This window comes from Cibotium barometz, chromosome 13, assembly GCF_041138505.1.
Source record: "Cibotium barometz isolate CiBa-2024 chromosome 13, ASM4113850v1, whole genome shotgun sequence".
NCBI lineage: Eukaryota > Viridiplantae > Streptophyta > Polypodiopsida > Cyatheales > Cibotiaceae > Cibotium > Cibotium barometz.
In genome coordinates, this window is record NC_141058.1 from 16,572,839 (window position 1) to 16,717,017 (window position 144,179).

The 144,179-nt window shown below is 42.2% G+C and overlaps 4 protein-coding genes and 1 pseudogene across 8 annotated transcripts; 1 reads left to right on the plus strand and 4 right to left on the minus strand.

Annotated features, from left to right (window-relative positions):
• Nucleotides 1-25,889: 25,889 nt before the first annotated feature.
• LOC147632420 (uncharacterized) lies at nt 25,890-29,904 on the minus strand. Its single transcript, XM_086807237.1, has 2 exons — nt 26,874-29,904; nt 25,890-26,666 (listed from the first exon to the last, which is right to left on the minus strand). Exons 1-2 carry the CDS (start codon nt 29,734-29,736, stop codon nt 26,254-26,256), a joined length of 3,276 nt encoding a protein of 1,091 aa, XP_086663363.1. The 5' UTR covers nt 29,737-29,904; the 3' UTR covers nt 25,890-26,253.
• A 14,208-nt stretch (nt 29,905-44,112) lies between these two features.
• Nucleotides 44,113-47,741, minus strand: LOC147632421 (uncharacterized). Its single transcript, XM_086807244.1, has 2 exons — nt 47,242-47,741; nt 44,113-47,067 (listed from the first exon to the last, which is right to left on the minus strand). The coding sequence occupies exons 1-2, from the start codon at nt 47,287-47,289 to the stop codon at nt 46,648-46,650; spliced, it is 468 nt and encodes a 155-aa protein (XP_086663370.1). The 5' UTR covers nt 47,290-47,741; the 3' UTR covers nt 44,113-46,647.
• Nucleotides 47,742-47,818: 77 nt separating this feature from the next.
• Nucleotides 47,819-50,787, minus strand: LOC147632422 (protein CHROMATIN REMODELING 4-like). Its single transcript, XM_086806971.1, has 8 exons — nt 50,443-50,787; nt 49,811-50,341; nt 49,592-49,674; nt 49,416-49,476; nt 49,215-49,331; nt 48,929-49,024; nt 48,581-48,694; nt 47,819-47,893 (listed from the first exon to the last, which is right to left on the minus strand). The coding sequence occupies exons 1-8, from the start codon at nt 50,785-50,787 to the stop codon at nt 47,819-47,821; spliced, it is 1,422 nt and encodes a 473-aa protein (XP_086663097.1).
• Nucleotides 50,788-51,697: 910 nt separating this feature from the next.
• Nucleotides 51,698-98,554, minus strand: LOC147632423 (uncharacterized). 5 transcript variants are annotated; one of them, XM_086807240.1, is made up of 14 exons: nt 98,433-98,554; nt 97,830-98,337; nt 89,470-89,545; nt 89,182-89,254; nt 81,443-81,695; nt 69,305-69,342; nt 69,144-69,212; nt 67,798-67,887; nt 67,507-67,570; nt 66,959-67,417; nt 66,695-66,796; nt 66,087-66,542; nt 51,944-52,045; nt 51,698-51,837 (listed from the first exon to the last, which is right to left on the minus strand). In XM_086807240.1, exons 3-14 carry the CDS (start codon nt 89,531-89,533, stop codon nt 51,718-51,720), a joined length of 1,890 nt encoding a protein of 629 aa, XP_086663366.1. In that variant the 5' UTR covers nt 89,534-89,545; nt 97,830-98,337; nt 98,433-98,554; the 3' UTR covers nt 51,698-51,717. The 5 variants fall into 5 exon arrangements, with proteins under 5 accessions (XP_086663366.1, XP_086663367.1, XP_086663364.1 ...); XM_086807241.1 differs by having other exon boundaries at nt 51,944-52,042; nt 97,830-98,549; XM_086807238.1 differs by having other exon boundaries at nt 97,830-98,549.
• LOC147632424 (uncharacterized) lies at nt 57,345-58,510 on the plus strand (annotated as a pseudogene).
• Nucleotides 98,555-144,179: the final 45,625 nt, after the last annotated feature.

Below are 144,179 nucleotides of genomic sequence, written 5' to 3' on the forward strand. Positions count from 1 at the left end.
TTTGTGTCGCGTTTAGGGCAAAGGAACAAAACATGTGTATACAACAATCATAGTTCGTGAAAATGTTGAACTGTGAGAGTGCAGGGTGCGAGTTACAAATGTGATTGTTGCAAGGTTTTGTGAAATCATGAGAATGTAGGTTTATGATGCAAACAAGGGAAGCAAACACACACATGCAATCAATAAAACTCGTGTACTTATATTACTTAATCCTATCATGTTCAAGAAGGAAAGAAACGAAAAACGAGAAAAGAACATGAAGGCAAGGCACAAGCTCCCACCTTAACTTGGATATGTAGATTGCGCAGGCAGATGATTAATTGGAAATCAAGTGCGTGGAGATGCAAGCTCGGGGATATCACACGATGTAGAATGGTGAACTCAAAATGCACAAAAAAAGAAAGAATTAGATTTTATGGCATGGTCGTCAGACTGGGTGGCTACCTTAATGGAGTATGCCATGTGGCTTCCCATGATTGGTCGAAGAAAAAGTGACCATTTCACGGTGTGAACCATTTAGAAAGAACCAGTTCATAGTGTGAACTGTTTTGGAAGCAATTCACGGTGTGAACTATTTTATAATGTGCGTGTGCAATGTTGATACCCTATATTCCTTTTCCTATATTCCTTTTGTGCTCAAACACATGATTATGCAGCTAAAGGTTGGCTGAACGAAGTGAATGATCAAGTTTTATTTCACAACATTTTACCTTGTATCCACTGTTGAGTAATGGATACCTTGTACTTCCTTTCTGTTTATTGCCATGAAAACCAAGGTGATACTTTGGTGTGTCTGGGCATTCATTGTTGTAATCATTTTAACTCCATGTGAGAGTGCTTGATCTTTCCTTCCATCCAATTGAAGAGCACTTCTACTGAATCTTATTCATTGGAATGTGTCTCTGTCCCCATTGGTTGAACCTTTTCTTTTTTCTTTTCATTAACACTGTCTAGCTCCTCTATTTTAGTGGGTGCAATTGGTGGGATTGCTCTTTATTTCATCCTTTCTGTTTATTGCCATGAAAACCAAGGTGATACTTTGGTGTGTCTGGGCATTCATTGTTGTAATCATTTTAACTCCGTGTGAGAGTGCTTGATCTTTCCTTCCATCCAATTGAAGAGCACTTCTACTGAATCTTGTTCATTGGAATGTGTCTCTGTCCCCATTGGTTGAACCTTTTCTTTTTTCTTTTCATTAACACTGTCTAGCTCCTCTATTTTAGTGGGTGCAATTGGTGGGATTGCTCTTTATTTCATCCTGTTGAATTTTCTTCTTTCTCCACATGTTTGTGCATTCCTTTGGTTTCTCTTTTGTCCCTTTCTTTGTTTCTGAAGGTATTTGTTGCAACGACGGACTTTGGGTGGGATTTTGGCACCCATATTGTTGTATTGCCCCGGTGATAGCCTTGTGCTACTAGCAAATCCCTTTGAATCCATTGCTTACGAGTGTCTTTTGGATTGCGGCTTCGTTTGGAATACTGTCGGCTAACATTTGAAGGCCATCTCTATCCCTTGTCTGTAATTTGAACTTTTTTTCCTGATTCCTTAATTACTTCCTTCGCATCATTGTATACCTAGTCTCCGAGTTAATCCTTAGGCACCCACTAGTAAGTACCTAGTGACTTTGGCTATTTTTTGCATATGGATCCTGGGGTTGATGTCTTCTCTGGTGCGTGAGTTACTATTACCTTCCTTATTGTTTCCATACCATCAATCATAGCCTACTTCCCCTTGTTTATTGGGCTCCATAAGGGCACGGTAATGACACTGTTGCCCTCATCCAGTTGTGCTGTCCTCTTTTCCCACTAGATATTACAATTACTGGTGCAAATCCAAGATCGTCCCAGGATCATTTCTTCCTCCATAGATCCTACATGCATAACAAACACCTTTCCAACCAAGGGATTATTTCTGATAGAAACATTAACACTTAGAGATCCCTCAGCTTTCACACTTCTTACTTGTGCATTGGTGGCCTCAAGGTGTGGTTTGTCTACAGCTACTCATATCTCATAAGAGATTAGATCATGACTTGATCCCATATCTATTAATGCAATGCTCATCGTTTGACTTTTAGTCATAGAGACTTTCACCCTGAGCCGTGCTGGCTCAATGTCCAGTTCATCCTCATCAAGGAGGGTTAATGAAGCCATGTTCACATGCAATACTCTCTTTTGGAGTATCTGTTTGGCTTTGGCCTCTCTTGCCTTAGCTTCTTCCTGAGCTTGCTTAATTTTTTTTCTTTTGCTAGCTCCTTCCGTTGTTCTAAAAGATGCTCTTGCACGAGAATCTCTTGGATTAGTGGTCCATAATATTTTTAAATCTTGCTTCCATTGATGTAACCCTCCATTTGTATGCCCTCAATTGTTTCAATTCTAACCGACCCTTGAGGTGTGATTTTGGACACTCGGAAAGGTCCCAATCCTCTATACTTGAGTTTCTTTTTTTTTTTTGGTGCTTCCCACACTATATATGAGGACAAAGTTCATCGTTTCTAATTCCTTTTGTTTTAAGTTATTGTCAAATCAACATTTTCTTCGTAATTTTTCGACCATAAGACCGTGTGATTCAATTAGTCAGGTTTCATCAAGTTTCTCTAAGTCAACTAGCCTTTCGGCTCATGCATTGTCAGTCAATCATTCTTGCACTACTGCAATTCTCAGGCTTGGAACTAGGTACTCCATAGTCATTATTGCTTCAACACCATAAGCTAGACAGAAGGGAGTATATCCCGTATACGATATGTCCATAAACCTGCCATAGGTACTCCATAGTCATTACTGCTTCAACACCATAAGCTAGACAGAAGGGAGTATATCCCGTATACGATATTCGATATATCCATAAACCTGCCATTAGCTTATGTTCCCAATCCGTTTGACTTGCTTCTAATGTTTTTGTCAAGATAGTAGACAAAATATTGTTTGTACTCTCTGCTTGCTCGTCGTCGTTTTGCTGACCAGCTGGTCCCACAACAACGGAGAGTCTAGAGTGGTACTGTTTTTGTGAAACAAGGGATTGAATGGAAATTTTGAATTATGAAATCTGTGACCATATCTGTTTTGTCAATGGATTATTTTTATATAAAGAGGAGTGTGTGCGTATCTGTTTTCTAAAGCTAAAGTTAAGAAAGGCATTTCAATTATGGGTGGGTGAGTACTTGTTTGGTTCTACCGATTCCAGTGGTAGGGTGGTGGCTAACCCATGGGCCGGATGGGGTTAGGCTGGAATCTGTGGAGTTTTAATAATCAAACTGAAAAATCTTAGGATTACGCTAGGATTTGAGTAGTTAGTTAATTCCCTGATAAATTTCTCAATTGAGTGGATCAACGGATGTGCCTGATCTTGATTAGGAAAAAGGCATTGAAATGGCTCAGATGATCAAATTATATCGGTGATAGTTTCCTTCTATCAAGTTTATTCAGGTGAAGGATAGTTTAGATTTGATCTCGTTAGAAAAATTCGTTTAAGAAAATTCAAAAAGGTGGAATCGTCCCTGCTTTCCGGGCATGGAAAATTTTTCCGGTTTCGATTTTCGGAGGGACCACCAGCCTAGTCTCGTGCCCGAACATTCGTGGGCGAGGCCCCGAGTGAGAAACCCTACCCCGCGCATGAGGGGGCTACTTCCACTATCAACTACCGGGAGTCCGGTGGTGTTTTTCACTTGTTAATACTATGTGAATGAAATTCAAAAATTGAAAACTTATAAATTGAATTGGAAATTTATAGATGGACACCCCGAACCTATCTGGAATTCCTAGACTCTCTGAGAGTCAGGATATGATAGCTTTTGCATTTGATCACCTCATCAACTCTGCTATAACCTGAATGAGCAGAGTGAGACTCGCTCGCCATTTTGAGAGTCTTTACTTTCCTGATCCTCTTGAGCGACGTCGGTATATGTGGTTCTGTGGAGGACATTGTATTAATATTAGTACGAGTCAGCGTCAGAGGCTCAGGCAAAATATTTCCTTGGCCATGATTCTGATAAGACTAGGGCTTGTTCAGCATGTTCAACTCTTTGATCATTCACCCACCAGGAACTTCAGAACTTCATGCCGATTTTTTAGACTTCTTAGTTGCTTTATCCCTAGGAATAGAATTACACCACCTCTTTGTGTAATGAATCGTGTGTACCATGGTATGTCTTCTTCACAGTTTCGCTTCTTTATATGATTACGCGACTGAGGCAGTGATCTTGGAGCTGATCTGCTCTATGTATATATTGCAACTATTATATAAATATAGAAATGTTTTCTAGAGAAACATTCCTTGTTGTATAAGTGATTTACGAACGATCTGATAAAGAAAAATCTGTTATCAGACATATGTCATAGATCTCCAATAAGATCATTGTCTTGTTTAAGAAATTATTTTTCGAACCTCTTAAGTCTTAGGATCTCGTGGATGATATCAAAATAAAAATTTAATAATATATAATTTTTTGGCAGAATCATGAGATGAGGAAACCTGGCCGTTAGCCAGACCCTCTCTCTGAAGATGACGAGCTTTATCCTGATGTTCGCAAGGCTCTTCATAAAACTCAGCCATGACCCTTCAAAGGAGAAGGGGAGAACTTGGGTGAGGCTGTGGAGAAGCCATGGAAGAATATTTTGACATCACATGCTACAATGAGCGGAGCAAAATGGCTCTTGCCCGACTGAAAATAGTGGAAACAGCCAGGGTAGCATGGAGGAACCACTGTGACACCAACCGTCTAGACAGAAATACTCAGTCCTGTTGGAACGACCGAAAAACCTATTTAAGAAAGAGATTTTGTCCCCCTGGATTTTTGGAAATCAAAATGAACGAATTCTTAGAGCTAAAAGAGGGGAGCAAAACCATCAAGGAATATCACCAGGCCTTTGCTCTTCTACTCAAATATATGAAGAACAACTCATGGGGCGAGGTTCATTCGGGGAACGAATGAACCCTTGGACACACTGGTCAAAAATGCCAAACCAGTGTCCATGGCTGAAGCAGTAAGAATGGCAAAGGATTTTGCCAAAGCCTTTGTAGTAAATGTCCCGCCAAAGCCTACACCCTCTAACTTTAAAATATTCCAAGCCCAGGGAAGTACCTCTTACTTTAAAAGATTCCAAGCCCAGGGAAGTACTTCAAACTTTCCACCCCCGAAGAGGCAGCAAGGCCCGAATCAGAATTAGGATGTAGGAAGATTCCGAAGTGAAGGAAGACCCTTCCCCCAGAAAACTCAGGAGCCCCACCTCTTTCAAGAAATCAGAGGGATGAGCTCAGAAGTGAAAACCGATGTTTTGGATGCCAAGGTTTTGGTCACCAACTAAAAGACTGCCTGACTCCTGCCATGTCAAGGGGACAGGGAAGTCAAGGACCCCGAATTCAGAGACCAACCCCTTCATACCAGTCTAATCAGGGTCCGTCTCGCCCAAGCTAGGGAAACCCCAGAAGAACTCGAGCTCAGCCATCTTCCTCTATCCAGAGTAACCTCAGAACTCCTTCCCAAAACTGGGGCAACCAAAGAGAAAGAGTTCCACCTCAGACTGCAGCAGCCAGAGCAGAAGAGGAAAGAGGACAGATCTATGCTGCAATTGAAAACCAAGGGCCTAACTCGTCAGCTCTCAGTCATCCATACTCCAGCAGAGTATCAGGGTAAGCCTTTTAAGATTTTGATTGATTCAGGCAGTTCTCATTCATTCATTTCCCCCCTGGATGCTTACGTAAGCTAGTCTTAGAACAGAAATCAGGGAAACCTATGCAAGTTGAATTGGCCAGTGGGAAGATTCTTTTCACTCACCATGAGACAAATCTTATCCAATTCAATCTAGATGGTAATGTAACCGACTGTCAGTTCAAAGTCTTACCTCTAGGAGTTTTTGACGGAATCCTTGGAATGGATTGGCTCTACAAAAATCAAGCTGACATACACTGTCACAATGGAACCATTTCCTTCCATGACCTTCACGGGAACAAAGTTCAAGGAAGAACTCGAGTTTTCGGATCCCCAAACCTTCAATTAGTAAAAGCTTCTAGGTTGCTGAAAGGACTTAGAAAGAAGCAGCAAATTTATGTTGTCAAAATGAACCCAGTATACTCAATGCTTAAGGCTAAAGAACCAAAGTGGTTAAATGAATTTGATGATCTATTCCCAGCAGAGCTAATTGAAATGCCTCCAATTCCAGAAGTAGATCATGTGATTGAATTGACCCCTAGAGCTCAGCTAGTAGCCCTGCGCATGTACAAAATGCCAGCTCCTGAAGCTATCGAACTCAAGGAATAGCTTAGACAGCTGTTAGAACAAGGGTTTGTAAGACCCAGTGTTTCACCTTGGGGTGCGCCAGTTCTCTTTCAGAAAAAGAAAGATGGAACGCTTAGACTCTGTGTGGACTATAGAGGTCTAAATCAGCTCTGCCTGACAGTTAAGAATAAGTATCCTATCCCAAGAATTGATGAGCTTCTGGACATGCTAAATGGAGCCCAGATCTTCACAAAGATAGATCTCAAATCCAGGTATTACCAGATCAGGATCAATGATCAAGATATACCAAAAACAGCCATCATCAATACTCTCTATGGGCATTATGAATTTACTGTCATGCCGTTCGGATTAACTAATGCCCCAGCTACATTCAATCGCCTAATGCAGGACATCCTCAGAGAATACTTGGATGATTTTGTTCTAGTTTTCTTTGATGACATTTTGATTTACTCAAAGAATGCAGCTGACCCCATGAGACTCATGTCCGCTGAGATTCTAAGGAAGCACCAACTCTTTACCAAAAAGAGCAAATGCACTTTCTCTGCCGGCCACGTTGAATACTTGGGCTTTCTGGTATCCAAAGATGAAATTTCTCTAGATTCCGCAAAAGTCCAAAAGCAGTCATAGATTGGCCTGACCAAAGACAGTGAAAGAAGTCAGAGGATTCTTGGGATTGACTGGTTGGTATAGGATTTTCACACCAAAGTATACTCTCATAGCTTCCCCCCTGACTGACCTTCTCAAAAAGAATACCCCATTTCAATGGTCTACCAGGTGCCAGAGTGATTTTAATAAGCTGAAGACCGCCTTGGTAACCAGTCCCATTCTGAAGCTGCCAGATTTCTCTCTACTCTTTGAGGTAGTATTAACTGATGCAAGTGGTTTTGCCCTGGGAGGTGCACTCATGCAGGAAGGTCATGCAGTGGCCTATGAATCCCGAAAGCTCAGAACGCATGAGAGGAATTATGCTGTCCACGACCTAGAATTACTTTCAGTAGTCTATGCCTTAAAGTTATGGAGACATTACCTACTGGAAAAAAGATTCACTTTGATGACAGATCATCAAAGCTTAAAGTGGATCTTCACTCAGAAGGACCTCAACATGCGCCAAAGAACGTGGATGCAGACCTTACAGGAGTTTGATTTTGAAATCAAGTACCGCCCAAGCAAAGAAAATGTGGTAGATGCCCTCAGCAAAAAAGCCTCCTTGCTTGCAATTAATGTAGTATCAAATCCTTTGATTATTGAAGCAAGAGAGAAGATCATGCAGGATAGATTCCCACGTTTTTTACCGGGATGTCGTTCAGTCTTCCGTCCCCAATAGATAGGTAATCCGCTCTCTGTAAAAACAAAAGGAGGGAGAAGTGGCACTCGGGCCTGACCATTATATGGTCTCGGCCTCCCTTCGCGGGTTCTGGTGAGTCCCATGCCTGTATGCAATTCTGGCCTTGCCTCTTTCGACCGCAGATGATCTAACGACTGCCCCACCTTTTCCATCAATAGGTACTCCTAACGCATCAACTACACAACTTGTCATGGCCTTTCCTACAGGAACATCCACAATAGATCTAGTGCGCTTGACCATATCTCCTTCTTTAATGGCGGTATCACTACCGGATATAACAATTCCTACATTCTCATTCTCAGAGTTCGAAGCCATTCCTTTCACACCATTGGCAAATTCTACCATTTCCCCTGCTTGAATCTTGTTCGATCCCACAGGAGTTGAACAGAGTTCAAGGGTACAGCCTGGATGATGGCATTATGTATTATAATCATAGGCTATGCATTCCCAATGATGAGGGAACCAAGGGTCAAATTTTGAATGAAGCCCATGACAGCCTTATAGCAGGACATCCAGGTTTCATCAAAACCTACAAGAAAAGCTTCTTTTGGCCTAGTCTGAAAAAGGATGTACTGAATCATGTACGTCAATGTCTGACATGCCAGAAAGTCAAAGCTGAAAGAGTAAAAATGCCTGGGAAGTTACATCCATTGAACCCCCAAATGAAGTGGGAATGTATCAGTATGGACTTTATTACTGGATTACCTTCAGTGCAATCAGGTTACAACTCCATTTTCGTGGTAGTTGACAGACTAACCAAAGTTGCCCATCTGATTCAAGTAAAAGAAACTTACATTGCAGTGGATGTGGCCAGAGTGTTCCTCAAAGAAATCTTCAGATTACATGGCCTACCCAGGATAATAGTAAGTGATCGAGATCCCAAGTTTACTTCAAGGTTCTGGACTGCATTTTTCAAAGCCGTGGGAACTTTCTTGGATCTCAGCACAACTTATCACCCTGAGACCGATGGTCAAACTGAAAGGGTAAACCAAGTAATTAAAGATATACTTCGGTCATGCTGTGGTAGGAAACCCAAGAAGTGGCTAAGCTATCTGCATCTAGTCGAGTTCGCCCACAATGCTTCTTATCACCATGTCCACAATAGCAAAACTGAGATAATGTCCATAATGTTTGAAGTTATAATAGTAAAAGGAGCTTCTTAGTCAAAATAAACAAAGACAAGAAACCTACATTGATCATAAATGTCTACAATAGTGAAACTGAGATAATGTCCATAACATTCGAAGCTCCAAGTGTAAGAGGAGGAGCTTCTGGATCTAAATAAACAAGCACAAAAATCAAAACATGGAATGATGTTCCAAAGAAGATATACTTGCCTCTTTGGCAACCACCTCTCCAAAGAAGAGCCCTTTCTTTTGACCAAACCTTCAAGAGAAACTCTGGTGATTCTATAAATTATCATTCAAAATCAAACTACATTGACGAACATAAATATAATGATAACTAAGTACATACATGTTGAAACAAATTCAAAATTAAACAAATTCTTGATAGAAACAAATATAATTGAAACTAAATACATACATATCATGAATGAGTTCATGCTCCACATCAAGTTCCTCTCCAAGGTTCAAGTCTTTAACTTGATCACTATGAATTGAGAATACATTTTCTGATGAAGAAGAGCATACAAATGCAGATAAGATAAGGCATGTCACATGTGTTACACATTTATTAAGATAATGAAAATAAAGTATTATATGAATTTAGCTTCTATGTAGACTTCTATACAAAAAGGTTACTTTTGTTGCCATTAGTCCCTTTTTTCTTCCCACCGGTGGTGTACACTTCACAATGTGGCAATGGACCACTATAAACCTTGAATTTAGGCACAATGCTCTACCTTTGTAGCCTCCTCCATTCTATATAGGTATGCAAATAAGCTAGCATCAGAGAGATACAAAATTTAAAGACTGAGGTATATAGATTATCATCAATCCTATTCCAAGATGGAATCTTATTTATGGAACAACCCTCTACAACAATGTTAGATGGGAAGTCCCCAAATATTAGCTCAACAAAATGATCCATCATCTTCCCTTTCACCTTGCCTTTAGTACGAATTACATTCAATGCTTCCATAATTCCACTCATGATGGTGGAGGGTTGCTTCCAACATTTCAATCAACGACCCAAAATGCACATTGGTCAATTAGATAAGAGAATAAATAAGTTAAATCTTGAGAGATAAATTTCTTACTTGTTCAATCGAATGAGAGAAAATAAGAGTTCCCCAACATCATTGTTCTCAAATTAAGAAAAATCACAAACAACACCGAAGTGCAGCGACAAATCATTTTGGTATTCTGTAGCATCAAGAAATAAGTAAAAGATAAAATTTGACCATCAACATAAAAAAATATAATATAATACTCACCTCTTTTGATGCAATTCATGAATGCTTTGTGGCGATTGTTTCCATCAAGTATGTGGATCAGTTGGCCCCTAAGGTATGGACCCCACTCTGCATTTGTGTTCAAGAGTTGCTCAAACCTATCATTCATAGTCTTCCATGCATCACTCTAAGACTCCCTCCTCTCATCTGTCAGGGGTGCCACCTCCCTCTCTATATCTAGGATGGAAACAATGAAGGAATCCTTACTTTCCAAGTAACCACCCATATTCATAGAAGACCTTGATAGAGTTTTCTCTGTTGATGGACTTAATTTTCAGATTGCTTCTATTAGAATGATCTTACATAGAGGGATTTTTGGAGGTGATGTTGTAAAATTCACCCTAATTCTCTGTAGGAAACCTTGAGGTGTACTAGTTTTCAAGAGCCAAATATCTCTATCTTCCTCTTACCTGCACTTTTTGGCACATTTGTCTCATGTGCACTTTCTTGTTGAGCACTTGATTCTTAAACAAACTCCCCTTCTTCCTCATTTCCCTCTTCAACACCTTTTTCAGTCTCTTCGTCATCCCCCTAATCATTATCTTCTTCACTCCCTCCTTCATGAGCTTCATCATCCCCTTCAATATTAACTCCTTCCATGTGTCCTTCCCCATCCCCTTCTCCTTATTTCTCTTCATCCCTATCCCCTTCCCCTTTTCTCTTATCTCTATTCCCTTCCTCGCCCTCTCTGTTACCTCCTTCTGTCACTTCCCCTTCTTTAACAAGAGGCTGCTCTTTAATATGGATTTCTCCAAGCTCGAACAAACCCCGAGCAAAAGTAGTTGAGCCTTCTACTACTTCACTCTAACGTACCTGCACGATATTTTTTTTCTTATAATTAGGTCTTGGACTTTCAACCTCCATGTTTTCACATGATCGTTCAAGTCATGAAACCAAGCTTGTGGAGATTGGTTTGACCTATAATAAATACACAAGAAGATTGATCAAATGCAAAGACAAGTGAATCAACCAATGGAAGAAGATTATAGTTTTCAATAGCACTAACATGTACATACGATTATGATGAAAGTATGAACTTGCCAGAGGTTCAAGCACCAACATGTACATTCAGCTTTGATGTGCTTACCAATACTGTACTGCCTAAAAGCCGAGATCGCAATTAGTATTGAGATTCTACACCTTGTGCCTACCATATGTCAAGCGTTATTTTTGACATCAACAAAGTATTATTCTGTTGGTGAAGGTGAACACACTCAACTTGCATGTCAAGAGACAAGCCATAAATGCAGCACTTTAAGGTGTCTAATTTATAGTTTACATTGTTTATGATCAAGGGCTACAAACTAGTTTTTACATAAGCTACACAACCATGTTGGAATTAGGGTTGCAGGAAAGCACACAAAGCTTGGAGAAGAAGAAGCAAGAATGCACACAACACACTTTGTATTAGATTGTGTCAATGTACAAGAGATAAGTTAGCCCTAGAATGATGGGCGTATATACAAGCCGGGGGGAAAAACCTCCTAAAGAGAGAAAAAGTGCCTCGGCGGTCCTAAGTGTCCCCTGGGAGTGATGGTGTGAACGAGAGCTGGCACTTATCTATAGGGAAGTGCCATGCCCGAAGTAGATCAGTCCACAAAGGGGAGCAAGCCCAAAGCTTTTTGCAGAAAGCTTCAAACTTCTCACGAGGAAGCGCCTTTGTGAAAAGATCGGCGAGGTTGTCCTATGTTGGCACATAGGCCAAGCTGATCTCTCCTGCTGAGAGTCTCTCCCTGACATAGTGATAATGCACCTCAATGTGCTTTGTGCGAGCATGAAAAATCGGGTTTCTCGCAACTGCCAATGCGCTATGACTGTCAGTGTAGATAGAGGTGGCAGACTCCTGTCCAACACCCAAGTTAGCCCCATAAGTTGTCTGAGCCACACACACTCAACCGTAGCTGTGAAAGCTACCCTGTACTCAGCTTCACAACTAGAAGTGGCCATAGTAGGTTGCTTCTTGCTCAACCAAGTTGTGTCATAGCAACCAGCCCAATCTGAGTCCAAAAAAGCATGTAAATTTGGTGGCAAAAGAGGGGGCAATGAAGCAACCATATCAAATTTCTACAAACGTAGCAAACTAGCAAAGTTCAGATGACCAAAACGAGCATGCCATAGTTTTGCATCTGAAACTGCCTTTTCATCAGAAACTGCATTTGCTGAATCTTCCACAACTTGTCATAAGAATTGAGCCTATACAGCCCACGAAACAAGATGCCAGATGCAATAATCGTATCACCAGAAGTCAAATCATGAACAGTACATCTGTCATCCACAAATTTGACTACAAGTCCAACTCTAGCAAGCGCAGAGACAGACAATAGATTCTTCTTTATCCCTGGCACATACAAAGTATCTGAAAGTGTGAAAGCGCTACCATTTGCAGCAGTAAGCATAATTTTACCAACACCCTTCACTGGGTAAGAAGCATTATCGGCACATGTGACAGTATTCCCATTAGGGACAGCCTCAAGACAAGTGAACATATCACGATGCGAGGTAATGTGCTTTGTAGCACCACTATCAAAATACCATACATCAGAGTCAACAAAAACTGCCAAACATGCATCATGTACAAATGGGTCAAACTGGCAATACACGCTAAACGCCCATTCTGTATCCTACACAACATTTGCAGAATCTACATTTGTAGAAGCATCCGCGCTATTGTGGCTGCATTTGACTCTTTCTTCTTTGCCTCTTTAGCCTTTAGCTTAGGGCAATTCTTAATGACATGATCTGTTGCCTTACAATAGTTACACCTGATCTTTTTCTTGCCTTTATCAAGAGCCTTCTCAAACCTATTGTTGCTACCTGTGGAAGGAGAAGAAGTTGCAGACCTACTAAGAGGAGAAGAAACAGTGGAAGGGGCTGCCTTACCACTTCTTCTTTGCTGGGCAGCAACAAATGCCTGATCAACTGCACGCTGCCTAGCCCTGTTTTGCCTGGACTGCGCTTCTTGCAAGAGCTTGTTAACTAAAGTATCATACTTGACAACATCAGGTCTGTCCTCACCACATGGAAGCAAAAGTCTGATATAACTCAGGTAAAGCATCAAGAACAGTCTGTACAAGAGAATGATCAGGAATAATCTCACCTGCAGAAATCAACTGTTCCTTGAGATCTTTAATCTCAGCAAGAAAAACATTCATGTCATCATCTTCCTGCATAATCTTCGATTCTAGCTCTTTACGCAAGTAAGAGATTTTTGCCTTACGACCTGCATACAAACCAGCTAGAATATCCCAAGCTTGTTTTGCTGTTTTAGCTGAACGAATATGTGGAGTGATGTTACGTTTGACAGAAAGTGCAATCACGGCATGAGCCTGTGCATCTTTACCATCCCAACAAGCTTGTTCAGCAGTGGGTAAAACAGCAGCAACAGTAGAGCTGCTAGAACCTGCAACATTCTCAACAGATCCTACATCCACAGAACCTGGACGTACATCCATACCCTGCACAATGTTCCACACTCCTTTTGCAACCAAAACATGCTGCATCATGTATGCCCAAAGTGAGTAGTTGCTGTCTCCATCCAATTTGTCATCAGCAGACAACATGCAAAATACATCATTGCTGTTATCAGCCATGGCCACTGACTGAAACTGATGCAAAAGCTACCTGTAATGAAGCAAAGACTGAACAAAAAATAACTCGTGCTATGTAGCACGGTCCACAATAGAATACATATGCCTGTTTTGTAGAAAACTGCACTGTCAAAATTTCTGCACAAAATGACGAAAACACTTGTGCAAAAACGGAGCCCGAAACGACCTCAGATGCAATTTCTGAGAACACTAAGCCCTACCGGCTTATTTGCAAAGTATAGAGACCTACAAGCGCTCGTGAAAGCTCACCTCAATCGGAGAACTTGAGTCGAAGGGTGCTAGCGGTGTAGCCCTGGGAGCCGATGCCTACTTTGATACCAATTGTTGGAATTAGGGTTGCAGGAAAGCACACAAAGCTTGGAGAAGAAGAAGCAAGAATGCACACAACACACTTTGTATTAGATTGTGTCAATGTACAAGAGATAAGTTAGCCCTAGAATGATGGGCATATATACAAGCCGAGGGAAAAAACCTCCTAAAGAGGGAAAAAGTGCCCCGGCGGTCGTAAGTGTGTTCACACACATCACTGCCTATATATATGGCAACAAACCAAGCGTTTGGTGTTATGATTTATCGCATTAAATTTGAACATAAAGTTTTCCTCATTCAATCCTTGGTCGCTGTCTATGACTACAATCAAGTATAATATGTTGCTACCATTTTTCTCATCCATCAACTCGTCCTCATCTATGTCTATGTTGCGATTGATCCTGTCATCTCAAGATCACTTTTATGAGGCTTTCAAGCTGATTTTCACGTCATTATTATCAACTCTACCACTTCTATTTAAATCTTTTATTAAAAATGTTTAAAAGGGTTCATATCCCCCATTCCCATGAAGCTTTTTGGTTCCAAGGCTTATCTGGAGACATGGCGTTCACAATCGTGCTAAGCGCAATTGAACGACATGGCCAGATAAGCCATGGAACCAAGCTTGTGGAGATTGGATTATGGGGATTGGTTTGACCTACACGGTAGTTCTGTTCTGTACTATAGGGCATTATAATCATCATAATCTTGCTATCTGCAATGTAAAAGTTCCTTTCATATGAATGGAAAGGCTGTGGCTTCGCATAAAACGCTGAGAAAAGCTTAATCGCAAACATGATATGGTGTTAGAGGCATTGATTGAAATGGATGGGCTTTATCAAGTTCTTTATCCAACCCTTGTCTATAAAGTGATTGATAGTGAGAAACATTTCATACTTGAATATAGTTTATCTTCCTGCTTTTTAGCAAGAGTATATCAAAGCAACCCAAAGTTTTCTAGGTCGCATTGCAACACCAACGTAACACAACAAAGTGGGGGTTTCAACTCTCCAATGTGAGTAGTACTCCCCTTTTCTTCTATAATAAAGTGAAACTTTTGAATCTTGTGCCATATAAATTTTGATAGAGTGATATATTCTTTCACAGAGTAATTGATGAGGAAGTCAGACAAGAAGGATCATGCGGTGAAAACATTGTCGAAGCAGAGACTATATTTCAAGAAGAACCAGTGTCAGCATTCCAAATAATTCAGACTCTTCCTCATACTGGTCTCCTCAAAAAGTTGGTGGAAGAATGTGAATACAAGGTAAAGTGACTAATCTACCCAAGCTTTATGTCAAGAATTCTATTTATGAATTAATAAATGGAAAAGGAATGGAGGGAATGGAATAGAAGTAAGATGTAAATGCATGGACAAAACCATATACACAAACTAGATCGAACAAAACATTTATTCTAAGAAAAAACTCTTATGGTGGAACCTATGAGTGTATGAATGGAAGATGCTTGTTCCTTGTCTATTTAAAGGTTCCCAATAGACTTTTTTGGAAAGAGAAATTATTGAAGTCTCCTCCAAATGGCTATTTGGCAAGGGGTAGTTTTGGAAACTTAGAGTGCTTCTTTTGTAAGCATGTTCCTATGTGTGTGGGGATATGTTGTGTGTGTATACTACTTTATGCCCCCAAGGACTCTTCCCATTGCAAACTGTTTATACAGCGAGGGATGCATACACATGAGGTACCAAAGGGGATGTGTAGAGTAGCTTTGAGAAACACAAAAGACCTTGTTGCTCGAGTAGTTAGCATGGACCACAATGCAAGTCCGAGAAAGATTCAGATGATTATTGATAGGGCATTAATTTTGAAAGCATTTACAGATGAAGATAGAAAGGTGAGAGAACACATGTGAGAAAGAGTTTTCTGAGATGGCACAAGATCTCCGAGGATTGTTGAAGCTTAGGAAGTTAGTGATTCCTAGTACTTTTACATTTATTGTAGTTGGAAATTTCAAAACACGGTGTTTATGGATATATTTGTTGTGTAGGTTAAAGGAAATGGTCATGCAGAGTCGAAAGACTAAACGACCACAAGGTGAAGGGATAGAAAAAATCTTGGAATTGAAGAGAAAAAGCCATTTTGCATTCTTCCACGGTAGCATTTCCCCTTACAAGCTTAAAATTTAGATGAGAGATGTTTTATATTTAAGATGTCAACAAGACTAGACTCAAGGGTGGACATTGTGGATTGAGTGGATGCTGATGGTGATGGTGATTTGTGACACTCTTGGGTTTTCTTTGATCATGTTCATAGAATTGAGGAATGGCATACGATGGCTGCACATGTGTATGACTCCTTGTAAGTAGTTCCATTTTTAGAAGCCTTCACTGATCAATAGCGTCCTTGCACACTTCTTACATATTTTAATTTTAATTTCAGTGTCCAAATAGCTCCCTTACACACTTCTCTCATATTTTAATTTTATTTTCAGTATCTAAGAGTTGTTAACAATTGCCACATGTGAGTTCAAGGAAGAAGATGAAGAGCCACATGTCTTATTCTGGGAGAATCTAAATTTAGTTATGATTGAGCAACGAGGGAAGCCAACAAATTTTTGTGGATTTATGGCTGATGAGGCAGGAGCCAATTCGAATTATTCGTAGGGTTTACAACAATGGGCAAAAAGATGGTTGGAAAAGAACGCTCATGCCTTTTTCATTAGAGATAGCCTTAATGTTCATACCAATAAATATATTTTATCACAGTATAGAGAGGTGCACATTGCAATGTGTGAAAAGTGGAGAACATGTAAGACAAAAGATGATGCTCTTGTACAATTCAAAAAAATTCGTGCTTGGTGGGCAACAAATAAAGCTGTAGATATGAGCATTGAAAAACTTGATAGGTGGCTCAGTTGGTGGCATTTTAGAGTAGGACACTGGGGACACTTTCTTGCACAGGTGCATAAAAGCTCTTTGTTATTTGTAAGTTATATGTTTTCTTCTTAAAATGAGATCATGTTAAGACCTAAGAATCCTGTGTGTGTGCCTCGTGTGTGTAGGGTGGGGATCCCACAATCAATGCATTGATTGTGGGGATCCCACAATCAATGCATTGGTGACTAGGACTAATCTATCATAATCAAAACATGGGAGTTGGCTAGCAGGAGATGGTTATAAGCACAAAATTAGCCTCTATGATGCTTGTGTCACAGATCTAATAAATGCAATCTTGCAATGCACTCGACAACTAGCTTTCATGGAGGGAAAATACATTGGTAGTGGACCTAATCTTCAAATGCTAATTGACAGAACTTTGTAAAGGTAAAAGACCATCCCATCTCCTGGAGCCACTTCACGAATAGTTAGTGATGCAGTGATGGGAACTCTAATGTTTACAAACAAGATAAAATTCAAGGAGGAGAATAAGACTATTTGAGCAAAGAGACCTCTTCACCAAGGAGAAGAGAAAAATGCTGCTAATTGTAGTCATAGAGCAAAATTTATCTCTGCAACAGTAGACTAGGTGGACTCTATAAAGGCAAAGGATGCAACGATAGGCTTGGAGCATGATACAACAAAAAAACTAGTAGAAATGAAAAAAGAAATTCATGATACAAAGTGGGATATTAGGAGATTTCCAAAGACAAGCAGGGTAAAGTGCCATGATTGGGCAAAGGGTCGTAAATGTGATGTGCAGTTGTTGGCGAGGTGGGGATGTCGCTTTTCAAGTGACTGTTGTGAATTGTCACAATGGACAAAAGATAAGATTTACTATTTCTGTGATACTGATGTGAGACATACATGGAAGATTCAAACACTAGTTTTACATCCACCCCGATGTATGGCTCATTGCAAAGGACACCTCCTTGAAAATTGGGGAAGCACAAAAGCTTATTCGTGCAGGTTTTGATATTGGTATTTCACTTGAGGATCTCCCAACATCCACAACTTCACACGGTGAAGTTGAGGATCTCCACAACTTCACACGGTGATAGTGACCTTCTTGGGGAGAAAATCCATAAGTTTCTCTCTAGAAGAGGTATATCTAAAGCTACATTTGAATAGATTTAGCAAGCATTGGACATGAAATCAGAGATTGTTGATGGAGTCACATACAAGGCTGATGTCAAAAAAATGTTCTATTTCAAAACAAGGATGCTGATGAGTAGGGGATTCCACCATTTGAAGTGATAATACGGAAGAAACCCTCCTGTTCATGTGGTGCATTTATGAAAAGGGTAAACAAGAAGAAGACATATCTTGATTGCAAGCATATATATTTTGTGTTTTTGATGGTGCTTGGGCAAGATGTGAATAATAGTATGCACATCCATCAAGCAAAAATAATAGTATGCACATCCATCAAGCAAAAATAGCTCAACATGTTTTGAAGGACATGGTCATAAAAGCTATAAGGAGCTACCCTTCCTCTTCACATTAGGCCAAAGTTCCTTTGCCTCCTTTTATGTTGTACTCCTTTTTGATAGACTAGGAATACCTAGTATAGCATTGTTTTGTGATGGTAGAAATACCAGCATAGACATCTCCATGTGGTAGAAATTTTAACTATTTGAAGTTATCATGAAATGCCATGTGTCTCAGATTCTCCTAAAAACTAGCACTATAATGTTACTTGTTCTTGCCAGTATTACCACTGGCATATCTTTTATGTTGTATTATTTGTAAATTGCTTGTCAATTCATAATGAACTTGTTATTTGATGTTAGTAAATATAGGTAGTTTAGTATTCTTTTATGATTAATTACTACATTTGTATATACCCATACATATTTTGGCTCACTCTTGCTTGCTCACGCACTGGTAAGTTGTCAATAACCCAATCTACTCGCTAACTCATGCTCGCTCCACAGACACACCCATGCCAAGATAGGAGATAAAGATGCATTAGCCATTCTCTTAAAAAGCATGCCAAAGGAGTATAATGCATTGGTGACTACACTAAAAAACTTTCCATAACCAACCTTTGAGGTATGTATCCCCTCGCTTCTTGAAGAAGAAAAGAAGAGGAGACACATCAAAGGGACGAGTTAAACTCGATGTTTAGAGCTAAAGCAAAAAATCAAGAAATTCATCTCAAAATTGAATTTTATGGGTTAGAAATGAATTTTAGTGAATCAATAGCACAATTTGTTAGCAAGATGAAAAGCATAATGACACAACTAGATGGCATAAATGCCAAGATACGAGATAAAATTAAAAAGCATGCCAAAGGAGTATAATGCATTGGTGAGTACACTAAAAATTTTGCCAGAACTAAACTTTAAGGGATGTGTCTCCTCTCTTCTTGAAGAAGAAAAAGAGCTAAAGAAAGGAATCACAACTATGCAACAAGATTTATATTAAAAAAAAACAACAAAGAAATGCTTTCACTTTGGAAGGATTAGACATTGCCAAAGCGAATGCAGACTCAAGAACAAGAACAAAGTGTGACCATTAGAAGCTAGGACACAAAGAAGAGGAATGCAAATTCAAGAACCAGGAAGCTAAAGAGTGACCATTACAAGAAGCTAGGACACAAAGAAGAGGAATGCAGATTCAAGAACCAAGAAGCCAACTACATGGAGTCTTCATAAAGCAAATAGAAGATTCCCAAAACAATATACTCTTCTCTAAGAGCTACATCAACAAACCTCACTACCCAAGCCTACATTTCTACCTACATGTTGAAAAAGGGGTCACCATATGAGTAGACACCCATCTCATCTCATTTTTATTCATTTCACCACACCTTACCACCTTAAGTAGCTATGTTTTCTCTGGAGGGGGGTGATGTTATATCCAAACCTTATCACCTAAGAGTAGCAATCATGCACCTAGGGGGGTACTGGAGTTGTAAAACTCACATCCAACAACTACCTTGCAGTAGCCTAAGAATATGACACCAAGAGAGGGTGTTGATAGATATGGTGCCATGAAGCATAAGGAAGGTAGGGAGTGAGTGTAAGAGAAAGATGACACATGAGAAAGCTACTAGAGTTATACCATATGAGCTAACAAAGACAAGATGTACCCACCTCATATAAAAGGGGTCGCTTTCAAGCAATCAAATCAAGCAAGCTCTCAAGTCTTTCTATGATTATAAGTCTAAATTTTGTAACCTAATTGAACTTAAGTCTAAGGCTCAACTAGTTTATTTTCTCATCATTATATGTGTACTTAGGAAGCATCAACCTTATTTTAGTGTTTTACATCATATCTTTAGTCCACAAGCTTCCATAGACATAGCTTGATGTACTATGTTTTTCAACACTTATAGGAGTTGTTCTTGGTGGGCCTGGTTGAGGTGGTAACATTGGAGGTTGAATCTCTATGTCTCTATAAGGATTCCTAAAAAAATTTGGGTCCCTATTGTCATATGCTACATTGTTACCTCCCTACCGCCCGTTGGAAGGTAGAGCTGACAAGGCTAACGATTAATGAGGTGCTGGTAAAGTTGGCACTCCCACCATTCTCATCATTCTTTGGGCATGGTAGTAGTTAGATGATTCATGATTTCCATATCTTCTAAAGTATCCACACCATTGGTTTTCTCTAGCTCTCAAAGCGACATCCATCTTGTTGACATCTCTAGCCTTTTCCTACATCGGGTTGGCACCTTCATCTCCCTCTATATGCACATGAACAGCATCTTTTGCATCATCTGTGTGTCCTAGACTTTCTCCATTTCTCCTTATCTCCAACATCATTATCTATTTCACTACAACAAAGTAAGTTAAAGTTAACATGCACGTGTATGTGCCAGTTAGCAAGAGTGGGGATTGAAGTACCGGTGGTAAAGTCAGTGTCAAGGTTGGTTTCCATGTATTCATCTTCTTCACCTTCACTTCTAGCCCTACTACCTTTCTTCTTGTCTCTAGCACCATTATCTATTTTAGTATCACAAAGTCAGTTGAAGTTAACATGCACACAATGTGTATGTATAAGTTGGCAAGAGTGGGAATTGAAATACCTCTAAAGTCATTGTCAAGACTGGTATCCATTCATTGTTTGGTGACTATGGACTTTTTCTTCACCTGCATGCATCCCTCCAAGATAACAATTAGATTTTCTTTCTTTGCATTTCAGTACATACACATTGGGATAAGAACAACATGTCAGTTTCCTCACTGGCTAAGTAAGGGTGGCCAGACACCCAACACTTAGCGATCTCAAGGATCTCTTCATCACACTCAGCCACCACTACACACACCGATTTTGTGGTACAAGTGACAAAAAAATAAAGAGGTTAGTACTGATGTTTGCAACCCAGCATGAATGTCCCAACTACATATGTAGCCTCCAAAGACTTGCCACACACTACACACGTGTCGTGGGCGTAGATAGTGTTAGTCGATTGTGACCATGTCTCACGGGGTGTGGGGACTAACATGAATTTTGTACCCTGCTTCACTTGTTGAACCAATGCATCAACAAACTAGCAATGGTGGCCAGCTGCATGACCTACTTCAGAATCCAATACGTCATGTTGCCTTTACATATTATACTGAAAAGACATTCATAAACAAAGTTAATCAAAGATAAGAAAAACATAAAGCTACCAAATATCTGAAAAGGATTTAGGGAGGTAAAAAACAACTTCCTTTTTCTTACATTTTACAAAACACTACCAAATGACTAGTAAAGCTTTACTACAACTTAGAAAGCACATGAAAATACAAAAAATAGAAATAGGTACCAAACAGTACTTTAAAGTACTTTCAAATACCTAACATGTTCTTTAAAGTACTATACGTGAGCTTGCTAGTATTGTATGTAATTTAAAGTAAAGTTTTCTACTTAATGAAATTATGAAAGTAATCAAAAGTGACTGAAAGTTAGTTCTTAAAGTACTTTTTATTGCTTTCAAAAACTAAAAGTGTATTTACTTATTTCAAAAGTACTTTTTAATACTTTCAAAATCACTTTTTAATAAAGTATGTGCAAAAGTTTTATCAGTACTCTAAAGAGTACTTTTTAGTACTTTGAAAATAACTTTTTATGAAAGTACTTTCAAATACCGAACATGTTCTTTAAAGTACTATACGTGAGCTTGCTAGTATTGTATGTAATTTAAAGTAAAGTTTTCTACTTAATGAAATTATGAAAGTAATCAAAAGTGACTGAAAGTTAGTTCTTAAAGTACTTTTTAGTGCTTTCAAAAACTAAAGGTGTATTTACGTCTTTCAAAAGTACTTTTTAATACTTTCAAAATCACTTTTTAATAAAGTATAAGCAAAAGTTTTATTAGTACTCTAAAGAGTACTTTTTAGTACTTTAAAAATAACTTTTTATGAAAGTATATACAAAATTTTTATGAGTACTTTAAAAGTTCTATGCAGTAGTTTCAAAAGTACTTTAAGGAAAGTACTTTTGAGTACATTCAAAAGTACTTTAAGGAAAGAATGTGCAAAAGTTTTATGAGTACTTTAAAAGTTCTATTCAATACTTTAAGAAATACTTTTAGTAAAATACTTACAAAAGTTCATTACTTTTAACAGAGCATTTCAGTACTTTCAAAAGTAACAGAGGCGTAAAAGTGTATGTGACAATGCTCGCCAGGAGACACGGTGGAATTGCTTCTCAAGGAGTTGTAAAGCCATTAGAAAGATTCTCATAACATTTGCAGTTCACCAAGTAATCTCTTGTTGGATGTGTTTCAAGAGGGGTTAGAGTGAGCCATAACAGGAATAGAAGATGACACTCCTCTACAAATTTTGGCAACACATTGCTGAGATAGATCTTGCTAGACTTCTTCTGGTATCTTATTTTGAACAATGTCCATTCTTCTACAAAAGAAGACGACAGTCCTCTATAAATTCTGGCAACACATTGCTGAGATAGATCTTACTAGACTTCTTCCGGTATCTTATTTTGAACATTGTCAACCATTCTTGTTCAAGAAGATCTACTTTGGATAAATATTTAGGAAGCTTCCCCTCCATGCTGAGCCCATACTCTAAATGGAGCTCCTCTGTCGTGTGACAAAACCTTGATAGGTTGAGATACTCTTCCATTTGTAGCCTTCCCTATAACACCATAGTGCACTTTCATCAATAATACCTACACCTACATGTGCATGAAATTAAAGTTATTTGAAGAGCAACAAATCAACATTTAGAAGGTAACTTCCATTTTGAGGAGGCATATCTCATCCATTTTGAGGAGGCAAGTAGCTTACATTTTGAAAACGCTTTAGAGGAAGACTTAACTGTTTGGTTGTCATCCAATGCAAACACTTTAGATAAAGACTTGTCATCCAATGCAAACACTTTAGATGAAGACTTAATTGTTTGGTTGTCATCCAATGCAAACACTTTAGATGAAGACTTGTCTATCTAGAAGGGGAAGGGGAAGGGAAATGGAAGATGAGCGTTCACTACTGACTTGCCCATAAAAATGAGGGGAAGGGGGGAGGTGGGGGGGGGGGGGGGGGGAAGAGAGGGGTCCAGAGTTAGAATCAAAAGAGAGAGAGGAGTGAGCTATGTGGCTGGGGGGGGGAGAAGAGAGGGGTCTGTTAGAATCAAAAGAGGAGAGGAGCAAGCTATGTGGTAGGGAGGGGAAACTATATTAAGATTTATGGTACCTCCTACAAGAAGCTAATTAGACTAATGACACACTAAGCACATACTAATAACACATGATGGTGCCTAAGAAAGATCATGATGAGAATATGTAAAACAAAGTGATGATCACTGAGCTAATTAGGTTGCAAGATAGACTAACTTACACTCATAGAGAAGCTTGAGATGTGCTTGTATTTCCATTGCTTGAAAATGACCCCTTTTATATGGGTAGAGTACATCTTTGCTTATTCTATACATGTGGGATAACGCACCTTTCCTATATGGCTTTGTCCTCCCCTGCTCACTCCCTGCCTCTACATGTGCTCTATGGTACCACACTTCTCAACACTTCCCCTTGGTGCCATATCTCTGGACTACTCAAGGTGGTTGGATGTGAGTTACAACAATCATTACACCCCGTGGATGCTCAACTGGCTACTCTTAGGTGGTGGGGTAGATACACACAACAAATAAGATAAAAATGCTAAGATGGGTGTCGACTGCTCATATGGTGACCCCTCTTTTACAACAGATGACTACGGTAGTGGTGGTGTTTTTCCCCTTGCTCTTTAGAAGAGTTGATCTCTAGAGAGATCTCTTCGTACTTAGTGGTCGAAGTAGTCCCCATAAAGTTACCTTTTCGTTTCTTTAATCTACAGTCTTCTTCTTTGTGCCTGAACTTGTTGCAATGATTACACTTTGGCTTATCTTTGAACCTACATTCATTTTGAAAGTGTCCTTTTTGGCCACAATTGTGACACTTCAAATTGCTTTTGTTGAACAATGCATACTCAACAATGTTGGGATTGCTTCCTTTTAATTCTCTCTCCTTCTCCAAAAGTGAGGAGACGCAACTATCAAATGTTGGCTCCAGTAGATTCTTCAAGGTCCTGACAAATGCATTGTATTCCTTTGGCATGCTTTTTAGGATTATTGTAACTGCATCTTTGTCTCCAATCTTAGCATCTATGCCATCTAACGGAGTCATGATGCTTTTCATTTTATCGACAAAGAAAGGCAAAGATTCATTCGAGTTCATTTCTAGACCATAGAACTCAATCTTTAAGTGAATTTCTTTGCCTTAGCTCCAAACACGAGATTCAATGTACTCCATGCATCTTTTGTGTTCCTTAGAGTCAATGTGATGAATAAGACTAGTGTCCAAGTGTAAACCAATAAGTGACAATGCTTGCTCATCTTTTTCAGCCCACCCTTCACTTGGTTCATCTGGCACATTTTCCTTAATGATTTAACACAATTTCTTATGCATTAGAAGGTACTTCCTCTGTGTAGCCCAGGTGTGGAACCCTTCCCCATTGAGCTTCTCTACATGCAAAGTGATGTTTGTTGATGTTGCCATAATGAGAAGGTATGACCAATGAGCTTATGATGCTTCAACTGGTAGTCTATTCTCGTACAACTTGGCAAATGTGGGTGGAAGGTCCTTGGTTCAAATTCTCTCACCTCATACTAAGGGTGTGTTCACATGCAGGTGGGCACATCGGTGCCATCTGCACACCTTAGGCCGTCATTTTTTGATTGTCCTAGTGCTTGCTTCCACCCTCCCCTTCCGTGATCAGGTAATGCTTACCCTTCAAGCTCACAATGTTGCCATGGTCAAAGATTCCAACTCAACTTGGGATGCCTAGTTCTACCAAAGCTGTGCAGGATGTTCACTCCAACCTACCCGAGCGACTAACTTGTGGGGGTTTTTCCCGTGACTTGTCCATTGCCTACAAAGTGGCCACAATATTTGGAAAGGTTGGTGTCCCTTTTTGGTACACTGGGGTGTGTGGGTGAAATTCCCATGTGAGACTAGAAATGAAATAAGACCTCACTTTTTTTAAAAAATCAAGCCTATTTGGAATCCGAAATGAAACGTGTCCAGTAGCTCCAATTGTGGCAATTTCTTATGCCTGTCCATTTCACACAATGCCACACAGCCCCGGGGACATACAAAAACAGAGAACAACTCGCTGCTTACTTATTAAGAGTTCGTATTGGTCAATGGTAATTTGTAAGTAATTAAACAATATTTGAGACTTCCTAAAAGTGGCTGTGGAATGTGGATAAATCCAAATCCAAATAATAAGTTAGCAGCAGGCGATCCTGATTTTCGACTACCGTCAGCATCAAAAAATTTCAACTGATAAAAGCAAAAAAAACATCAGATCTTTCGACAAAGGGTTGCGAATTTTCCTGGCCCGTCAAAAAAATCAACGTTGGAGCCATGAGACCAGACGAAAGATAAGGCAAGACACTTTATGTCATTAGGTAGAGAAGGATTCCAAAGTTGTAATAAACAAAAATGTGAGGTGCAAGACTGGAACATTCTGACACCTCCTCAACTTCATGAAAGTAGCCAATTTTAGCCAAACCGATACCAACAACGACAGGGAGCGATGTATGTGGTGTTCCTTGTCTGTTGCCAGAAAAGGATCAAACTCACTTGTCGATATCAAATGCATTATTATTATTAGAACCCATGAAAAGAATTTAATTGAGACGATGGGGAGTACTGCTTGTTGGGCATCCCTTCTTAGCTTGCAACAAGCTCGGCATTGCTGTGTTTTTATGGCAGCCCATTGAGACGGCGGGCTGCGTGCAGCTTCCGATCATGGTTATTGGCCAGCTATAAGTAGGTGCGATGGGGAGCAATTATGGGAGATGGACTTTACAACAGAGGCAAGGGTAGAGCCATAGCCATGATAGATACATTGTACAGTAAGAGGCTGGTGCAGGGAGGAGCAGCAGGCTGCAGAGAAGGCCAAATTACAGGGATCATGAGGAGGGTGTGTGGCGCAAGGCAGATATTGTTTCACTTGATGATGGGGTGGAGACCTCCATGATGATGGGGTGGGGGAGTCCTGGACATGAGGGGCTGCGAGATCTTGGTGTGCTCCTCCAAGGGGTGTTTGACCTCGAGGAGCAGAGCCGCCACGTCCTTCATAGTTGGGCGGTCGGGCGGACTGCGGTTGACGCAGAGGAGAGCCACCCCGAGCGCCTGCTCCATCTCCTGTATGAAAGGATCCGGCATCCCTCTCAGCCGGGGATCCAGAATCTCGAGCGTTGGTTGGTAGCTCCTCTTCATCATCTTCACCCACTCCACGATGTGCAGCCCGTCGCTTGTGCTCGGCTCCACCGCCCTCCTGCCGGTGATCACCTCCAGAAGCACGATGCCGTAGCTGTACACATCGCTCTTCTCCGTTATCTTCAGGGTGTAACCGTACTCTGCAGACGAAAAAAAACAAAGGAAACCAAGACCTCATCATTAGCACATTATACAACTTCACTCTTATCAAGACAGAATTAAACCAACTTCATTATCATTAAAACATCCTCATGATTAAATAAAACGAACTTCAGTAATACTAAAACATCCACAAGATTAAATTGAACAACACATATTCGACCCAATTTATTGATCCTGCTTCTTACCCGGTGCAATGTACCCATACGATCCCGCAACCTTGGACATGTTGTCCTTGCGTTCCGTGGCTTCCACCAGCTTGGCAAGCCCGAAATCTGCCAGAAAAGGCTGAAACCTCGAGTCCAGAAGGATGTTGTTGGTCTTGACATCTCGATGTAGGATGGCTGGCACACAATCGTGATGTAGGTAAGCCAGCCCGTGTGCTGCCCCTAAAATGATGTTGTACCTCATCTCCCAATCCACCGTTCCCCGCTTCTCGAACAGCAGATCTGCCAGGCTGCCGTTGGGCATGTAATCATATAGCAGAAGCTTCTCCGTGCGGTTAGTGCAGTAGCCCAGCAACCTCACTATGTTCCGATGCCGAATGTGCCCCAGAGTCTCGATCTCTGAGGCAAAGGAATCGTGCTGCTGCAAATCATCCTTCTTGCCTGACCACAGCTTCTTCACTGCTATGAAGTTTTCACCGGGTATCTCCACCTTGTACACCAGCCCGGAGCAACCTCTGCCAATGACGTTGCGATCAACCAGCCCGTCAAGCACGTCATCTGCCGAGAGATTCAGTTTGCAAAAGTAGGTCACGCTCCACGGCCAGGGGCTATCCACCTCTTCCAAGTCCAGCTCTTGAGACGCTTTGCGCATCCTGTAAACCAGCAAGAGAGCGATGAGGAAGAAAATGGCGGCAGTTCCAGAGGTGAGGAGGCAAACGATGAGAGAGGTGGTTCCGCTGGGTTTGCTCGGATGCGGCAGAGAAGAGCAAGAGTTGATAGAGGACGCGCAAAGGCCCGGATTGCCCAAGATAGCACTGGGCGGAAGCGTTCTGAAGAAGGGTGTATCTGGAAGGAGGCCAGTGAAGTAATTGCAGGAGACATTGAGAGACGTGAGGCTCTCCATGGAGCTAAGCGCTTCCAGGCTGCCGGAGAGGCCGTTGTGAGAGAGATCCAGAGACTGCAGTTGGGTGAGCCCTCCTAGCTCGGGAGGGATGTTCCCTGTGAGATTGTTCCAGCTCAAATCAAGGGTGATATCCAAGCTAGTGATGTTCCCAAGCTCTGCGGGGATTGGCCCGCTGAGCCTATTGTGGCTCAAATCTAGCAGCGTCAGCTTCAAACAAAACTGGAGATCGATGGGAATGCTTCCAGCGAAGCCGTTACCACTCAAGACGAGCTTGTTGAGCACCCTCAAACCACCAATCTCTGGAGGAATGGAGCCTGTAAGCTGGTTTGACCCAAGGTCCAGCTGCTGAAGGTTGCTCAAGGATCCCAACTCAGAGGGCAGGCTACCGTTGAGCTTATTAGAGTGAGCATCAAGAAGCTGCAAGGAGGAGAGGTGGCTTATCTCCACAGGAATAGGCCCTTCGAACTGGTTGTTGTAGAGATCCAGAAATACCAGATCCTGAAGCTGACCCAGCTCCTTAGGGAGGCTACCGCTAAGCGCATTGATCGGCAGGCGTAGACGGATGAGTGATTTGCAGTTGCCCACTTCCGGGGGCAATGGACCTGTGAGGTTATTAGATAAGAGGATGAGCTTCACCAGATTTTGAAGGCCAAAAACTTCCGCTGGGATGGATCCGGTGAGCTTGTTGTATGAGAAATCCACGGCTTGGAGAGCCGAGCAACCACCCAGGCTCGACGGAATGGGCCCTGTGAAGCTGTTTTTCCACAAGAACAATGTCTGCAGTTGAGATAAGCGGCCAAGGGAAGCGGGTATCCAACCTGAAAGCTCGTTGTTGTCAAGCTGTAAGTCGTTGAGGCTGCCGCAGTTTGCAAGCTCGGAAGGCACGTTCCCATTGAGAAAGTTCACGCTGAACTGCAGCTGCTGCAAGGACGTAAGGTTGCCAATCTCTTTGGGAATGGGACCTGAGAGTGAGTTGGTGGATAAATCTAACACCTGCAGGGCCGAGCATTTCCCAATCTCTTGTGGAATCGGCCCTTGTAATGAATTGCCCCAGAGCAGCAGCTCACTGAGTTGCTGGAGCTTGCCGATTTCAGGAGGAATGGCTCCGCTTAGGTTGTTCATGTGCAGAAACAAGGACTGCAGGCTCGAGCAATTGCCAAGCTCAGGCGGTATGGCACCAGACAGCTTAGTGTTGTAGAGCGATAGCACTTGTAGATTGATGAGAGAACCAAAAGAAGGGGGGATGCCGCCCGAAATGTCTGTTGCTGCCGCCCCGATCTGCGTGAGGTTCCTGCAATTACCTAGCTGCGGAGGTAAAACGCCGGTGAGGCCGGAGTTGCCACCCAAGCGAAGAGTTTCCAAACTGGCCAGGTTTCCTAGCTGAGGGGGAAGGGAGCCCGTGAGATTGTTGTCGTGCAGCCACAATATACGAAGAACCGAGCAGTTGCCGAGACTGGGCGGAATGCTTCCGCCCAAGTTATTGGAGTGGAGGAGGAGTTCCTGCAGGCGGAGGAGGCGGCCCAAATCCCGCGGAATCGGTCCGTCCAACGCGTTGGTGCTGAGGTCCAGCGTCTCCAGCATGGCGGCATTGGCCAACTCACGCGGGATTGTGCCGCTAATGTTGGTGAAGGAGAGGTTGAGGACGCGGAGCTCCGAGAGGTTGCCCAGCTCAGGGGGCAATGAACCGTGCAGGAAGACAGACAGCGACACTTCCACAACGCGCTGGCCACCCACGGCTGTGGAGGGCGAGGAGCATGTGACGCCGAACCAAGCGCAGGGGGTGCCGTCGGAGGGGTTCCATTGGACCTTAGCATCGGGGTTCTGCATGGTGCGGTGGAAAGCCAGAAGGGCTTGTCCGTCGGGAGAGAGGGCGTTCGCTGGCTGATCCAGAAGGAGGAGGAGGAGGAGGGGGGCGAGGACGCATAGTAGTGTGAGAGAGACTGTTGCGGCTGCGGCGGAATGACGCAACACAAGAGTCATTGCTGGGAGGAGGGGGAGGCGAGGTGCTTCATTCGAGAGAGAGGGAATGGGCGACGAAAAGACCGGGGTTTTGAGGTATGATGAAGGCGTGCGGCAGCTGTTCACTTTCTACTGCGGTAGCAGGGCAGAGTGAGTGAGACCTGTCGAAGACCTATTATTCGGAGTCTCGGACGTCTGCATGGCACGTACTGCTAATAATATTGCTCTGCTGCGCTGAGGCCATTTGTTCATGGGACCCAAACGTCTTTTTGCGTGGTCACTGGTGGTGGTGGTGGTGGTGGGGGCAGGCGGTCCCGAGCTACTCCTCATGGACCTGGGTTGGCACGTGCTGGCATGTTTGCTCTCTTACCTGGACACGTGAAAAAGAGAGAGACTCTCTTTGCTTTGAAAATTGCCGTCGTGGAAACGGAGTAGTCTAAATTAACCTCTACCGGGTACCAGACATGTTCACGCCTCATGTGGCTGTGGGCGGTGGAATCACAATAGAGGGGGAGGGGCGGGGCCGCAGGGGGCGGAGAAAAGGAAGAAGGGAAGAAAACAAAAAGAAACTGCTTTAATCCGCCGCCTCTCGCCAGCGCCAAAGTGGGCCACAGCGCCCGATCGTGACTCGCCAACGATCTAATCTCATCTCATACGTGCTTTTTTATTCCTTTATTTTTCTCACTCATCCTCCTAGCTTTTTTTCTCCCCTTTTCTCTGTAAAGCAGCCCGCGTCCATCACGCCCCCGCCCCGCTCCTCTACCCCGCCTTTCTTTTTTGTCTGCCGCACTAGACTAGTAGGCGCTCCACCTTTCCCTTTTTCACGATTCTCTCTTCTTCTGCTGCATCCTTTAATAATATCCGTCCAGCGCCGGCGGGGCCACTGGATCCTCGTCGCGACCCGCCCTTCCCCTTGGCCCCTTCCCCACCCACTTCCACATTCTGCAGCCCCGCCACAATGAGACTTTCGTGTACTTCCACCTTATCTAATATATTCCACTTATTTATTTCTTAAACCTTAAACCTACTAGACTTAATATATATTTGTCCAACTTTCCCTTTCACATGCCTTTTCCAAAAGAGAAAGGATCCTTGATGATGCTACTTTGCTTGGTACCTTTCTCTCTAATTTTGTTAGGCATGTTAGCCACATGAGGGGACCTAAGTACCCCATGATGGATAGCTACAACTAAAATACCCCCATGTGAAGGTAGCACATCTAGAGCTCAAATCCCCCCCCCCCCCCCCCCATGTGATGATACACATCTCTTGAGAGCTCTCTCACATCCACCTCCAAACGTTCTCATGTTCTTTTACATTGTCTTTCAAAAGTAGCTCACTTTTAAAAGATCAAAACATTGTCCTTCTTTACTTTTTGCATACTACTCACCTTTCTAACCATGTCTAAACTTCTCTTCTCTTTTTTGGAATCTATTAATGTCTTAACTATCTTGGTCCCCTCAATTTGTGATCACAAGGAGAATTTGATTGGGGAACGACATTGCAAGCTCAAAATTAACACATGCAAAAGGAATCAAGAAATCCTAGAGATTTCCAACATCACTTCATCACTTAATGTCTTTTCTAATAGAATATGGTCAAGAAATCCTAGATAATTTCCAACATAGCTTCATCACTCAGTGTCCTTTGAAATAGAATATGTTGAATCCAACCCCTTTGTTAGTTGTACAAAAGCATGCCTTAAACTACTCAAGCTTTACATCTCAATAAGAGCTCTTTGCATTGTTTAAAATAAAAAATTCAAAGAGCTTAGATAGTTCTTTGTTTCATGGTATTATTCAAGCTCCAAGAGAAAAGACCAATTCTAGCTTCATGTGAGGTGCCCTAACGGTCAAACCTAAAGATTTTTCATGTAGCTTGCATAACTCTTGTGAACATGGGTCCACCAAGGTATGGTCACCGCAAATGATTTATATATAGAACATTTATTGCTTTCTTTTTCTTTCAAAATACTATACTTTTCCTTAAAGAGCGTGCTCCCCACTAAAAGATGTATTCTACCAAAAGAATAAGAACATCTAATCTATTATTCTCACCCTACAGCAACGTAATATACTCCCTTCTCTTATATCACATCAAAATGGTAGACAGGGATAAAGATTCCACAAAATTTGACACATTTGGGCCTCTCGTGCATTTTGAAAAATCACAACACTTTCATCACGGCTAGCTTCTATGTGTTCTCGTGGACGAGTCATTTTAATTAAACTACTTCCTATTGTTATCTCTATATGAAATCCTCAAAACATCTCAACTCTATCATTTTAATGAAACTACTTTCATCATGGTTGGCTTCTATGTGTTGGGGACAAGTCATTTTAGTTAAGCTTAAACTACTTCCTATTGTTATCTCTATATGCAATCCTCATAACATCTCAACTCTATCATTTTATAATTTAAATGTGTTCTATAATTAATGTTCCCATGATTTTTAACCCTTTTTCTCTTATGGACCACCAAATATTATCTATAATGTGTACATGATAATCGTTTCATAGATTACATGTTAATAATGATGTGCTCACTAATTTATCTATCTTTCTCATGTTAATAATGATGTATACCCTAGTTTATCTATCTTTCTCATGTCATAGCATCATGGAATTTCTCTACTAGGATTTCATTGTTAGCATGCTTAAGCTAAGATCCTAACCTCCATTATTTGTGTGTTTGAAATTAACATCTACAATTTCTCACAAACCATAAATATACACTCTCATTGTATCAACATAATACCTTTCTACGAATGGATGCTTATGATCAAAAAAGGAAAATGGTTATCCCACTATTCCATGAAAGAAAAACATTTCTTTCGATGAGTTTTACAAATCTAAAGAATTTACTTCAAAACACTATCTTATACATCTAATTGTCCTGAAAAAAATAGTGTGTCAAATATTTAAAGACCACTAATTTTATAAACACTCTATTAGAAATTTACGCTATTAATTACAATTGATAAGGTTTATTTTCTCTCCATGAAAATATCATAAAGCTACCCTAAATCAATATCCTTTGCTTTTATAAGGGTTACTTGTATTGTTGCCTTATCTTCTTGATTTCTTTCATGCCAAAAAACCATCCTATAGACAAGTATCTAAAAGCTAATATATTACAAAATATAAAAATGATAGTTTTTCCCCTATGGAAGTATCAAAAAATTATCCTAAATAAGCCATTACAATTCTTATTTGAAAGGGTTGATTTATTCAACATTATTAATGGCAAAAAGTGTGGATGCATGATGATAAGGGTGATCACTTTCATTCACTCTCAAGGGAAATAGCACATCCACCCCATAAGCCGATAGTAAAAGCCATGGGTGGGTACCTCAATCGAGATATTTAGAGAACTCATAGCATGATGCATGTCCCCTGAGAGCCAAAAGCCCAATATCTTGATTGAGATCCCAAGCATCGCCATGCCAACAACCTCAAGAATGATCATGTATCTTGATCAAGATCCATGTCACTACCACATGTCACTGTCATTTCGGGATCTCGATCAAGATAGCTAGTTGATTGGGATCCATGTCAATTCCACAAGGGATCACAGTCTCAACATATGCATAGTCTTTGTTTGGATCTAGATCGACCATGTATTATAATGTCATGCATGTAATGCACCCATGCCCCTTATGACATCGACCATGTATCTCGACCGAGAGATACCCATATGTGATCCTAGCTGTTTATGCATCTCGATCAAGATACACAGATGTGATCTTTATTACCCACATATCTCAAATAAGATATGGAAATGTGATCTCCACCGTCCAAATATCTTGATCAAGATATCTCGATATGATCTTAGCCGTCCATGTATCTCAATCGGACCATAATCCAAAAATTTCTAAAAATCTAGACCCTTAGGCTAAGGTCCTTTATACTTATTTTCAATTAATTCCAATTGCACATTGGAAAGTTCTTTTTGAATTTCTGTTTCAGGGAAAACCATTTTAGACACTAGGAGGATTTTTATATCCAAAAATATCTCAATTTTAGATTATCTCTCTCTAGATATTTTCTCTCTCTAGATCAAAACAGGGTAAAACAGAATCTTTCTTTTATTTCAAAGAGGGGAATAATAACAAGATCAGAAGGGGAGGTTCTTACACCTATACACCTCAAAAGCTGGAGGGAGGAATCTTACATCCTACCCCACATAAAAAAACGCGGGATTTCCTCATCTCGTAGGTGGAGTTTGATCTCTTTCATCTTCTTCTTCTTGTTCAATCACTTCCAGCATTACTGCCTTGGAGGTGGACGGCCAATTTGGGGACATCTCTATTTGACTTCTTCTATTCTGAGAGGCGGAGGCCTTGCATTACTTTGGATTAAAACTTCGGTTGGTTAGAGGGTCTACCTTTGGGATTTCTCTGATTTTGGCGGGAAAGAAACCTGATTACTCTGGAAGGAAGGAGCTGGAGTCTGGAATCTTGATCCCTGATTTTCCCACCCTGAAAACCTTGTTCCAAAAGGAGTTGGGCAATCCATTCTGCGATGTCCAAATCCTTGATAGTTATAGCATTTCACTCCCTAAAACTACTCGTAAATCTGGGTGTTTATTTTGCCAACCCTAAAACTTGTGATAGGCAGTAAAGGCACTAATTTATGTTACTAGAGTAAAAGAAGAAGAGACTTTATGATTGGCACAACAACGATTAGTAGCCCAGGTACCTCAATCTACCCAAAACCAGTCCCAAGGTAGGAGTACACAGGTAAACCTGAATAGCCAAGACATGAGTGATGGCGTTGCACATGAGATTGGAAGACAAAGAAAGAGCACCACAGCTTGCCTCCCTACTGCAAAATATCGATTTTACCAACAATTCTTGTTGGAGACTGTAGAGGGCCTTGACGAGCTACTCAACTAACCACCAACTAGGCTGGAGACAGAATCAGGGACCAATGCAATATGGGAGCAGGAGCAGAATTTGTGGTGATTCCATCTACTAACAACACATATGATCCATGACCGCAACAATGCACTGTGGAAGCAAGGCAAAGATTCATCAGCACAAGTGCAAAAGTTATAGGACAACCTGGAAGCAGCAGAGATAACCCACAAGGAAGTCATTTTGAAGAGTTTGAAGGCTACAAAAGAGCAGAAAAAAAGGTATAACTCGTTGGAGAATAATAACTTTGTGTTGAGCTAGACAATAGTACAGAAGATCAAAGAGAATGCAGAGCTTAACGCCAAGCTGGAACAAGCAAAAGAACAATTCTAGAAAGAAGTAAACTACACAAAAGAAATCACAACACTGCATGCGCAACAAATATAGGTCTTTCGGGACAATGCTAGGACCAAAGAAGCCACATTGCAAGATCAGATTACACAACTAATAGCATTTCTCAAAGCAGAGGAAGAGAAGACACTACATCTGCAATAGGAAAGATAATAAACCAACAAGGCACATGTTGAAAAGATCAAAGGTCTCAATGATACAATAGCTGCATGCCAGGCCGAAGCACACAGAGGTGAGTTGGCACACAAGGAAACATTGACACAACTCACGGAACAACTTCAAGGCACCGAGAGGTTAGCAGCACAATGACTACAACAGATCACCGAGGCTCAGGCAAAGGAAGAAACAGCTAGGTGAGCCCAAGAGACGAAGCCACCCAAAGATTTGAAGAACTGGATGCGACACCGATGGTCAAAGAAACTGCAATATCAAATCTCATGAACAACACTAAATCCCACATGCAAGCATTGGAATGCCAGCTCGCCATACAAGAAAGAAGTCAGCGCCATAACCCAATGAAGACCTTCGTCTACTCCTTGAGCAAGCCTTCGAGTTGGGACAGTTGCCAGTAACTCCTCGTGCCCCTCCTCACACTCTCTCTTTGTTTTTGTCTACACTAACCCTCACTTTACTTCAATATGACATAAATCTAGCTGATGATATACGCCTAGGGGAACTGACCCTAATCAAGCAAAATACAAAAAGAGATGCTGATCCCACCGTAATCATGGAAATTTTATGGGGTGATTTAGTATTGACTAACCCTCAGGATATCTTTTTCTATCCCCTACATCCTATCGTCTAAACCTTCGTAGTTGGTGTCGCGTGCTCCAAAACTCAGAAATTCTGGACAATAGTGTCCAAAAATTAGACCTATTTGTCCCCAGATGACATTCTAGAGACGCCCGCCAACTACGAAGTCGTTTAGCACATAGCTACCAGTGGATCATAAGTCATAGCTAATTAGAGGTCTATAACACTCACCAACATTTAAACCTCTATAAGTCCACTCTCTATCACCCTTATGGCATTCTAAAACTCTACAGTAATATTTACAAACATTTAGAAGCCATGCTGACAACTGTACAATACAATTTTGATGCTACCCATATAGAGTATCCAACTATAAACGAAGAGGAAATTCCAGACTTACAGGAATTTATTAAGTCTCATAAGCCTAGTCACCCGCCACCTAGCACAGGATAGGGTCAAGAAGAAAACTCTTCTTCATTTTCAAAATCCACTTACCCTGTATATGCTAATGTTGCTAGTAAGCTACTTAACCCATATCCTAGCTCGAAACCTACTAACACCTCTCATGCAGAATGCATTTTCTCATCTTTTTATCCTCCTGAGATAGATTTTCCCACTAACACTCTCGCCCCCGAGGAGGTACTGGCACCTACCCCATCTCCAACAAGGCACGCTCAAGAGGTAAGACAAATTGTACCGCAAGATAATCTTCAACCGTTTACTAATGAAACAGTATTGGATTCTTTGTCAGCTGCTGCTGCTGCAGAATACGAGGGACTCATAAGAGCAGGAAATCCTCTTTTTGAAGCCCAAACTAATGTTCAAGGTACTAATGCAGATTATTCCCTTTGAGCCTACACAACGGGATCATGCCTGCAAAAACAAAGCATTGTCAGATGTCACTCCAACAAAGCAACATAATGTACCATACTCTCTCCGCGCCCCATGACCTGATCTCTCGAAGAACTTCTTCCATTGGCGGGAGAGGGCACCTTATGGGCAAATGTGGCCAAGCACACAAAGCTCGCCAACCCACAATTAGCTGATGTACTAGAGATCGGAATAGTAACATTTATGATCACCTATACTACTGTTTTCGCAGGTGGCGAAAAGCAAACCCCGTGCACACAAGAGGCATCTATGCCACAATCGTAACTACTTGACGAGCACCCCCACCTGGAGGATTTTTGAATTCAACCCGAATGGAGGAAGGAGTACCTAGTGATTCCAGAATACAGCTAGGTGTACATGACCGTGCCACCCACATTGCAGGTCGATCCATTGTACATGCCAATTAAAAGGCGATGGACGTCGCTAGAGTTTCACGAAGCCAAAAGATGTGATTCTCATGTGTGTTACAACTTCCCAATCTTTGTACCAGCAACTTTGGCCACTTACAGGAATAAAGACAGTAAATATAGACATGGATCTGGGCATGGCGCAACATCCCCAATCACACCATTATAGCTAGTGTCAGACTTTTTAAGTTAGTGGTGGTCCTCATAGACCAACCAAAGGAACATTATGATGGTCATGAGGCAGAAAACTTGAGGTTCGACATGAACCAAGGCTAATCAGATAGAGGGATCATGCTTTATTACCACCATCTTCATTGTCTTCTAGGATACTTGCATATCACTCTTGAAGATATGGTGGATACTGGATTTTGGAGATCCCTTTCAGCTTTTAGACGTACACTTAAAAAGCTCCAATTCAAAAGAAATTTTTACCGACATGAGTTCGGTGACCAGGTCTTCCGACCTAGGTAACAGGTTCTGAGAACAAAACCTACATCAAGAAGGGGGGGATGTTAATCCCATTTTGGATTAATAAACATGATCCTCAATTGAGGAAATTAATAAGTGTCATGAAATGGCACGATAAAAGTTGTTTATTATGAGATATTGGCCACCCAAGGCCTCGTAAGTGAGTTTTGGGCGCCCAAGTGTGCATAAGGGCCAAATGTATATAAGGAATTTTCTCATAATGAAAAGACACAATCCCCTTTGTGCTATTGAGAGCTCTCCCTTGTGTCTTGAGAGAGATTGAATCAAGAAAAGCATGGTTTTAAGAGAAAACCACAAAATAAAATGCTTCCTAAGCATGAGGGAGGTTGGGAAGAAGAATAACATTAAAAAGAGAGCATAAACAACATTGTTTAGGCTTACCCTTGGTTTGCTTAATTATTTATCTTGCAAAAATGGTGTAGCCTTCATGGAAGAGGCTTGGCCACTAAGGGGAATGGACAAGGCTTTTACCATTGAAATCCTTCATTGGGTTAAGGCCATGATCACACAATTTTTCCACCACATGTCAATACTAATAACCCTCATGTTGATGCACCATCAAAAAAGAGAAGACCTCGACACCATCACAAGGCCATGATCACTCAAAATTTCCACCACCTGTCAATACCTCCTAATGATGCACCACCATAGTAGATAATTACTACACTTACACCAGAAGCACAAGGATCATCCAAAGTATTGAGTATGTCACAAGAACCTCTCCTACTTCTTTTAAGTTTCTCTAACCCTCTTAAGTCCTTAAATCTTATCCAAATATGGGCTTAGATGATAATACCTCACAACCCTTTTCAAGATAAGGACATGTGTTAACCCATTTATGGGATTAATAGAAACCCCAACACCAACAAGCAAAGATAGAGCAAGGATGACAAATAAACATAATGAAGAATTGAGCTATGAAGTGATAGTGGCCATTTCAACTACTTGGATGGCCAAGCCCCGTTTGTGAGTTTATTTTTGTAAATTCATCCCAAATATGGGAATTAAATCATTTGGTACACATACACATTTTTAAAGTGAACTCTACAAGAACAGACTTCTATTTGCTAACACTTACACATAGGAATTATCTCCACTTTCCTTCTTGTTTTCACAATACTCTTTATTATGGTATGTTCTTGATTCTTTGTAGGCTCCATGGAGATTGGGATGTATCTACCTCTCATTTGAGCGCTTCTTTATAGAACTCAATCATGTGGTTGCCTTCTACAAAGTGGTGGAGAAATATATGGACAAGGCTTTGACCATTGAAATCCTTCATTGGGGTTAAGGAGATCTTTATTTTGTTGTCTACATTTGGACTTCATGGATTAGGGAGACCTAGAGATAATTAAAGGTATCAAGGCGCACAAATACCTATGTCTAGATGATCTCGTTGTTGGATGAAGTTGGTATTTTCTACAAGGAGATCCTTCATTATTGGGGTTAAGGAGATCTTTATTTTGTTGTCTACATTTGGACTTTAGGGATTAGGGATCTCAAGAGATAAATTCAAGGTATCAAGGCACACAAAAAATACCTCCCTCACTTCAATACCTATGTCTAGATGATCTCGTCATTCGACGAAGTTGGTATTTTCTACAAGTATGACTAAAACTATGTGGATAAACTTTGATAACTAGGATTCACCTAATTTATCAAGAGGATAAAGTTATGTCATGATTACTATCCTAGAAAGGGAGTGCATGTGCATGAGCAGTAGGGTATCCTTGCTCCAAGCCGCCCACTAGCCCTGCCCAATCCAACCCATCAATCCTACTAAGGTCCAACCCACCTACCCAAACAATAGTTGTTGATGCTTGTCACATCTAGTGCACTCCATTCCCAACAGCTGCACTTGTCACAATTGGTGCACTCCATTCCAACTCCACCAACCCAATTCAAGGCTCCTCTTGTAGCTTGCTTACCACCATGTCTTCAGTTGTCTGCCCATTATCACCATTCAACACCACACAGCTGAGTAAAAGGGAAAATTAAACCTTTTCCCTCAAGGTTTCTCTTTTTTTCATACATAATTTCAAAGTGAAAAGTTCATGTGGGAAGATGTTAATCTTTGTAGCCTGTTTTACTTCACGATGCTTGGACTATGGGATTGACCCAATCAGGGAGCATCGCCGTTAGGGGCCGCTTTTGGCAACACCAAGAAAGATCTTTGCCACTCATTCAAATGAAATAACCACAGATACTTGCGAGAGAAAATCACATTGTAAAAAGAATTAATCACAAACTTGAAGATCGAGCCACAACCTTGGAGAATTAATTAGGAGAGACCCCACTCAAAGAGTAATTTTTTGCCCCCCTCTCTCTCTCTCTCTCTCTCTCTTATCTCTTTCTCTCTCCCTCTCTATCTTTCTCCCTCACTCCCTCTCTATCTTTCTCATCTCTCTCTCTCTCTCTCTCTCTCTCTCTCCATTTGTAATTCTCTAATATCTCTCTCTCACTCTTTTACTATGTTTGCTTTTATTATTTCTTTGCATGTGCTAGCATGTGTTTTCGTCTCAAATGCTATTTTTGCCTTCCGTATACATCTCTCTCTCTCTCTCTCTCTCTCTCTCTCTCTCTCTCTCTATGCCTTTCGTTTTGACCTTTTGTAGATGTTAAAATAATTTCCTTTATTTTTCTCCCTCTCACACATACGCATGCTCACGTATCTTAAGAATGATTATTGGGTTTACTAGTTCATGGATTTCCTAAATATGCTCTCTTTTCTCCTTTTTAAATAACTATACTTGATGTGAACTAGAATCAATTGTGTCTCTCTCTCTCTCACACACACACACATACACATTCATTTTCTAAGAAATCCCACACTTTATAACGGTGTGAGGAGCATTTTGGTGATGCCTGCATGTGGGATCAGAGCCTAAATATGATCATAGGATGCTTATATGTGAAGATGTAGGGGGATGTGAGAGTGTATGTAAGATGGTGTTAGGGGTGTCCCATGATTGATCATGCACATAATGATGAAGCATTGCTACCATGAATATGTGGTAGTCCACTTGGCGTTAGGAAGAGGAGTCCTCAATCGTGGAAGAGCAAAAGAGAAGTCTTAGTTGAGAATGGCAGTTGGTGAAGTTTCTAATTTAGAGTGCATGCATCTCTAGAGAGGAGGGGAGGAAAAACGACGAGTTTTTACAGGATGGAGAGCTTGGACCTTGGGATGATCATCAAGCTAAAGCAGAGGTGAATTAGTCAGAGGAGGCCTGTACCAGGAGATGTGGGAAAAGCTACAGAAGGAGAGATTGGACTTTTGGATGATTAAGATATTGAATACATGGTGGAATCAAAAATTCAGAGGAGATCAGAGACTATGGGAGAAGATGAAGAAGGATTTGATCAATTTGAATCTTAGGATCAAAGGTCAGAGAAGCTAGGGGCCAATTGGGATTTGGCTTGTCTGAGGACCTTTGACAGGATAGTTGTTGGAACATGACTTCCTCCTCACAGGTTCAATTGTGGTTGAAGTTGGTCTCAGCTAAGTATTTGGGGCTTCTTGCTGGGAATTCATCATTAGATGCTTCTTCTCTTATGTTTACCCGAAATAAATCAAAGTTAGGTGTGTTGGAACTGCTACAGTATTTATCCTGTTCATAAAAATCAAAGGGAACATGTTTCTGAATCTGTATATAACAAAGTGTAGTTTGGATGTTTAAAGCTTCTTGTATCTGATGATCAAAATTTTAGCAGATGCAACCTAATTGCTAAGCCTGAATTTTGGAGCTTATGTGTGATCTGATCTAGAAGAACCAGCTTCTAATCGTACAGGTTTGATGGCTTGAGTTTGATTGAGGTCTCAGAGATTGAGCACTGGTTTGCTAACATGGAGTGGGTTTATGATTTGTATAAATCGCTTGGAAAGTTTCATCTGTGAATGGGGAATTTTAGCTCAATTGTTCCTCGTTTAAGTCTGATAGAGCCAGATGGGAGCTTTAAGAGCTTACTGGGAGGACTGTGCATATCAAAGAGGCACAAGGAGCATTAGTGGTAAATTCCTTAGGTTGTAAAGGTTGATTACCTTTGATCCTATACCAGCCCTCTATTCAAGTCCAAAACTATCATCATAGGGCTTTTTTGAGGTTTAAGGAGGATTAAAGTCCATTGATCTAGAGGATTAGTGAAGTGTAAGGGACTGCATCCATCCCTTCAAGGGCATAACAACACTTGGTTTGAATTTTTGTTTGATCATCAGAGGATCAGAGGAGATTTTTTGGGTTCTTAGGTGCTTTGGAGCAGGTGATTTGGGATCCCCAGTTCTTGCATCTCTATATCTCACCCTTGTGTGGTGTCTGTGGTGTTATAGAGGCCTCACCCAGAACCCTCACAACGGGCTTAGTTGTATGTGGTGTTCCCCTCCACAAGCACTACTAGCAACTCGTTGCATAATATACTACTGTGGAACAAGCACCATGAAATTTTAATTTGGCCCACTTGTGAAGGTGGACTTTTTGTTTTATCTTTATCTAATCCATAGGGTGAATGCCTTATTTCAACTTACACGCTTCTAGCTTCATAGTGGCTAAATAAATAAGTTTGCAATATGGCAACTTTTTTTAAGAATCAAATTATCAACACATGATGAAAATATTACTAGCTAGATAGGTTATCTTTTTATAAATAAAGAAAATGATGAAGGGAGTTGTAGGTGTTTGAGAAAATTAATTTTACAAACCATAAAGCGGTATGTAGACAAAATTTGCGTTGTAACTGTAGATGTTCAAGATAAGAATGAAGATCAAATTCATGGTAAAGGAGAAGTACACAACTCACACCCATATTGTGTATGAAACCCATCACTGTGATTTGTACAGTTTGAAAGGGGAAGAGGAGGAGGAATTAAAGGGGATGTAGATAAGCAGGAAAAGGAAGAGAGGTGGTTGAGGACAACAAACCAGCCAACAATGCTCATGTTGCCAAGTTTAAGAGCATTAGAAACTACCCAACAATGCTCATGTTGTCAAGTTTAAGAGCATTAGAAACTAACACAATTTTCATAGTTCTCGTCTATAAGAACAAACGTATTCCATTTTAACACTATTGAGCCACAAAGGTGGCTTACTGTAGATTTTTTGCTTTGGAAAAAAAAAAGTTAAATCGACTTAAAATTCCTTGAAACTACTTGAGAGTGCTTGGTAAGCATGCATCTACCTATGTTAAGAATTTTTAAAAAAATCATAAACATAGTAAATTTATGATTTTTGAAAATAGTAAAATTATCATAAACGTAATGTAATAGCCTTATCTTTAAGGAGACGTGTAGTAAAAATTGTGCCTTGTAGTGTGCTTAAATTTTCTTTAAGGCACTTGAGAATTTCTTTATTGGGAAAGTCTTTGAAACAATATATGTGAAGAGAGAATTTTTTTAGAAAAGTCACTAAACGCCATAAAAGTACCCTTTCTTTACAAGACTAGTGTTAAGCTTCAGAAATATCCCAACAGACAGCCTATTGAAATGTTTTGATCTCTCCTTCTCAAAACCTTGGCTTTGTGTGTGGTAATCAAAAAGGGATATCATTAGGCAAATCAAACAACAAAACTCACACCCCACCTTGGATATTCAAATTTGACATGCCCTCGGACCCAATTGCACCTCTCAAATGACGAGCACCTGCTTGGATGGCAGGGGTACAAACTGCATGCTGTCAAAAAGGTGAAGCAATGCAAAACCAAACCTCTCTAGTGTATAGTGTAGCACTTGGGATCCATTTTGCCCCACCTTGTCGAACAATGTCATTGGCAAGCGGGTCCTTAAAAGCGTAGTAAGAAGATGTGGTCATCCCTACTAGCAAACCAAAATTCAGCCATGCATAATTTGAAAGCTTGCTCGTGTTTCCTCTAGGCCTACAACACAGGTCGAGCGTGCGGGAGAGAGAGAGAGAGAGAGAGAGAGAGAGAGAGAGAGACGTTGACAATGACATCGATGATAGCTCAACATCCACTGGCAGCCAAAAATTATAATCTATGAGTCCAATTTGCTCTCAATACATCCTTCAGGGACAGGGTCCCATACATTAGTTGAGTTTTGAGTGTCCATGGGGCTAGAAAATGACCATACAAAAAAAGGTGGGAAATTAAAAACCACAGACCACAACACATCCCTCTCCATCAACTGCCCATTTCCATTCTTTCTTATGTCTGTGTCTCTGTGCACATGTCCCGGCCCCGCGCGGGGGGGGGGGGGGGGGGGGGGGGGGTCGTACATCTTTGCTTCCCCATTGGAGCTATTCCATGCATCATGCTAACTTCTTTTGGGGTATATGGCTTTAGTCCTTGAAATGGTCTAGAAAAGTCAGTTATTAATTACTTAATTCAGTTATTAATTACATCCTACCTAAGTATCCCGAAGGCCTAGCTAGCTTTTTCTCTTGCCCTAGAATGCATATCTTTGTATGCACTGATGATTATGAAAGGTAAAAATGCAGGCTCGATATCTGCTTGTTGAAATTTGGGTTGCTTATCAATCAGCAACCATATCTAAATAGTTTTCGGATATTTAGAGACTACAGGCGACACACTCAAAATCGGAAGTAAACAAAAAGAGCCCCTCCTGTATATTGTGTACAGCTCTGCCCAAAAATGGTTTCCTTTGAATCAACCGAGAAAAGACCTGTATTCTTACAGCTCAGCCCAGAAATGTTGCGACAATTTCTGCTTTCTGAGACAATAATATTGTAATTACAATAGACAGATTAAAAAATACTCTGTAAAGTAACAGCTCGAAAGAGAGTCCCCACTCCACTACACGTGTTCCATAAGCCCAATTCACACCACTAAGAAAACTTGCTTCATGAAAGCAGGGTGACTGGTGGATGCAACCAACCAGGAAGCTCACAGACAAGAGTATATAATCTGCAACAAAAGTATAGAGACACTACTTGATCATGCAGATATACACGCAGGTTTTCATCACGTAAAATGCCACATTCATCCTCTTTCAAGCTTGAGAGGAAGAGTGTCCCGGGAGGGGTTCCTTGCCTTGTTCGATCGTGTCTACAAAAAAAGGAGCTTCAGACCACCCCATGAATGGGAACCTTGTAATCAATCTGTATTGTTCTTGCTGTCTGAAACAGTTTGTTCTGACGATGCATCATCGTTATTGCTTCTGACACCACCACTAATCTTCACGCATGAATCTGAATGAGTCTTACTAGAAGAGTCCTCGCTTTTGGCACTTTGGGACTTTGCTTTCTGCCTGGACAAATCAATTTCTGATGGAGGAGGATCTGGTTCACATGGCCTCGTCTTCAACGACTAAATTGAGGTGGAGTAAGAAATATTTCGTTGCTTCCTGACCCTAGAGAGGGCCAATGTTGTTGAACGGTGCCTTGATCTTGCAGCTTCATTGCTTTTTTTCCCTTTGGAAATACTGAGTTGAGAGCCAGATCAGAGGTCAGAAACTGATCAAAAGACATAAATGGAGATGACATTGAGGGCACCTGAAGGTTTTCTGATGTGGTGCAAGCTGGTAAAGATAAGTTTCCAATGCTTGGAAAGTGTGCAGGCAAATCCGACATGAGGCGTGAGTTGCTGGTTTCATGCCAGTCAAAACTTTGGCCCACAGTCCAAGGAAAAGGTGGGCATGATGGACCATTCAGCAGCATGGAAGTTTGCCGTGCTTTCCGGTGAAACCAAGCTACCTTCTAGGAGCCCACTGTTGCCTAGGCTATGCAATGAGAAGAGGTTTTGTTTTCCAATGGAGGTTAAATTTGGAAGCATAACATTGCCAAGCTGTTTCTCTGGTTCCAGCATGTGTATCTCCCATCATTCTACAGCCAAGCCCAACTCCCTTCTTCCTCTTCCTTCTTTTTTTTGTTTCCTGTGAGGCGACACCGGGGGTGGGCCAGGGTTAACCCACGCTGGTAAAGTAGGCTTACAGTCCCTGTAAACCAGATCAATTGCATGTGAAAACAGCAGCTATTGTTGATGGCAAAGCAAGTGGTTCAACCTGGTGCTGGTGGTTTGAATGCCTCCCTTAACCAATGTGGCAAACTGCTTGAAGTAGATTTGCTAGGAGCCTCTTTAGCATTCATAGGAAGATGGACATTCTGGCCTGCTTTACCTTTTTCCTTATCCACCTTTAGATTGGATCTTCCAACGTTTTGATGCAAACCAAGCCCCCCTCATTTCCTGGAGTTTATCTGAGGCTGATAGATTCAAGTTATGTTTGAAATATGGGAAATCCTGTAGGCTTTGTGGTAGCTTATCCGGGAAGTTCTGAAGCTTTGGGAGTTCAACTGGCTCTATTTGTGTCGACATAGGTCCTTTCTCAAATCTCAATTGCAGATTTGAGAATCTCCACTCACCATCTCCAGATGTACATCTAGGTAAACCACTAGCCATAAGTGGATCTGTAAGATTTCGATTGAAGAGAAAAGATGAACCGTGAGTATTTGTCTGTGAGATGGTTTCTCAGTCCACTCAAAAGTCGGTGGCTGCTAGAGGAGTCACCCCCCTGCTTATCAGGTGGAATGACAACTTTTGGCGGTTTTGTGGTTTCCAGATCTATTTTCTGTCCCAACTCCATCCTCGCTACATCATCCTTGAAGTGGCCACACCCCCACCAGTAGTATTAAAGTGTGTGAGCTGGTTTCTTACTTCAACTCCCAACTGCGGCAAGCCTGGTAGACCTATGGTTTCATCTTCGATCCCCTGTGATATAAACCTTCTACATCAATTTTTGGCACAAGCACCTCCCTTGTATGACCAAGCCCTGCTGAATTTATGGCATCCTTTGAACGACCAGTGGCCAGAAGACTGTCTCTTTGCACTGATGGTGTTTGAAAGCCAGCACCAAATGAGCTGAATAATAATCTGCTTCCCTCTTTGCTGATTGAGCTGTCTAGCTGGTCAAAAGGCCCTCCAAACATCTTAAGCTGTTCATCATTCCACCTATCTGCTAGATCTTTAGTAGTTCTGAGCTTTTGAAAAATGCAACTTTGGATCTTGAAGCATGGCAACCCAGTTGCCCCGACCATGCCTTCTTACACCAGACCATAACGTGTCGAGTTCTTCTTCAGTCCAGGCAGTTGGAACTTCAGCTCCATGCGTTGCACCCCCCACACCACCAAAATATGGAAGAAATGGAAAACTTTCCCCTGCTTTTCATCCTTTTTGGTGAATATGAGATGCTCCCAGCATGCTCAACCCACACCCAAAATCATTTTCCAACTTAGGAGCACATACATCTGCAAAAGTAGAAACTGTGACGGTTTTCCCCACTTGACTGAGGTTGGCAGACCCTACACTTGGAGATGGCTTCAATGTCCCTGCACTCTCCATTGGTCTCAAGGCCCATGAAAGATCCAGGCTGGTTCCAACAGACATTCCCAGCCCTAAAGACATTGTCAAATTGGGAGCAATGTTGGGTGCAAAAATATTTTCTGCACTTAGAAAGGGAAACTTTTCACCAATAAACTGATCAAATGGCTGTGTACTGCCTGGTGGCATAGGAACAAAAGAAGACCCAGCTTGTTTTCGATAAACACCTGCTCCAGGATCAAGAGGACAGCGACCAGTCTGAGCCTGCTATATCAGAGACAAACATTCCAACAAATTCCAACCATCAGAAAGCAAGTACTTGAAAAATACAATTGCTCCTCGTAAGGACTTAGTCATCTAGTAACCACAAGTTTTGGAAATGATTTGAGTTCTTGCACAAGGCCCATGCATTTTAAGCCTAAGAAAGCGAGCTGTTACCCCAACAGTTGAGCCAAGAAAACGCTGGGCCATCGAGACAGCTTGCATCCCCACCAGCCAGTTGATTTGGAGTCATTAACAAGCTATTTGATACTGGTAATGCACTAGAGGTCACCAACATTTCTTTGGAAATATGGTCACCTTGTTTTGAGAGATTCACATGCAAGGTAGTATCTGCTTCAGCTGAAATTGCAGGCAGTTTGACTCCAGATGATGCTCCTGCTTCGGTAGAAATGCAATCACCCTTCGTTAATTGGTTTGTAGTCAAAGCAAGCATGCTTGCCCCCAGTCCAGTGTTAGAAAATATTGATGAATGTCCTGGCCAGACACTTGAACTGGCAAAAACATGGAAGCTGGACATGGGTGCAGCCCAACTTGGCTTTCCATGGCTGCACTATACCCTGCGTAAGCACTATGAATCATTTCAAAGTTCCCTCCAGGTTCTTTATTGTATCGGGAAGCAATCCGCTCCTTTTGCCTAGCTCGAAAGTCTTGCTCTGCACCAAGAACATGCCAAGATGACTCCAATAAATAAGTGAAGCTGTCTTTGTGAAGTAAGAGGGAAAACAAGTAAAACTCACAGCTTATTTTTCAAAGCCCGTCCTGCAGGTGTGTATTCCGGCTCGGCATCTTCCTCATCTTCGTTGCCACTCTACAAAGATCAAAACAAATATTACAATGACAAAGAGAAGTGTCTGCTTCATTGCAGGATTTTGATTTCCAATTGGACAAATATAAAATTCACCTGAACTTCTTGCTACATATACCAATCATGATCATCTCAAGACTAGGCATCAATAGAAGACTTAAGCAAGAGCTCTCCAACCATAAAAAGCAAAATTACAGAGCATTTGTTTGCTATGTGGTCTACATGCTTTTACCTATTACTCGCTAGTCAAGGATGTAACCTGTACTGCACTGACGTGTGGCCCCTACATCAAGCATTCAGTTTCTTATGTGCTGGACGCACTTCTATCCATCACTAGACTGGTATCTAATTTATAGGAAATAATGGAGAAGAAAAGGAAATAAAGAGTAAGACAGACGGACATGTAGCAGAGGGACCACCTCTAACACAACCAAACAATTATACAGCCATTAAAAAACATTTCAATTCTTTTTATAAACATTGGCCTTGCATAGAAGTCCCACTCTTACCACAGTTATGTTTTTGCCTCTTAATTCTTTACCAACCCTAAACTCCTAACCTCTAAGAACCTAAAAGTATAAACTTCCCAAGCTTCTGATCCAGTAAGTTCATGGCAACTGCTATTGCACTCAAAAATCATAGAGCAAAATTTTATCAGAATTGCACGAGGATCTAGAGTAAAAAGAAAACCTCATTGGAGACTTCAGTCACAGCAATACTGAAATTCTCCTTGTATGAAATGGCTTGCGCATTCGTTTGCCTCGACCAAGTGCTCCTTCTTCCTCGATCTGCAATTTCTCCCACCTACGAAAGCATACTTGGAATCTTAATTTGACTCTAAAATCCTGAAAGGCATATTGTTGTTACTTGGACGCCCCCACCCCCCCCCCCCCCCCCCCCCCCCCAACAACCTATATATGTAACATCCACACACCCATGCACACACAGACAAAAGAAAAAACTTAAATCAGACTTTCAACCTTGTGCGAGGATTTTGTCCCAATGCTGTCTTCCTCGGTTCCTTGAACAGAAACAAACATTTGCATCTACTGGAGACCCTGCATCCTTTTCTTTGGTGAAGCACTCACTTGCTTCTTGATCATCAGTTGTGTCCTGATCATTCCAGTCCCAGGCCTGGAGATTTGAAACCAAAAAACTAAAGATGTAAAATGACTTTCGAGATAGAAGTTAAAAGTAAGGTCTGCAGCAGCAGCTAGAAAGGCAGCAAACCTACGGGACTAATGCAAGCAAGGCCCCATTTTATGGATGAAAGCAAAACAAGTTTTTGCAAGAACAGTTGAAACACAAGATATGTGACTCTAACCTTTAGTGAACCCAGCATATCACTTTCTGCCTCTGCTTCTGTCACTTCAGTGCCTATATCTGAGCGATCTAGCAAGCGAGCCACAGCTGCATCATCCCATAGTATCTTTGGTCTTACCTGCCTTATGACAAGTATCTTCATACACATCACACAAGGCCCACCTGATCTTTTTTCTCTGCTTCCCGTCTGACTCATTTAAACCTTCCATGACATCTTCTGCACGTGACATATTTGATGCTCCTTCACCAGGTGCAGAACAATCCTGAAAAATTCCTCAGTGCCCCACCTCAAGATGTCTTCAACTTCCTTCTGTGAGCCAGACTTGTTGGCAAAAAGATGGTCTAGCATTAATTTTTTCTTGGCCAGTTGCAAAATACGTTTCTTCTACACTAGCTCGTACAACAAGCCTGTACACAAGAAGCCGCTTTGATTGACCTATCCTGTGAGCACGATTCATAGCCTGGATATCAGCATGTGGGTTAAATCAGAATCATAAATTATCACAGTATCTGCTGTAGCTAGGTTGATGCCCAGGCCACATGCCCGCGTGGACAGAAGGAACACAAAGCGCGACGAGTCCTGGTTGAAAGGAACACAAAGCGCGACGAGTCCTGGTTGAAGCGGGCAATAGCTGCTTGCCTCTCAGCAACTGATATTGACCCATCTACTCGCTCAAAAGTTTGACTGCCAAATTCTATAGTGAGGTAGTCTTCTAGGATATCGAGAAGCCTGGTCATCTGAGAGAACACCAGAACCCTATGCCCTTGCTCTCTTAAAACCTTCAGCATTGCATGCAGGAGAGTCAACTTTGCTGAAGCTTTGATCCGCATCTCATGCAGGAACTCTGCAGATCCAGCTTCTGGCTCAGTCCCAGGTATAAGATATGGATGATTACATACCTTACGAAGTTGAACAACAATGTTGACCAGAGATTGATGCTGGTTTGGTTTTCCAGCTTGCCTAAGGACTTGATAGTTTCTGGTGAGGAGAGCACGATAATACTCTGCTTGCAAAGAGCTCAGCTCTACTGGCACAACCCGCTCCATCTTTGGAGGGATATTTTGCATGGCATCTTTCTTAAGCCTGCGAAGCATGTGAGGTGCTACCAGCTTTTTCAATTCCTCTACCTGTTCTGCAGTACTGAGGCAATTGAACTTGTCTTCAAATGCAGCCAGGGATGGAAATGCATCCAATGTAAAAACTTCAATAGATTGTGCATTTCCCCAACATTGTTTTGCAATGGGGTCCCCGTCAACAAAACACGTTGTGAAAATGAGAAAGTGTTTAAGAGCTGAACCAGCTTGCTTTCTGTATTTTTAAGCCGATGCCCCTCATCAACTACTAGCACTTCCCAGGGAACAGTACGAAGTTGACTTGCATCTGCAATGATCATTTCATAGGTAGTCAGCAGCACATTGAACTTACAGCTTCTTTGTCCTTTTTTGTTAATGGAAGCCCCACCTGCATACCATTCATACTGTCTTATATTTGCCCTTGCCTTCGCACCTCCATGGTATTCAACAACATTCAACTGAGGAGTCCATACAGAAAATTCTGCCATCCAATTCGGCATTGTAGAGAGTGGAACCAGAACTAGGCATGGTGCGTTAACTTTGAATTCTTGGTAGAGAGAGCAGATAAATGCAGAAGCAGAAATAGTCTTTCCAAGGCCCATCTCATCAGCCAGAATTACATTCTTTCTCCTGCCCCAACCACTTTCTGAGCCAGTTGAGAGCTTCCATTTGATGTGGAAACAGTGAACCTCCCTTATATAAAATGGTTGTTCATTAAGAGTGCGAAATTTCGCCAGGCCGACGGTCCACAGCAGGAGCTTCCTCTTCATCAATTTTTAATGCAACATTTTCAAAATAATCATAGCTCTCAAGAAGTTCTTGATGTCTTTGAATGACGGGCTCGTCTAAATGTTCCCAAGTGCATTCATCATATGGTAGACCACACCACTTGACCAACACTTCAGCTACATCAAGTTGCCCCTGTCGTCTTGCGATGATGCGATGTGGCCTGTACCACTTTTCATCCACTAGATTGATAGAAATATATCCATGTTTGAATTTATAATTGTCAAGCTTCCGTTTTGCAAGTACTTTTAACTCTGATTCTCTAACCCATTGATTGTGAATATGTGACCTGCCCACCCACTTCACTAAGAACTCCACTTCATTTCCAGAGAGTTGATTGTCAACTCTAGCAGATGGATCTTTTTGAGAGTCAAATGTTTCATCATTTTCACTTTCCACAGGATTGCATTCCTCGGTTCTATAAATTGTATCCACATTCAACAAATCATCCTTTTTACCAAGCAAGCTTGTTTCTCTGGTAACCATACACGATGCACCTGAGGCTTCAGGACCATCAACCAAATTTTCAGTTGCTGTACTAGACAGTTTCTTCTGCTCGCTTCCAGATACTGAGTTTGATTCCTGCTCTGTTCCATTCTCACAGCTCAGCAAAGCATCCAATGATGTTGCTTCTGCTGCAAAATTCACTTCGACCTTCTAACACACCTTGTACTTGAAGTTCTTTTTCTTGAGAACAGTTCTTTTTTGGTCGAACCCAATGGTTCTGCTTTAGAGACAGCTCGACAACCAAAAATTCGATCCACCTGTTTAAGACATGTAAACAATGTTTCACACTATTCAAACATTACAAATCCACCTGAACCTACTTAAGCAAACTTTCCTAAGGTAAAAGAAATCATCAAGGCATACCTCCATGGTTGGTGAAGGGGCCTTCTTATGACGACTGTCAGCTTTCTCCTTCTTTATCTCCTCTTCAGATTTCATACAGATAGAAGGTTCTGTCAATGTCTTCTTTAAGTACAGAAAACAAACCCCAGCATATCAATACACTCTCTCTCTCTCTCTCTCTCTCTCTCTCTCTCTCTCTCTCTCTCTCATCTTTATTTTTCATTTTCTGGGTTTTTTTTATCCAGACATTGTATCAGATCCACCATGATGTAACTTTTGGTCTCATAGGTCATTATGGCCTTTTGAAGACATTAATATAACATTTCATTTCATTTCATTTCTCTCTCTCTCTCTCTCTCGTCTTTGTTTTATTTTGTACCATGATGAGATTACACGGACACTATTGTATCACTTTTGGTCTCATAGAACCACTGGGTCTTTTGAAGACGTTTAATACAGCAGCCCGCACACACTATGGAGAGTATCTCTTAGCCCTCGGCGGGAGGCTAGCCATTTATAATGGCCTAGCCAGATGGCCTGGATCCAACTCCCTCACCTCCTACCCCTTCGAACATGGAGCAAGTACGAGTGGACTATCTAATGGGATACCCCTCTCGGATCCCACGCATTCCGGTGTTTACCATCTCGCCTCGTCCCATTGGTGTTGCAGCCGACCATGCATACATGGCCTTCTCCCTCACATGCCGATACACCACCCAACCACCTGCTTTGCCCCATCACCGCCTCCCCAGAGAGAGCTCTTCCATCTATTCTGATCACGTCTACCGCATCCTCTCCGACCTTGACCCCCACATCCCACTTGATGAGCTTACCACACAACTCGCAGCCACCCTCCATACGTCCACTGCAGCCGCCTTCCTGCACTCCAGGGCCACCACTACATCACCAATAGGGACTGTCCCACAGAATAGCTGGTATGACAATGAATGTCATGATACCCAAGCCCGTCTACACCGGGAGGTGGCGCTAGGATCCACCACTCACCAGCAGGCACGAGTGATCTTCCGACATCTCACACGAAGGAAGAAGAGAGCCTACCTAACCAGGCTTGAGCAGGAGCTATACCAGCTATTTCTTGGGAGGGACTGTAAGGAGGCCTAGAGAATCTTCCAGGATCATCGCCCGCCGCAGACTCCGATTACTTCACCCCGGCACATGGCACAATGCCCCCGAGCAGCCACGTCTCCCCCATCCACCCGAACCTCGTCCCCACAATCTTCCTTCTTTTTCACCTGAGCACAATGAGAGATGCTATTGACAACATGCAAACTGGGAGAGCACAGGATCATGATGGACTCTTCACCAAGCATTTCTCTCATCCTAGGGACACACTAGCGCCTTTACTAGTTCACATGTTTAACAGGGATCTATGTGAGGGCTTCCCCGCCAGCTGGTCATCGAATACTATTCTACCTATCTTGAAAGCAGGTGACCCCATGGACCCCAGTAACTACAGGAATATCATGATTGGTCACACCTTGGCCAAGATTTATGGTTCAATTTTGGAGCATGAGCTTAGTAGATGGTCCGAGGAGCAGAGACTCAGAGCACCGGGGCAGGCACGCTTCAGGAGAGGGCATGGCACTCCACACTAGATCATATCTTTACACTACGGGGGATCATTGAGGATGGCAGAGCTCACGGGCATTGGGTATACTGCTGTTTTGTGGATTTCCACAAAGCTTTTGATATCGTCCCACGGGCCAAACTGATGAGGAGACTACAGGATATGGGAGTGGCAGCTGAGACACTTTGGGGGATCATTACACTCTATGAGTCAGTCATAGGCACAGTACGGGCTCCAAGAGGTGATTCAGAGATCATACACAGCACTATCGGGGTGAAGCAAACCCCCCCCCCCCCCCCCGGTCTCCTACTCTATTTGGTCTATACATTGACGAGATCTCGGATTACATAGATAGACAAGGAGGACCAAGAGCACATTTAGCAGGAGTCCTAATACCGATCCTCTTGTATGATATTGTTCTTATTTCTGATTCACCAGAGGGGCTGCAGAGGCATTTGGATGCATTACGAGCCTTTTGCAAGGACTGGCACCTCACTGTGAACCTTGGATAGACCAAGGTCATGATCTTTAACACCTCTCCATAGCGGATAGGTAGATCTACAGTACAGTTTACATAGAACCTGTGAAGTATGTTACCTCATATGTATACCTTGGATCACTTTTGTTGGACCTTAGTTCTCGATGCAAAGGTGGCCGAAGCTAGATTGATGAGGGGATATGCAGCCCTTGGCTCGCTAGAGAGGCAATGCTCACAGATACAGTTTCAGGAGCCGAGGACGAAGCTTTGGCTATTTGATACTCTAGTTATCACCTGCACTACTGTATGGTGCCCCCATCTAGGGTCCCATCTTATACCACAAGTGGAGATAGAGGAGAGAGCCGACCGAGACAAATACAAAGGAGGTATATGATGGGTGGAAGCTGATGGAGAGGCCCGTAGTGGCGATGATCTCACGCATGAATAGGAGTAAGCCATCAGTGCCACATGAGATTGTGTGGGCAGAGATGGGGGCTGGACCGATTGTGACAGAGGCGCTATTCCAGTGACACTCCAGGGAGATACGAGTGCTGGTATGCATAGGTAGGCACTTGGTTTGGCATGCACGGCATGTAGATGGAGGCACTCCCCCTGTTCCAGTACAACATAGAGGCCCCGTCATTTTCTCTCAACCGCACAGAGCGCAACAAGGTTACCAGGAAGGACATTTCAAACTCGATACTCAGAGGACATGGAGTTCACCTAGTCGTCCACTGGGGACGAAGATGGCCTTCTATAGAGATCACCTCCTATGCATGACAGAGGATGGTTGCATCATCCGCATACACTACATGGACACACACCTATCTTTTGGGGGAGATGTGCGATCGGCCAAATCCACACCTCGTCTTGCCGGAGACTGCCAAATATGGGCCCAGGGTGGCCGCACCAAAGGACAGGATATGCCAGCTCTGTCACACAAAGCCCGAGACAAAGGATCATTACATGTGCCGATGCCCTGTATACTATGAGATTCGGGGGAGGTTCCACCGCCTCTTCCGAGCTAGGTTCGAACCACTTTTCAAGATCATGGACTTCCCGGATCAGAGATGCCTGGGACTTTTTCTTCTAGAGCTCCACAGACACAGGGAGTCCTTAGTGAGATCCAAATCAGTTGTACTTGCTCGAGGACCAACACAGAGAGCTCTCACCGTCTTCTTCCATACCAGCACTCCGAGGGCCGATCCACCCACCATACTCGGACCATAGGCTAGTGCAACTCGGCCAACAGGTGTGACACTCAACAGAGCCACACTAAGTTATGCAGAGCTCGACGCCCCCAACCCCATGACCCTCGCCCATGGCCACGCCACCACAGGAGGATCCGGGCCATCATCGAAGGACCTTCTCGCACCGGCTCAGTTTTACCACCTTGAGCACCATGAGAGCTCTCTGCTCGTGTACCTAGATCAGATTTTATAGTTCTAGATTTTTGTTATCTTTCTTTATTTCTATTTTGTACCCAGGATGATGTACCTCATGGATATGATGTAGCCTTTTGGTCTCACAGGTCATTTTGGCCTTTTGAAGACGTTAATACAACTCTCTCTAACAATGCACACAAAAACTCTACCGTGTGCCCAATCATACACCCTTTGCTCACCACATGACCCCTGACCCGCCTTATCCAAAGACCTCTCTCTCTCTCTCTCTCTCTCTCTCTCTCCTACCGAAGGTTAGCTCCATAGGTTGTATGATGATGGTCCCACTTTGTATCATATGGCTCGGATTTGACCTTCTTAGCTCATAGCTCTACTCCTTGTTTTCTTTTCTACCATGATGAGATTACATGGACACTATTGTATCATTATTTGTCCCATAGGCCCATTGGGTATCTAGTAGATGTATGTCTCTCTCTCTCTCTCTCTCTCTCTCTCTCTCTCTCTCTCTCTCTCTCTCTCTCTCTCTCTCTCTCTCTCTTCGCTGCTGCTGCGCGCCTTCTATCTCCCTCTCTTCGCTTCTGTCTGCGCCCCCTTAACCCCACCCGCCCTCTCTCCCCCTCTCTTCGCTGCTGCTGTGCGCCTTCTATCTCCCTCTCTTCGCTTCTCTCTGCGCCCCCTTATCCCCACCCGCCCTCTCTCTCTCTCTCTCTCTCTCTCTCTCTCTCTCTCTCTCTCTCTCTTCGTTGCTGCTGTGCGCCTTCTATCTCCCTCTCTTCGCTTCTCTCTGCGCCTGCTTATCCCCACCTGCCCTTGCTCAGGCCCCCAAGGCAGCAACATAACTCTCCCTCTCTCTCTCTCTCTTTCTCGTTGCCCATCTCTCCTGCTACTCACATACGCACCTGTGCACCTATTGCCCACCTGCGCACTTTAGTTGTAGGGTAGGGTTGTAACCGAACAGGTGGAGGTATTGGAGGACGAGGAGATTGCGAATGATACTTATGTCCTGGAATGCGAGATTCTACAAAGAAAGCTGTGCAGAGCTATCCCTTTCATCGACATTGGAGATCCCTCAGTGGCAATCAAAGGAAAACATGTGGTTTTGAGGTACGCAGATATGAAAGACAAAATTAAAGTAATGAAGCAAACAAGGTCACTTAAGGGAACGAAGGTGTGAATGGCGGATGAACTCACAGCCACACAACTAAAAAACAAGAAACAAGAACTCAATAAAGTATACGAAGCAAGGAAACAAGGAAAATGGGCAGTCTACCGTAGAGGTAGAGCTGTTATTGCAGATTTCAGGACAACCAAACATGGTAGTAATGAAGAGTAGCTGCTAGAGAAATCCTTCATGTTATCTAGGATTCTCCTACGGTCATGTAGGGAATTTGAACTATTTTTAGTTTTATCTCTATTTTCATTTTGTTGCCCCCGAAGTGGAATGTAATCACATGGATGTATCTGATTAGTCCTAAAGGTCAGATGTGGCCTCTAAAGGACGTTAATATAGTTTTCTTTCTCTCCCCCCCCCGCCAGCCCTCGCCCCCCTCTGCGCCCCCTCCCGCCAGCCCCTCGCCCCCCTCTGCGCCAGACCCCTCTGCCCCCCCTCCCGCCAACAACCCCCTCTGCGCCAGCTCCCTCTACGCCAGCCCCTCTGCCCCCCCTCCCGCCAACAACCCCCTCTGCGCCACCCCTCCCTCCCGCCCTCTCTCCTGCCAGCCCCCCTGCCCTCTCTCTCTCTCTCTCCCTCCCACCCCTCTCTCTCCCCGCTGCCCACCTCTCTCTCTCTCTCTCTCTCTCTCTCTCTCTCTCTCTCTCGTGTCGCCTTCACATCTCTCTCCCCGTCACCTGCGCATCCCCTCCCCGTCGCTTCGTTTTGGTCGCCACCTATGCTGCTGCTGCTGCCGCCGCCATGTGAAGCCCCAACCCAATCCAGGTTATGTTCGCTACCCTTTCATCACCCACCCTTGCTCAGGCCTCTAAGGCAGCAACATAAGTGTTAGGGTTCTATCTCTCCGAGGTACATCGACATGGCCAAGGGTGCAAGCAAAGAGGAGATAGTCAAAATGGAGGATAAGCTGAACATCTCCATCAGAGAAAACAAGAAGACGGCGGACTCCGCCATCAACAACATTATCAACCGACTTTCCAAAGTCGAGAAGGAGATCGAAGCTTTACAAAAAGAGAAGGAAGCTTTACAAAAAGAGAAGGAAGCTTGGAAAAGGGAGAAGGAGACTTGGGAGAAGGAGAGGGAGAAAGAGAAGGAAGGAGGGAAGAAGGAGAAAGAAGCATGGAAAGAGGAGAAAGAGGGATGGAAGAAGGAACGGGACACTATGAAGGAGGAAATCGACATCCTCAAAGCGGAGGTGATCTCTCTACGGGACCGACCACCACGGGAGGAGGGGGAGATTGTGGAAGTTGACAAAGAGGCCATCAAAGAGGAACTCACCAAGGCAATCACCAAGAGCCTATAAGGTAAGATGCAGGCAACAAGGGAGGGTTGGGTAGAAGTGGTGAAGAGGAACATCAAAAAGGAAGTGAAAGAGGATGCCCAAAAAGAAGGGCTCCAAATCGTCAACACCACCATTGAGGAGGAGCGGATGTGACATGCTCGTAGACTCAATGTGAGAGTCACGGGGATTCCCGAGGTAGCCGGCTTCACCCCCGAGGGGGATGGGCGGACACTATGCACACGACTTGGATACTCACATGAGGGACCCCCACCCCCCCCCTCCTCAAAGCTTGGAGGGCTGGGAAAGACATGACAAAGAAGAGAGCTCTTATCATACAGTTTCCGGATGTGAAGGCACGCACCATGTTCATGAGGAAGAGGGTCATACTACGAGGCTTAGAGGGAGCTCCTATTTTCTTGGATGATGATCTCACGAGGATGCAGCTAGAGCATAGGAGAGCTTGCATGCCACGAGTCTTACACCCGAGAAGAGAAGGCAAGAAGGCCTTCTATCGAGATGGTCGGGTCATCGTTGATGGCCGGCCCATGGATTAGCAATTTGGGGCCTATGGGACACAGACCAGGCCACTGACAGAGATACACATGACAGTATGAAACTGTAATGGTTCACTATGGGTGCAGCCTGGACGACTGGAGCATGTTATGGTGAGGAGAGACATCATACTTCTGACAGAGACACATCAGAGCCCAGAGAGAGGGCTACCTCGAGTAGAGGGATTCCAGTGGGAGTCAGCATACAGGAGGACCACACGCCAGGGTACCTCGAGAGGGTCGGGGGGAGTAGCAGTTCTATTCAGACGGGAGCTACAGGGGAGACTGAAAGTGGTAGCACAGGATCCAGAGGCCAAATACATGTGGATCAGCTTACAGCTCTCACAGGACAGGGTTATATACATAGCCCTATGTTACTTTCCTCCATCAGGATCCTCCTATGTCATTACAGAGGACATGCCACAGGAGGAGGAGACAGGAGCCGCCCCATACACTTGTCTGTCAGAGGAGATTATGCATTATTCTACACTAGGGTAGGTATTTCTTATAGGTGACTTCAATGCCCACACAGAGAGCAGACAGTGTGAGGTGTATGACTGATGACATGGAGATCCTCCACCCTGTGGATCCAAAGGAGATAGGGGCTAGTCGGGCATCAGAGGACACTGGACCAGACAGAGGACATTATGGGGACCACTTACTAGAGTTGGGAGCCAGGCATCATCTCGTTATTTATAACGGGATGCTACAGTGGCCGGGATCAGGAGGGCTGACATGCTTCCCACATGGGGGTCATACACGGACCGGAGGCATGGTGGTAGACTACATTATGGGGTCTTTGGAGGCATCACAGCCTGTCACCTCATTCTCCATCCCACCTTGTCCTATTGGGGCAGATCATACATACTTGGCATTTTCACTAGCCGGATCACCAGTATCACCAGCCCCCCACATACCAACACCACACACTACCATCTACTTCACACATGACATGGCAGACATATACACTGGTAGAGTAGAGGATGGGCTCCTGCTCATGGATCCCCTAGCACCTATGGATACCGTTACAGCCCAGCTGGCATCACTCCTACACACGGCTGCATTACAGAGCTTCCCACATCATGTCCACTCAAGAGAGCCTGCGAGATCTGGGACTATGCCCCAGAACAGATGGTATGATGACGAGTGCAGAGCCCTATACTCACGGCTCTACATACAGAGAGCCTTGGGAGCCATCACAGAGCAGGAGTCGAGGAGAGAGATGAGGAGACTTACTCGCCGCAAAAGGCGGGCCTTCGCAGAGATACAAGAGCTAGAGATCTTCCATTTCTTCATGAGTAGAGATAGCCCTATCTCATGGCGGCACTTCAGAGAGCCCCAGACACCGACACCCATTGCAGACCCACAGACATGGCACACATATGCAGAGGGCCTATGCCACGCCCCACAGCAGCCACCTATACCTCAGCCAGGAGCCTCGACCTACCACAGCTAGCTTCTTTACCCACTCAATGGTAAAGGAAGCTATCCGCCGCCTACAGCATGGATGGGCCGCCGACCATATGGGCCTACAGGGTGAGCATCTCATATATGCAGTAGATTCTTTGGCTCCTTTTCTTGCACACCTGTTTAACAAGGCACTAGCAGAGGGTTTGCCTGCGGAGTGGACGATGCACACCATTGTGCCGATCCACAAAACAGGGGATATGCTCGATCCGAGCATATCCCCTGAACGGTTATGGTTGGCCACGTATTGGCCAAACTCTATGGTGCAGTGTTTGAGCAAGAGCTTAGCTTATATGCTGAGCGAGCAAGTTTACGCTCATCAGAGCAGGCAGGCTTCAGGAGAGCTTTCTCTACCATTGACCATGTATTCACTTTGAGATGTATGATTGATCAGGCCAGAGTGAGGAAGAGAAAGCTCTATTGCTGCTTTGTGGATTTCCGCAAGGCATTTGACACAGTACCACGAGAGAGGCTCTTTCAGCACCTACAATCTCTTGGCATACCAGCAGATATGACATGGGGCATCTATGCATTATATGAGTAGGTTTCTGGGCGAGTCAGATGCCCAGGAGGTGTGTCCGAGACTATTGTTAGCACCATTGGTGTGAAGCAAGGATGTCCACTTTCCCCCACGCTATTTAGGTTATACATTGATGAGGTGGCTGACTTCATTACACGGGGAGGCGGAGATGGAGTTGATCTAGCAGGTGCCTCAGTACATATTATGCTTTATGCTAATGATATTGTATTAGTGTCTGAGTCTCCAGGAGGTCTACAGCAGCATCTACATGCACTCGATGATTCCTGCACACAGAGGGGTCTTACTATGAACCTTGGGAAAACCAAGGTTATGGTCTTTCATACATCGAGACAGGGCAGGAATCAGCTGACATTCACTCTCGCAGGACGCCAGGTGGAGGTGGTGACATCATACGTGTACCTAGGGGTTACCTTCTCTGCAAGAACAGCCACGCGCTTCACCATGGGTTCAGTAGCCAAAGCTAGATTGACGCGGGGATATGCAGCATTGGCTATGCTAGAAAGATAGTGCCACCATGCGCATTTTCAGGAGGGCCCCAGATGAAGGGGTGGCTATTTGACACATTAGTCACACCGGGCACTGATGTATGGAGCAGCGGTATGGGCGTCAGGCCTTGCTACCCATTGGTGGACATAGATAGAGAGACCACAGGCGCAAACCGTCAGTACCTCATGACATTATCCGAGCAGAGTTTGCTGCGCCTCCTATGATGGTAAGAGGCCACATTCCAGACTATATGCCTGCTAGACAGATTCAGAGAGATGCCAAAGGACAGTTTGTCATACAAAGTTTTTGAGGCATCTAGACAACTGGCTGAGGCAAGAGACAGAGGATCATGGTATGCACAGGTCACACATTGGTTCTCACAGCATGGCCTAGACATGGATCATCTACCACCATTCCAGTATGACAAGGATGCACCACATATCCGTCTCTCTCGTAGTGAGAGGAACAAAGTATTGAGATAGGACCTATGGCAGCTCTATACACGAGAGACATGGATATCGCCTACACAGCCTCTTCCACCGAAGATGCTGTACTACAGAGATCACTTCATGAGTATCACTGATGATGGATTTATAGAGAGGCCTAGATACATGGAGGGCTTCTTACCACACAGCTCCCGAGTAGCTATTGGTCAGCTTAGAGTCTCATCACATCGATTGAAGATCGAGACTGGCAGAGCAGCACGGATCCCCCGAGAGGAGAGGGTATGCAGATTGTGCAGAGAGGTGTATGCAGATGCAGAGCATATACAACCATCAGAGAGGATATCCCATTTTATTCAGAGAGCCACATTCCCTACGCCATCTCTTTGAGGCCAGCGCATACTGGGAAGATTCATTCTAGACATACAGCGACATCATTACAGGCTCAGACAGCTCCAAAGGGGGGACAACAGACACAGATTACTACATTTTTTCAGAGATCCACCCCACTCCCAACCCCTACACAACAACGAATTACTCTCCAGAGAGCAGAGACACTCAGAGCCCGCAGGAGACAGAGGACACCTGGCTTTCGGACACCACGCCTATACCAGAGAGAGATGACAGAGATCAGAGCTCAGTTTCACAGAGAGGGTGCGGAGCGACTGGCTCGCTTCAGAGCAGACCCAGGCATGTTCTTCAGGGAGCTGTGGACACCCCCTTCATTGATGGATACCATTTTATACCCCCAGTATGGTACAGGATGGAGCTAGCTAGGTTGCATATCATGATTGTATACTCCATGCATATAGCTTTGCATTCTCCTAGTAGTAGAGCTCCATCTCCTCCCCCACTCATTGTACTTATTGCACACCCAGATTCAGCTTTTTAGTTCAGTACTTTTTCATTTTGTTGGGATGACAGAGGATACCCCACACAAATACACTGATTTGTCTCATAGGCCGAGTTCGGTCTTTTGGAAGACGACGATAAAATCTTTCTTTCTTTCTTTCTTTATGCCCCCCTACCCACAAATCGCCATTTCACTGCCCAATTCAACTGTTGAAGTCTCAATCGCCCATTCTCTGCCCCGTCAGCCCATTCACTGTTCTAGTCGCACATTTGCCACTCCAATCACCTATCATTGACCAATCACCCATTCACTGGCCCTAATAGCGCATTATTTGCTGCCCCCTCGACCTCTTCTCCTCTCTTCTTCCTGCACGCCCCCCCCCCCCCCCCCCCCAAAAAACCAACCAAAAAAAAAGGCCATATGAGCAGCTGCTCAGCGACAAGAACCAGCTCTATTCTGCCATGTCACAACCAACCATGATAAGATCAGCAAAATGAAACGGCCTGTATGGGAAGCTGGAGAAAATCCTCAAGAAGATGCAGAAAACTAAGACAATGCATGTAGAACACTCGTGCCTATGTGTTGGTACGATGGGCTACATTGCCAAAGACGGAGATGCAAGCATCGAAGAGAGAGAGAGAGAGAGAGATAAGGATGGTCAATTTCCTCTCCATGTTTCATTTTCAGATTTACACACTCCTGGTAAGAAGAATGTAGTTGCCAATGCTTTGTCAAGACATGTTGCTGCAATTTCAGCTGCCTCTCATCAAGACTTGTCTACCATGTGAGACATATCATTTGGATGCCAAAGTTGGAGATATATGGACTCATTTGATGGTTATGCACATGCCTTATATGTGGTAAAAGATGGCTATCTCATGAAAGATAACTTCCTTTGTGTTGTCTCAAATGCAAGGCAAAAAGTTTTGGATGAAAGTCATGCTCCTCCCTATGCAGGACAGAGGAATATCGCCTACCACTCTAATGATTGAGAGGTACTTCTTGTGACACACCTACGAGTACTCACGGCACAACCCCCAAGCATGGACCCGCTAGACATCAAATAGCAAGCCTTGGGAGCCGTTGGCAATGATGATATGGGGACAATGATGCGTCGCAGGTCGTGAACCTGGCCGAGAGCAGTAAAACAAACTGGCCACACAAGCTAGCCAAGAGGTGTTCTACAAGTCGTTTGGATTGTATTGACGTTTTCACTCTAGCCTCTCTTGTACATAAAATTCAGTTGTAATCATTCTTTTATTGTACATAATACAATCATTAGTTTTGTGAAGCTTGAGTGTGATGTGTGATTCCATTGCACTCTTCTCTATTTCCCTTGCACATAGACAAAGATGTTCTACAATTGGTATCAGATCTTAGTGAAACTGATAATTTTTTTCCCTTTTCTAGCACCCATGTGTGTTGATTGCTTGGATAGGGTAGAGTCCCTAGGCTCCAGGAGAGCCCTTCTTGTTCCAGATTTGGCATCCACCGAGACTCCTACTTAAGGGCTTGGACTATTTCAAGGACGAAGTGGAGACACTTTCTGGAGGAGGGTTTTTCACTCCTTTGGATGGAGGTAGGGATGTACCGGACAAGCTTCGCTCCCAGTCCAGCAGTCATCATTCTAGACTTGCGCGTAGTCAGCATGAGAGAAGTCGTTTGCATCACGGACTGTCTCCTTCGCCAAATCCCTCTCCACCGGATTCTCGGGACATTTACCGCTTGCCTTCACCGGCTCAATGTCGAGAGACTAACAGTTTACCAAGTTCTTTTTCCATGCCTCGTGAGGAACGAACTCACATATTGAAGCTTCTGAAGCCTCCCAGGTTCAAAAAGAACATGGACAGAGAAGTCGTCACCAATTGAACCCACGAGATGTCTGCCACGTTGATGACAGCATGTGGTTCAAATATTTTTCAGGTCCATTGGGTGTGTACGGCTTTGATAGGCGCTGCCCTCTTCTGGTGGAAAGACCACCTTCGGCACCACTCCGTGACTGGTTGGGATGGGCTTGAAGCAACTTATTCCCGTAGATTACTAGCGTGAATTGAAGAAACAATGGGAGTGTTTTACATAGTGGAGACACTTTCTCGAGGAGGGTTTTTCACTCCTTTGGATGGAGGTAGGGATGTACCGGACAAGCTTCGCTCCCAGTCCAGCAGTCATCATTCTAAACTTGCGCGTAGTCAGCATGAGAGAAGTCGTTTGCATCACGGACTGTCTCCTTCGCCAAATCCCTCTCCACCAGATTCTCCGGACATTTACCGCTTGCCTTCACCGGCTCAATGTCGAGAGACTAACAGTTTACCAAGTTCTTTTTCCATGCCTCGTGAGGAACGAACTCACATATTGAAGCTTCTGAAGCCTCCCAGGTTCAACAAGAACATGGACGGAGAAGTCGTCACCAACTGAACCCACGAGATGTCTGCTACGCATGATGAGGAACAAACTCACATATTGAAGCTTCTCAAGCCTCCCAGGTTCAACAAGAACATGGACAGAGAAGTCGTCACCAACTGAACCCACGAAATGTCTACCACGTTGATGACAGCATGTGGTTCAAATATTTTTCAGGTCCATTGGGTGTGTACGGCTTTGATAGGCGCTGCCCTCTTGTGGTGGAAAGACCACCTTCGGCACCACTCCGTGACTAGTTGGGATGATTGTCGCAAGGCGGTCTTGAAGCAACTTATTCCCGTAGATTACTAGCGTGAATTGAAGAAACAATGGGAGTGTTTTACGTACAAACATGGCGAATCGGCAACCGACTATCTTGCCGGTTTCTCAAAGCTTTATCTCATGCTCCCGAGGACTATCCGACGTTGGTGAAGGTTGAGCGATTTGTGGATGGTTTGAAACCGTCCCTATACACAAACGTTCATGCACATCTGCCCCATGATCTCTTGAATGCAATTGGTCTTGCTCTGCGACCCTCGAGCCACGGGAGAGTTCCAAGTCTAGGACTCAACAGCAGAGACAGCAAAAAGGCAACGACAACAGTAGCCAAGGATGGTAAGAACAAGGTAAGTGGGGGAGCTTCGGTGACTCGCCTCACCCCTAAAGAGCATCGTGCCAAGATTGCGGCTGGACAATGCTTTTATGTGACTCCACCGAGCATATTCGAAGGGCCTATCCAAAGAACACGAAGAAGAAAAATGGTAAGGGCAAGGAGAAGTACATGGAGAAGGCCAATTCATCTGCCGCAACAGTATCTACAACACTCACACCATCTACCCGCCTCCCACTCTCACCAGTACCACAACTACTCTTCACTTGACCATGTCTAGGAGGATCTCAGTGGTCCTCGGCCACCATGATACGATGATGTGCCAAGGGATGATTCATGGACATCTGATGTCCATACTCTTTGATGGAGGAGCCTCAAAGTACATCTTTCGCGACCCGTTGAGCGGTTAAAGTTGCCTAAGACGGTGGACACCAGTGGCGTAGTCCTAGCCACCGCCATGAGAGTCAAGCGGAAGAAATCGAACCAATTTTGGGTTGCGGGAGACCTTCAAGGATGCCTGCCCAAGTGGCTTTTTTCATTGGTAATAATAGTCTAAATGTGTGACAAGATTGTGCTCAACCCCATCAGGGGGTATTGCATTTGTCGCAAATATTCAGCTCTAGGCACACCTACTGTAATGTCACTGAAACATCTATATACAAGCACGGCATCAAATAGCATTGTCATGTAAAACTCATGCAAGTGTATATATCATCTCAGACAGCTCTAATATCTCTCATTTTAACTGCTTCAAGGTCATAGTCATACCATACTTCAGAATTGAAAATCTCCACCACAATGCCAAAAAAAAAATGTATATATCCGTGCATGTGAGTGTGTGTTTATGCATGTGCGCACATGCACAATAAGGATAAATATCAAGAAGCATACCTCCAGTTCTATGTTAGACGCAGCCATCTCTTCAGGTTCGTTTACATGGCTGCTCCCTGTGTCCATGCTTCCAGCTTTACAACACTGCTTGCACAACATTGCATCTTTCAAAGATGAACCTCCATTTTCTATATCGGCCCCACACTGTGAACAAACTTGGGCCACAACTGGAACCTTTTTAGCATCCCTTCCATCAACATGTGATTTTTTGTGATCGCTTTTTTTTAGGCTTTTCTTCCTTTTCAGAGACAATTGTGGAGCCATCACAGGAATTTCACTTTTCTCACTCCTTAGGTCATTTGGAGACTCCTTTTGGCCATCAAGGGCACACTGGGTTTCCTCAGCATGCCTCATTGACCTTGACCTTCTTGAATCAGAGACCCGGCGAGCTGGAGCCTTGACAGCTGGCATATTCTCCCGGCATGATGGACAATGCCATTTTCCAGGAGGGGTGCGCTGCTTGGAGTTCAGCATGTACAAGCAATTTCAGTCAATGAGACTACCAGCAAAACAATTTTTCATTATTGCAAGCAAGGATGCTTGAGCACCCGAAGGAAAACAAACAGAGTCATAAAACAACTATATGCAAAAAAAAAATGTGTTCATACCTTCAGAGGTGGATCTAAACATTCCAAATGATAGGTGCGAGGGCAGTTATCGCAACAAAGAAGGTTCCCTCCCATGTCACACACTACACATTCAAAAAAATACTGCACCCTGGTGTTTCAGATATAAGTCTGAAAATTGAACAGAATATAAGTGGCACAAACATTCTTTTACCAAAGGTACCTGTTGTTAATAACAGCAAGACTTCACATGAAACAATGACTTTACAAGCAATTCTTAGTAATTGAGGTTACACTAGTTCTTACCCCATCATCTCCTCTTGTTTTCTCTTGTAGAGCAGTGTCACTGTGTAGGCTCTCCCTTTTTCCTGCATTTTCTTTATTGAGTCCACGATGGACTGCAGATAGCTTCCTCTTTTTAGAAGGAAATTGTGTGTGTGTATCCACTGGCAGCTCTGGTGAACCTTCATCGGAGGCTACGCACTTCTCATTTTTTAGCTCCTTGGTCTCCCTCTTTCGCTTTCGTGTCATTGTTGTTTCTCCACCCTTGGACAGCTCTTCATTTGTAGCTTCTTGTTTGCTCCTTGGTTTAGAGCGCGAGCCAGACACTTTTCTGCTGCCTTTCCTTAAGCTGTCCTGCATTTCTTCCCCTTTCAATCCTGCTGAGAGAGATTTTAGGACCTCTCCAGATTGCTTAGTATAAAGATTATTTGCTTCAGTTACTGCCGCCTCAAACTTATCCGCATCTTCAGGAATTGGAAAGCTCTGCATGTCGTAGTTCTTGGATCAGTCAGATGCTGTGATACATAGAAATACAATAAATTCACAAAAACCCATGGCAAATGGCCACTCGCCTGCTTTATAAACTCTTCCTTATATTCTGCATAAAAAACCACACTTTCAAGGTCCAAATATGAACTGCAACAAAACATCATTTGTATCGAAGTTCTCAGCCCACCTCTGTAAACTTCACATTCATTGAAAATTATATCTATATATATATATAAGATAAACAACTTTAAAATTGCACACAAACCACAGAGGAAGCCTGTGGCAACACAAAGATGCTCAATCAACCTAGAGTAAGGAAGATAAGGCCTTTGCCTAAACCGCATACAGAAAAGATTCCAGGTCCCATCACTTACACTGCAAAACTAAACTTATCATCCCAAATTCCCTTTCTCACAGGATTAGAGTAGATAAAGCTTCCACGGCTCTCCACCCTGGCAACAGTGCTGTAGGTAAATTATGTAGAATTTTTTGCTAAGTCCTTTGAGGAATCTCAAAAAAAATAAAGCACATCCTGAAACAATTTTGCAGGTTTACAGATATTGCTGAGGAATTCATCTAGTTCTAAGACCTGAGCAGCACAAAAGTCCACACCATGCCTCTTAGGAGACCCTCTAGATCTAGCTAGAAAGATTCATTAGATCCTACTGTAAGACAGGGTTGGGAGCTTGCCAACACCAGTGGGGCCCATGGTGCTGCAAGGTCCAAAAAAGAGAAACCAAACTAATCTCAGATTGCATCCGGCCATTCCAAATGAGTCACAGAACATGATATAAGGGTAGCCTTGAACTGCATGTGGAGCCTCAGCAAACACCTCAAACAGTGTGACGTCTCAAACCGACGACTAAGAATTCAACCATCTTTCATCGAACCCATCCAGATCTTCTAATGTTGCTTCACTTCACAACATCCTTTTTTAGCATTGCGCTCAAAAAAAGATGCTATGATGAAGTACAGCAGAAGATATAATAAAAGCAAAATGTAACAAGCCACACATTCAATGAAGACCAAAACCATTTCCAGAACAAGTGACAGATCCAATATGATAGTCAGTACCAAACAGAAGACGGAGTTTTTTACTTTCCCCTCCTCTATTTCAAGAAAAGGAAGAGAAATATCACATGCATCACTGCCTCCCATACATGTGCATGTGGACATACTACGCTAAGACTAGATAGGCAGAGTAGAACAAACCCCATAGCCTAAAAGAGAAAAGAAAGACGCCCAAAGAGTAAACAATGAGCTTAGTAGTTGCGTATGGGAGTGGGGCCACCCTGGTGGAGACAAAGAGGAGCAAACCATAAGACGCAAACAGACCCGAAAACAACGGTTGACCATTGAGAAAACCGACTCAAAGCGCAAAGAGGAACAAATAAAAGCCAATTCACAAGACCAGCCCTGCATTCAGTCATGCAGTAGTGAGGAAATTTTATCAAAACCAGCAAGTTTATGACCCTTTATTACCTTTGCACCTTATCAATAAAGAAGAAACTCTGCCAAGGGAGGGCCGCACATGGCTATTAGGATCCGATGAGGGTGTGCAATGTCAATGCTCTCAAGTTTCAACCTGACGCTCTATGCTTGGACATCAATTTACATAATACATTGAAGTATCATCCTAAACCCGAAAAACACTGCTAGAATTCATTGCCATCAGAATAAATAGTATAACTGTGAAACAAGGGACACAAAAACAACATACAGTAATGGATGGCCATCTGATTCTTCCAAACCAAAGAACTTGACGAGAACATAGTTGCCAATTTTTGGCCTGTGGAGAGCAACAATGGCATGTGTAAGAAGCCATCATTAGTATCAACATTAGAGAAGCTTTGACGTCAATGGTAAAGAGTTAGCACACACTTTGATTTACCAAATGTGGTGTCTTCCAAGGTGGAAACCTACGACAGAAAAAAAAAATGAGAGATGCCAATCGCTAATCCAAGCAAAAACTTCACCAACTGCAGGCAGAATTCATACGTAGCAGCACCAAGTTTTGCCTCTGGCAATTCTAGAATAAGTCATTTCATCAATAATGCAATCTTGATGATTAATGGAGCCCAAGATTCAAGATACGACCCATGGAACACCCTAGACTCAGTGTAAACAATCTTTCTTTTTCCAAATTGTGTATACAGGATTGACCTTGTTTTAACCAAAGGTTCCACAAGCCTACCCAAACAGATATGAAAGTGGTTTCAATGTGTGCTTTACAGTGTTTTGCCCACAGTAAAACTAGAATTGTCAAGAGCGCCTTGTGGATGCGATTAATTACGCCTTGCAAAAGCAATTCAATCGACACAATCAATTAAGATTTTGATCACATGGACAACCGAGACTGAACAATCATCCACATGTACCCAGCAAAGGATCCCAACAGACACCACCGCCCCCCAATATTTCCTTACTCGGCCGCTGTGGCTGACATGTTACTTCACACGTGCGATCTCACAAACCAGGAACTTAAGCTGCATTATTCCATCAAATTCTTTCCAGTTCCATCCATCAGTTCCCCACCTGTTCCATTTGCCTTCCATCCGGTTCCATCCCCTTCCAATCCTCATGGTTCCTTTGGTTCTTTCCAGTTCCATTCATCACTTTCCATCTGATGAGAAAGCACGATATGAACTGGCTGTGTTTCCAGCTGCTCTGGACTGCTATAAAGCACTGTTGGAAGAGCCTCTGAAAGTTTCGGGACTGGAGTGGAGACTGATCTGAAGTTTGGGGCCTACTTTTAGTAAAATTCTCCCCCACTATTGCAAGTCAAGCAATGCCTTCCATCCGGTTCCATCCCCTTCCAATCCCCATGGTTTCTTTGGTTCTGTCTAGATCCATTCGGTTCCATCTGATGCGGAAATGCGGCATAAAAGGCTCGGTTTTCCAGCTGCTCTAGACTGCTATAGGGGGCTGGATTAAAGACTGATCTGAAGAAATATATATAGCTGGCTTGCCTCCCTAATTCTTTAGGGCTTGCTTAGCATTGTTTGCTGCAGTCCCTCACATACGAGGTTTTCTCCCCTCTTGCTCAAGACATGTATTCCTTTGGATGATGATATTGAGAGCAGGTTCTCACCTGTGTTTCCTCTCCATCTCTCTCTCACTCTCTCTCCTGTGTTTCCTGCCGAGTAGGATACATGCTTATGCGGGCTATGTGACAGCATTAGTGAGTGCTAGACAACAAACCAAGAACACCTTGTTCTCGAGTTGCGAGGCCCGTTTAAGAGTCCATACAATCTTAGCTGGCTATGCGGAGTTGCACAGAGTCTCTAGGGGAACGACGTAGTAGTCTAGTATGGTCCCAATCAGCTGATATGGTTGGTTGGTCATTTTAGACCAAGTCGTGGATTGGCCGACCTATGTCCATGCCGACCCTGGGTACTATATATAGACTAGTTTGCCAACCTTAGTTTATCATCAAGTTCATTGTGTTCAAGCACCCTTGTAAGCAAGACATCCTCTATCCATAGTCTTTCTAGATCGCCATCAAAGCTCCTTACCCTGATCACACAGATGACGGACAACCATTAGTTTGCAAGCACTAATATTGCTTACTCTCCAGTTCTTTCTACAATTCACTGCTTTATATTGTGTTGATCCTACTTCTATTTTCTTACATCCTCCTCTTCTATGACATTGAGAAAGAGAGAGATATATATTTTTATGTCTACGAAAGACCCAAAGGGCCTATGAGACCAAAAGTAATATGTGTGATCTCTAAAAGGAAGAAGACTAGCTACCCAAAGAACATGACCCATGTACTATATTAGTCTTTCATGTAGAATGTAATAACGCAACCAGCCATGTCGTGTCCTCATTCAATAATAGTACCGTACTCCATGACAGAGCGTAGGTGTGTGATGAAGTCCACCTCCTATGGTCCATGTCTTCATAGTATGTCTGTTGGGGTAAAGGCGTTATGCCCACCCTTATAGTGTGTACAAGCCCATAAGTTATAGTACATAGTACACTTAGTACTTTTAATGTACTAAGTGCACTATGTGTACTAGTGCAATATACATGTGTGATAGGGGAGTCACACACTTATGCCTCATGAGTTGACTTATCCCCACAACTCTCTCTCTCTCTCCCCCTTGTTCTTCTCTGTGTATGTCTCACACATGACCTAACCCATACTCTCCCATCAACTGGTATCAGAGCTTTGGTCACCAGGTTCTCCTCCCTCTTCTGCTCTGCTGGCCGCCCCCCCCTTTTGATTCCTGGTCGCCCTGCTGATTCCTGGTCGCCCTGCTCCTTGCAGCACAAAAGGGGCTGGCCAACCAGCTGCCCACGCAGCCAGCCCACGTGGCTGCCCAACCATTTACTAGGCGAACATACGCTAGGCGATCGAAGGCTGGCGTGCGTTGAGCCATTGGCGAAGGCAGCAGCACAAGGCGAGCGAACTTAAGCGAACGCCAAAGCAGCATAGCGGGGCGTCCATCGAGTACTAGTCTTAGTACTAGGCGAAACAGGCGGCATCGCAACAACTGGAGCCCGTCGACGTGTATGCGGCGCTAGGCGAAACATGACGAAGGCACTTCAGCGTGGAGCGAAGAAGCGCTAGGCGAAACTGAAGCGAAAGCGTCGAGCGTGAGTAGCGAGCCGAAACACAGCCAGGAGAGATAGTGATGTTATTTTTCTCTTCTGCAGTCGTCTCTCACCGCCAAGAATCTTGAGAGAGTGGGAGCCAGAGAAACCCACGCCTGTCTTCAATCGACGAGACTGCCCAGAAGTTGCACTATCGCTTAGACTGGCACCAATACAATCTCAGAAGAAAGCACCAGCATTAGAAGTGCCCCCCCACCTGCACAGAAGCCTGACGAGCAGCAGCATCAACAGCAAAATCGACGCCCTCCTTTCCTGCAACAAAAATCAGAAATTACAAGGTATTTGCCTCAATTTTTTTTTGGGATTTGCAATTGAGCAAGTACAATCAACAATTGAGCAGGTACAGGTGCCCAATTGCTCAATTTTTGAGCAAAATTGGCAAAATTGGGTGACATTGGTCACAATCAGGATAAATTTGCAGGAAATTGGTCTGGTCAAATCAGGATCAATTTGCAGGAAATTGGATGTCGAAATTTGGGGCTTTTGATGTAATTGTGCAATTAAGCACTCATACATGCTGTATGATGTGAGAAATCGCACATTTGGGCAAAATTGCAGCAAATTGCAGTGCAAATCAAGGGGCTTTTGTGCCGATTGAGTTGATTTGCATGCAGTCGATCGCATTTGATGCTGTGGATAATGTGCTGATGCCTTACAAGCACTCAATGTGCCTGTAAATCAAGGGGCTTTCATGTATTTGATGTATATGTGGCCAGGGGGAAGCATCGTGAACACTCTGGATGCCTTCATGTGCGTCAATGTACCATGTATGATCAGCAATTGATCTTAAATCAAGGGGCTTTTCAAGTTCGTATGCTTGTTGAGCTTGGCAAAGCAGCAGGCAAGACATTTATGCCTTGAATCCTCAAAAATCAGCTTGCAGTCAAGGGGCTTTTGCCCAATTTCTGTTCGGAACTGTTGTATGCAGTGTTCGGGACTGTAAAAGTCTGATTTTCACTCATTTGGACAGCCAAGAGAGCATTTATTGCTACTGTACCTGCTGGTACAGATTTGGCACAGCTTTGTGCATGTTTTGGCATGGCTGTACACTGTTTTGAGTGACCAAAAGGTTCAATTTCAGCTGCTGAACTTGCCGGTACAGGTTTGGTACATCATTGGTGAGCACTTGGTACTGCTGTACAGTACTTTGGAAGGGCAAAAGAGCACATTTAAGGTGCTGTCCAAAATCTGCAGCAACCAGATTTTGGTGTTTTCATCACAAAAAGTGGGAGAAAAGTTGCATTCTTGCTTCCGCAGTGGTAGATAAAGCTTGGGAGAACAACAGTGAGCACTTTGTGTGCTTTTGGTGCAGTGTTTGCACATTTTGCAGGGAGTCAGGCATTGACAGGTTGCATTTTGCTATGGCAACCACAGGTGAGAGCTCTTCATTGCTTCACATCAAGAAGCTTGAAGGCTCGCATAATTATGATATTTGGCAAACCCAGTGCTACAATGTGTTGCTCCAGAAAAAGCAGCACAAGCCTATCAAAGAAAGGGGTGTAATGCCCGCTTCTCTTACGGCTGAAGAGTGGGAAGATATGGATGAGCTGGCAAGATCTACTATCATGTTGTCTGTGTCAGACTCATTACTTTTCAGCATTCGTGAAGAGAAGACAGCTTGGGGAATGTGGCAGAGATTGCAGGACTTGTATGCCCAACAAAGTGCCTCAAGCAAAGTGTATTGGTTGAAGAAACTCATAGGCCTTCAGATGAAGGAAGGGGCATCTATGACAGCCCATCTAAATGAGTTTAATGGTATTGTCAGCCAGGTCATTAATCAAAAGTTGGCGATGGACGATGAGTTCAAAGCCACTTTTCTCTTATGCACTTTGCCAGAGAGTTGGGACACATTCAGGACAGCCACTAGCAATTCGCATGCTATGCTGTCATATGCAGATGTTGAGGGTGCTCTTCTTCAAGAAGAGATGAACAGGAAAAACAACTCTGTTGGAAAGTCCAATGCAATGAATGCACGTGGGAGATCCCAGCAAAGGGGAAAAAGCCAAGAAAGGGGAAGGAGCAAGTCTCGCTCCAAAAAGGATTTGGAATGCCATTATTGTGGCAAGAAGGGACACATTAAAAAGCAATGCTACAAATGGAAAAATGATCAAAAGGAAAAGGGAAAAGGCAAAGACAAAGGCAAGGATGAAGCCAAAGATGTAAAGCCGAAGGGCAAAAGTGGAGTCAAGATTGAAGAAATCAATGTGTCACATGCAGGTGGCAGTGAGGATGAGGTCCTCTTTACGTCTTCACTTGATGCCCATTCACTTCTTACAGGTGGTCATGGTATGCACTCATGGATCATTGATTCAGGTGCCTCCTTTCATGTCACAGGTTGCAGAGACTTGTTTGTCAGGTATACTGCTGGCAATGAAGGAGTGGTTTATTTGGGTGATAACCATGCATGCAAGATACTTGGCAGAGGTGATGTGAGGCTTGTGTTTTCAGATGGCTCACAGCTTATGCTCCATGATGTCAGGCATGTGCCTGAGATCAAGAAGAATCTGCTTTCTACTGGACAGCTTGATGATGCTGATTATGTTACCACATTTGGTAGTGGAAAGTGGAAGATTAGTAAGGGCTCACTGGTTGTTGCCAGAGGCTCTAAGGTGGACACTCTTTACTTTATGCATGCAGGTGTTTGTCACCATGCTAATGTAAATGCAACCGAGCTGTCGGAAATCTCTATGTGGCATAGCCGGTTGGGACACATGAGTGTCAAGGGAATGGAGCAATTGTCTCGTTTGGGTTACTTGCCTTCTCTAAAGTTTTCAAGTTTTCAGTTTTGTGAGCATTGTATATATGGTAGGCAACTACAGTGCCCCCACAAGAAAGCTCTTGGACAGAAAGATGCTCAGTTAGAGCTTGTGCATACAGATGTATGTGAGATGCCTCAGCTTTCTTTGGGAGGGGCAAAATATTTTGTGTCTTTCATTGATGATGCCACATGCAAGGTGTGGGTCTATCCTCTTCGTTTGAAGAGTGATACATTCTCAGTGTTTCAGAAGTTTGTTGCTCATGTTGAGAATCAAACTGGCAAAACACTGAAAGCTTTGCGTTCCGACAATGGTGGAGAGTATATGTCCAAACAGTTTCATGACTTTTGTGATGCTAAAGGCATCAAGAGGGAGCTCTCTACTCCTTATGATCCTCCACAAAACGGGACAGCAGAGAGGATGAACAGGACCATTCAGGAGAAGGTTGGTTCTATGTTGTCACATGCTGCATTACCTCATGGTTTTTGGGCTGAAGCTGTTATGACAGCCGTTCACCTTATAAACAGGTCACCTAACACGAGGCTTGGTGGGAAAGTGCCAGAAGAGGTATGGACAGGGAAGCCTCCGTCATACAAGCACTTGAGAGTGTTTGGTTGCGTTGCGTACGTGCACATACGCAGGGAAATGCGCACCAAACTTGATCCGAAGTCTCACAAATGCATATTCCTAGGATATGGTGACAGAGGTGAAATGGGGTATAGACTTTGGGATCCCATGAATAGAAAGATTATACGCAGCAATGATGTCATTTTTGATCAAACATGCATGTATAAGGAGCCTGCAAGGCAACAGGAGCCTGGTAGAGTCATCTTTGATGATGATGGACATCATGGACAACAACAAAGGGCTGTAAATCAGCCATTACAGCAGGAAAACCAGCCCTTAAATGGTGCTGAAAATGGTCCAAATGGACAGCCAGACATGGCAGAAGATATCCCTATGGATATACCACAGTTAGATGAGATACCGGGCATGATATTTCAGCCTTATGGCATGGAACAGGAGCCACCAATGGGTGATATGCAGGCTGGACAGCAACCTGCAAATGATGGTCATTGGGTACGGAGGTCCACTAGACCCTCCAGAGTCCCTGACAGGTTTGTTCCAGGGGTTGACTACTTGATGCTCACTGACTGTGGGGAGCCCTCATGTTATAAAGAGGCTTTACAGAGGGCAGACAAAGCTCTATGGGAGCGTGCCATGAAGTCAGAGATGGATTCTCTGCATAAAAATGGAACTTGGAAGTTGGTGCATTTGCCTGCAGGCAAGAAGGTTTTGCCATGCAAGTGGGTATACAGGCTCAAAGTTGCACCAGATGCAAAGCCAAGATACAAAGCCAGGTTAGTGGCTAAGGGCTTCAAGCAAGAATATGGTGTGGACTTTGATGAGATCTTCTCTCCAGTGGTCAAAATGACCACACTTAGAGCTGTGTTAGCTTTGGTTGTGCATGATGATCTGGACTTGATTCAGATGGATGTGAAGACTGCTTTTCTTTACGGTGATCTCCATGAGGAGATATATATGCAGCAGCCAGAGGGTTATGCAATGAGTGGAAAGGAGAAGCTTGTATGCAAGCTGAAAAAGAGTCTTTATGGGCTCAAACAAGCACCAAGAGAATGGTATCATAAATTTGATACATTCATGAAATCTCAAAAATTCAGGAGAAGTGACATAGATCACTGCTTGTACACCAAGAAAGCTTTGGATGGCAGTCTATTGATCCTCATCTTGTATGTTGATGATATGTTGATTGCCGGGAAATCTCGTAAAGAGACGGATGCCTTGAAGCAGAGGCTGCATCAAACCTTTGATATGAAGGATTTGGGTGATGCAAATCACATCTTGGGTATGCGGATACTTCGGGACAGAAATCAGCATGTGTTGTATTTGTCTCAGAAGGAATATATTGGCAAAGTTTTGCAGAGGTTCAATATGGACGGGGGGAAGAAAGCTACTACTCCTTTGCCTCCATATGTGAAACTCAGTGCTATGGACAGCCCACAGTCGGATAGTGGCAGGGCTGATATGGCCAAGATTCCGTATGCTTCAGCTTGTGGCAGTCTCATGTATGCCATGGTTGCTACTAGGCCGGACATTGCATTTGCAGTGGGAGTGGTTTCTAGATACATGGCCAACCCTGGCAAGAAGCATTGGGAAGCAGTGAAAGGTGTCATGAGATACCTGAAGGGCACACAGGATATGTGCATATGCTTTGGCAAACACGATGCATTAGTGCATGGTTACACGGATTCGGATTATGCCGGTCATCCAGATAACCGGAAGTCTACTACCGGTTGTGTTTACATTCACAGGAGGTGCTGTGTCATGGATATCCAGGATGCAGAAGTGCACTGCCTTATCTACTACAGAGGCCGAGTATATTGCAGCCACAGAGGCTTGCAAGGAGGCATTATGGCTATCTCGGTTAGTGGTTGATTTGGGCTATACAGGGGATATTCCATTGTTGCATTGTGACAGTCAGAGTGCCATCCAGTTGGCAAAGAATCCTGTCTTTCATGCAAAGACGAAGCATGTGGATGTGAAGTATCACTTCATCAGAGAGGTGATAGAGAACAAGCAAATTCAGCTTGTTAAGATTCATACGGATGACAACCCGGCTGATCTGTTGACAAAGAGTTTGCCTCCGGAGCGGTTTGCTCATTGCAGACACTTGATGGGCATTGGATGAGGCCAGTTTCAGCCTTGATATGGCCTTGTATATTATCATGTACATGCTGTTTTTCTTTTCCTTTACTTAAGGGCACTTTGCCTTTAAGTGGGAGGTTGTTGGGGTAAAGGCGTTATGCCCACCCTTATAGTGTGTACAAGCCCATAAGTTATAGTACATAGTACACTTAGTACTTTTAATGTACTAAGTGCACTATGTGTACTAGTGCAATATACATGTGTGATAGGGGAGTCACACACTTATGCCTCATGAGTTGACTTATCCCCACAACTCTCTCTCTCTCTCCCCCTTGTTCTTCTCTGTGTATGTCTCACACATGACCTAACCCATACTCTCCCATCAATGTCTATTAAAATGAGGAGGTTATGATCATCTCTCGAGTCCCTAAAGGGACATTTTTGGGGATGAACCATTTGCATGGGAGCATGGGCCAAGAGATGGCATAATCATTCATTTGATGTATATGTATAGCATGTAGGTGTAATTGGGTCTTCTAATGGAAGTACCACAATTGCATGGAATCCCTGACTTGCTTGAGGCCTAGACATGATGGTATTTACCTTATAATTCCAAGGATCGTGACTACCCGTATATACCAAGGGTATAACTGTAGCTCTTTATTGGCAGTATATAAGAGTAAATCTAAGACTTGAAATTATAAGCATAAATGCTATCCAGATGATGAATTCGAATGTGGTTGATATGATTTTAAATTCTGGTTGAGAACTCATGAGTTGATTTGGATTCTGATTGAAAAATAATGATTCCTGAATTTTGATTGAAATGCAAAAATTGGGTCTTTTAAATCAGGCATCTGAACATGCTCTTGCATGGCTTTTAACCTTAGTATTAAGGTTATAAACACATTATACATCATTAAAAGCTATGCAGCCTGACTATGAAAATGAAGATTTAAAGGTCTACATCAGCTTCAAAGATAGAAGGCACCACCTATATGCTCACATCAACTAGTTTCATGGAGGAAATGGAGTCGTATGCATCTAAGTGAAGGAATGCATGAGCATGGGCTGCCTGCGTATCGCCTTGCAGGTGCCTTGTGCTGGCTGACTTGTTGTAACATGCAGAAGCTCTAGGAGTCTTCCTTTTAGCCCTAAACACTAGTGGTCTTTTAGCCCTAAACACTACTGGCAACATGCTGATGCAAAACGCAGATATAGAGAGAGAATAGAGAGAGAGAGAGAGAGAGAGAGAGAGATGCTGGAAATTAAGGTATCTTCATATAGTACAAAAAGGTACTCTTACACAGCCCTAGGCTGCCTTCATCTAAAAGGTGAACAACACCCAGAACTGTCCCCCTATGGGACTCCTAGAGACCCAATCCCTAGAGGATTGAATAAATTGAAAGAGGAGCTTCTTGGCCTATTATTAGGCCTTTATTTTGCTTGGGGAACTGGCCGACTAACAGTCGGCCAGCAGTCCTGGCTTTTCCATTCATAAAACGCAGCACTGCCCTGCCTCAATTTGGTCCAGCCGCCAACCTTCTGTAAGTAGCCGACAGCACCATCTTCTCCAAGCCTTCCTTTTCCTCCAAGTCCATACTGCCAATAGCATTCTGTGCTCCTAAATTCTGGTTCTAACTGTCTTTTTCTGGTTGCCTTCCTCTGGACTAGCCCTGAGAATGTACATGGCATTCATCATGCACGACATCCCCCTCTGCTAAACTTGATGACGGGATTCCAACCTGCTCTTAGATGACTGTCATCATCCCAAATCTTTTCCCGAAGTCCCTCTGTCATCCATCCATCCCTGACAACCCTTTTCTCTGAAAGCCCGGCCTGTTCTCCAAACTACTCTGTCTCATACTAAGATCTATGCATCTGTTCCATCTAGTCCACAATCCATTCTTGCCCTGACTCTGAACACCGTCTTGGTCTTCATTCCTGAGAAATGAGTCTGGCACTCTCACATCACCCTTAGAGGATTAACCTCCCTTGGGACCGTTGCCCGAGAACCTATCTGGCTCACAAGACTGCCATCCCCTTTGGCTTTGTGGAAAACCACCAACAAACCTCTTGGAAGCTCTTCCCGATTCTGTGTTCCTTGCCTTGGGCTTCGTATCCGTGTACTTTCTTGTACCTTGGACTTGTACACCATCATATGGGACTAAATCAGTGTTTAGCTTTGCTGAGCCTGATGCTCTGATACCAATGTAACACGCGGAAGCTCTGGGAGTCTTCTTTCAGCCCTAAATACTACTGGCAACATGCTGATGCAAAATGCAGATATAGAGAGAGAGTAGAGAGAGAGAGAGAGATGCTGGAAATTCAGGTATCTTCATATAGTACAAAAAGGTACTCTTACACAGCCCTAGGCTGCCTTCATCTAAAAGGTGAACAACACCTAGAACTGTCCCCCTATGGGACTCCTAGAGACCCAATCCCTAGAGGATTGAATGAATTGAAAGAGGAGCTTCGTGGCCTATTTATAGGCCTTTATTTTGCTTGGGGAACTGGCCGACCAACAGTCGGCCAGCAGTCCTAGCTTTTCCATTCATAAAACGCAGCGCTGCCCTAGATTTGACCCAGCCGCCTCAATTTGGTCCAATCGCCCACCTTCTGTAAGCAGCCGACAGCACCATCTTCTCCAAGCTTTCCTTTTCCTCCAAGTCCATACTGCCAATAGCATTCTGTGCTCCTAAATTCTGGTTCTAACTGTTTTTTTCTGGTTGCCTTCCTCTGGACTAGCCCTGAGAAGGTACATGGCATTGATCATGCACATGACACTTGCTGATTATGAAGATCCTCTCCAAATCATCTATATAAGTTGAGCTTCCTTCATTGTTTATTATCACTTCTCCTCTCCTTTGGTGAGACGCTAATATTCAGCTTGTTTCTAGTCCATACATGGCGCTGGCCTAAACATCTTTGCTAATGTTTGATGTGAATTCTCCTCCTCGATCTATTCGAAACTTCTTCAAGTTCTTTCATGTCTCGTTCTCTACCAAGTGATACCATATTTTGAATTTTCCAAAAGATTCAACCTTATCCCGAAGAAAACACACCCACATCTTTCTACTAAAGTCATCGATCAGTAACCTAAAATAGGAAGAGCCACACAATGTCGAGCTTGGCATTTTACCACAGAGATATGCAGATACAAGCTCTAGAGGAGCCTTTGCATGATTCTTGCTTTCTTGTGGAAATACATGACAATGTTGCTTGCCCATTATATAAGCTTCACACGCATCTGGTATCTCTAAAAATGTTGGTAGATATGCCACAATCCCACAATCCCAGACCTTTGCATCTCTTTTAAGACTACAAAGCTCAAGTGCCCAAATCTCTCATGTCATAGCTTGCTTGTACCGACATCGGCTCGGGCTATAAAGCCGACAACTCATACAAGTTGTTGCGCAGGATTCCTCTCTCAATGAGATTGCCTATGACATCTTCGATGACTCCACCAGCCTTATTGAAGACTCAACTCTCAAGATTTTGAATTCTTGTCTGATTCCTCGTCTCATACTAGTTCTTTAGAACTTGCCATGCTTCAGAAGCTGTGGTAATAAGCTAAATCAGCTCTCTTTACTAGGGCTCAAAATGCAAATGTAACCCCTTTTCGATACTCTCAACCTCTGACGATGGGATGGATTGTATGTTCACATCTTGTTCGGCTATTTAGAAAAGCTTGAATTGGCCCCTCCTCCCATTGTTTATCGTGTGCAAAGCCAATCACCGATGGAGAGATTAGAGTCACATCACTTGCTAGCATAGTTAAAAGCATAAATATGCTGGTATGAAAAGAAAAAATGCAACACACTTTTTCACGACTGCAAGAAAGAATTGTGATTGTAAAAGTAACAGATTCATGGATAACAAGAAAACCTGAAATAATTCAGTTTTTCCCCAAAACAAAGCAAGCATAGCTAATGTATAGATCCACATGTAGTAAAATCACCTACATACTGACCTCTGCCGGCCACCATAATCCATCATTACGTTTTCCCCATATCAATGAGCCTAGACTGAATACATTCAGACTGGGTTTTCCATTTGCAGGCTGCAACACCTCAGAATTTGCATTTTCCCATCTTTTTGCCCCTCCGTCTTTGCGAGCAGTGCGATTCCTTTTCCAGCTACCTGGGATGTTAGCAGGTAACTTTGATGCCACCGTTGTTGCAAGCAGGCCCCTTCCTTCTGTTTCATCAAACAATCTGGTACCTCTGCACATAAGAATGAAAAATTCAGCACCACCTGCAGTGGAAATCCTGCATTTAATGCAGGGGAAATAAAAAGCTTTTATCAATTTAAGTGGTCACCAAACCCAATAACTATTTGCATTCCATACGGTTCAATGCTTTGTCAGCTTCCAAAGGTGTTCTTTCTAATCCCTTGCAACATGCACTTTGGAATCTATCATCATGAACATACAAACTCCATATGCTTCATACTAAACTTGAGCATTGTATGCTTTTAAACTTTCAAAAATCTAAACTAGAAAACTTGTTGACATGCCTTCTCTAGAAGTAAGACCGGTTGGCAAATCAACATCTAGGAAAAGATCCTCAAAATCTGATGGTGGTTCGCAAGAGGGATTGCTGTTGTTTTTTGAGGTTCTCACTACACCAAATACCACAGTGCAAGGTTATTTCGCATTTAAAAAAACAAAGCCTAGCTTACACCATAAATCAAAAACATTGTATTTCAGATCAACTAGATAATGTGATACTCTCTTCATTGTTATGGCTGCTCTGAGCAGTTTAGTTTGAATGAAACTTTTTTTTTGTGGGAGGGTGGGGGGGGGGGGGTGGTTGGGGTTGGGGTTGGGGTTGGGGTTGGGGTTGGGGGGGCACTCGTCAAATTGTTAAAAATAGGTAGTCCTCACCCCCATAAAAGCATTACTTATCCCCTAGACAATTGGATATACCTTGTGCTACTCTGGGATCTTTATGAATTTTCTTATAAAGTCCTTGAAGAGTGTACATATCAAGGTTGCCCTTGCAATCTTTAGAGGCAAAGCACTACCTCATGATGCTTAATGGAAAGTACCCGCTCAAATGCCTCAAGCTCAACCACGAGCTAGAGATCTAAAGGCGTCTAGGGACATGGCTCACATCTGCAGTAAGCCTTGGCATCCATACCACCAAAACACATACCACAAGTGTCATTGCACGGAGTAGTCTCCGCTAGGCCATGAGTCTAGGACTAGGATGTGCTCCCCCTTGAATTGACCCCAATAATTGCCTTTAGAGTCCTCCTATTAAGATGGAGCTATAATTAGCCATTGCCTCTAATATCCACTAGACCTCCCCTCATAGTCATAGGGAATGGGCATTTTTAGACTCCGGAATGTTGGGGATGGCAACATCTTCCCGTTCCCATTCATGTCACATGTCACTCTATAGTCACAGGGAATGGCCATTCTCAATCTTTTCCGTCCCCGTTCCCCATCCCCATTTCGCATCACATGTGACTATGCCTCCCCTTTGGATGCCCCATCCCTACACCCTAGTTAACGCAGCCCAAGGTTAGATATGTTGACCAACCTGGGATGTAACATGCTTTCTCCCTTAAAACCATTGATGTCCTCAACAATGAATTCCGCGAAGCAACTCTTTAATCTCTGCACACTCTTCCAAGCAGCCTCGTCTTCAGACCGTCCCTTCCAATTGTTCAGATACTTGTAAACGGTATTGTATTTTCTTCCCATCTAATACGCTGATCTAGAACCACCTTAAATTCCAAAGAAACAAATCTGGTCATATTCTTAAGCCTAACAATTTTTTCCAGTGAAACAACCTCTTCACTCTCAAACCACACATATTGGGTGGATCTTGATTCTTAAAGGTAGTGTTAACGAATAGGCTACATCACTTATCTTCTTTGTTGAAGATAACTTATAATTTTACTACCTTGAGTCCTTTGGGACTTTACGGTAAGCTCACATACCCTCGTGTAAGACTCTCCAAGTTCTTCTCTAGGTCGAGTAAAATTGGACTTGGTCCAAAGCACTCTCCACACTTTCCCTTGCAATCTTAAGTATGTCTTGCAAGAAATTCCACATTGATTGTAATTTAACTCCACTTAGTCCTATGGTTAAAGACGACTTAAGTTGATAACCGTAAACAAGCTAAAACTAGTGTCTAAATGCTAGCCACTAATATATACTCTGTATGTAAAAGATGCAATTCCCACTCAAATTATCTTCCCCTAACGTAAGTCCTCAACATATCCTTCTGTTAGCAGTCATCTCCTGTCTGTATATTCACACCAAGGCCTCTGTTATGGGTGTGCCCGCCTGATTTAGGTGTTTTCCCATTTTTCCCCTCTCTCCATATTTTTCCCCATTTTATTCTGATGTGGGAGGCTGTCCTGTGGCTCTTGGCTGATTTAGGTGTGGTGGCCAACTGGTTCTACTGCTCCCCGTCCCTCTCTATATGCTGGCCGACTAATGGTCGAGCAAGTCGTGAGCTTTATGGCGACTGCTTTTTGGGCTGGCCGACTGGCTCATAGGGGCCAGTTTTTCTGCAGTGCACTTGCTCTTGTGTTTTCAGATTCTGTCATCATCTCCGCTACATATCCTGACACACCTTCATGGTCTAGTCAAACTATCTCAAATCGGCCACAGCCTTAAACATATGCCACTTAATCCACATAACTATAAAAGAGAGAAGTGCAAAACTAACACCGCAGAGGCCAGAATGGGCCACCCGCGCCCCCCCCCCCCCCCCCCCCCCTCGGAGTATTTGACTACCCAAGGAGAAATATAACATGTACAAGTTTTGAGGGCCTTACTTTCCCCATGGGAGATGCCGGATTATCCATATACAACCATCATTGGACCATACACATAGGCTATTATCAAAAGAACCCCCTAAATACCATGAATGTATGTAAACCACCTCTTCCCATGAGGATACTGATCTTCCCCATCACCACGGGTCTTCAAGATGCCATATGTGAGAAAAACTCAACTGAAGCAAATAATATACCATATACATCACCATGAACAATTCGGGCAGCACCTTGGGCAACCAAAACAGGTCAGGGCAGCACCAATAGAGCTGGTACAGTAGCTACAGAATCTGAAACAGTAGGTACAGCCCTCCACTCAGCCGGTAGAGCATGTACAATGGCTGGTACATAGGTATAGTATGTGAAAACAGCACGTACAGAATCTGAAAACAGCAGACCACTCAGCCAGTACAACAAGTACAATGGCTGCTACAGCAGGTACTGAATCTGAAAACAGCAGGTACATCCCTCCAACTCAGCCGGTACAACAATAACTTGGGCTGGTACAACAAGTACAATGGTTGGTACAACAAGTATAGTGGCTCGTATGGTAGGTACAAGGACTAGTGCAACTGGTACAGCAAGTACAAGGGCTGGTACAACAAGTACAATGGCTGGACATCATAATAAAATGATTAAATACCCTTGCCTTGAGTATTTCTTCGCAATGGAAGCCTCCAAAACAATCCCCAACAGCCGGTATCCTTCATGGGCAGCCTGTGAGAGAGAGAGAGAGAGAGAGTAGCCATTATTAGGGCAACATGTAACGGTGGTAGAGACTAGTGTGCAGCAAGAGAGCCTCCCAAATGAACAGAGAGGGCTCCAATTTATAGATTTGGGGCTCCCATGAGTGAAAATGGAAAGAGAAGGTTATGATGACAAGTGGAGAGCTACACAACAACTGAAGTGAAGTGCAAGGCCACTTCTCACTTTGGTCCACTTTCTTGCCACATGTCCCAATCTAAGAGATGGGTCCTTCCATAACTTTATCTCTAAAAGAATCCCAACTTGTAACCCATTTGTCATAGGTACTTTGGCAACTCTTGGAATTTGCTCAATTCCAACAGTAATGACGCAAACAGAATTTCCATCGGAGTCGGTCCAAAAATAGCAACTCTCCTAAATTTTAGGAGTGTGATCCTCTGTATTCGAGGATAATCCCCCATTCCCAAAGCTTGTACTTTCCAAATATTGAGACGTTCTCCAAACCCCTTTCATACTGAAAAATGTCTAGGCTAGTGATATCGTCCCTCCTAGTCCATGGTAATTCAACCACAAATCCATAGACACACTGCCACTTATTTTCAGGGATCTTAGGTGGATGTAGCGTACCACCAACTCGTAGCCTCTTTGTTTTAAATTGGCATCACATTCGTGTATAAAGGATTTCATAAGCCGCCAATAGAATAGCCGATTAACCAAAGCTAAGTAAGATTCTCTCTATGCTCAGGTGCCCTTCACTAGGTGCATCATGGCACTCATACAAGAGTTTGTTTTGGGCATCCACAGTACTAAGGCACACAAGCCTTCCCATGCTTAAATAATAGTCCACCTCAAATGGAATATTGAGTTAATAACTTCCTCTCTACAGTACTCATCACAGTATCCGGACCCATGGTGCAAGGCTTATTCACCAGGAAAAGAAGAACTTGATTGTCTACAAAGAAAACGAATTTAGTTGCCAAAAGATAATGATGAAACTTTTTGACTGTATAGACCATGGCCAATCCTTCTCTTTCGTGGCGGTGTAATTTCATTTTGCTTTGTTTAATTAGTAACTAGCAAAGCTACTGGGGAAGTCCATGTTATGTTCTCCGAGTTGAGCCAATATATAACCAGTTGCGAAAGCTGAAGCATCTATATGGACATGAAATATTATTTCCCAATTGGGGGATCTTAAAATAGGAGCGCTTTCCAATGCCTTCTTGAGGGTTTATCCTCATGGCCGGCATTACATAAGTCGTACGCTTGGTCATCCCATATATCTTTTACATGAAGTGCTTAGCGCGGTTACATAAAAATGAGTTACATGAAGCATAACCACGCTTGAAAATAATGTTAACCAATGTGGTTAACATATCCCCCTCCCTAATTCAAGTCCGTCCTCAGAGCTAGCAAGTAGAATCGGCGGTAGTAGATGGAATATGCCGGGACGAACTCGTACCACGATTTCGAATAAGGAGGGGATTTGTTAAAGGCCTTGTAGCTCGCCCAGAAGGCCGTCTCCATCATATCTTCAAATGTCTGGAGTCGCCAAACTGGCATCCATTGGATGCGCTCGTAGTAGCCTAAGAGCTACTTCAAGGTGGAGCCTTTGTTAAGGTTGAAGGATTAATTCAAAGTGCGCGAGGAGCCTTGTGGTACTCCATCCAGACATATTTTCACAAAGAAAGTACTATTGACTTGTGAAATTCTCCTGAGAGCATCTGCAACCCAATTGGTTACCTCTTTTCGATGACGGATCTCCAAATGAAACTTCTTCCCATTTGGCTTTTCGATCCTCATATCAAGCTGACTACACACATATTTCACTTAGTGTAGTCATATTTTCACAAAGAAAGTGCTATTGACTTGTGAAATTCTCCTGAGAGCATCTGCAACCCAATTGATTACCTCTTTTCGGTGACGGATCTCCAAATGATACTTCTTCCCATTTGGCCTTTCGATCCTCATATCAGGCTAACTACACACATATTTCACTTAGTGTAGTCATATTTTCACAAAGAAAGTGCTATTGACTTGTGAAATTCTCCTGAGAGCATCTGCAACCCAATTGATTACCTCTTTTCGGTGACGGATCTCCAAATGATACTTCTTCCCATTTGGCCTTTCGATCCTCATATCAGGCTAACTACACACATATTTCACTGTGTAGTCATATTTTCACAAAGAAAGTACTATTGACTTGTGAAATTCTCCTGAAAGCATTTGCAACCCAATTGGTTACCTCTTTTCGGTGATAGATCTCCAAATGAAACTTCTTCCCATTTGGCCTTTCGATCCTCATATTAGCGTTACTATACACATATTTCACTGTGCCGTAATCTATCCATGCAACAAACTTGGCACCATACAAATAGTATTTCCACATACAAAACGCATAAACCTTCCTCAAAAAATGTTATAGACATCCTTCCTACAACAAGATTGCACATAATATTAAATCTTACTCATATCCACTTTGAAACTAATATAGAGATAACTAGTTTCTGCAATGCTCTAAAACATCGATCTAGTTTCTCATTCCAAACCACCAGAGAATTTATCTTGCCTTTCTCTCTTCTCACCCCCTTTAGAAGTTGTGTTGAAGGGATTGCAATACTGGCAAAGACATCAATGAATTTTCCAAAAAAAAAAAAAACCTGGTGAAACCTTTTAGGTTTCACATGTCTTGCCATTCCAAGGACATGTCTCGCCATTCCAAGGACATGTCTCAAGAACTTTCTTTGATCTTATCTAGGCCTATTCTCACAGCATTAACCATAATGATGTATACAATAGTTTTTGTTTAAAGAAATTACATGTTGATTCCTTCGCGTACAATTTCTTGTCTTGAATCTCCAAGACACTCTTGTTATTTCAATAATCTATAGATAAGTATATCATCTAGGAAAACTAATGTCCCTTTTCCCAAATACACACGAAAAAAGATGTTCATTATTTGCTAGAAAGTTGTTGGAGTCTTGCTTTAGCCTAAGGATAAAACCAAAAACTCGTAGTAGCCATACCAACCGCGTTCAAAATGAAGTCTTAGATAGATCCTAAGGTTTAATCCTTAATTGATGGTATCTACAATAGACTTCTCTTTAGTCCCAAAATGTGAGCCAGACCTAGACCTGGTCTCAACCTTACTCATTGACAAGTGCCATCAGATGGGGCAAACAGATTGGTATCTGCACAAGCTACAAGGAGGCTATTTTCTTTTCTTTTTTTTTTACCACAGCATTTTGGCAGCTTTTCATAATTGGTCTTCTCTATCTACACACAACATAACCAATGCTTGTGGCATAAATTCACCACTTGCTTTATAGTACGAGGGTGCATTTGTCCTCTCTAGTCTCAAGTGTGTGATAGAGGAATCTTGTTAGGGCTCTTTTTCCCTGCTTCTTGTGCCCGTATCTTCTATGATTTAGGTTGTATTTTCTTGATGCACGTTGGGAAGAGAGACAAGGTTGGATTAGAAGGGTGTTGACAACGCTATGATCTTTAACCAAAACATGTGTATATTAAAGAAGGGGAAAAGAAGGAAAGGCAGGAGGTGCAAGGTGATGGCAGACTTGTAACAGTGGCTGAAAAATGCAGGATAGGATAGAAGGCAGAAAACAAAGGAGAAACACACCAAGGGCAGCTGGGATAGCGCAAATTGTTTTTTGTTTTTTTGGGCCGCAAAAGAGGGGGGGGGGGTGTGGTTAGGTTAGTAAAGGGGCCCTTAGCAAAGGGTAAAAGCAAGGTACAGGTGCACTCCAGAGCTCAAATTCACTCGTCCCAATCGTGAAATCATCTGCCTGCTTAACCAAGTCTTTTCTATCTTCTATGAATAGTGTTGCCTCCATTCCATGCATAGACGACTCTGCCACACTCGCACAGGCAGCCTCACAAATGCACATAGGAGAAATCACTAGTGTCCAGACACACATGACTACAATTAACTTGCCCTCATTCATTTGATATCAAGGCTATAAGACTAAGCCATGCGACAAGCATCCAGCTTCGAGCGCACACAAGAACAAACAGCTCTATCTTGGAGTTAAAACATTTAGCTCTATCAGAACATAACAAGCTGAAGGTGCAAACTCACACAACCCCATGCCTCTCAATAAAAACAGAAAAAAGTTTTGAAGGGAAGGAGTGGATAAAGCGTACTAATATAAACTAAAAATCAAAGATTTCTTAAGCTAAAAATCCAGAACATACCGTGCTCTTTGTTTCGGAAAATCGTCTCCCAGCCTTCTTTTTGTTGCTTCAGAAGACCTCTTCCGTGAGTTATCTACAGAAAACGGCAGTCTCATTATTGGCACCGTAAGGTTGAAAAGCATAGATACATGACATGCCAAAACACTTCATCACTAAGACCTCTACCTCTGTAAGCTCACGCATGATGTAAGCAAGCATACAAAATATAGATAAGATCACAACTTCAAACGGCTTCAGCACAAAGCCTGGATGTTCCAGTACTATTGAAGAAGCTTGTCTGAAGCTTACCACAATGCCTTAAAACGTCATTGCCACTGCTCTCTTTTTTTGAAATCCCAACCTTAGACAGCATCTCTCAATAAGCCTACAAACAAAAGAAGAAATTGAGATTGCAGCTTCAAGCAAATCATACCTATGTATATGCATAGGCACCAGGCCTATAAACTCGTATAGGAAGAATGAAAGAAAGTTCTATGAAGGTCTACAAACAACCAAAGGATCTACGAGACTGAAAGCATTACAATATATCCATGAAGTGACTGAATTATGGAAAAACATAAAAACCAACTAGAGCTGAAAGCAAAAACAGTCATGTGAATATCAATGATACAGTAATACAATATGATGGGATCAATGTGGATCCTCAGTATAACTGGCTGCATAGAGGCTCCCTTGGATGAACTTCATCCCTTGGAGTGCTCCATAAAAGCTTTCCGGGGCAGCCCCAACTGGCTACCCACTCTCATGAAACCCTCCCCTTGGGTTTGCCTGACACCAACCAGCTTCTCGGGGTCTTGACACATGCTGAGTTACTCTCCTTGGACCTGCGCACTTCTTCTGGGACACCAACAGCACTTAGCATAGCACTTCTTCTGGGACACCAACAGCACTTAGCATAGTTGAGCCTGATGCTTTGATACCACTGTGACTTGCGGAAGCTCTGGTAGTCTTCTTTCAGCCCTACGCACTGCATAGGAACTCTTGATGCAAGAACAATCAACATAGACAGAGAAGAGAGAGAGAGAGAGAGGGAGAGAGAGAGAGAGAGAGAGAGAGAGAGAGAGAGAGATGATTGTGAATTCAGTAGATTCATATGGTACAAAAATGGTTCGCCACCGATTGCTGATGACACACACTGAATGGGCATATCTAGTGAGTGCTAAGCACCAGTTGCCACATGTCGTCCTCAGCTCATACAGGTGTCGCTGTTGGAAGATGGTTCACCCATGGCCATACCCACACTCATTCAAGAAAATTTATTTGGTGCATTAGGAAGCTTGACAATAGTCATGGGATATTGAGTGTATTTGACAAATTTGTTGTATTTCGGTATTTAAGCATTAGATGTAGATGGTCACTTTGATGATTCACTGGAATCATCAAAGTGGAATCTACTAGTTGCAAGCAAGTACTCCAAGTAGGCATGTGGGGGAGATTCTCTAGGCTATATTCTAGCACACCGAATGGAGAGATGACATCACTGATTATGTGATCTTGGCTTGTATCTTTGGCCTATTTAAGAGGCTTTTCTTATCAATGGAAATTGTGTGCGTTTATGCTACTACTACTCTTTCTCATCGTGTGATTAAAGTATATCATTATGATTATGTTTAACACCATGATCATCGTCATCTTGAATCCTCCATAGTTCAAGCCTCGGAGTCTTGTTCTGACCTAACCTATAGTGGTATCAGAGCCACAGTTGCGACTGCTAGAAGTTTTTGGCGAACCCAAAAATCATGTACAAGAGAGGCAAAGGCATGTGCATCTAGCTTTGATCCACCCATTTGATCTTGCTAGATGTGATTGCTGGAATAGTAATAGGATCCATTGATGGGAAATGATGAAGTGATACTGATAACCAACCTGTGTGTTTGCATTATGGATTGATGATGATATCTTGGCCGTGTTTTGAACTCAATGGTGGTGGTATCTTGACAACGCTAGCCGGAGAGAATAGCCTTGGTATTGGAGGTGCAAGGGGTATGTTTGAAGGAGGCAACCCGGCATATGAACTAGTGCTGGCATTGCTAGTGTGTGTGCTTTGCGTAGTGGCTTTACATTGGGCATGGGAACAAGGGCCAACACTCAAAAAAGGTTAAAGTTTAGTTGCAATGTACCGCGGGGCTCCAGATGAGCGGCTGTCTGGCCCGCTCCTCATCACAAGTGGGAGGTCTCTGAGAAAGCCCCGGTCTCAGCAGCTCCCAAGCTCGCAGGATGCTCAAGGCAAATCTGTCCTCCCATCCTCTACTGAGGCCTGTCCTCCTCATCTCTATGAAGATCCACCGTATCTCTGGTGCCCAAGTGCCCCCTGCTGGGGGAGCTCTAGCCTGCACCCGCTGAAAAAGAAGCTCCTTCCAAGGCTCGGCGCCTGGAAGTAGCCCCCGAACAATAAACTTCCCCAACAAGGCTCTACTCTGATCAGCTGGATCTATAATGCCCAAGCCCCCCTGGGCCAGCGGAAGAGTAATAACTGCCCAAGCAACCTTAGCCCAGGCCGACTGACCATCCCGCCCAGACCAAAGAAAGTTCCTGATCAGCCTCTGTACCTGGCTGATGCAAGAGCTCGAGAAGATCCAGCAAGACGTGATGTACCACATAGTCGCTAAAAGCACCTGATTTGTCACCACCACCCTCCCAGCCAAGGATAGCCGAGCTGTACTCCAATATAAAAGCTTCTTCCGAATGCTCAGAAGAAGCGGGGCGATCTGCTGCTCAGGTGACAAATCAAGTCCAATCAGGCATCCCAGATACTGCACTGCTGTGCCAGGAGGAATCCATCTAAAACCCGGGTCTGGGCTCCATGTCGGAGCGGGAGCGCTACTGATCCAAAAAGCCACTGTCTTGTGCCAATTGATCAATGCTCCCGAAGCCACACCAAAAACCTGTAGCGACTGCTCTGCCCTCTGTAGATTGGCCTCCTGGCCATGCAGAAACAATCCCGTGTCATCAGCAAACTCAGAATCGAGCAGGTCCTCACCCCGGACTGGGAGCTAGAGTCCTCTCAAACCAACCTCCTCTGCTGTCAGATACATGCTCATAGCCTCTGCAAAGAAGAGAAAGAGGAACGGGGTGAGAGGGCATCCCTGACGGACACTCGAGAGGAAGCTTCATTGTGCATGATTACAATCGGGCTTGGGAAGAGCCGTTCATTCTATTAGTGGTGAGTTTGTGTCTGTGAAGAGATTGTTGCATCTATTGAAGACCTTGGTGTGATCGTGGGGGTGGAGAAACTATCGCAACTTGAGGAAAAAGGTTTTCCACAATGATATACTACATGATTGCATTGATGAGGCCATATGTTGGTAGTGCCTTGGCAAGCTTGTACCTGTCACTCTAAATTGAAAAAGTGTATAGGACTCCCAACTTTTGGATTCTATTGTGCAAAGTGACACGAGAGTACTTCCTTGCTCCCCTCATTTGATCATGATTGTCTAGATTGTTGGATTTTCAAGCTTGATGTAAATGATGAGAATTAATGAGACATGCATCACTCATCATGTAAATTTATAGCATGTGCACATTTGCATAGTTTTTTTTCCCTTGTCTTTAAAACCTAGGTAATCTTCAATGTAATCAAGTCTTTCATGGTTTAGCTTGTCAATGTTTACTTTTGCTCATGATGATGTAGAGGTGTTGCTATTATGTGTTGGTCCCTTGCGAGCTCAAGGGTGGTGCCCTCTTGCTTCCGGTGGTGCTAGTTGCTCGCTTTGTGTGTTGGTTTGATGATCAACGGTGTGGAGTGAGCTATGGAGAGGTAGCCTTTCGCTCTACCCAAAATCCTCACAACGCATCTCTACTATAGTGATGGAGAGAGAAGAGGCAGCCGTGCTCTACAACGTTATCGATCAACTCAACCAATTTCACCTATGGCTTCCCAGAATCCTGCACATACGACTGGCTCCATGGTAGACTCCTTTTGTGAGGTTCCGTCAACCATCAACACGTGTTTCCATCGTCGTCGAATTGAGCTCACCACCGACCAATGACAAAAGTTGTGCCACCGACTTGCTTTCTTCTTTGACTGTGCAATGAAGTTGATGGCCTCCTTATCTTGCCTGCACTGATATTTCTCTCTCTGCAACGTACAAGGTCACCGACTCACCACTGATGCCACAACCGCTTGCTATGTCTTCTACCCGCAAACTGGTAGCTATGGCATCTTCAAATGCTAATGTTTCTCTATTGTGATGACGCCAGCCGTCTGATGCTCTGATCGCCTAGCCGTAGCCACCACTGGCCTATCAACCAGAGTATTCCGCCTCTCTTCTTCACCACTCAATGAGCTCATCATTTAATTTTCAGGATTTTAAAAATTATAAGGTTTAAACCTTTGCCTCTTCAAACATCCTTTAAGGGGTTGTTCATATGCCACCAAAAAAAAAAAGGAGTTTGATTTTCCTTTGAGGCCTCTATTTTCAGGTTTACAAAACAGTGAGCAAATCTCATTTAGCAAGAATTGATGATTGAAGCAAAATGCCATTTTCTTGTCAATCAACAGGCATCCCTCATATCCTCATCCTCTGTGGTGTCTGGGTTGGGCCGGAGGACCGATCAAGTGATGAACTCCATAAGATCATAAGTCTCCAAGATTGCTTCCACCATGACTTTCCAGATGTCGTAGTTTGTACCATCCAACTTGGCATCTGAAGGATAAGTCACGAGAGTGGGTATATAAACCGCTCGGGGTTGGATGAGTGCCATGATGTACCTCCTGTGAAAAACACAGCCACCAAAACAGCCCAAGAGCTGCTCTCTACACTTGTAGGGAGGGTGGGCGGAAAAGAAAGAGAGTGGAAAGGAGAAAAAAATGCAAAAAACGCAGATTTGTCCCTCCGGAGAAGAAAACGCAAGTTTGAAACACTATGGACAGCCACCAAGTGCGTGAAAATGCAGAAAATCAGCATCAATCAGCCTCCAATCAGCGATTCCAGGTCTAGACGTCTCTAGGCTCTTATACCATGTCAGATGGCAAAGGAAAGATGTAGATGACTGACAAAAACGCTGAAGCTCCAAGAGAGAGATGAGAGAAAACAGCAAAACGTTGATGCACTAATCTGAAGAAAAGAGTGGATACAACCAGCAAGGAGTGGAATGGGGAATGCCTGAGCATAGAAATGGCTCCCATAAACACGAGAAAAGTCACCAACACCAACAGCTGATGATATATGCTAACATGACCTTCACTAGCACAAGCACCGCTCTTTTCTTTGCTAACATGACCTTCACCGCTCTTTTCTTTGCTCTCGCCTCTCAACACATTGGGCGACACCACCTGTCTCACAAAACCAAACTGTCGAGTGCGAAGCTGCCTATTGATAAGGTTGTACTAACCTTATACTTTATTAAAAGCCACATCTCGTCGTATCTCATAGCTATGCCTGATTAAGTGCTTGCCCGCACCATCTTGGAATCCATCGTCGACCTCTGTTGCACCCAAAAGCTGTTGCCTGCGGAATTTGTGCATCACCAAGCTAAGCACCTAGCTTAATTATTTTCTACAACAAGCAAACAAGTGAACAACGATTTGCAGACACACATCAGAAGCAAAGCAAAGCAAAATTAGACATCAACAAATCAACACATCAAGTCAAATCAGGAAAGTAAATTATGGGGCTTATCAATTTTTTTTGCAAATCTTGCTTATCACAGCATTAAACCCTAATTTTTCAACATTTTTCAAAATTGAGGGCACATATCAAGCATTAGTGTTGCTACGGCTCCCTATGGTATCATTTCCAAAAAGCCTTTATTATTTAGAAAACCCTATTTTTTGGACACTCTAATCTTTTCAAGGGATGAAGTGAAAAGGTCTTATCCATGTTTTTTATGTAATGATTCAACCTCTGAGCCACCAAATGAATACCAAGGAGGAGTGTTGATATATGTGGTGCCACAAAGCACAAGTGTGTTTCCCTATGTGTTCTTTCGCTATGTGTGTAAAAGGACTCTTCAGTCCAAGTTGTATGTTGTGTGTAACCTAATTCCTTGTGTGTCTACCCCCCAAGTGGAACCCATAGCCTATCTGCTCATCTCTTTCAATACCATCATTCTCAATGGCAAGAATCTTCCGAAATCCTTTTGGGCTTAGGTAGTCAAAAACTCATAGTTGTAATGTCACATGCGCGGAAGCTCGCTGTCTTCTTTGAGCCCTAAACACCTTTCCAAGAACACACAGATGCAAAACGCAAACAAGAGAAGGAGAAAAGAGAGAGAGAGATAGCTGTGTTTTCAGTATATTCCTAATATACAAAAAGGTACAAACTCTTGGCAACCCTAGGCTTGCCCATAAAAGGTGATCTTGACTCTTTAGAGTCCTATGCTATGATCCAAATCCCCAAAGGATTGAATAGCTAACAATGATCCCAACCTCTGCCTTTTATAGGCACTTGAAGAGCACATGAACTGGCCGACCTGCTGTCCGCTAGTTCCCTGGACATGGACAAAACCCTTGCTGCTGACACCATAATGAAAGTGCTCCATTTGCTAGCCGACAATGCCCTAGTCCACATCCAAGCCTTCCCTACCTATGACAGTTGTTGTAGCTCCATGATGTAGTCTTTTTTTGTTGCAAATCAAGGATTAACACTAGGATTAGCATGTCCATGTACATGCACATGACATCCCCTTCTGCTAAACTTAATGACGGGATTCCAACTTTTGACCCTAATCCTTGGATAATTGTCATCATCCCTTTGTCTCCACGTGGACTCCCAAACCTAACATCCTTCCCTTCTTGGCAACCTTTTCACTGAAAACCTTGCATCCGTTCCACTTTGTCCCCTTTCCTTCTTGCCCTGTCCCTAAACACAAACATGAATCCTTCTTGAGGACTAGTTCCGGGCATCCTTGGCCACGCCTTGGATGATCATCCCTCGGAGTGCTCCATAAAAGCCTCTTGGGCAGCCCCTATCATGAAACGCTCCCCTTGGGTTTGCCTAAGGCCAACCAGCTTTGGGGGGTCTTAATCCAAGCTCTGTTACTCTACTTGGATTGTGCACCTTCATTTGGGACACCATCAGTGTTTAGCATTGGTGAACCTGAGCTCTAATACCAATGTCACATGCGCAGAAGCTCTGTCTCTTCTTTCAAACCTAAACACCTTTCCAAGAACACATAGATGCAAAACACAAACAAGATAAGGTCACTTACACACACTCATAAGAAGGAAAAAACCTCCTAAGGAGGGAAAAAGTGTCCTAGCCCATTATTATCCTATGTCCACACATCACTACCATATGAATGGCTACAAATCCCTCTATAGTAATGATGTGAACTTGTACAAGGATCATGCGGTTGATCAATCCCCCCAAATGGTAATACGCTCAAAGCTTTGCAAAAAAGCTTCGAACTTCTCTCATGAAAGAGCCTTTGTGAACATGTATGCCACATTGTCATGTATTATAAGCCATGCTAATCTTTCATGCAATGAGCCACTCCCTAGCATAATGATAATGCACCTCAATGTGCGTTGTGCGGGCATGAAACATTGCGTTCCTCACAATGGCTAATGCACTCTAGCCTGCCACTAAAGATGGAGGTGGGGAACTACTGTCCAAAAGGCGTTTGATCCATACACACTCCACAATCGCTGTAAAAGCTACCTTGAACTCAGCTTCACAACTCGAACTAGCCACACCATTGGCTGCTTCTTGTTGAGCCATGATATACATGAATCACCAAGATGAAAGAAAAAGCCACTTGTGGACACTTGCATGTAACATCCAAGCCCAATCTGAGTCACCTAAAGCATACAGCTAACTATCACCCCCCTTAGCCCAAGGGACCGTGCACCCTATAAGCATCGGAATACTCGCTTAGCACCTAGCCAATGCTTTACTTCCGAGTGTCATATGCATGCACATGAACATGCTAATCCCTAGGCTACTCCCCGAAGGACAATAGATAAGGATCAGATTTAGAACCAGATTTAGGAGCTTCTGCAACTATGATTGGTAGGGAAGATCCTATGGTGGGACCAGGTGGCTGTCCGGCCACCTCCGAAGCCTCAATGTGGTGAACCAATAGCAGCAATCAATGAACCCAGCAACAGGTTTGCAATCGCATCTGCCTCAACACGGAACCGATTGTGAGAGAGGTGATGCGAAGTGTGATGGCCTCCACTTCAATGACTACTTCATGCAGGTTACCACAGCTCGCTGCTGCTCAAGAGTATCCCGTGCATGCTGGAGAGGAAGCAGGAGGCCCACAGAAACAACTCCCTGCGAAGCCTCAATGTGGTGAACCAATAGCAGCAATCAATGCACCCAGCAACAGGTTGCCAATACTATGAGCCACATGCATAGATAGCCATACCTTTCTTCATTAAGTCCATGAATTAACCAACATGAAATTATCATGCCTTAGCAGCACATGCTGAGAAATTCACTTCTGAACGAGGACACAGCACAATGCCATAGTACAGAGTACCGGATATTCACCTCCGGCAGAAGCAGTCAATATTTTTTTCCGGATGGGCAAACGCAGCATTCCTACTGTGGCCACACAACTCTCTCTCTCTCTCTCTCTCTCTCTCTCTCTCTCTCTCTCTCTCGGGGAAGAGCCGAGATCGTGGGAGTTCAAACGTTTAATCTCGAATACGAAAACTGACAGTGTAGAATAGTAGGTTACAAAACGCTATCACTTACCAGAAAAGAAGCTGACGGCGATCCAGGCTCGGAGATGTTGCCGAAAAAGGGCGAGGGTGCGAGCAATTGAGGCAGCGGCGGAGGAGGTCAAGGGCGGGAGGCCGAAGGAGGGGGCTTGGGGGGGGAGGCTTCCGGTGGACGGCAATGGGGAGTCGGCGATGGGGGGCGGGAAAAGCAGCTGCATTTGCTGGGGAAGGCAGGCGATCGAGTCTTCGACAGGACAATCAAGCAGAAACCCTCGCGCGCAAACCCTCGGGAGAAAAAGGGCGAGCATGTATGTGATGTATGTGTGTGTTTGATTTGAGAGTGACGAGGAAGATAGAGAGGAGAAGGGGGGGAGGGGTGCCGCCGATCGAGGGGCGCAGGGAGAACGTGGGGTACAGGGGACTCTGGTGGACCAACGAATGCCTGCCACGTAGCCGGCCATGATTGGCAGGGGGCACGGGCAAGCGAGTGGAGACGCTGACACGTCGGAGGGCGGCCCTGTCTGTTCGCCCACCACAACTTCCTGTCAAGAAGGTACGATCCGAGTAAAGTGAGAAGCAGGAGCGGGCGCAGGAGAGCGCAAAGCAAAGCGAGCAGCTGGAGAGTGAAGCGCTCTACCTAGTGTGCCGACATCAATCCTCCATGGCTTTATACAAAGCTCAGCATTCCGCCTCTCAATCCCATTGCCGTCGCCACGCTTCGAAAATCTCCCCTCCACCTCTCCCATTAGTCCCTTCTTTCAATGATGTCCCTTCTCAAGGCCTTAGTCTTTTGCATCTTGGCATCCATCTCATTGGTGGCGACTCCTCAAGGCCTTAGTCTTTTAAACTAGTTTTGCATCTTGGCATCCACCATTGGTGGAAGACTTCTTTACTTGTGAGCCTTAGTCTTTTAAACTAGTTTTGCATCTTGGCATCCACCATTGGTGGAGACTTCTTTACTTGTGAGCCTTAGTCTTTTAAACTAGTTTTGCATCTTGGCATCCACCCCATTGGTGGAGACTTCTTTACTTGTGAGCCTTAGCCTTGACTTGCATCTCTTCCTCCGCTTCACATTTCCCGCCCATGCCCTCCCTGCACCTTTCCTCACAATGGCCCACCCACCGGCTATATGCCACCCAACAGCATTCCACACCTAAACAAATCTCCTCCTTGATGTGAATGACCACACCAGTCCACATTGCGGAACCCAATCTCTTGAAATCGTATTTTGCAATGTTGTTTGCTTAGCACTAGCATGGAAAAGATGTTGATTTTTCATTTCGCAATGCCTTATTGAAAATGCTTACTATATATTTTTTGCAACATATTGTTTCAAAATAGTGGCAGTAGATATAATGCAAAAAAAGGGGGGAGATTAAAATTAATAACTAATGAAGTTAAGATCATTGCTATGTACCAAGACAACAACGAAACTAGTTTTGAAATCAATCTTTGCAATGTAACTTTGGAAAAGTCTTCCTTTTTAAGTCTCATTCACAAGTGAATATATCTCCCTGCATGAACTCATCATAATGTTATAAAGATGCATGGCATATTTATAAAGGTTTATGAGATGTCTTCGTCTATTAGTAAGCATTGTACCATTTAGAAATACTCTTATAAGTGTAGTTATCATTTAAAATATAAAAAGTTTCTTAAAGATGATAACATCACTTTTCTAGAGCCACATGTATTTTTTTAAAGGCTCTAACTATGTGCAATAAATACCCTACTATAATTTTAATTCTTTGCATAAAATTTTGAAATCCTTTGGGTTGAATGGTTAGATTAGCAAATGATTGATGAGATAAAAAAGAAATGGTGAGACTTGTGAATTTTACAAAATGCTCCCTAGCCTTTGATAAAGAGATTACAACCTTCTATACCCAATCCCAAGGTGACTATTTAAAAATTTCAAGCATTAAACACATTTGCAAAGTTGCTTCAAGATTCAGAGAACTTATAACAAAATTGATGAACAAAATTATTCCATAAACAAGATTAGAAAACTCAATAAATCATTTCCCTTAAACGTGGATGCTTTTGAAGAATTTTCAAAAGGTTCTTGATTAGAGATGGTCTATATCTTGTAGATTGTCTACACAATATATATTTCTAGTTACCTCAAGGTCTATATCTTGTAGACTATTTATAAGATTAATTGCTAATTTACAAAGGAGTAGTGCTTGGATCACGGCATGAAGTTTTTTACTCTTTAACCCAATGAGGAATACCAAAATGAGTGACTCCTTGTCAAGTCTTTCTCTCATATCACAATGCATCCTAAACGGGAGATTTGGTCATGGATATGTAGTCTGTTTGATGAACTTCCTCTTCTTGCTTGAGGTTATAAATCAAAGCAATCATGCTTCATCTCGTTCCACTTAGGGAGAATCCTACCATGAAAGTGGATCTTAAGTCGGCTTTCTTGATGAGTTGGGCAATATAAACCATAGCTCAGCCTTGCCTTCAAGACAATGACCAAAAGAACTGATCTTTGTTCAATTTGATAATTACGTCTCACACTTTTGATTAAATTTCTAAGTACTAGATTGGGTTGCCATAATCGACCTGACTCTTCCATGATCTCCTGGAGCTCTTAAATTTAGTCATTAGCTTTAATATGAAAATCGACCTTACTCTACCATGATCAAAAGGAGCTCTTGGATATAATGGAGCTCTTGGAGCTAGTACAATTTACACGGCCACCTCCACCTATTTATTTGATGCCATTCTTAAGACGCCTTCAGCATATTTGCGAGGTGGTGGAAAGAAAGGTTAAGGTTGTGCATGATGCCTACATTCTCCTTGTTTTTACATGTCCTCTAGGGTGAGGTTACAATGTCCTCCTCTTCAAGTATTGAAGAGGGTGCTATTTGCCCACCACTCGGTTCAATTGTCTTCCTATCCTCATTCATCAGGATCCAAGAAAATTTAAGGGTTGATGTGCCACTCTAAGGATTGTCACATGAGGGTGCTATTTGCCCATCACTCGATTCAACTATCTTCCTATCCTCATTCATCAGGATCCAAGAAAATTGAAGGGTTGATATGCCCCTCTAAGGATTGTCAAGTTAGGGTTATGAATACTAGTGCCACTTGGAAGAGGCACTTTACTTATATTGTTGTTAGGTTCTTTTGTGAAGTAGTGTCCTAAACGAGGAACCTTAAGAGTTATTGGCATGTTTGCATAGCCTAGGATTAAGAATACTAGTGCCACTTGGAAGAGGCACATTGCATGTATTGTTAGATTCTTTTGTGAAGCAGTGTCCTAAGTGAGGAACCTTAAGAGGTTATTGACCTGTTTGCATAGGCTACTTAGCTTACATGTTCTAAATTTGATTATTCTTAGATCTTTCTCTCTTAGAGTTACAAATGCAAGAGTTGAAAACTAATGGTCCACCCTTACCATGATTGACTATGTGGGTATTGCCTAGCTCTACATTGGAAGGCTCCCATATATGAGGAGAAACCACTTTGTTATAGAGTAGCGTGAATGCCTAATAAATCCCAGTTTGGACACTAGGATGAGGCCATATGTGATTGGATGGTTAAAGGACAACTTAGGTAGGTTTAACATCATGCCAAATAGGTTACATGTAAGTGCAAAATGATATTACTCATATTGGAATGCACTAAGGATGTAGGAACACTTTCCTTGAGTTGTGGGCACCCACATCAAATGGGTCTGGAAGCTACATCGAGATTATACAAGCTGCCTCTCCTATCTCTATACATGTAGTTTTGGGTGACCTCACTTGTGTTTCCACACTTTGTTAAACTTTGCACTACTACTTCCTTATGAAAGTCATAGGTTTTCATTATTACACTATAAATTAAACACCAAAAATAATCACTTCGAGATTTTTCTAGATCTTTATATCAAGGAAGAGGCTTCGTCATGAATTTCCTTATCTACATCATTATCAAGTGTGTCTTCTAACCAATGCGGTAAAAGCTTCTACTTCAACCATCCTTTAGACTTTGGATCCTCCAATTGAGACTTATTATGAAGTATTCTTGGTCTCTTATCATTGGCAATAAAAGTATAAACCTTGGTGATGTAATCTCTTATTATCCTAATCAAGTAATGTGGTGGTTCATTGGGCCCAATTAAACCCAATTTAGGGTGGCCCGCCGATGTAGGACGACTTAACATATGACTACCCTTGGGTAATATATATAGATGGGTTCAACATCTTTCATTAGATTTAGACTATCAATTTTGAGAATGACCTCATCTTCCACTCTAACCCACCTTAATCAACCAATTAATTTAGCTTATAGGACCGTGCCAAAAGCCTTACAAAGTGGCAGTATAGCTTAACATCTCAATATTTGGCTTCCTTAATGATGGACCAAAGTGTAAAGATATGGTTCAGCCGAAGTGATCTTACTAGCCCATGATAAGGATCCCTTGTCTCTTTTGGAACTCACTAAGATGTTTACCATGCGATAACCCACCATTATGGTTTAATAGTTTTGTGGGTTTATGGGGTCCCTTGACTTGTAAATGGGCCTAATTTTACTTTCACTAAATTAAGGAGGCCTTGGTAAATGGACTCATTGAAAAGTTTGGCTATGATTAAAACAAGAATCATACGACTATAGACAACTTGATTGTAAGCATTTGTAATCATTTTCCTTGTCATTCTTGAGTTTTTGGAAAGCTTGGATCACCACACTCAATGGCAAAACAAGTAGATGTGGCAATTTAGGGTATATCTATAATATCCATCAAGGGTTGATTGATTGAAGTGAGGAGTGTGCCTTTGTAGGCTTGATAGCTAAGTACGTGATGGAATATGCCAAATTAATTTTCAAGAAGTGAAGCCAAAAGTTGGTAGATTTGTCTATAGGTTTTTTATTACTATCTATAATCTCTTGTTTGCTTTTTTAAAGAAACTCTCATTTGCATCTAACAACACACTTATAATACTCCTACTTTGTTTGATTGTCTTATGGGTGGTGGTGGCTATATTCTTCATTACATTTATGGTGTAATGTCTTACATTCCTCGGCTTACCTTCCATTTGAATCCATGCTATCTTCTACATCTTTGCTTTGGTGCTATGTGGTGTACATTAATCTGGATGCAGCCTACTAGATGCCCACATAACTTATATGCACCCTTGTCTTACTCCTATTAGGTGATGTAAAGGTGGTAGTGTGCTATCTAACCTAGTTCACTAACTAATATATATGAATTATTACTTAAAGAGAATAAAATAGAATAAAAGCTATCCAAGACATGGCTCATATGCTGAATTAAAGAGCTATCCTAATTAGTAACCTAGTTCACTTACTAATATATATGAACTAAAGAAAATAAAAGAAAAGAAAAGCTATCCAAGACATGGCTTGTATGCTAAATTAAAGAACTCTCCTAATTAGTTACGTCATCAGGAAAAGCTTCCTCCACTAGCCAACCATGGACTCCTTCCCAAGGGCTTCCACTTGTTGGAAATGAAGATCTCTAGTTCCTTATGCTTAGGTAGGTGGATATTACATATGTGTGGATAGCCTAAGAGGCTTGGTTCAAAAAGGTCATTAAGTCATGAGAAATGTAAATATAAAAGCTACTAGATAGTCACTAGTAGGTTTAGCCATTATTCAATCCATCTATATATAGGAATATTAAGCACTAGATAAATCTAATTGAGTTGTGTTAACTTTACCAAAAATTGAAGCTTATACAATGTTGAGCCCACATGGAGTGCTCAAAATAATGCTCACATTCATGTTGGATTGAAGAGGTTTGTACAAGTGGATATTATAGATAGATGTAGCCTAAGAGGCCTTAAAGGTTATTTAGTCATGATAAAATGATAGGTAACAGACAAGAGAATAGATGTAACCTAAGAGGCCTTAAAGGTTATTTAGTCATGATAAAATGATAGGTAACAGACAAGAGAATAGTCATTTTCTCATGATATAAGCGATATTGTTAATGGACATGTACTCTTGCTTGCAAGGAAATTCCCAAATATGAAGAGATTTGGGAATCTAAGAGCCCAAGTAGAGGAGCCCACGGAGACTAAATGTAAGATTTACACTCAAAACTTAAAACCAAAACCAGACTACCCAAATTGCCCATGAATAAATTGGGACACTACTTTGAGAGTTATGACATGAACGCTATGCTACTTGTCCACCACTACAAAGGAAAACAATAACTGTAGTCTTAGCTAGTGTTGAAGTCAACATAAGCACCAAGAGTTCTTGGGAATCTTGGCGTGCTTGCCACTTGTGCAAACAAATCTTATGGTGAAGTGGTAAAGTTTGTAGATGGGCGAAAACACAATAAAACCAACGAGAGTCCTTAAGAACATAAAAATTAAGCCTTTGGGATGAGCTTCTTGTTAGAGCGGAGATTAATGTAGCAACACACACATAGATGTAGCAAGCAAGGAGAGATAGATGGAAGCACAACACTTAAAGTAGATTAATGAGAATTAGTGAAGTACAAGTGAAGTGACATGATAAGGTCACTTACACACTCATAAGAGTGCGTATATATGCTCCATGGAAAAAATTCCTAAAGAGGGAAAAAGTGCTTTGGCTCATTATTAGCCTATGTCCACACATTACTACCATATAAATGCTACAAATCCCCCTTATAGTGATGATGTGAACATGTACAACAAGTATAGGGGGATCATGTGGTTGATTAATCCCCAAATGGCAGCAGTAAGCCCAAAGCTTTGCAAAAAGCTTCAAACTTCTCTCGTGATGAGAGAGCCTTCAAGAACATATCAGCACATTGTCATGTGGAGACATAAGCTAGGTTAATCTCTCCTACAATGAGCCTCTCTCTGACATAATGATAATGCACCTTAATGTACTTTGTGCAAGCATGAAATGATGGGTTCCTCAAACGGCTAATTGCTGTAAGTGAAGATGGAGGTGGGGGATTGTTGTGACTTCACACTTGGTGTTATAAAAGCTACCCTGTACTTAGCTTCACAACTCAAAATGGCCACTATTGGCTGCTTCTTGATGAGCCATGATATACATGAATCACCAAGGTGAAAGTAAAAGCCATTGGTGGACACTCGCATGCCATAACTCCAACCTAATCGGAATCACTGAAAGCATGCAGCTAAACATCACCCCCCTTAGTACAGAAAAAGCCAGGAGACTGAGTGCCCTATAAGTATTTGAATACTTGCTTAGCAGTTTGCCAATGCTTACTTCTGGGACTATGTATAAACCTGCTTAACTGGGAGACCCCAAAATGAATATTTGACCTCTTATTACATATATATATATATATAAGACACCCAATAGCCTATTGATAAAGTGATGCATAAAATGGTTCACCTGCATCTTGAAGACTAAGCCGAAGACCTATCTCTACTGGTGAGCAATAGGCTTACAATCTTTAAGACCAAATCATGTAAGTAGCATCTACATATACTTTGATTGTAACATCATAATACCATCATCACGCTGCATAAATTGTATGCCCAAATAATAATGCAACGAGCCCAAATATGTCATCTCAAATGACACATGTAATTTAGCCTTAAAGGTCGAAATATTCTCCTCATTTGGGTCTATGAATATGTTATCAACTTATACAATGATGACCAAAAAACAATCCGTACTCCTCCTTATATATGGAGAGTACTCTCAATTTGACTGTTACAAAAACCATTTGCAACCAAGTATACGTTTATCTTCTCATACCATGCTATAGGATCCTGCTTAAGACCATATAAAGCTTTTCTTAACATGCCCCTTCTCAACAACTCCATGAGCCTAAGATGTATAAACCTCCTCATGCAAGTCACCATTTAAGAAGGTAGTCTTGATATCCAACTTATGTACATTCCAACCATGATGCACTGCCAATGCAATAATACACCAGATCATAGTCATACAAGTGGGTGCAAAGGTCTCATCACATAATCTATGCCCTTCTCTTAAGCATAACCCTTTGCAACAAGCCTTGCCTTGTAGAGCGATCAATACTACCATCAGCTTTATGCTTTAACTTATAAACCCACTTCATATGAATGGCCTTTTTACTATAAGGCAAATCATCTAAATACTAAGTGTCATTTTTGAGGATTGAGTCGTACTTATCCTGTATGGCTTGCATCCAATGATCATTTCCTTGTGCTTCCTCAAAGAAAATAGGTTCTTCTTCGTTACATATACTGGTAATGAAAACATGATTCACAAAATAATAAGATGCATGATAAGAACCTGCATGTGTCTTACTAGGTAAAGAAGTAGCTAATTTGCTATCCCACAATGTCTACACTAGCCATTTTGGCATACACTTGGACACTTGTATGGCTGTCAATAGGTTGATCTCTATGGGCTGAAATTTGAGCTGATTTTCATGAGAGGGATGATTCGCAGCACCTTTTTAAGCATTCATTTGTCCCCCCACATATGGTTGTTCGGCATTATACAAAGGTAGGAGTGTAAAGATGTCCTCCTATAAGCATATATTTTGTTATTTTTTTGCATAAAACATGGGTTGAACTAAGTTCTCAACAAAGACATCTCTACTCTCCAAAATCTGTTTTGTGGCCGGATGTGGAGTCTATACCCTTTCCTTTCAGAACATGCCATGTCCATGAGAGATTTATTCTTCCTCACAGCCACACCATTTTGCTAAGTTGTATAAGGCACTATGCATTGATTAGATGTATTGGTCACCAAAGAGCTTTGGAATGTTGTTATTGGCATTGAGGCATGCCATGTTTGACCACCATAATAGCATAATACATATACTTTGGATGGTGATACAGGTTCTGATGTAATGGCATCCACCTCTGCACCTCCCATAACAAAAAAAGCTAGATAGGATGTTAGGAATGCACAAGCATATGCATTAGTGGCCCTTTTAGTAAAAAGGAGAACTATTTCTCATATTCGCTCATGTAAAACTATGAAACATGCTTGGGATGTGCTTGCTACACTTTACCAAGTACTCAACGAGGTAGGAGTGGCTTACTTGTGTAAGAAGTTAGAGTCTACGTACATGAATGAGGGAGATTTAATGGATGAATTTCTCAGAAGAATTAAAGAACTTAGGGAGCAATTGGCATGTATTGATGAGGCCTATCCGGATAGTTCTTTGGTATCTATTGTTCTTATAGCTCTACCAGATTCATACCAAGGTTTTGCATCTACACTTCAACTCATAATTGAAGGGTAATCCCAATGTCCTTACTTTTGATGAGTTGGTTATAGTGCTCTTGCAAGAAGAGAAATCTCGACAAAATCAAACTAGTATGCATGTGGGAGATCAAGTATTTCCTGCTAGTCACTCAAAAGATGGATCAATTAGGGCTGTCCACTAGAAATTACAACTTATGCATAGTGATGTATGTTGTCCCACGAAGACATTATCAATTAGGTTATCTCTACTTTATGACATTTATTAATAACTATGCGAGGCACACCTCGGTGTATTTGTTGAAGGCAAAGTCAGAGGTTTTTACATGCTTTAGACACTTCGTTATAATATGTGGCTAAAAATGTGTCTACATGATGTAAAGTTGGCACCCTTTGATAGATCGTGGGTTTGGGGGGATATATATCAAAGGAGTTTCATGTATTTATGGCTGAAAGAGGCATAAAATGGTCCCATAAAGCTTATCCTCAGTGGAAATCATCCTGAATATATTACTGCCTACCATTCTGCCTATAGATAACTAATCTCTGGCACATAATGCGAATATCCCAACTACCTACAAGGTATTGTCTCGATGCCCAGTGTGAATGCAATCATTAATGACAATGGAAACCAACAAAGTGTATGAAAGATTACAGGGTGTAGAGTGTGGAAATGATACTCAGCAGGAATGCAAAAATCAATGATAATGTTGACGATACTGTTGAAGCTTTTGAAGAGGAAGTTGAAGATGCAATGTCAAAAGCTGTTGACATTATTGTCTGCACACCAAATGCTGCTGCTGTTGTGTAGAAAAACTAAAAATCAAAGAAAAATAGTTCTAACTGACACTCCCTTGGGCAAAAACCTTACAGAATACGAAGGAGCCCTAAAATGCATAAATTTTTTAGTTATCATAGTTAACATCACACTATATGGTATACCTTCTTCACTAAAGAGATGGCTCCATCTAAGATAATCAAAAAAGCAACGTGAGGAGAAGATCACAAGGTGTGAGAGCCAAGAGAACCTGCTCTAATACTAATTGTTGGTGTGGAGATCAATGTAGCAACACACCCATAGATACAGCAAGCGAGAAGAGATAGATGGAAGCATAACACTCAAAGTAGATTGATGAGAATCAATGAAGTACAAGTGAAGTGGCATGATAAGGTCATTGACACACTCATAAGAGTGCACACATACTTGTAAGAGTGGGTACATACGCTCTGAGGAAAAAACCTCCTAAGGATGAAAAAAGTGTCCCGACCCATTATTAACCTACGTTCACACATCACTACTATATAAATGCTACACTTCTACCTCACATAGTAATATGCTATCAACAACAAGGATCAACATGATCCTTAGAAGACCTTGCATGCAAGATGCAAGGCTCATGTCTACATCCAAAAAAGTTACCAAACCTTGAAAAGAGATCCCAACATGTGGAATACTCGCCCCATGAGTTATAGAATTCCACCAAAATAATAGTAGATGTAAGGGTGGTGACATCGATCACATCTACATCCGAAAAAGTTACTAGACCTTGAAGGCAGATCCCAAAACATGGAAGACTCACCCCATGAGTCATGGAATTCTAGAAAAATAATATAAAACAACCACTCGAACCATGTTAAACCATATTTATCATTTTTGTAACAAGTTGTTAAATAGTGAAGATGAGGAGTTTGAATAAGTGCCTCTTCAAGAGATGGACAACTCTCAGAATTGGATGCATGTTTTTGCCACCATGGACACTCTCCCACAAAAACTTAGGACTAGATTTGTGTGACCAAATGGAATTGATATGGCTTCTCTACATGTTAAGCTCGGTAACACTTCTTGAGCGGATGAGTGATGACACATTAGGAGAAGAGAGTGATTCTTCTTGTAAGGACCTTCCTACTCCTAATCCCACATCATATTAGCATGCTATAAATGTAAACAAATTGTAACTACTTCATTAATTAACATGGTTTCACCCGCAATAGAATACTTGTGAGCTCTCCATTTTCTTTACTTGCAATAGAATACTTGTAATCTCTCCCTTTTATCTCCTCGCAATAGAATACTTGTGACTCTCCCTTTTCTCTACTTGCAATAGAATAATGTTGTGAGATCTCCCTCTTCTCTACTCTCTTGATTACTTGTGTTTTGTTTTGTTGAATCTTTGCATAGCTTGTAATACACATCCATTTTCTCGTAATAGAATACTCGTGAGCTCTCCCTTTTCTCTACTCTTCTCTATACTTGTGTGCACTCCTTCTACTCTCTCAACTGCTTATGTTTTGTTAAATATATACATAGCTTTATGGTTTTCTTACTTAGATAGGGTTGAATGTAGGCTTCTCTTCTCATGAGCTTCTTCTCTACCCACCTCTTTTGTGAGAATTGTGAGAAAGAACCACCACAAAGGCTATCTCCTCTCTGCCTCCATCCAGGCAAAGAAATCTCTTTCTTCACCCCCATGGCAAAGGAAGCATTCTGATGTGACGAGACAAAGTGAGAATGTGATGAATGGGCTCGCACATCCACATCAAGAAGTTGCATTTGCAGCTCTAAGCAAGACCAAATGAAACTTCTTTCATCAAAGGCTAAGATAAGCTATTATTTTAAAGATATTTGGTGCCGCTAACAGGGTCTAGCTTAGGGCTTAGCTCCATTTTTTCAATGATTCCAAGCTATTGGTATCATGCAATATTGCTCAGTGTTGATTAGGAGGTCACACTTCGAAAAACATATGGTTTCTATTTACATACTTTTTGGAAGGAAAAAAACCTTATTTCTTTGGCTATTTGCATGATTTTGGAGCCCAAAAGGCATTGATTTTGTTGCATTGATGATCGCGTTATTGAGTTGTGAGCACTTGGGAAACTTGGAGGAAATCAAGCTAATAATTTTTCTTTTGATTTAATTCGATGTTCGCATCATTGGTTCTTCACGTGAAAAACCAAGGTGCTAGCTCTTTTTCAATTATTAAAAATATAAAGACCATAGAAATTTAAAAAACTTGTAGTTTGAATCTTGTTGTGATTACCATTGACTTGGCCTAGCTAACAAGGAACAAACTGCACATTTTGAGTAGGAAAAATCAAGCTTTTGGAACCCCAAAATCAAGTCAAACACCAAATACTAATTTTTCATGCTAATCAAGATAATCACGTCACAAAATTCCCTAGAATCACTATGTGATTATATGCATTGCCTTACTAAAGTTAGAGAAGGTTATCTCTTTATTTGCAAAGATTTTGAACGTGAAAAACTAGTGTGGTTAGTCACGCATGACTAACTTTAGATCATTTCCAAAATAACATTGAGATTAAGATCATTAAAGGGATAATAGGATAGCCATTGAGAACAGGGGAGGCACTCAAAAGTAAATTTACACTTAAAAAGTTAAGTTGGTTATACGTAAAAACCATTGATAGTTAGTCATACTGTTACTATTATGAGATAATCACGTCATGAGTATCTACTAAGCTAGCTCATTTTTGACCCATACTTGTTGACTATTGTAATAGTACTGGTGCAAAATATCACTTTAAATCTGAAATAAAAACAAAAAAATTTGAATGTAAAAAAATAGGAGTTACTCTATGACTAACTTAGCGTTTGGGAAACCAAATGCTAATAGATAGTAAATTTAGGTTCGAAAGTTGGGATTTGACTTGTTAAGACTACTTTACATGCACTTGAGGTCAAGGAAAATAGTTGGAGATGAACTTGATCCAAAAGAAAGTGCATCAAATTACCAAGGATCTTCCTATCGACATTGGATCAAGACACTTGGTTAGCAGATTTACAACAGAGTGTGATTGGCTGGAGAGGACTAAATTCAATTAACATTAGTAGAGCAAAGAATAAATGGAAGACACTGCATTTAATGAAGAGCGAGGGCAGAGAAATCTACCATTTCTCCCACAATATCCGGTGTCTTTTAAAACACTGCCATAGACTACTTAGTGTTATGGCCTATTGCACCTCCCAAGAGAACTCCAAACATTCACCAATGGAACAAGCAGTAGACACGTCCCTTGAGGCTCTCCAAGCTCGCTAGTAGAAGCTCCAATCCTCCAATATCCACCTCCACCTCCACTTTGTCTATCGCGGAGTCGCTCACACCATAATGCAAGGCAATCGTCCTCTCACTCTTCCACACACAAGCATATAAGAGGCACATGCACAAGAGTACACACACACACACACACACAATCTCTCTCTCTCTCTCTCTCTCTCTCTCTCTCTCTCTCTCTCTCATTCACAAGTATAGAAAATGCACATGCACTAGAGTACACACACACTCTCTCTCATCATTCAATAAGACAAACAAGAGTTCTCATAGCACAAAGGGGGATTGTGTCTTTCCATTATGAGAAATTGCCTTATATACAACTGGCCCTTATTCACACTTGGGTGCCCAAAACTTACTAGCTAGCCAGTATCTCATAATGTACAACCTTTATAGTGCCATTACATAACGCTTAATAATGTCCTCAAATGGAGAAGCATCTTTGTTAATCCAAAGTGGGATTAACATCCCCCCTACCTGATGTAGGTTTTATCCTTAGAACCTTTTACCTAGGTCGAAAGACCCGGTCGCCGAACTCATGTCTGTAGAAGTTTCGACGTGACTGAAGCCTTTTGAGGGTTCTTCTGAATGCTGAGTGGGAAGTCCAGAACCCGATGTCTATCATATCTTCGAATGTGATATACATGTATCTTGGTAGACACCTGAGGCGATGGTAGTAGATCATCACCCCTCGTTTCTCTGGGCCACTGTTTATGTCAAAGCAAAGATTTTCTACATCATACCCATCATATCTTTCTTTTGGCTGGTTGATGAGAACCATGATCAATTTCAGAAATCGAGAACTGCAGCCACTATGTCTGGATCTGGAATTCTTCACCATGATTGAATCCATGTGAGCATTTGACTCCTTTGACTAGATATATTTAGAAACTATAAGGGTAAAAACTTTGGGAAGTTATAGCATATATGGGAGTCATGATGATTTGCTTCTTTGAACTCTAATGGTGTGAGTCTTATCTTGATAGGCATGTACACTGGGTTGACTCTTTTGTTTGGTGTGGAGCTTTTGTATTCCCAATTGTATTCTGGTATTGTGAGGTACTCCTTGTGCCAGGCAGGCTGTACTCTGAAGTCTGCCAGGCGAGGGTTGTCACCATCGGTTTCTATTGCATAATATCCACCCCGTGTATACACTGGATATAGCTTTCGCCACCTGCAAAAATAATAACTTATCATAAATGTTACCACCTGAATTTCTAGCAGATCAGCTAGGTGTGGAATTGCTAGCTTTGTGTGCCATGCCACATTCTCCCACAAGGTTCCTTCCTGTCCATCGGCATCAATTCTCATGTCTGGCATTGGGCCTTGGAGAGGGTAAGGAGGAACATTTAGCTGTTGCCTTGACCCTATTATGGAGTAGGCTTCTGGCAGGATTTGTCATGTTGACTCAAACGAGGTGATCTGCATGAGTACTTGGAGCATCAATTTCAAGAACGGGTTCTGTGCTTGGATTAGCCCTCTGTACTTTGCATTCCAAGACATTTTGATTAGTGAATGGCATAATGTCATCCCATGAGGGTAGAGTATGTACCTCATCGAGTGGCCTATGTGGAGATACGTTCAATGCCGGCAGCTCCTCGGGGTCAAGAGTGTTAGTGGGAAATTCAACAGGGTGAAAATAGTAACGAGAGAAGATACAGTCTGCCTTAGTTTTGTTAGTAGGAGATACACTAGGATAAGGATTTAGTAGCTTACTTGAGATGGATGTAAACACGGGGTAAGTTACAGAGGTTGATGATCTTGGAGTTTTCTCTTAACCTTCCCCTAAACTGGGTGGAGGTTGGGGAGGTTTCACAGTTTTCATAAACTCGTGGAGGTCTCTTATGGGACTATATTTGGATATTCAATATGATCAAAATCATAAACGACATTAGTGAGCATTGCCTCCAAATGTTTATGTATTTTTCTATATAGTTTTATGATACCCAAGGGATGATATAATGTAGATTCAGAAAGATTTAGATATTGATGGGTATCATAAACCCCAACCCACCCATGGCTAATTACCCACTGGTAGCTGCGAGCATCAAACTCGTAGTTGGCTGGTGTGGATAGAATGTCATCTGGCATGAATAGGTCAATTTTGTCGACATTGTCATCCAGGATGGCCGATTGTTATAGCACTCGACACTAACTCCGAAGATTGAGCACTATGGGATGTAGTTGGAAAAAGAAAATGTCAGCGGAATTAGTTAGTACATCTCCTCTAAGGATACCCATTACTAATGTGGGATATGTATCTCTTTCCGTGTTTTGATGTATTAGTGTTAGATCTCCTAAATTGAGGTCTTCTATTAGGTTAATCTCATATTGAAGTAGTGAGAGGGTTAGTGTAGACAAAAACAAAGTGAGAGTTTGAGGAGGGGCCTAAGGAGTCACTGGCAAGGAGCCTATCTCTGAGGCACGCTCGATAAGTTGGCATAACTCCTCCGTCTGCTCACTTCTTTGAGGCCGTTCTTTGAGAGTGAGTTGTTTCTAGAATTCTTTTATCCTTCGATCTTTGTCGTTAAGTAGCGTGGAAATGACAACTTCTCTTGCATTACATCCCGAGCAGTTGTGAGCTCTATGTACCTTCTCTTTACTTCTTCTCTTGCAATGCAATGGGTGTTTACTTGAGCCTGTGCTTCTTCTAGTTGCCTGAGGTAATCTTGTGTCAACGCTTGGCTGCTATGGAGCTGCTGGTTCACATGTTCGAGAACCTGTTGTTGCTGGTGACTCTCCAACATCTACTACATTGCCATGTTCTTGGCACTAATACTCTCATTAAGCTCTCTTTTCTTCTCTACATGTGCTTTTTTTATAAGTTATTGCTCAGTTTGCAGGCTAGTTACCTTTTGTTGAGTGGCAGCATTTGTTGATGAGAAAAGCAATGTGTGAGGGTGCACATGAATAGAGCAAGGGGAGGAGCATGCACATTAGAAAGATGAATAGACTAAGGGTACATTGGCAAAGGTTGATTTGTTTGGTCATTTGTAAAAGGTGGGGTCAAAAAGGCAGCACATGGAAAGTGTAAGGTAGCACATGTAGTGTGAGCATTTATGAGCACAAGGATTGCACAAGAGTGCATGGAGCATGTGGATGAGAGCTATATAAGCATGTACTTGGATCAAGCTAATGCAATGATATTATTTCTTTGTTTGTGATTATCTCTTGGCTTAGTTAGTCTTGTATTAATCTATTTTCTATTCTCTCTTTATCATGATAGTTATTTGCTATAATCCCCCATAGCCCGGTCTAGATCCATGAATTGCAACATGGTATCACAGTGAGGTTGTAGATAAGGTTATGGTGGATTACTAAGAGTCTTCTTTAGCAAGATATCAAGACTAGGATTTGTTGGTTTAGGGTTTTTTATTTCTTGGATTATCTAGGTTTGTCAAGGAGCAAGTGCACACCACAAGATGTGGCATTGTAAGTCTTGCTATTAGCCGAGGCTAAGAAGAAGGCCTAGAAGACCACCAAAAGTTGGAAAGAAAGCCACCCGCTTGGCAAGAAGCATGTAGATGGAGAAGAGCTTGCCCACTGCCAAGGAAGGTATCTAGCCAAGAAGGCGGAACCACTCAGCTCTACCTAGAGACTAGCAAGGGAGAAGAGAGACAAGAAAAGCACTAAGCAGTGCACGATGGCATCAAACAGCCAGCTCATGGAGGAGAAAGAAGTTGTGGAAGAACAGCATCGCAGCCACAACAGCATCGCTGTAGCCCAAGGTCAACATGTAGAGAGGATAGCGGCAATCAAAAAAGCGGCATAAGAGCACAAGAAGAAAGGCAACAAGAAAGAAGCACAAAGAAGTTTGTGTAGCAGCTCGACACAAGCAGATAAAACAAAAGCATATAAGGCACACTTCTCATGGGCCCATGGCCGCAGCGCTTTCACCCAAAGACCAGCTCCTTCAATGGGCAGATCTTGCCACACGAGCCTGATCTACATTCTTGGTTGAGTGGGTAGGCCACGGAATGGTGGTGGAGGGCTTTCCACCTTGATGATGCTAGCGGCCACTATAGCCTCCTTGGCCAGGAGAGTTGTCAGAGCAATGACAACCACAAGGGTAAGAAGGGCACGTTGGGAGGTGGAGATAGATTGCTCTGCTTGCTGCATAAGCCGTAACATTATCAAGGCTGGCATACACACATGCAGCAAGCAGATTGCTCTGCTTGCTGCATAAGCCGTAACATTATCAAGGCTGGCATACACACAGGCTAGCGAGGATGAAGAATCAGAGAGAGAAAGAAACCGAAGAAGGCAACAATCAAATGGCGCTCAGGTTTGCAACAGGCGAGAAGATAATGTCTTCTTTTAAAATAAAAAAATTAAGCCCTATCTTTTTGGTTTACAAAGCCTTTAACAAGAAGATGTTCGTATGGGCATCAAGAAGCTTGTTTTTTGGACAACATTATGGGAATTTATATCATTTGCAATATGTGCATTGTTTGTGAGATCTTCATTAAAATAAAATTTGTCATCCATAAAATTTTGGACATCAAGAAGCTTGTTTTTTGGACATCATTATGGGAATTTATATCATTTGCGATATGTGCATTGTTTGTGAGATCTTCATTAAGATAAAATTTGTTATCCACAAAATATTTCCACAAAAATGGTGTAACATTTGTAAATTCCGCCAATATGAGCAGTCAAAATCATGACCAAAAGATGAAAACAAATGTAGCCTTTAATGAAACGTGACCAAATGACCATGTGTGGAGTAAGGGTGTGAGGGAAAAGAAAGATCTCTCAGGAAAGAAATGGGCAAGAGCCACCACTGAGTCATCCACAAGCAAAGGAAACATGCTAAAAGTCTCTGAGTCCAAGGTAGAGAACAAGCCAAAGAGCCTAACAAATGAAGGGCACCAAAACTCTTGGTTGTAACCCCACTCTCTTGATGTGTAAAGTGTAAAGACAAAGCCAACATTGTAGCTCTGTGAGACCCCCGCCCCCTCCGAGGTCGCTGCTGGCAGCGGAAGCAGCGTCAGCCTCTCATGCAGGGCAGGGATCCACACTCGGGGCCTCGCCCACGGATATTAGAACAAGAGACTAGCCCGATGGTTCCTCCGAAACCGAGCCCAGAAAAACTTCCCTCGCTTCATTAGGACTTGTTTGGGGTCTTCTTGGGCCCTTTTATTTGGACACTTAGTGAAATGCTTAAAATGCTAATCAAGCTTTGACCAAGCTAGTGGCCTTGGCCTGAAAATGCATTTTTCCTTTTCTACAAAAAAGAAAATAGGCCAAAAGGTGATCTAATCATTAGATCTTCTGTCCTTGGGAAGGAATATGGACCTAACTACCTTTTTGTCTTGTAGTGAAGTACCTTTCACAAAGAATGTTTGAAAATTTTTGTCACTTTGTTCCCTCCCTTTTTGGAGGTGCTGTAGATCCCACTCTCTCTCTACACTCTCTCTCTAAAACGCGTTTAGGGTGTTTTACTTGGGTAAGGGCTTCTTTTTCTCTCTCTAGGAGCCATGGCCTGCAGATCTGGACCTCCTACTCCATCATCTTCTCCACCAGCTCTCATGGAAGAGCTCACCATCCCCTCTTGTGAAGGTATAGATCTACACATCCTTGCAAGCTGAAGCTCTCCATCTCCATCACTAGCAAGCTCTCCATATCTATCATCCTCTCCACCAGCTCTCATGGAAGAGCTCACCATCCACCATCCCCTCCTGTGAAGGTACAGATCTACACATCCTTGCAAGCTGAAGCTCTCCATCTCCATCACTAGCAAGCTCTCCATATCTATCATCCTCTCCACCAGCTCTCATGGAAGAGCTCACCATCCCCTCCTGTGAAGGTACAAATCTACACATCCTTGCAAGCTGAAGCTCTCCATCTCCATCACTAGCAAGCTCTCCATATCTATCTCCTCAAGGCCTCCATTTCCATCTCTGTATCCATCTGCATCTCCTCAAGGCCTCCATTTCCATCTCTGTATCCATCTGCATCTCCTCAAGGCCTCCATTTCCATCTCCTCAAGGCCTCCATTTCCATCTCTGTATCCATCTGCATCTCCTCCACCAGCTCTCATGGAAGAGCTCACCATCCCCTCCTGTGAAGATACAGATCTACACATCCTTGCAAGCTGAAGCTCTCCATATCTATCTCCTCAAGGCCTCCATTTCCATCTCTATATCCATCTGCATCTCCTCCACCAGCTCTCATGGAAGAGCTCACCATCCCCTCCTGTGAAGGTACATATCTACACATCCTTGCAAGCTGAAGCTCTCCATCTCCATCACTAGCAAGCTCTCCATATCTATCTCCTCAAGGCCTCCATTTCCATCTCTGTATCCATCTGCATCTCCTCCACCTCCATCTCCATCACCATCTCCATCTTCATCTCCTCCATCACCATCCACATTTCCATCCTCCACCTCCATCCTCCATCTCCATCATCTCCATCACCATCCACATTTCCATCTCTGTATCCATCATCTCCTCCATCTCCATTTGCTAGGTACAATGGCTCTATGGGACATCACCAACAAGCAATCAAAGTTTCGCTTGCACGTGGACTTAGATGAGGAGTATGCCACAATGCGAAGTAATCGAACGAAGGGATGTATTCCTGCTGAGGTGCTACGACTTCAAGGTGCAAAAGCCATTGATCTTTGGACTGATGGAAGCATTTATCCCCTTGATCCACAGACTGGTGCACCTCCCCCTTTTCGTAATATCACACAGGTCGTACGCTTCTTGGGTGATGGTTATAATGGTTTCTTAGGGTACTGTCAGAGGCTCTATTCTTTGTACTTGCAGGAACTCTCAAATCAAAATCACCTCAGGAAGCTTCTAAAATTATGCAAGGCGAAAAAGGAAGAATGTGCGTCAACTTTCATGGCCACAAAGGACGAGTCAAGGATCTAGAGAAGGAGGATGCAGAGCAGAAGATGAAGCTTGATGAAGGTGTGGAAAGCAAGGATCGAGCTATAGAGAACTATCTCCGTCTTCGAAACTCAACTCGGAACCTTCGCCGACGTGTCGATCATTTCACTCACCTCCCCCGTGGGATATAATGCAAGGCAGCGAAAGCGCAAGCCTCCGAGTCTTCTTTTCATATAGTTGTCATTGACTCTGAACTATGAGATGTCCAGGGAATGTGCTAAAGCAATAATAGGTTGTTCCAATACTGAGGAGTCTATCCTTGAGCACATTATTCCAGAGTAGAAAGTAATCAATATGATAACCAATCCAGTAAATGGTGCATTGCGTGACAGGATTCAAAAGTATTTTCTCAAGGAATTCGAGCAGATTGTCAGTCCCATTGACATGCTCACTATGTGCGACACAGCAAGTATTAGTGATAAGGGATATAGGGCTTTGTATACTTGCATCACAGCACGTCTACGAGGCAAAGGAATGACACAATCTATACTTCCAACACCATACAGTATAGTTATGGCAAGGAAGTCAGCAAACAACAATATTGCCGACTTGCTAGGCGGCTACAGATGGGTGGATGGTAGCATGCCAATGTCAAATTCAAAAGATTTTGCTTACAACAAGTTTAACAATGTTTACGTCGAGGTGGAGGCGCTTCAACGAGCTATGATTCAATTTTATGATATGACATTAGAGGAGACAGATGGAAAGGCTATATTTGTCCTCAAATTGGATGAACGTCAGGTTGTAAAGGGCCAAAGGGTGGAACGTACAAGTCTGACACTCATGAGCAGGGCATTAAAGCGAAAGAGCTTAGACGGCAAAGATGAAACAGGTGATGCGGAGAATAACTTGCACACAAAGCGACGCAAGCAAGATTACTTTGGAGTGCAGTCTGAGAAGAACATATGGTGGCAGGCGGCATGGACCCTTCCGCACAAGGACCATGACAGTCTGAGGTGGTAATTCACCCGTACAGGTATTCAAGGAGTGATACACAGGCAATCAAATGGTGAAGTCTTGCATGTGCCTGGCACTGGTGACTTTGAAAAATGCTAACACTTTATTTCCATGCATCTTTTGTTGTCATCCAAGGATGCCAAGTGTCGCAGTGGGGAAGGCCAAACAAGTAACCAAGGTGAAAGGTTGTAAGCAGGCAAGTGCAAAGGGATCAAATCAATTACAAAAAGGGAAGGGTATGCACGTCTGGCTCAATGGAATTATGAGCTGCAATCAAAGCAAGGCACCATGTCGCGCAGAGGAGGATGCTACTTGGAACCCTATTCTTTCAATTCCACTGTTGCGAGTACATGTGTGTACCTTGCACGCAAGACTTAGAATTCTGGACAAATTGTTGATGCTCCACATCAATTATGCTTAGAACATGGAGCCAGAGTCACAGCGAGAACAGTGCATCCAAGAGCTTGAAGTTGTTTTATCATCCGTGGGGCTTCACGCAGGTGCTATCACCCTCTCTAAGGATCGCAAAAACCCATCAAGTACCCAAGATAACCCTAATAAGATATGTATGGGTGGTGCAAAAGCAAGACACCTGCTCTCAAACTATGGTGAGGCTCAAAGCCATACACATTTTGAATTATGGAAGCAGATTTGTGATGTAACAACCTATCGAGGCAATGAGGCGACACTAGGATTGAAGTGTGCAGATGTGTGGGAAGCTTGTGATGAGATGATGAGGCTTCTTGAGCGACCGTATCTTGATGAAGCAGAGATAGCTACATTCAAGACTTCGATTGACAGATTCACAGAAGAAATGATCGATGCTTGGGAGGAAACTTATATAACACACTACATGCATATTCTCTATGCACACAGTTCCTTCTTTCTAGATGAATATGGGTCTCTTGTACTCTGGAGCAACCAAGGCATGGAACGATCACATTACCAAGCCAAGGCGGCCTATTTTAAGAACACGGGTCATGGCGGTGGCAAGGTTCATAGCAATGCGTTTCAGGAAATGTTTAATTGGTTTTACCGTGCACTTACTGGGAGAAAGGCCCAAAAGCGAGCCGGAAATTTGTCTTTGAGGTGCAAAATCATGAAGGTGGTAGGCGCAAGGCGAAAGAGAAGGGTGCAATGCATCAATGGCATGTGAAAGAGCGAGGCAATGGCACAGTGGTCGACTAAGAAATGGCCGCGTGTGGTTACCCACCCAATAATTCTTGTTCGCCACTTTTTGGCGCGTTCATTGTAAATTGACTTTTTTGTAATTTTGGCCCCCTATAAATATCAAAGTGAGTTTTATTGTCATTTTAAAAGTCTTGACTTGTGAGCTCTCTCTCTCTCTCTTCCTCTCCCCTTGACTCTCTCTCTCTCTCTCTCTCTCTCTCTCTCTCTCTCTCTCTCTCTCTCTCTCTCTCTCTCTCTCTCTTTCTCTTGCTCGTGTACTAATATCTCACGCACATGGAGCCCCCAAATCATCCTCCCTCTAATACGCAGGATGACATTTTCAAAGAACTTGGGCCCTTACCAGTGGCACATAGAACTGAAATCCCAAACATTTACCCACAAGCCCAAATGGATCTGGAAGCTGAGCATGTGAGGCTTGAGCGAGAGGGCCAAGAAGCCCAAGAACGCCAAGAAGCGGAGAGATTACAGAAAGAAGCAGAGGACATGGAGGCAGTTAAGAGAGCAAGAAAAGAAGCCGAAGAGACCATCAGAACACAGGAGGAGGATGAGGCAGCAAAGAAAGCACAGGAGGATGAGGCTGCCAAGAAGGCAGAAGAAGACGAGGCAGTTAGGAAGGCGGAGGCAGATAAGAAGGCTGCAGAAGAAGCTCAGGCTGCCGCAAGCAACGAGAGAAGATTAGCATTCTTTGCTGCGGAGGAGGATTGGCTTAACAGACAAGCTCGCGGATTTGTTGCTGACCTGCGAATGGCCAGATACGAAGATGACACAATTTTGGAAGCGGCTATACAAGGTCTTCGAGCAGAATATACAAAGAGGAGAAATGAAGACACAGTAGAAAGGGAGCACCTGCCGAGTAGTAGGATTCTCAATGCAATGTTAGACAGAGTCTTGGCTCATGCACTTGGTAAAGGAAAGAGAAAACTCTCAGCTGAGGAAGTAGAAAATAAGAGACAGAAGCTTGAACGAGAAGCCAGGGCAGCAAACGCACTGAGGCTTCGTGAGGAAAAAGAAAGGAAAGATGAAGAGGAGCGAGTAAGGAAGGAGGCAAAGCAGAGAGCAGCTCAGAAGACTCCATCTGCAAAGGCAAAGAAAACTCCAACACTTGCAAAGGCTAAGAAGGGGAAAACCATTCCTAAACGCACAGAACCCCCTTTCGATAACTTCCAAGAGCAGCGACAAAAGTTTAAAAATGACACGCCAGCTTGGACTCGCCACGCACAAGCATCACCGCCCCCAACAACGCAGAAGAAGCAAAGGTGGAGACCAGGGACAGTTGTTGCCCTTAGAGAAATTCGCAAATATCAGAAGAGCTGCACACCAATTATTCCAAAGGCACCTTTTGTGCGTCTCGTCAAAGAGATTATCCTCGACCAGCGTCGAGATGTCAATCGTGTGCAAGCGGCGGCACTAGGCGCTCTGCAACAAGGTGCCGAGGATATTTTGGTTTCGCTTTTCCAAGACGCGATTTTGTGCATGGTGCATGCAAAACGTGTCACTCTGAAGCCATCTGATCTTCGTCTAGCTAGGCGTATCCGTGGAGACGACGCTCTCTTTCACTAGATAGGAGAAGCCTTTGTAATGCAACAAATCCATGTTTTGTAATCTCAATTTGATTAATGAAAAACCATGTCTATTTTCAAAAAAGTTGTTTTCTATTGCAAGTGATTGTCGTCTTGTCAAGGTAATTGTAGTCTTTTGCATGTAATTGTTGTCGCTACGTACATTCGACCTCATGTGAATGCTCGTCTGCCACCACCCGTTCGACTTTGGCTCGTCGACTCGACGGGCCGATTTCTCCTGCGTATGGCCCCAAAAGGGTAGATCAGATGTGCGGGGTGCGCCGGGGCCGACGGGGGGGGGCCGGTGGTCGCGCCGTGGAACTTGTGTGCCACGGAGCGAATTTAGCCTGTTTGACCAGGGGGTGCGCCGGCCGCCGGGGGGGGGGCCGGTGGTCGCGCCGTGGAACTTGTGTGCCACGGAGCGAATTTAGCCTGTTTGACCTGGTCAAACAGGCTAAATTCGCTCCGTGCCACCAGGTCAAACAGGCTAAATTCGCTCCGTGCCAGGTCAAACAGGCTAAATTCGCTCCGTGGCTCACAAGTTCCACGGTGCGACCACCGGCCCCCCTGTCGGCCCTGGTCAAACAGGCTAAATTCGCTCCGTGGCACACAAGTTCCACGGCGCGACCACCGGCCCCCCCCCCCCCGTCGGCCCCGGCGCACCCCGCACATCTGATCTACCCTTTTGGGGCCATATGCAGGAGAAATCGGCCCGTCGAGTTGAAGAGCCAAAGTCAAACGGGTGGTGGCAGACGAGCGTTCACAAAAATTGATTGAAACATCATGACACGACACAACAACAACATATAAACACATCAAGAAGATAAAACTTAAAATCAGCTCGACAAACATCTTGATGTCATTAATTGTTTGATTTTCACAAAAGGCAAATGAGTACACTGGATCTAGCCAACTCACTTGATGAGCTTGGTGAAAGCCTCGTGGGTGAAAGTCTTTACCGATGGTTTGTCACCAATGCATTCGGCTATCTCTTTGGCATCAGTGATGCCTTGTCCAAGGCTAAGGCCACAAAATCCTAGGAAAGACCCCGCACTTTTATCACCAAAGCTATAGATAGCTGCTTCCCTATTTACAAGAATATATTTATGGGCATTTTGGGCTATAGGGGCTTCAGACAGGATGGCGCTTAGGGCTCTGCACTTCAAAAATCCAACTTGCGTGTCATTTGAAAAGTCGTTGTGAATCACGCAAAGCATCTCGGCATTGAAGCTCGGGATGTAGTGCCATAACGCAGCATCTTTTCCCTCCACCTCCTTTCGTGCTCCACCCTTTCGGCTTGCGAACCAGTCCATTTCTCTTGTGGTCTACAAAGTAGATAGAAGAATGAGTTGACTTCCAAAAATTACAAATTAAGAGGGAAGAAATTGGGTGTACTACCTCAGTGGCATCATCATGATCCGCAAGGTCTACATCACTAATATTGATGCTTCCGAGGCTGATGGAATCCGAAATGGCAAGCGGCTTGTGAGGGGCAAAGCTAGTTTCTGGCACACTCTCGTAGAAATCCTTGCACTGGGATATTTGTACAAGAGTCTCTGCCACAAGGGACTCTATTGAGACATGATTTTTCGGGAGCGCAAGCACCTTTGTGACATCTACGGAACTGAAGTCAATGCGGATGTCATCATCTTTGGACGTCTATTGTGTGTCTCGCATGCCCGCGTACATAGCAATGACTGAGAGAGTTTCATCCTGGTGCAGCTCGAGCACATGGGTGATGTCATCCAAAAATAAGAACTCTACACCTTCTACTATGATGGGGTGTAGAGTTTGCACTTCGAGCTCTGGAACTTCATCCATGACATCGTCCCCTTCGATGTCCCGTTTCACAGCCTCAGCTTGTGGCTCTTTCGCCAGAGTCACAAGTGCAAGAGATGCTTCTTGCACTGGGGTGACAATCTCCTCCTTTGGGTCAGCTTCCTTGATCAAGAGATAAGGTGTGGCTTTCTTTGGAGGAGTGGCCTTCCTCTTTCCCTTGCTTTTCTCTATTCTCTCCAAGATCAGGAGAGCAAGAGTCATGTCCCACCTCAAAAAACTTGTGCCGATGTTGCCCATTCCAAGACCTACCAGGTTATCTTCTTCCTCCTCCCTTAGATATGTGCTACTAAGGCCTTTGAGGAATCTTGCAAGCCTGAACCTGAAATTTTTGTCCGCTTTGTAGGTATGCTTGATAAGATCCACAGGCACCCAAGTCCCCTCCTCGTCTTCAAAGTTGACACAATATTCAGCCATGTATGTGTCCATGTAGCTAGTGAACGCCCCAAACATGTCATTATGGAGTTCGACGGTGCCTTCCATGTCAATAGATGTCTGAAAGATGGGTGCAAGCTTCTCGATCAAGTGACCAAGGTCAAGCTTGTGCAATTGAGATAGGAGAGCTTGGGCGGGGGTGGCCATGCTTGAGTAGCGAAGAAGGCGAGGGGACCGCAAAGATGCCGAGAGTGAGGAGATGAACTCAAAGTAGCCAAAAGTGACTTATAAAGGAGTCTTTAAAACTTTTTTTATGTTTAAAAATTCACTTAAAACCTCCAAAAAAATAAAAACACGCGACATAACTTAAAAGTGCACAAAATTGAACGCAAATTGCGCGAGTAGCCAAAATTGTTTTGAATTAATCTCTCAAAATCTGTTACATAGCTTGCTTGATATGGATACATCTAGGGAAGGGAATGCTTTTACAAAAGTAAGATGCCTCTTTCCTCTTATGTAGAGGTGTGTTATCAATCACAAATGAAAAGTCACCTTTCAGCTTGCGTGCTAACATGTACATCAAGCTGTTCTGCATCGTTGATGTTCGAATCAAGTGCTTGCCATTCGCCTCCAGTCAGCTTCCAACGTCTGTAAGGAAAGATCATAGAGAGTTGTTGCTTTCCAAGCTGGTACCGAACGACCGTCTTCTCCGACACCACCATGCACTTTATCTTGTCACCCTAATGTTGAATAACCTTCAAATCCCACGAAGGTGGCAGAAAGGCACTCATTGCTATGCCTCCCTTTGCAATCCACATTGTAGGAGTATGGTGAACATCAGCCTCCTTGAACAAAAACACAAACAAATGTAAAGGCATGAAGAACGTGAGAGTCACACGATGTGACCCATAGGTGCACTTCATTGCATTGCACACATCAATCTCAATCCGACATCTAGTTAGTGCAACCAAAGTATTGTCGGGCTTTGGCCAATCACGGTCCGTGAGACTTGGTGTAGGGAGCCTTCATAGAGTCCCAGAACCATCTCTTGACGTGGGTACAATATACTCTGCATGAAAGAAGAAAACTGAGTGCCCTAAAAGCTCTGATGCCGAACAACCAGTATATAGTAGCTTGCCGATTTCAAAGTGGTGTGCCTCAAAGGTTCTAGAAAGGGCCTCTAAAGGATCCCATTCCACAAATGTCGACGGAAAGATGTCTGCACAGAACATTACAAGAACACACTTGAAAAAATCAAGCTTCCGTAACATGAAATGATATTAGCATGTCTCAGTGCAGCCCATAAAATAAGATGCACAAATAAAACTTACAATTTGCAGGAAAGCGTTTGTGATTGGCATTGTCAACACGGAGTTGCGATGCCTTGTAGACGTGTTGGATCATCACCTGCTTGCTTTCGTCAGCCCCCTGCTTGAGATCCACTATGCAACCCTTCCAATGGTGCGACTTTAACCCTATGTATCTGCGAGAGACTTTGTGGGCTCCCCTTGTGCTTGGACGCATCATCACCCACATTCCTTTTGCAAAGGTGCTTGTAACCCACAAGCCAGTGTCGTCTTGTTCGTTGCTGCTGCTAAAGGACTCCACCCTTGAACGAGGTCGGCGACTCATTGTGCTTGGCTAACCGATTAAGCTAAATGCTATGAAGTTGTAGGTGTGTAAGAAGATCTCTGCAACCTAATGCTAGCAGAGCATATAAGCTGGCAAGAGGAGTCAAGAATGTGTATAAGCTAGCAAGAGGAGAGTGAAAAATGTGTGCAAGCAAGAGAGGATGGACTTGATGGTGGGGAAAAAAGTGGACTGTTTTCCAAGCTTTCCATAGCCAAGAAGATCTCTACAACCTAATGCTAGCAGAGCATATAAGCTGGCAAGAGGAGTCAAGAATGTGTATAAGCTAGCAAGAGGAGAGTGAAGAATGTGTGCAAGCAAGAGAGGATGGGCTTGATGGGGGAAAAAGTGGACTGTTTTCCAAGCTTTCCCTAGCAAGAAGGCACAGAAAGATAGATCTAACTTTAGGAGGGAAGGGGAAGGCTGAATGGGAAGGGAGGAGGCCAAAAAAAGACTCTTTTAGTTAGAGAGAGACTCAAAATCGAATTGCTAGTTTTAGAGAGAGGAAGAGGGAGTGGGGAGAGGGAAAAGTAACTTTAAATGAGGGATAATGATGGGGGGGCATTTTTGGCCCTAGCCCACTTTTTGAGGTGGGGTCAATTATACCAGTTTGAGCTGTCTTTATTAAAAAAAGGTGGGAAATTTGATTTTATTGAAAGATTTTACATTTTTCAGCCCAATTTCTTAAAAGAAAATGGTATGATTCAACTTTGACCCCTACATATTAGGGGCAGGGAAACCCAACATTTTTCTCCACATGGCCTTCTCCCATTGCACCACTCCTTAATGACTGTCATTAGGCTTGGGGCAAATTTAAGGGCCCAAGAAGACCCCAAACAAGTCCTAATGGGAAGGCACGGGCGATTTTGCGAGGAAAATCATCTAATGGGAGAATTAATCTAACAAGACAAAGTCTTAACTATTCAAACTAATCCAACTGAACCTGAAGTCGCATGGTCAGATCAAAGAAGAGACTTGCACTTGGTCAATAGAATCACTGCTTTTTTCCTTCTTTAACGAGGCACAACCCACTGATTTCTTCCCACAGAACAAGGGTCTTCCTAGGACTCAATCTAATTAACGTAACTAATCGTAACTTATTTGTATTACAGGAATCCCCCGATCCAGCCTACCCCAACCGGCCCATAGGTTATTTAGCCAACCGCCTGACCACTGTATTGGTGGGATTTCTTTATAAAGATTTGTTTATGTTTTACTCGGGTACTGAAGAAAAGAGTTCCCAGGCTCCCTAAACTGACGTTTCATGTAAAAATTAAGGTAGGCATACCACCACGTACACACCCAATATGAAATTGCCATTATAACAGAATCGACTGTCTTTAAACAATCCTTCAATGAAAATCATAGTATTACTGATCATAATCCTCCAAAATATTGAGTCACTTTGTTTTTATCTACACTAACACTCTCTCTTCTTCAATATGAAGAAGACCTTAGTTTAGGAGATCTCACCCTGATACATCAAAATACTGAGAGGGACGCTGACCCTACTCTAGTAATGGGGATAGGTGTGATGTTATTCTTACTAACCCAGTTGACATATTCTTTTTCAAGTTACACCCCATAATGCTCAACCTTCGTAGTTGGTGTTAGGTGTTACAACATTCTGTCATCATGGATGATAGTGTCGACAAACTTGACCTATTCATGCCCAGATGACATGATATCCACACTAGCCAACTATGAGGTTGTCTCACTAAAAGATACATAACATCTAGAGGCAATGCTCACAAATGTTATTTATGATTTTGATCATGAACATATTGAATATCCCATTATAGCACAAGAAGAGATCAAAGACCTCCATGAGTTTATGAAAACGGTGAGACCCCCGCAGCCTCCACCCACATTAGGGGAGGGTCAAGAGGACACTCTAGGCTCCTCAACCTCTGTCACTTACCCAGTGTTCACATCCATCTCTAGTAAACTACTAAATCCCTATCCTAGTGTCTCTCCCACTAACAAAACTAAAGGCAGATTATATATTCTCTCATTACTCTTTTATCCATGTTGAATTTCCCACTAACCCTCTCGCCCAAGGAGTTGCTAGAAGTACTTATCATCTACCCCCTTGTGATGATTTACAAACTTTTACTAATGAAAATGTTCTGGAGTCTTTATCAGCAGAGCTACAGATTATGAGAGCCTCATACGAGCAAGGAATCCCCTCCTAAAGCCCATATTGATGTTCAAGGTGCTGATGTGCAGATTACACCCTTTGAGCCAACACGGAGAATCTTGCCAGAGGCCTACTCTACCATGGAGTCCAGGTGGCTACCATATGTGCCATATCCTCTCCGAGCCCCAATGCCCGACTTAGAGGAGCTGCTTCCAATGGGAGGTGAAGGAACTTTGTGGGAAAATGTGGCAAGGCACACCAAACTGGCAAAACCTTGAGCCCCAATGCCCGACTTAGAGGAGCTCCTACCAATGGGAGCTGAAGGCACTTTGTGGGAAAATGTGGCAAGGCACACTAAACTGGCAAACCCAATGCCGAACTTAGAGAAGCTGCTACCAATGGGAGGTGAAGGCACTTTGTGGGAAAATGTGGCAAGGCACACCAAATTGGTAAACCCACACTTGGCTGACCTGTTGGAAATCTGCATTGTCACATTTATGATCAATTATTGTTTCCGTAGGTGGTGCAAGCAGCATCCAGTCCACATACACTGAGTGGATATACAACAATAGTAGCAGATGATACCAACCCCCGCTTTTGGTGGACTTTTGAGTACAACACGACTGGTGAAAGGAATATCTCACATTGCCAGAGTACAACTTTAAGTACACCAGTGCTTACCGCCAAGACAAAGAGTGGACCCATTATACATGCAAATCAAATGGTGGCTCACTCCTTTACAATTCCATGAGGCAAAGCAATGGAATTCCCATGTATGCTACAACTTCCCTCATTTCTCGCCATTAGAATTTCAAGATATAACTAGTCAAAGAAATTAGATGCCAACATGGATATATAAGCATGGCACAAAATACCAGATCCTGACGTAGTAGCGGCCGTAAGATTTTTGAAGCTGATCATAGTTCTTTTATTGATCAACCAAAGGAAAGGTATGATGGATATGATGCAAAATAGTTGTGCTTTAATATGAACCAAGGCTCAATGAACAAGGGATGGTGCTTTATTATCATCGCCTCCTCAGGTGTTTACCAAAGTACATGCATATCACATTGATCAACCAAAGGAAAGGTATGATGGATATGATGCAAAATAGTTGTGCTTTAATATGAACCAAGGCTCGATGAACAAGGGATGGTGCTTTATTATCATCGCCTCCTCAGGTGTTTACCAATGTACATGCATATCACATTGGAAGATATGGTAGACACCAAGTTCTAGACGTCACACTCATCATTCAAAAGAACCCTTAAAAAGCTTCAATCTTGTCGTAACTTTTATAGACATGAGTTCGACGACTAGGTCTTTCAACCTAGGTAAAGGTTATGAGGACAAAACCTACATTAGGTAGGGGGGATGTTAATCCCATTTTGGATTAACAAAGATGCTCCTCCATTTGAGGACATTAATAAGTGTTATGTTGGCACTATAAAGGTTGTACATTATGAGATAGTGGCCAGCCAAGGCTTTAGTTAGTAAGTTTTGGACGCCTAAGTGTGAATAAGGGCCAATTGTATATAAAGGCAATTTCTCATAATGGAAAGACAAAATCTCCCTTTGTGCTATGAGAGCTCTTGCTTTATCTTGTGTATGAGAGAGAGAGAGAGAGTACTCTAGTGCATGTGCCTCTTCTATGTTTGTGTGTGGGAGAGTCAGAGGACGATTGCCTTGCATTGTGGTGTGAGCGACTCCGCAGAGTGGAGGTGGAGATTGGAGGATTAGAGCTTCCAAAAGCAAGCTTGGAGAGCCTCACGGGACGTGAGCTTAAAGCATTGGTAAGTACCCTACGACGACAGTTGTTGTCTATTGCTTCTTCCATTTGTGAATGTGTGGAGGTCTCTTCGGAGGTGTAGTAGGCCATAACATTATCTCAAATTTGAATCTTATCACACCCATTCACATGCTATTCCCATTTAATAGCTTTTTCTAGTTTGATATCGATAAAATGGGACTTTTTCTAAATTTCTACCAATTGTTTGGCCTAATCCAAGGTTCTTTTTCTCAAGTGACGACTATTTCCATATTCCTTCTTAATTCCTCAATTGAATTATATTCAATATTCCTCTTTTGAATAAAAGAATTCATGGGATTTGTAGAAATCAATTCTACCCATATTTTCACTTTTGGTAAATAATCATAAATTGAATTATACTAAAATTTTCTCTTCTTTCCATTTAATTTCTTGGATCTCAAATACCATGGGAATTCCTCTTTTTGCATTTGATTATTTGCATTCCAGTGTCATGGGAATTCCTCTCTTTTTCGCTAATAATTTCTCATAAAATAAATTCATCTAAAATAAAATATCCATTATTTCAATATGCTAGGAATTTCTCTTTTCCCATCTAAATGATGGAATTTCAAATATCATAGGAATTCCTCTTTTAACATTTAAATATTTCTCATAGATAAAATAAATTTATCTAAATTTTATCTTTGAATTTAATTAAAATACTCATTAATTCCAATATGCTAGGAATTTCTCTTTTCCCATCTCAACAATGATGGAATTTCCAAATGTCATAGGAATTCCTCTTTTAACATTTAAATATTTCTTATAGATAAAATAAATTTATCTAAATTTCATCTTTAAATTTAATAAAAATACTCATTAATTTCAATATGCTAGGAATTTCTCTTTTCCCATCTCAATGATGGAATTCCAAATATCATAGGAATTCCTCTTTTAACATTTAAATATTTCTTATAGATAAAATAAATTTATCTAAATTTCATCTTTAAATTTAATAAAAATACTCATTAATTCCAATATGCTATGAATTTCTCTTTTCCCATATCAATGATGGAATTCCAAATATCATAGGAATTCTTCTTTTAAAATTTAAATATTTCTTATAGATAAAATAAATTTATCTAAATTTCATCTTTGAATTTAATTAAAATACTCATTAATTCCAATATGCTAGGAATTTCTCTTTTCCCATCTCAATGATGGAATTTTCAAATGTCATAGGAATTCCTCTTTTAACATTTAAATATTTCTTATAGATAAAATAAATTTATCTAAATTTTATCTTTGAATTTAATTAAAATACTCATCAATTTCAATATGCTAGGAATTTCTCTTTTCCTGTCTCAATGATGGAATTTCCAAATGTCATAGGAATTTCTCTTTTAACATTTAAATATTTCTTATAGATAAAATAAATTTATCTAAATTTTATCTTTGAATTTAATTAAAATACTCATCAATTTCAATATGCTAGGAATTTCTCTTTTCCCATCTCAATGATGGAATTTCCAAATGTCATAGGAATTCCTCTTTTAACATTAAAAATGAATTACTAGAAATTCCTCTTTTGCTAATTACTATTTATGCATAAACATAAAAATCAAAATTTTCATGATTATAATGAGAATCATTCAATTAATCTAGGATGATTAATCCTAGAATATGGTAGAAAGTCCTCTTTTCATAATATAAATAAAAATAATTTATGTGTTTATTTTTTAGAAATTTTACCATAGCTCCGCTACTATTACTGATAATTCTCAATAAATTTGAAAGAATAAAGTTTAGTATTATTCACGTGACTAGAATAACTACTAATTGGATCATTATCCAATTATGGATTGATTCTTAATTTTACCATAAATTAAATAGCATAAAAGTATTGAAAGCCATTATTTTAGCCTCCAATTAGACAAGCATAGAAATTACTTTTAGATTAGAGAAATGCTTCATGAGAAGCTTCATTTGAATTGAGAATAGGTCATAGGAATGACCATTCTTTAGGGGAGAGAGAGAAATGCATAAAAACTATTATAAATTAAGCATAAATGGAAGTTTATGTATTTCTTCATTACAATACATTAAAGAACTTCAATAGTATTCAAAAGCCATTCAAATTAATGCTTCTCAAGCTTGAGAGGGGTTGAGAAGAGAGAAACATTTAGAGATTAAAGAAAAAAGACCATAAACCACATTTTACCTCCTTAGATTGCTTGATTCTTTGATCAAAGTAGAGGCCCCCAACCAATCAACTTGTTTGGTATGTTGATGAAGTCTCCAAGGAAGATTGAAGAGAGAGAGAAGCTCCAATCTCTTCAATTTGTAGAGGATAATAGAAAATATCATTATTTCAGTATAATACTAGCATGGTATAGTTCTCATATTTTTTTACAAAGGGCTAAGGATCTATTTATAGGTGAGGGAGGCCTCTAACCAAGTCCAACTAGTTTCTAGAATTTTCCAGGTTCAGTTTGGTTGAATTTGGACAAGATTTGGACCTAGTTTGTCTTCCTTTTGATTAGGTTTGATCTAGGAGAGAGGAGAGATAAAAATATCACAATATTTTTGAGTTTAAAACTCCACCACACAAGTGAAATAGGCGCCTCCTTGAAGAGCTCCCTTCTCCTTACCAAGGTGTCAAAATTGAATCATTATACCCAAAATATCTCATTTTTTAGTAATACTCATAGTTTTTTACTAATAAACCTTGTCCTTAGTCAACTCTTTATCTTATGTGAGCATTTACTCATTTTTGGGAGTTTTTTCTTTTATAAATTGGATTTATCTCCTCCCCACACTTGGATTGATCCTATTAAGATTCCTATTGGTCCATAGGAACCTTAATTGGACCATAATCCAAAAATTTCTGAAAATCTCGACCCTTAGGCTAAGGTCCTTTTTTCAATTAATTCCAATTGCACATTGGAAAGTTCTTTTTGAATTTCTGTTTCAGGGGAAACCATTTTATACACTAGGAGGATTTTTATATCCAAAAATATCTCAATTTTGGATTACCTCTCTCTAAACATTTTCTCTCTCTAGGTCAAAACAGGGTAAAATAGAATCTTTCTTTTATTTCAAAGAGGGGAATAACTACAAGATCAGAAGGGGAGGTTCTTACACCTATACACCTCAAAAGCTGGAGGGAGGAATCTTACATATACATTGTATGTTATAATAGTCTCACATGTAAGTTCATAGCCACCAGAAGTGGCACAAAGTACTATGCAATAATTCATGTGATGGCTTGGCCTTACGGCCCATGCATTGTGCCACATACAAGCATTTAGACATAAGTGGCACGAATTGCATTGCAATAATCCTAGATGGATTCATTGTGGTGCCTTTGACATGTATGGCTCTTCAATTCTCTAGAAGTTTCTAAAATTCATTTTATTATGTGCATAACCATATTTTATTTTGTGTGTGCTTATCTTTTAATATTGTTTGTGTCATAAGTGTTCGATTGGGAGAGGGAACCATTGCTTGCCATGAGTTTGTCAAAGGCAAAAGACCCAAATGCAACACACTTTTCCAATTATGTTTAAGAGCTACATGAGGAGAGAGGCATATTGGGCTCACATGTATGGTGAGGCATGTCTTATCATTTGTGTGCTAGAGGTAGATGGGCCCACACTACCCAAATATTTTGAAGCCTTCTTTACAGCATAACAAAGACAACATGTGTTACAGGCATATTGTCACCTTCTAGGAAAAATTAAAAGTTACGTGGATGCTGAGAAGATGCTTGAGCTAGTGCACTCAAGCAGGATGCTAGTTTACAAGTACATGCCATTCTTTTAATTTCTTTGAAGTGAATATTGATAGATGTCTGTGAATGTATGACTAATAAACAAATATGGCATATCTAAACTTTTGTAGATGTCTTTGTGAATGTATGGCTAATAAACAAATTTTGGTCATGCCTCCTATCAAGAGAGAGTGGATGGATCTTGGGGATGAGAACACAATGTTATCTCCTACTATATAAGAGAGGGGAATCACTCTATGGGAGTGTTTGGAGTGTCCATGGTGGATAGAGTATCCCATAGGAGTGATTCCTAAAAAATAAAATGACTTACATGTAAGTGAGTATTGTTAGCAAATATGTATTTTTGATATGTATATCATTGTGACTATGTAAAATAATTTGTTTTGTTTCATTTACATCCATTTGTAAGGGTTTTTTGAGGAAGTTTGTCCTACAGATGGGAGGGATAGATTCTTTGGCCCTATTGCTACCCTACTTATGTAGGAAAGCAAAACTCCACAGGAGTTGAACCGAGCTCAAGGGTACAGCCTGGATGATGGAATTATGTATTATAATCACAGACTATGCATTCCCAATGATGAGGGAACTAAGGGTCAAATTCTGAATGAAGCCCATGACAGCCTTATTGTTGCAGGACATCCAAGTTTCATCAAAACCTACATGTCTGTGAAGAAAAGCTTCTTTTGGCCTGGGCTAAAAAAGGATGTGCTTAATCATGTACGTCAATGTCTGACCTGTCAAAAAGTCAAGGCCAAGAGAGTAAAAATTCATGGGAAGTTACATCCATTAGACATCCCCGAGATGAAGTGGGAATGCATCAGTATGGATTTTATTATTGGACTTACATATATTTTATATTATAAGCTTTTGGATGCTCGCATTAAGGATGAAAAATTTCATTGTGCATTTTAAGGTAAAATATATGTTGGCATTGTTAATTTCCCTATCACCACTATCACCACTATCATGAGTTGTATACATGTGAGTTTTAGTTAGAAAAATAAGTCTTTTCTCACTTGAGATGTTTACATTGATAGAATCATAAAGTCCTCTCTTATTTTGCATTCCCTTAGGGCTAATGTGATGTGATGTTTCACTTTTAAGGTCCCAACATGTATTTTCTTCTAGAATATAAAAGTAGGGTTGTATGTAATGATGAGCACAAATAATCCTTGATTTGGAAGTCAAAGCCTAACCAAGTCATTCTATAATAGATTGCATGATAAATATTTATCTTAATTATTTTAACTCATCTAAAGGCCACTGCATATAATGGATCTACTTCACATGAGCCACACAACTCAAAGTGATTAAGGTTACATCTCTCAGGTGCTAAACATGTCTTTGTTGGCATGAAGCATTGGTCTAACAATGTATATTGCTATGTATCTACATCAACTTAACCTCCATAAAACAATGACAAATCTCTTTATTTTACTTAACCTAACTTAGCATATTGACTTTGGCTTATCTTAATTACTTTAACTCATCCACCCACAAGCCACTACATATAATGGATCTACTTCACATGGACTCCAAATTTTACATCTCTCAAGTGCTAAACATGTCCTTGTTGTTAGTGTGAAGCATGGGTTTAACAACGTATGCTACCTATCTATGTGAATGTAAACTCTATTAAAAAATGACAATTCTCTTGATCGTACTTAACCTTACTTGGTGTTAAGATTTACATAATGACTTTTTTAGCATTATCAAGGGTTGGACTTTGAAAACATTAAGAAACTCAAGTCTCAAGTATAAATCACGAGAAAGAAATATTCAAGTTATTGTATGATAAATCATAAGAAAGAAATATTAAAATTTTGACACTCCCTTCTTAGTACACACAAAAATGTGATAATTCTCCATGTAGCTTGACTCAAAGCCAATATAGTTGCCTCTCTCATCAATTTGTACTAAGAACCTTCAACACAATTATCCCATCTAGCATTAGGCTAGCTCAATATCTCCATCCATGATTGGCATGCATACAAATTGATACTAAAATTCAATGTGTTTTGTGCAAGTTTTTTCCATAATGGCCATGCAATTCTCCCTTATTATAATACTTACTCCCAATATCAATTAAAACTAATGTTGCTTTTAAGATATGATCTCAATTACTGTATAAGAATATTGGGATGTTGGTTATCATATTTTTAGATTTGACCACGAGAACACTTATGCAAAGTGCTAGCCATTTATTGCTTTAAGAAAATTGGTGGAGCTAGTAGTAGATGATGTGCCTTAGTACCCACAAGTAAAAGCTAATGGTTGCATATGCCTACCAAAAATAATGGTGGTGGGGCTGGTGGACAAATAGGGGACAAAAGGAGCTAGCTAGTAGACTATATTCATACACTCTTTTTAATTCTTAGAACATTTATATAGTAACAAAAATTGTTTTTGGTCAAAGAAAAAATGTGATTATTAAGAAACGTTAACCTTATTTTAATATTATGACATTTACACCAAGTATTGGTCCTTTTTTTAAAGAAGATAATTGTTTTCCTATTTGAGGCACTTGCTTCATAGCTACTTCACCATGGTGATGTTTGTGTCTAACACCCCCAATTCATTGAACAACAAAGGGACAACTTGATTTCATGGTCTCAAATCACATAGCTAGGCATAAGACGTTGCAAGTATGTGGGCATTCATCTTCATATCTTCTCTATCTTTATGAGATGATTATCTATATATGTAATAGTGTCTATAGCATATGTGTAATCAAGATGATCTACCGCTAAATTTTTACCATTTTATCAAACATTCACGAGGCATATATTTATATTAAGATAGAGCAAGTTACATGAAGCTAACTAATTATGGGGCTTGATAACAAATGGGCCTGCTTTTGCTAGTTAGGAACCACTTAACTACTTATCAGCTCGGCACTTGCTTATCACCTATCCCATTGCATGGGAGGGTGCATGTGGAAGGGTATGCATTTTGTTATTTTGGACAAGAAACATCTTTTCAAGAGTGTTCTTGACAACTTCATGGTAAATTAAATATTGTGTAAAATAGACACTTACTTTATAATAACAATAATATTGTGTGAAATAGACACTTACCTTACAATAACAATAATATTGTTAAAGCCATGGTAAATTAAATATTGTGTGAAATAGACACTTACCTTATAATAACAATAATATTGTTAAAGCCAAAAGGGAAGCATCAAGTGCAACATCGAAATCAATCTAAGAAGAAGGGTAAGGAGAGAGGCATGCACAGCGCACAAAAGAGGAAGGAGGAGCTGTGCGAGAGAGAGAGAGAGAGAGAGAGAGAGAGAGAGAGAGAGAGAGAGAGAGAGAGAGAGAGAGAGAGAGAGAGAGAGAGAGAGAGAGAGAGAGAGAGAGAGAGAGAGAGAGAGAGAGAGAGAGAGAGAGGGGGAAAGAGAGGCGCGCGAGAGGGGAGAGAGAGAGAGAGAGAGAGAGAGAGACGGGAGTTGTAATATTAGTGTGTATTATTTAATGTTAGTGAGTGGCATTAATTAATTAATACACATCAAATAGTTGTCTCAATATGTACACATCAAAATCAATCTATAACAAGGCCGCTCATTTTATTTGTAGCACCAAAAAAAAAAGTGTGCTAAGGGCTGAAGTGTTTTGATCCTTTGATAAGGTTGCTTGTGCTTACGGCTCTGGCTTCCTTAAGTGCCATTTAACATGCGCATGGAGGGGTGGTGTAGGTGGCCTTGAGAAAGAAGTAGAGGGGTGGTTACACCACCTGGCTTCCATGGATGTACTCTATAGCATGCACGAGCCCTACTCATTATGCTATGCTAATCCGTGCTAGGATAGATTTTAGGCACCTCACTTCGGAGTGAGACCACTTTAAAAAATGCCCCTTAAACGTGTCAATAAGACAAATGTAGGCAGTTGTTGAAATCTACAGTTGGAGCTAAGGCTAGACTGATATGACTTTACTTGGTCTCACCTCACCGCACAGCCATTCTACCTCCCTATGCTATATGAGTGGATGCACCTCACCCTTCCATTAGGCCAATGGGGACTAGACCAATGTGAATTTGCCTTGAAGTTGGTAGTCCTTGATGTTGACGATCTGGCTTTTGGAGAAGAGAACAATGCCTTCTCTAACTAAGAGTCATGCCTTCATGAAAATGAAAAATAGTGCACCTATTAGTTGACCATGTTTCTAGCTAACATTCGTGTCTGTCTATGGCAATCCTAGCAAGGTTTTTTACCCCTACACAACCATCTCATTGTACAGCCTTTGGATAAGTCTTTTGTACTCCACCAGCCCAACCATCTTCTCTACAAGCTTTGTTTTTGCACATGATATTGAAGCTTTATTTTTTCATATCTTTTTTTTCTTTTCTAAGATTAGCTATATGTTGTTTTCGAATGTCATGTCCATATTAAAGTGTGCACCGTTTTGCAACTCTCTCCTTGTAATGTCTATGATATCATGACGCTTTGTCTTTTTGGGTGATTAGTTGTAAGTTGCCTACTTGATTTCTAACATGATGTCCATATCAGGCATACACCTTTGCATTTCTATCTCCTTCATTCTATCATTCTTGTGTAAATGTGAGTGCACTTTTCCAAGCTTCTTTTTATTTTGTTGTGAGCTCATTGTCCAATCACATGACAAGATTCCATGCTAGTCACAAGAATCCATGCCTATTATGTTGTAACACAAGTTTGCACACGACCTATTCCTAACCTCAAAGAGTTTGATTTAGTTGATTTAGTTAAAGGATATTGTTAGAGTTTCATGTTAAAAGCTTGACAAGCTATTGTGTGTAGTGATGGGTTTGGAGAAAAGAGGCACAAGTAAATTCTCTAGTTAAACAAGTAAAAATACCAAAAGATTTAGATCTACAAAATGGAAGTGTATATAGAGGAAGAGAGCAACGCTTCAACTTCTGGCTCGATTCACAATTATAGCTTGCTGTGGAACAAGATTCATATTGTATAAGATTAATATTAGAGCAGTATTTGAAGCATACTTAGTTCTTGAATTCTCAATTAGATTAGATTCATTATTGTAGATCATACACTTAATAATTTGCTTAAATTTTATAATTATAATTTTATGAAGCATAATTTGACTCTCAAAATCAGATTCATAATTACAATTGTATGAATCATACTTCAATCCTCATAATCAGAGTGAATGCATACGTAAAATTTAATAAAATAAACACATGCCACTTTCAAGTGTTCTAAAGCTATTTTTGTTGATGAGCTTTATTTTCTCTAACCAAGATCACTACACAAGGATGGTGACCCTTAGTCATTTGGTGCCCGATTTTTAGAATAGCTCTTGCTAAAACTGGGCATCGACACTTGATATGGACCAATCAGAATCTGGAGTGTGAATTATTGATGATAGGAAATATTGTTAACTCTTTTCGTACATCAAATTTACTAAGTAATTCTTTTAGAGGTAATGGTTAAGCTAGAAATCTTTAATCACCTTCTTCTCCACTCATGCTTAATCACACTACTCTGATTCATGCTAACAAGCATGCACACTCAACATATTCCATCCATACATGCACTCATGCTTCCACACCCAAGCAATCAAAAGGGTGAGAACCCAAGAGAAGAAGAAAGCCTTGCACTTGAGAAATGATTGACTTCATCCTATCACATTATCAAATGTTGTATATATGAAAATGGGCTTTACTTGATTGCCCAACTTAATGGGTGCCCATTTCCTATCTCTACCGATATATATAAGGCTTATGGCTAGGTTTTAATATATCATTGGGCCCAAAGCTATGGGCCCAAAGCTATACATAATGTGAACTAATCGTAGCAATAGGTGGGGATTTTATCATAATCACCATAATATTTTCATTGATGTGATAGGTGATGATTTCATTTTGACCCCATCAGAGGCACCACACCTAGGGAAGGATGAGTGCACATCCTCTATACATTAGCACAAGTCCAATACCTCTAAGTGAGTAAGAGCTAAGTGAGAATAAATACCACACGAAGGACATAGCAAGCCTCACATCTTCTTATCCTTGGAAGTTCAAGTCCCAATTAGTTTCTCTTTTATAAGGAAATTCTCAACTTTGGAGAGACTTATCTGACCAGGCTTGAATTTGTAATCCTACTTTAGCCTTCAATTTGACATCTTCTAGAGGACTCTTTTATAAGCTAGTATAAGGTCTGAGTTAGGAATGAGTTTCTTCAAAACCTTGTGAGTTCCTATGGGCTACTAAGAGATCACATGATTAGCACAAGTGTATTATAGGAACTCTTGGAAGATGTTGTGTAATCTTATGATATATAATAGGATCCTAATAGTTCTTAATTTAACATTGTTTAAGGGATCTTTTAACTATATTTTCAAAGAGTCATTTATACTAAAGGCCATGACTTGAAACTATATTTTCAAAGAGTAATTTAGTTTAAAGTCATTTATGCTAAAGACCATGACTTTAAACTATATTTAGTCCCACCAACCCCATAAAGCTTCCCAAGGAGTACGAGGCATCTATAAAGTTTGAGAATTTTGTACCATGATAAAAAGGGTGGCCAGCATAGGCATGGAAGAGTATGTTTTATACATTAAACTTAGATATTATGGAGCTCTATGAGACTATTAAAGTTTTAGGGCTTGGGCTTTACCTTAAGGGCTTTGATTAGGGCTTAGGTATTGCATGTGTATCTTGACATTGTGTCAAAGCACATTATGTACCTCTATGATGTTGCATGTTTATTAGCATGTGCACATGGTCTTGTATGACTAGAAGCATGTAAAGTATGTTAGGTTGATTACATGAATATAAAAGGATGTATCATATGTTGGCTTGAATTTTCATAAGCTACTTGCTAATATAGCATTGTGGGAGTTATGTGAAAGTTGCCTACTACTATCAATGTGGGAGTTATGTAAAAGGCAGCTAAGTCTCAAGGATGTATCCAAGAAGCTTAAGGTACTTTCTTTCCTAGAGGAAAGATTATTTTTCCAAGAAGCTTGAGATAGTTTCTTTCCTGATGACTACTATCCGTTTGGTAATTATAAGCAAGGCTCTTAAGTCTCAAGAATGTATCCAAGAAGCTTAAGGGACTTTCTTTCCTAGAGGAAATATTATTTTTCCATTAAGAGAGAGGGCTTGTAGAGCTTAATGCATTTCTAGGAGAACATGGATTTCTCATTATGGCACGACCATGGAGGAAGCTCAAGCTGAGCAATAGAAGATGATTACCCTTGTAGAGAATCTAGCATTGGTTGAATCTTCTCTCTTGTTTCCCATGGAATTAAAAACTTGCTCCCTCAAGTTCACCAATTATCTAGAAGCCCTAGTCCAGCCTCATACTCACCTCAGAGCATTTTCTCAAACCGATCTTGGTGCCCTCATAAGTGGAATTGCCATGAAGAGCTTTTTGCTCCAATGTCTTCTACGATCTCTCAACTATAGGGATCCTCACAAGAGAAGGGTGCCATCCTATTAACCATGTTCAAGAAGGCTAATGCTTGCAATGAAAGGCTGGCATGAGCTCAAGAAGGATCTAGCCATCATCACGGAGAAAGGCATAGTGGAGGAGGATTGCAAAAACATATGCTCAATCTTGCTTGTGAACATACCGTTTTAAGCCACTGATGAATAGCTTTGGAAGTGCAATAGCTTCCAATGGGTGTGACATGCTTAGAGAGTAGTAGACACTACGATGATGTTGGTACCAAGAGCTTACAATTTGCATTTGAGTATGCATTTAAGGGATGCATTTGAGGAGAGTAGGTGAAGCTGCTTTGCTTTAGAGGAGGCTCAGTCCATATTCCAGTCAAATATTTGAGGGGACTGGTGATTTATAAAGTCGAATCGATGATCCACATTAGGTAACCCTAACCCTGAACACTCCTCTCGCCTTGCCACATCAGCCACACCCACAAACTATTTTAGAGATCCTAACCTCATCGGGGTACACCTTCCAAACATCAACCTCATTAACCCTTCAAGTGGTTCACCATGGATCCTAGCTAGCTAGGGAAAGTATGATGCCTATGCAAGGACCTAGTATCCACAATTTGGCCCTAAGCCCAACTCTCAGCTGTGAGAGCAGAGATCTGCCAAGCATGCATCCCAAAAAATAGAGTTTTAGAGTTTTACCCAAACCCCAAGCCCATTGGATCCACATCAAGATATAAAAAGTGCAAGGCTTCTACGAAGGGAACCTGTCCATCCACTAGGATCCTTGGAAGGCCTTACATGAAAGATGCAAGGCTTCTACGAATGAAACCTATCCATCCACCATGAAAGATACAAGGCTGGTTTAGATTGGGAAACCAATCACATTTACATATGTAAAGGTAACTAGTCCTTGAAAATAAACTTAAAAATAGGGAAGACCTATCCCATGGGGTGAGGCTTTCTCACCAACAAAATGACGAGTCGGACACACTTGATCAGATCGCTTCATTCGATATTTACAAAGCATGCAATGTAGAATCTCACACCACCAGGATCCTTGGAAGGCCTTGTGATGAAAGATGGAAGGTTGGCTCATGATTGGGAAGCCAATCACATTTACATATAAAAAGGTAACCAATCCTTGAAAATAGGGAAGACCCATCCCATGGGCTGAGGCTTTCTCACCAACACAATAATGACAAGTCAAATACACTCGTTCAGATCGCTTCATTTGATATTTGTAGAGCATGCAACGTAGAAGCTCACACCACACTAATGGGCATCTATAGAGCTTGTAACAAGATATTAGATTGTGAAGATAAGGACTAAGAATATGAGCCCCTCCTAGAGTCAAATACACTCGTTCAGATCGCTTCATTTGATATTTGTAGAGCATGCAACGTAGAAGCTCACACCACACTAATGGGCATCTATAGAGCTTGTAACAAGATATTAGATTGTGAAGATAAGGACTAAGAATATGAGCCCCTCCTAGAGCCTTCCCTTTCTGAGCACTGGATTCATCTTCTTACAACCATGCACATTATTCCATACAAGGTTGGGACAAGGTTTGCACAATTGGAGAGTGATAAAATCACATCCATGTTCGTGCTCACTGCATTCGAGATAAAATCAATAGTGGAATTGGCTCACCTTAAGTTAGAGTTCCCCAAAAAGACCATCTAGCTACATGGAATGCCCTGACAATGCTATAATGTGTTGTCTTGGGAGACATGAATGGACCTCATTAGTCCACTCACCTCTCGCACAAATCTATGATTTCTATTGATTGTTTTGAAACAAATTTTGGATCTAAACCTACATCATGAAAGTTCTATGTGATCAATGTAAGTACAATGAAAGAGAGCATCATCCTCGAAAGGAGATAGATCCCATTTACGATTGATGCTTGATCTCCCCTTCAAAATGGTTATATTGTACCTCTCGTGTGGTTAAGGGAACCCCAAACCTATTAATATCCCAAGCCTTATCCTCCCCACCACCACCTCAGGTAACCCCTAACCCTAAGCACTCCTCTCACCTTGCCGTGTTGGTGGACCACCCCCTTAAACTATTTTGGAGCAAAGACCACCTCCCAATCCTCAACCTCAACAACCTTCACGTAGTGGTCACACCAAGGAGTGGGTTCCCAAGAGTACCTTGGTTAGTTAGAGCAAGTACAATGACCATATCCAAGCAAGGAATAAGCACTTTTGGGCTAAGGAAAAAAACCCATGTTTTAGCACACAAGAAGGGAGTAGTGCTAGTTGACTTTGCTCATGGAAGATGAGTAAACTAGTGTGGAAGCTATTAATGGCTTTCATAATGGATTTCACTTTAGCTTCTAAAGGAAACCTGTGAGAGAGCACACTTATGTTGCTATTAATGGCTTTCATAATGGATTTCACTTTGGCTTCTAAAGGAAACCTGTGAGAGAGCACACTTATGTTGCTATATATACTGACCCTATGCGGACATGGAACTTGAATTGAATCAAGGATCTCAAAAGTTCAACCGCACAATTGGTGATCAAAAGTTAGATTGACATAGGTCAGATTGTGAGGATTTGAGGGGTTTGGCTATTTACAAATTCGAATCAAAGGTAGCAATTGGAGGGTGGAATTGGTGGAGTTAAATCGTGAATTGAGAGGTTGGATTGATAATCACAAATGTGAGATCGGTGAGGTTAGATCACAATTTGAGAAGTAGGATTGTGACAAAGATTCATGGATCAGTGAGGTGAGATCACAATTTGAGAAATAGGATCAACGATCAAAGATGTAGGATTGGGGAGATCAGATCGTAACTCTAGAAGTGAGATTGGAGAGATCGAAAATGTAGAATCATTAGGGAAGGGGGGGCACACGATCGAGATTCTTGGATCGCGATATTTAGTTGGATCATGATTCAATTGCTTCATTAGTCTGGCATGACAATTGATGTGTCCATCTTGGATTGCAATTCAAGGTGGACCCATTAATTGGTGAGACTAATGAGACAACTGAATCATCGAGATTGATGGGTCCATCTTAGATTGTGATTCAAGGAATGAACCACAATGTATATCGATGATTCAAGGAATGAATCATTGAGATTGAATTATTGTGTTAGATTACGATTCAGTTTTGTTCAATCACGTGATTGAACAAATTAGATGGGGCTGTAAAATCAGGGATCATGATTAAGCTTTAACTTCAATCGTGATTTATGATAATGTGGCACCTGTATATTTTTCCCCTTTGTGAGACCCCCGCCCCCTCTGCGATACCCCCTCCGAAGGCGCTGGCGGGGCGGAAGCAGCGTCAGTCTCTCACGCGGGGCAAGGATCTACACTCGGGGCTTGCCCACGGATATCCGGACAAGAGACTGGCCCGACGGTTCCTCCGAAACCGAACCCAAAAAAACTTCCCTCGCCCGGAAGGCACGGGCGATTCCACCAGGAAAATCATCTAACAAGAGAATTGATCTAACGAGTCAAAGTCTTAACTAACCAAACTGATCCGACCGAACCCGAAAGTCACATGGTCAGATCAAGGAAGAGACTTGCACTTGGTCCATAGAATCATCGCTTTTTTCCTCCTTTAGCGAGGCGGCACAACCGGCTGATTCCCTCCCACAGAACAAGGGTCTTCCTAGTA

Bases quoted from the DNA above. Each gene is read 5' to 3' on its own strand.
- LOC147632423 (XM_086807240.1), bottom strand. From the start codon at position 89,533: ATGCTGTCTAAGGTTGGGATTTCAAAAAAAGAGAGCAGTGGCAATGAC. The intron at 89,255-89,469 runs GTAAGCTTCAGA...CGTTTTCTGTAG, and splicing joins TGACGTTTTAAGGCATTGTG to ATAACTCACGGAAGAGGTCT. The intron at 67,571-67,797 runs GTAAGTGATGGG...GTTTTGTTGCAG, and splicing joins GATAAGTTTAGTTTTGCAGT to TTCATATTTGGACCTTGAAA.
- LOC147632422 (XM_086806971.1), bottom strand. From the start codon at position 50,787: ATGCCGAATTGGATGGCAGAATTTTCTGTATGGACTCCTCAGTTGAAT. The intron at 50,342-50,442 runs GTTGGGGAAATG...ACTGCAGAACAG, and splicing joins GGACCCCATTGCAAAACAAT to GTAGAGGAATTGAAAAAGCT. The intron at 47,894-48,580 runs GTTTTCTTTTTA...TGATCTTTGTAG, and splicing joins TGACTGAAGTCTCCAATGAG to AGTGGCAACGAAGATGAGGA.
- LOC147632421 (XM_086807244.1), bottom strand. From the start codon at position 47,289: ATGCAAGCTGTCTCGATGGCCCAGCGTTTTCTTGGCTCAACTGTTGGG. The intron at 47,068-47,241 runs GTAACAGCTCGC...CTGATATAGCAG, and splicing joins TTCTTGGCTCAACTGTTGGG to GCTCAGACTGGTCGCTGTCC.
- LOC147632420 (XM_086807237.1), bottom strand. From the start codon at position 29,736: ATGACTCTTGTGTTGCGTCATTCCGCCGCAGCCGCAACAGTCTCTCTC. The intron at 26,667-26,873 runs GTAAGAAGCAGG...TTTCGTCTGCAG, and splicing joins GTATGGGTACATTGCACCGG to AGTACGGTTACACCCTGAAG.